The sequence below is a fragment of the Nomascus leucogenys genome, chromosome 11 (genome assembly GCF_006542625.1).
Source record: "Nomascus leucogenys isolate Asia chromosome 11, Asia_NLE_v1, whole genome shotgun sequence".
Classification (NCBI taxonomy): Eukaryota; Metazoa; Chordata; class Mammalia; order Primates; family Hylobatidae; genus Nomascus; species Nomascus leucogenys.
The window spans coordinates 114,544,193-114,688,371 of record NC_044391.1 but is presented as its reverse complement, the minus strand read 5'-3'; the positions used below and the strand labels follow the sequence as shown (position 1 = coordinate 114,688,371).

Sequence of the window (144,179 nt, the reverse complement as noted above, 5' to 3'; positions counted from 1 at the left end):
ATTCCTCTGAAAGTGCCTATTTTAGGCCCTGGTGCCAGATTCTACCTGTTTTCCAGATTGCAGCAGCTGAGGGATGTCTTTTAAAGAGGTATTCAAAAACTTTTTAAAATACCTGAGACGAGGCAATGTGAGCAGGTGCACACACCCATACGCACTTGTTCAGCAAGCTGGGCTTGTGCACCCTGTGCTGGGTACCAGGGGAACAGTCTCGTGGGGGTGCAGACAAGACAAGCAAACAGAAGTGACATCAGGGACTGGTAACGTGGGCATGCCCCGTGCCTGGATCGTTTGGGCATTTGGCATCACATTTGATCACAGGAGATACGGGCTGAAGACAGAAAACTCACATCCCTCATTCTCAGAGCTGGGGGAGGTCACAGAGACCCGGCTGCTGACCCAATGGTCCCTCACTCACTGGTCTGATCACGTGCGGCTCCCTGGGGACCCCATTGTCTGCACGGATGAGCTGGGGTTCATTTGGGAAACCCGTCCTTGGGAATGGAAAAGGAGATTTCAACCGTGGAGTTGGACTTTTGTGTTAATACAACTGTGTTTTGTTTGGAGGTTTTGTCTTTTTTCAAATAACACCACACAGAGAACCCTAAGAAAGTCCCCAGGCTGCAGCAGACAGACGCATCGTTTCTTTTTATTCCATCAGTCAGGGGGAGAAAAGAAAAAAAGAGAAAAGAAAGAGAAGAAAGGAAAAGAAGCCCCCTAAAGCCCCTCCCGTGTCCTTCCCATCAGCCACGTGGGTTTGCACAATTAAATCTCAATAGCTCCTTCCAGGGCTTTGTGGGGGCTGTGGGCCCCGTGAGGACGGTCACTCTGGCACTCAGAGTGGCTTTCCTCTCCACACGCTGCTGGGCAACTCTCTCCCCAGGCAGCTCCTTCCAGTCTGCACCTAGCCACGCTGACTCCTCTCAAGGGGTGGGTTGTGTCCCCAGGGCCAGGGAGCCCCATGCCAGGCAGCAAGCAGCCCAGGCTCCAGGGGTAAACAACTACCCACCCAAAATGTGTGCAGAAGCAGCTGGCTGCTGGCTTCACCTGCCTTTCCAGTGGCAGAGAGAGCTCATCGCAGTGTTAGGTTGGTTTATAGCAGTAGCAAGGGAATTTTGTTTTTTAAATGAAAGATCTATCATAGATCAGGTATATTTGGCATAATCTAGTATTTTCTGTTTTAAAAAATTATAAATTTTCAATTTATCTAATAACCAAATTAAGAGCATGGAACTTAATAAAAGATGCATCTCTTAAATCTGAAGCTATAGTATCAAATAAATACGCCACAGCCCCAGTTGGTAAAGAAAGAGAGGAATTCAGATAAGCAGAAGAAGAGCAAGGGAATTCTCTGGAATGAGAAGCCCTTCCTATTTCTCCCTCCACTTCCATCTATCCTCTTCCCAGAGCAGCGTGTTCTTTCCTTTGCTCATTCTGTTCCCTTTCCATGAATCCATGGCCCCCTCTCTCAGGATCTCTCAAATCCCAGTGCCTCCACAGAGCACCTTTTGATTCTGTCCCCAGTGACTCTGACGGTAACCCCCACATCCCCATAGCCCTTGTGAATATCTGTCTGTATCATCTTTTGTACCTTAGCTTTTAGCATAAGTGTTTTGCAAATCTGGCAAATACACTAAATTGCTCCTTGAGGCCAGGGATGGTCTGGGGTTCCCCTGCCTCCCCCTACAATCACTGGCCTGACAGTACAATTCCCTGAGTTGAACTGCAGGGCATAGCATGTGAGGCTGAGTCTCTGGGCAGGTGAAGGCAGGCTGAGTCCCTGGCTAGCTGCCACCCCTGCATCCACCAGGACATTGGCCATGCTGACTGGAAGTTTCCTCTACCACTTTGTTCAACAAATATGTATTTGTCACATGAATCTCCTCAATAAAAAATAACTCATTGGATCTTAAAGTTGCGTATGTGTTGGTGGGGAGGGGAGAGACATGGGATGTGAACATGCAGGTCTTAAATCTGCATTTCACCTGGGTCATTTATTCATTTGGATTTGTCACTTTACTCCTTTAATACTATTTCCTCATCTGTAAAATGGGCATGATAATAATGACACCACCCTGCCCTCCGTCCTGAGTGAGTTGAGGTCTGAATGACTGTGAAGAGCACTTTGTAAATGCATGGGAATCAACAATTGCTAAGCAAGTACCCCTGGGCTGGGAAGTGCCATTCCTTAAGTCATTACCGTCAATAGTTAGAAACTGAGTTGACGATTCACAGAGTAAGACTGATTTTTTAAAGTATATATAATTATGGTCTTCCTCGTGCAAGAAGCGGGGCTGGGGCTCCATGGGGTAGGTGGGAAGGACATGCGGAAGGTGAGCAGTGCAAGTCTGCATATGAAGTGGCAACTGGTTTTCCTGAAGTCAAGGGGATACGGTGCAGGGGATGAGTGCAGGCCACAAGTGGGAGGTCGGTTTGGAAACTGGAAGACTGGGCTGTACTGCAGAGGCCTCCCACATATAAGTGGAGCTTTTGAAGATTTTGAGCAAAGAAGTGAGGTGTTGAGATCTTTGAGTTCAGGAAGCATGGCCAGATGCACTCAGTGAGGAAGGGAGACGCTGGGGACAGAGCAGCCCATGGGCAGGTGACTGTATCACTCAGTGGGGCTGTGGAATGGGCTATGGCAACAGTGAACAGAGGGCAGGCTCACACCCATGCTGCAGGAAGGAGCCTTTACAGGTGACTGACTGCCTGGGATGAGGGTGCGGGATGGAGAGGGAGCAGCACCCACCACACAAAAGCTGGACCAGATGCCTCCTCTGTTATCATCCCAGGGCACCCTTGTCAGTGCACGTATCATAGCAGCTTGAAGCTTGTCTCCCATCCTGGACTGTACATAAAATAGCAACATTATACCCCATGGCAGGTGCTAAGAAATATGTGTTGAATGAATGAGAGTGACTCAAATTTACACTCCGCCTTCAAAATAAAAGCCCTTAGCCAAAGCTACTCCTTGTTTGGGTGGGAACTCAATTTTGGATAATGAGACCCCTGGATTTTCCCTGCTTTCAGGATGGATGGAGCTCCAGGAGATTCCCTGGCTCCGCCGTGGCACTTCCCACATAATGCAGGCCCAAATGGGAACACTGGGTTACCTGGACCCCCATCCTCCTCATCACCGATAGTCATCAAGGTCAAATTTGTGGAGTGTCTACTCTGTGCTAGATTCTAGAAATGTGACAGATATTATCTCATTTAATTCAACTTCTCTTTATGGCAATCTTTTGAGTAAAGGTTTATAAACCCATTTTTTTTTAGAGGTCTTAAAACTGAAGCTTAAAAAAAGGTTTGTAACTTTCCCAAGGCCACACAACAGGGCATGATGGTGCAGTCACAGCACTGTGAGGCCCTCAAGGATGGGCCTGGGTGTTTTTTTCTCTACTTTACCCCCATACCTTTGCCCACACTGTGCAATTTTCAGTTTTGTTGAATGCATGAATGAAACAACATTTTTCTGATTCCAAGCTCAAATACATTTTGCGCCTTCGTTCCCTTCTCTGAAAAATGGAAATAACATGTAACTCACACACAGGCTTGGTGTGAGGTTAAAATGGGTCCTGGCAATATGTTTGGGAAATGTAGGGGTATGTAAGCCACCTTCCTTCCAAAAGTCCCCAAATCCCCCACTGCCGAGAATGCCTGCAGACACCCTTTAGAAGAGGTGTGGCTTTCAGAGCTCAGCTCTCCTCCCACCAGGGCTTGTTTGTAAAGCCAGATCCGATACTTAACACCAGCATCATCGCCGGCCACCAGGCAAATGAGGAAACCTTCCATAAAAAGCGGAACAAACTCCCTTTATTTCTAACGCACGTGAAACCTGCTCATGACTCCCGGCCACCACCCCCAACCCAACCACACCTTTCAGCTCTACCTGCTTCCAAACTCTAACCCTTTGTCAAGGAAGTCAGAGGAAGCGAAAGGTTAACTGAAAGGGGGGCGTCTTTGTTGCCAGAATAAGTTAGCGGTGGGGTTGCTGTCTCAGCCGCTGCTGCTGAAGTTTCAGCTGCTGCGGCCACACAGAGCAGGCCTTGTTCTTTCATGAAAGTTCTAGTCTTAGTTTTGTTTCAGGGATGTGGAGCCTTCAGCAGGGCTTTTGTGGCCAAAGAAACCTCCTGGACAATAGGGCCACCCTCCTCCAAAGTGTTTGCTCCACCCTGGAGGGAGAGCTGGGGCTTACAGACTGCACGGCTGCACCTGTGGACGTGGAAAGTTCCATTAGGGCCCAGGAGAAAGGGAGGGGTCTAGCCTCCACCGTGCCAGCCACTTCTTAGGCCGAGTCACCATGCTCAAAGAGCACTGCCTCCAGCCCTCACCTTGTGGCACCAACATCAGCCACACCCACCCGGGGAAAAGATGGGAGACCTAGACCCAGCCGAACTGCTTCACTCAGAAGCTGGCTTCTGCCTGATGCGGCTAATGACCCCTCTTTGTCTAGAGTGCCAGACTGTCTTGTGACCACACACAGCAAGTGTAGTAGGGAAAGTAAGGGTGAAGATGAGGTAAAACGTTACTGACCATTAAGCTAATATCAGGTGCAGTGGGAAGCACTTTAATAATAATTTTTGTTAAGCACATACTATGTCCCAAGGATGCTATTAAGCATTATATACATGTTATTTTGTTCTGTGTTCATAATAATCTTACAAAGAAGATAGGAATATTATCATCCTCATTTTACAGACGAGACTGCTGAGATTCAGAGGGATTAAGTGACTTGTCTAAGCTTATATAGAATATAAGTGGTGAAGCTGGGACTTAAATATGGGATTTGAATCTATATCTGTACAACATAGATGCCCAAATTTTCATATGTTTTTCTTTACTGAAGTATAACTGATGTACAATATACTATACATATTTAAAGTATACAATTAATAAGTTTCCACATCTGTGAAACTATCATCACAAACAAGATAATGAACATATCTATTGCCCCCAAAGTTTTCTTGTGTCCCTGTAATACCTTCATCCTGTATTCAGGCAACCATGGATCTGCTATCACCATATCACCATTTATCAGCTTGCACTTGCGAGAATGTATGGTTCCTAGAACCGTATAGTATGTACTCTTTTAAACAAAATGTGGCTTCTTTTACTTAGCATAATCATTTTGAGATTCACCCATGTTGTTGCATGTATCAGTGGTCCATTTTCTTTTCTCTTTTTCTTCTTTTTTAAGACACATTGTCACTTTGTCACCCAGGCTGAAGTGCAGTGGTGTCATCTTGGTTCACCGCAGCCTCAGCCTCCCAGGTTCAAGTGAGCATCCCACCTCAGTCTCCCCAGTAGCTGAGACTACAGGCCTGCACCACCACGCCTGGCTAGTTTTTTTTTTTGTATTTTTTGTAGAGATGGTGTTTTGCCATGTTGCCCAGGCTGGTCTCGAACTCCTGAGCTCAAGCCATCTGCCCGCCTCTGCCTCCCAAAGTGCTAGGATTATAGGCGTGAGCCACCACACCTGGCTGGTCCATTTCTTTTGATAGCCAAGTAGTGTTCCATTGTATGAAGAGACCAGTTTATCCCTTTCTCTCTTGCTAGACATTTGGGATATGTCTAGTTTTTAGCTGTTACAAACAAAGCTGCTGCGAACATTTGTGTACACATCTTTGTATAAAACACATGCGTTCATTTCGCTTGGGTAGCCAGGAATGAAATGGCTAGATCATTTGATAGTTTTGTATTCAATGTTTTAGGAAACTTCCAGTTGTGTTCCAAAGTGGTTACACCATTTCACATTTCCACCAAGAGTGTGTGAAGATTCCTGTTGCTCCATATCTTTGTCAACATTTGGTATGGTCGGTCTTTTATTCTTAATAGGTGTGTAGTGGCATGTCATCTTTTCAGGTGCTTACTTGCTATTGTAGATCTCCTTTAGCAAAACATCTATTCAAATCTATCGCCTACATTTTTTGTTTTGTTTTGTTTTTGTACTTGTAAGTTGTGCTTTAGTTTCTGCAGTCAGATAGAATGCAGTGAGATACAAGTATAAAGCTTCACTGTGCATCCAGAAAATAAAAAGCACATATATGCAGATTTAGCTGAATGGCTTATTCCCTTAATAAGAAAATAAAAAGCTTTGAATTTAATAAAAGCTAGTTAATCTTCAGTGTAAAAACTTGGAGGTATAAACCATTTCAGTTCATTATACACAGTAAATTAATGTACAGTTCTCAAGTTGTACAGCATAGCATTTTAAACAAAGTAAATCATCTCATTCCAGTTTTTACTCTTAAGCATAATCCACACCTCAATCTTAGATAAAAATTTCACTATATATAAGCCCACTGAGAATTCTATACACAAATGCAGGTTATAGAAATCTGATTTCAAATACAACACAAAAATTGTCATGACCTTACATGTTACAACAGCTTACTTATTTTTCAATTATGATTTTTAAAAATTATAGAAAAGTATTTCACTGTAATCCCAGCACTTTAGGACACCAAGGCAGAAGGACTGGTTGAGCCGAGGAGTTTGAGACCAGCCTGGGCAACATAGTGAGACCCTGTCTATACAAAACAGTTACAACAACAATAAAAAAATTAGCCAGGCATGGTGGCAAGCACCTATGGTCCCAGATACTCAGGAGGCTGAGGAGGGAGGATCACTTGAGTCCAGGAGTTTGAGGCTGCAGTGAGCTATGATGGCATCACTGCACACCATCCTGGATGACGGAGTAAGACCTTGTCTAAGAAAGAACAAAAACCATCCCAATGCACATTCAACGGCTGTGACAAGAGCCATGATCTTGTGCCTTTAAATCATACTTTCTGGAGTATAAAGCATCACCCATGTGTTTTAAATTGGTTGTTTGATTTCTTATTATTGAGTTTTGAGAGTTCTTTATATATTCTGAATACAAGTTCTTTATCAGACATATGATTTGCATATATTTCCTCCCATTCTGTTGTTGCCTATTAATTCTCTTAGAAGCATCCTTTGAAAGACAGAAGTTTGATTTTGATGATATCCATTTTACCAATTTGTGCTATTATGGATGGTGCTTTAGTTGTTGCATCTAAGAAATGTTTGTTTAACCCAAGGATGCAAAGTTTTCTCCTGTTTCTTTTTTTTTTAAGTTTTATCATTATAGTTTTAACATTTAGCTCTATACTTCATTTCACATTAATTTATAATATATGTATGTAACTATATATGTATACGTATGTGAACTGATGTATATGGTGTGATAGTGAATCAAAGTTCATTGGGCATCTAGATGTCCAATTGCTTCAGCACCATTTGTTGAAAAACTACCCTTTCTCCACTAAATTGCCCCTGAACTTTTGTGAAAAATCTGGTGTCCATGTATGTGTGGATCTAATTCTGTACTCTCTTCTGTTCCATTGATCAATTTGTCTGTCATTATACCAAATTATACTTTCCTGATTACTCTATATTATATAACTTCATATAATAAGTTATATATAATAACTTATTATGTAAGTTTATCAGGTTGTGTTAATCTCATTCTAGTTTGTTCTTCTTTTGCAAAGTTTTATTTTGTTTTGTTTACTTTCTAGGTCCTTTGTACTGCTGTATGAGTTTTAGAATCAGTTTGTCAATTTCTACTTTAAAAAAACATGCTGGATATTAATGACATTCATAGTCTATTACATGCTATCATATTTAATCCCTACTACAAAGTTATGATTTGGGTATTATTCTTACCATTTTTTAAAACAAAGAAACCAAGACTCACAGTTTACAGAATATCATTTGAAATCTCATTAGTAAAAACTTGAACCAAGTTGGCTGTAATTCTTGGACCACTACATCTAAAGGAATTAGCTGGATCATAAATCGTGTCCCAGCCTCCAGCTGGGATTTCCCACTGCACAGTTCTGGGTTGTATTCAACACTTGAAGCTATCACTTTTTCCTCATTTGATGTTTACTTGATTGAATCTTCAAAATATATCCTCCATGCTATCTCTCTCTGGTCCTCTTTCATCTTCATTTTTTTTTTTTTTTGAGACAGAGTCTTGCTCTGTCGCCCAGGCTGGAGTGCAGTGGCACAATCTCGGCTCACTGCAAGCTCCGCCTCCCGGGTTCACGCCATTCTCCTGCCTCAGCCTCTCCGAGTAGCTAGGACTACAGGCGCCCGCCACCACGCCCGGCTAATTTTTTGTATTTTTAGTAGAGACGGGGTTTCACCGTGGTCTCAATCTCCTGACCTCGTGATCCGCCCGCCTCGGCCTCCCAAAGTGCTGGGATTACAAGCGTGAGCCACCGAGCCCGGCCTCATCTTCATTTTTTAATGAATCGGAAAAACACAAACATCTAAGCATGCAGTCCCTCCTCTGCAAGACCCACTAACTGCTGTCTCCATGAGCACTTACCCACCAGACTTCTTCATGAATGCTCAAATATTCATCTCCTTAAAAAGCATGGCACTCTCCTGCTCTAAAGCAATGACTCTCCAGTGCTTTCAAAATTAAGTTGACTCAGAGTCATGCCCATTTAGAGCAGAAGGGGGCCTTGGAGACTGTGTATACCAAATAGTAGAGAAGCAATATTCCATCCTCTTGTTTCAGATGGGAGAGTTAATTACCAAGGAGAAGAAGTGACTTTAATGCAAGGAATCTGTGATCCCATGTGTGTTAGGAATTCTGGTCTTGACTTTGTGTGGTTTTGGGCTTTGGATTCCAATCCTGGCCTAATGCTTTTTCCTCTAAAAATGTTGAAGGCTCACCGGGACATTCAAGGCTTTTCCCAATTGCTTTGCAGCCCATTCTCTGTCCTTTCAACATTCTACAGTCAATCAGTGTCCACATCAGCAGGATAATTCCTGGCTTCTGTGCCTTGCCTTCCACTGGTCCCTCCACCAGTGATGCCCCCACCCTTTTTAAACTGCATCTATTTCTTCCTGAAATAGCTCCACTCCCCACATTTGAGGCTGGTCTCAAATGCAACCATTCTAGGAAATTTCTAATTCCCGCAGCTGCAAGTGTAGGTTCTCCACCCACCACCCTGAGTTCTCATCATTCTGGATCTGAGATTAAAAATACACTGAACAAGATTAACAGCAGATTGGTGATCACAGAGAGCTTAGTGAATTTGATGCTATCACAAGCGAAATACAAAATGCAAGCCAAAATAAAACCCAAGGAGAAGAAAGCCTGGGAGAAAATGAGTAAATCATCAGTGAGCTCTGGGATAACTTCAAGTGGCCTCATATGTGTATACAATTGGGGTCACACAATTGGAGAGAGTACAGAGAAAAGTATTGAAGAAATAATGGCTGAAGTTTTTCTAGGTTTGATAAAAACTATACACCCCCAGATCCAAGAAGGTCAATGAACCCCCAAGCATAAGAAACCTGAAGAAAAGTACAAGGCATATCTTAACCAAATTTCTTAAAGCCAGTAGCAAAAAGAAAAAAAGAAATTTCAGCAGCTAGAGAAAAAAGACACATCATGTACAATGGAACAAAGCACAGAATTATAGCAGGCTCAACATTAAAAACAGGCCAGGCGTGGCGGCTCATGCCTGTAATCCCAGCACTTTGGGAGGCCAAGGTGGGCAGATCACCTGAGGTCAGAAGTTTGAGACCAGCCTGGCCAACATGGTGAAGCCCTGTCTTTACTAAAAATACAAAAAAAAAAAAAAAAAAAAATAGCCTGGTATGGTGGTGGACACCTTTAATCCCAGCTTCTCAGGAGGCTGAGGCAGGAGAATTGCTTGAATCCGGGAGGTGGAGGTTGCAGTGAGCCCAGATTGCGCCATTGCGCTCCAGCCTAGGCGACAAGAGGGAAACTCCGTCTCAGAAAAAAAAAAAAAAATCAGAAAACAACAAAAAAACAAACATTAAAAACAATGCCTAACACGGTAAAACCCTGTTTCTACTAAAAATACAAAAAATTAGCCAGGCGTGGTGGCAGGTGTCAGTAGTCCCAGTTACTTGGGAAGCTGAGGCAGGAGAATCACTTGAACTCGGGAGGCAGAGGTTGCAGTGAGCTGAGATCACGCCACTGCACTCCAGCCTGGGCGACAGAGCAAGACTCCATCTCAAAAACAAAACAAAACAAAAAACAACACAAGTTGAAAGATAGTGGGGCAACAGTTTTCAAGTTCTGAGAAGTAAAACCAACTTAGAATTCTATATCTAGAGAAAATATCTTTTAGAAATAAAGGCAAAATAGATTCCTCAGACACAGAAGAGCTGAAAGAGCTCATCATCATCAGTTGACCTACACTATAAGAAAGATTAAAGGAAATCCATTAGGCAGAAGGAAGTGATATCAGATGGAAATCGAGATCCACAGAAAGGAATGGAGAACACCAGGAATGGTAACTACATGGTTACATGTAGGAGCTTTTTTCTTATTATTTAACTTTAAAAAAAGATAATTTTCTATTTAAAGGAAAAATAATAACAACGTATTGGACAATTTATAACACATGTAGAAGTAAAATGTGTGGCAACAGTAGCACAAAGATTGGGAGGGTGAAATGGAAACATACTCCTGTAAGTTTCTATATGAGAAATATAATATTACTTGAGTTAAAGATATGTGCCATAGGCTGGGCACAGTGGCTCACATCTGTAATCCCAGCACTTTTGGAGGCCAAGGTCAGAGGACTGCTTGAGCCCAGGAGTTCAAGACCAGCCTGGGCAACATAATGAGACCCTGTCTGTACAAAAAATGAAACAAAATTTGGCTGAGTGTTGTGGTATGCACCTGTGGTCCTAGCTACTCAGGAGGCTGAGGCAGGAGGATTGCTTGAGCCTTGGAGGTTGAGGCTGCAGTGAGCTGCAATTGAGCCACTGTACTCCAGCCAGGGTGACAGAATGAGACCCTCTATCTCAAAAAAAAGAAAAAAAAAAAAAAGTCCAGGCGCGGTGGCTCACACAAGTAATCCCAGCACTTTGGGAGGCTGAGGTGGGTGGATCACCTGAGGTCAGGAGTTCGAGACCAGCCTGATCAACATGGAGAAACCCCAACTCTACTAAAAATACAAAAAATTTAGCCAGGCTTGGTGGCGCATGCCTGTAATCCCAGCTACTCGGGAGGCTGAGGCAGGAGAATCGCTTGAATCCAGGAGGCAGAGGTTGCAGTGAGCTGAGATCACACCATTGCACTCTAGCCTGGGCAACAACAGGGAAACTCCATCCAAAAAAAAAGGAAAAAGAAAAAAAAGTACCACAAGCCGAAAGCTAACATTCAAAACAAAACAGAGAGGTACAGTTAATGTGTCTTGTTGAACCCCAGCAGGGTTGTGGCACTGGGCAGGGAGTCAAGAGACTGAACTCCAGTTCCATTTCCACCATGTGCAGTATTTGCTTGACTTCTTGGAGCCTCGGTTTTTTTCATCTGAAAATGGGGTCACATTAAAACCTGCCTTGCAGGGTGGTGGTGAGGAGTATTCAAGGGTGCGCAATGCTGGCAGGTCATGAGTGCTCAGTGAAAGGCACGCTAGTCAGCAAGATCATAACGTAAGCAGCCTGACCCTGAGTCCATCTCTCAATGCCGCAAGCTGCAGTTGAGAAAGACGAGTCCAGGAACCAAGGCCAAGGCAAGCCAGGATAATGCCAAGGGTAGCCTTTGCTTAGCCACCTGCTGCCCCGCCCACTTCCAGGGCATCCTTCCTGGCGGCTTTCTCTGTGAACTGTTCAAGGACAGGACACACCATTGTGCCCCCACCCCAGCCACTCTGTGCCCCTTTTCAGAGGGTGAGTATGCCAAGCCACAGGCAAATAGTGAGCCCCTGTGTTGGTTCCATCAGTTTCATTTTACTACCATAGTTGGGCTGGGACCCTCGTCCTTTCACGCCTGGATGCTGGTGATACACTCATAAATGGTCTCTTAGACTCCAGCCCTATTCTGCCTTCTACTTCCTTATCTCCAAATTCAATCCTCTTCCCACACTATGGCCAAATGATTTTTTAAAATAATTTTAATAGCCTTTAGTTTTTAGAGCAGTTTTCGTTTCACAGCATAATTGAGAAGGAGGTACAGAGATTTCCTGTATATCTCCTGCCCCCACACATGCACAGCTCCCCATTATCAACATCCCCCACCAGAGCGGTACATGTGTTACAATCAACGAATCCACACTGGCACACATTATCACCCCAAATCACAGTTTACACTAGAATTCACTCTCGGTGTTGAACGTTCTATGGGTTTGGATAAATGCATCCCCCTCTATACTATCATACAGGATAGTGTCATTGCCTGGAGAATCTTCCGTGCTGTGCCTAGACAACCCTCCCTCCCTCCAACCCCTGGTGACCACCGATCTTTTAATTGTGTCCATGGTTTTGCCTTTCACAGAATGCTGTATAGTTAGAATTGTACAGTATGGAACCTTTCCAGATTGGCTTCTGTCACTTAGCAATACGAAGTTAAATTTATTTCTTGGCTTGATAGCTCATTTCTTTTTGGCACTGAAGAATATTTCATTGTCTGGATGTACCACAGTTTATTTATCCATTCACCTATTGAAAGATCTCTTGATTGTTTCTAAATGTTGACAATTACTAATGAAGCTGCTACAGGTTGAATATTCCTTATCTGAAATGCTTGGGACCAGAAGTGTTTTGAGTTTTGGATTGTTTCAGATTTTGAAATGTTTGCAGATACTTTCCTTTGAGCATCATGTCTGTGCTCAAAAGGTTTCAGGTTTTCGAGCATTTTGGCTTTTTGGATTAGGGGCTTAACCTGTATAAACATCTATGTGCAGATTTGTATGTGGACATAGTTTTTCAACTCTTTTGGGAAAATACCAAGGAGTGTGTAGCTAAATTGTATAATAACTGTATGGCAAATTAGGTGGCAAATAAGCATATTAAAAGGTGCTCAACATCATATGCCATTAGGGAATTGCAAATTAAAACAACAGTGAGGTACCACTACACACCTATTAGACTGGCCAAAATCCAGAACCTGACAACACCACATTCTGACAAGGATGTGGAGCAACAGGAACTCTCATTCATTGCTGGGCAAAATGGTACACTTTCTTCAGCAAAACCCTTGCTCCCCATCATCTTCAGGATAAAAATCTAAACTCCTTAACTTGTCACAATTTAAAACCCAACTCTTCAATTTCTTCCCTTAGCCTTCCTCCCTTTCCTTGACAAAGACACGCTCTTGGCTCTAGTCCCACTAGGCCAGCTTCGATTACCTAACTCCCTGCGTGACATTCATTGAACACCTATTATGTGGCAGACACTGTGCTAGGTGCATTTTTACTATTCACTTTCTTGACTGCTACCACGGTTAAGTAAGGGCTTATTATGTCACAGATGACAGTTCACTTTTGCCTGTTCTTCAGCTCAGTTCAAGTGCCTCCTCCTCCACTTGGATCTGCTCTTTCTGTCTTCCCATGACACTCTATGCCTTTCAGAGCACTAGTTCTCCAGAGTTAATTCTTGCCTATGATCCTGGATTACTATCTTCGTTAGGTACAGTTCCTATCAATCTGCGTGGGCCTCTTGAACTGAGGACAACATTCTAACAGGGCTCGGCCTAGGGTGAGGCCAGGAGCCAGACTGAATGCAATGGAACCTCGTGCTCCCACAGCCAGATCTTGCCAGCCCTGTCCATCCCAATAGCACCTTGCAGGATTCATCCAAGCGTGCGCAGACACCCAGCCTGCCTCAGCCCTTCGCTGCTGGCCTTCAGAGCGTCTAGTGCCTGGGGTGTTGCTGGCACTGTGTCTTGGAGGGAAGTGAAGCGGAAGTGTCGGGAAAAGGGGAATTATAATGTTCTCAAGAGTGTGGGGCTATAGGGCATCTGGGTCCTCCTGCGGAGGCCTCCAGGCTGGGGGCGAGCTGAGAGTCCCTGCCAAGCCTCTCTTCCTCTAGTCGGTGGAGTCTCTTTGTGTTCTGACAATTGTGACCCAGCCTGCGTGCTCAGGTTACAGGGTGGGGCTTGCCAGAATCCCCACCCTGGGTCTTGTGGGCAGGAATTCCAGAGGTGCTGCCACTGGTGGGACTGGGAAACAGGCAGTAGATGGAGCCTCCCCAGAAACTTGGCATCGCCAAGCCAGCTCCTTGGCCAGGGACACAGTATTGGGCAACACACTTCCAGGTGCAAACCTCAGGTACTCGTTTGTAAAATGGAGATCATGCTAATAGAGCATGGGGTTGCCCTGACTGCGGAGTGAGGCAGATTCAGCTAGCAGCAGCCTCCTGGGGTGTTGCAGGGGTTGATGTGAATGCAGGAGAGAAGTAAATGAAATGGACAATTCTATGGATGGAAGCAAGTGTTTTTGCTGTTTATGTGCGTGTGTTTCCTTGGTAGGAAGTGGCGGTGGTGATTTATTTTTTTTTTCCCTGCTTGACATGAGCCATAAAGTCCTTAGAAAGCCTCATAGAGCTGGGTTTGGCAAACTGGAGGGAGCCGGGCCCCAGACACTTTAAACACAGCCTCAAGAAACTCCCTTCCCCTTTTGAGGATGCAGTTTCCCCACCTGTGAGTGAGGAAGTTGAACCACTTCCTGCTCTGGCCTGCTCTCTGACAGCTGTTTAACTTTCCTTCCCTCTATGCCATACATATATGCAGAGTGGCTTCGGGAATGCTGAAAGATGTGGGATATCACGCAGCAGAGTGTATTTAAATCTGCCTGACATGGTTTTATGAAAGAATGGGCCAGATTCAGGACCAGAACAGATCAGATGCCTTGGAGGGAATCCCGAACTCATCAGTTATGTTAGGCCATCCTTTCACTGCTATAAAGAAATACCGGAGAATGGGTAATTTATAAAGAAAAGAGGTTTAATTGGCTCATGGTTCTGTAGGCTGTATAAGCACGGAGCCAGCATCTGCTTAGCTTTTGGGGAGGCCTCAGGGAGTTTTTACTCATGGTACAAGTCAAAGTGGGAGCAGGAGCATCACATGGCAAACGCGGGAGCAAGAGAGAGTGGGAGTGGGGAGGGAGGTGCCACACACTTTTAGATGACCAGATCTCATGACAACTCACTCATTGTCTCAAAGACAACACCAAGCCATGAGGGATCTGCCCCTATGACCTAACTATCTCCCACCAGGCCCCACCTTCAGTGTTGGGGATTACAATTCAACATGAGATTCGGGTGGGGACAAATATTCAAACTCTAACATTCCACCCCTGGCCTCTCCCAAATCTCATGTCCTTCTCACATTACAAAATACAATTATGCCTTCCCAATAATTCCCCAAAGTCTTCACTCATTCCAGCATTAACTCAAAAGTTCAAAGTCCAAAGTCTCATCTAAGATAAGGCAAGTCACTTCTACTTATGAGCCTGTACAATAAAAAAACAAGTTATTTACTTCCAAGATACAATGAGGACATAGGCATTGGGTAAACATTCCCATTCCAAAAGGAAACAATTGACAAAAAAAAAAAAGGGTGGTGGGGACTGCAGGCCCCACACAAGCTTAAACCCAGCAGAGGAGTCACTAAAGCTTAAAGCTCCGAAAAAATCTCCTTTGACTCCATGTCCCACATCCAGGGCACACTGGTGCAAAGGATGGGCTCCCAAGGCCTTGGGCAGCTCTGCCCCTGTAGCTTCACAGGGTGCAGCCCCAAAGGCTGCTCTCAAAGGCTGGAGTTGAGTTTCTGAAGCTTTTCCAGGCACAGGATGCAAGCTGCTGGTGGATCTATCATTCTCAGATCTGAAGGACAGTGTCCCTCTTCCCTCAGCTCCACTAGGCAGTGCCCCAGTGGCAACTCTGTGTAGGGCCTCCAACCCCACATTTTCCCTCTGCACTGCCTTAGTAGAGGTTCTCTGTGAGGGATCTGCCCCTGCAGCAGGTTTCTACCTGGATACCTAGGCTTTTTCATACATCCCCTGAAACTAGGCGGAAGCTGCCCAGAATCCACCACTCTTGCATTCTGTGCACCTGCAGGCTTAACACCACGTGGAAGCCACCAAGGTTTAAGGCTTGCATTCTCCAAAGAGGCAGACTGAGCTGTACCTGGGCGTGTTTGAGCCACAGCTGAAGCTGGAGTGGCCAGGATGTGGGAGTAGTGTCCCAAGGCTGTGCAAGGCAGCAGGTCCCTGTGCCTGGCCCAGGAAACCATTCTTTCCTCCTAAGCCTCTAGTCCTGTGATGGGAGGGGCTGCCATGAAGTTTCCTGAAATGCTTTCAAGGCCTTTTCCTCATTGCCTTGGATATTAGTACTTGGCTCCCTTTTAGTTATGCAAATATCTTTAGCAAGTGGTTGTTCCACGGCCTGCTTGAATTCCTCTCCTAATAAGCTTTTTCTTTCTTTGTCACATAGACAGGCTGCAAATTTTCCACTTTACACTCTACATTCTTTTTAAATATAAATTCAAACTTTAAGCCATTTCTTTGCTCCCACATGTGACTGGTTGTTAGAAGCAGCCATGTCACTTCTGAAACACTTTGCTGCTTAGAAATTTCTTCTGCCAAACACCCTAAATCATCACTGTGAAGTTCATTCAAACATCCATAGATCCCTAGGGCATGAACACAAGCAGCCAAGTTCTTTGTTAATGCATCATAAGGATGACCTTAGCTCCAGTTCTCATTTCCATCTGAGACCTCTTCAGCCTGGCCTTCACTGTCCATGTCACTATCAACATTTTGGTCACAACCATTAACCAGTCTCTAAAAAGTTCCAAACTTTCCATCTTCCTGTCTTTTTCTGAGCCCTCCAAACTCTTCCAGCCTCTACCTGTTACCAAGTCCCAAAGTTGCTTCCACATTTTCAGGTATCTTTTAGCAATGCCCTACTCTCAGTACCACTTTTCTATGTTAGGCCATTCTTTCATTGCTATGAAGAAATACCTGCGTCTGGATAATTTATAAAGAAAAAAGGTTTAATTGGCTTAGGGTTCCACAGGCTGTACAAGCATGACAACAGCATCTGTTTAGCTTCTGGGGAGGCCTCATGGAGCGTTTACTTATGGTGGGAAATGAAGTGGGAGCAGGCACATCACATGGCCACAGCAGGATCAAGAGAGAGAAAATGTTGGGAGGAGGTGCCACACACTTTTAAATGATCAGATCTTGCAAGAACTCACTATGTCAAAGACAGCACCAAACCACGAGGGATATGCCCCCAAGACAAAAACACCTCCCATCAGGCCCCACCTCCAGCACTGAGTATTACAATAATTCAAGATGAGACTTGGGTGGGGACAAATAACCAAACCATATCTCCTGTCATGGGATATTTCTGGATGGTGGCATGGAGGGAAGAGGCAGGTGAGGCCTGGTGGCAAGACAGTAGTCACCTTCTGAGAACTGGCCTGAGCCAGTGGATTGAGATGGGCCAATAGACATGATCCTCCGTGGTCAGACCCATCACCCCTCCCACACTCAGGACTGGATAATGGAGCCAGGGACCGTACGCTGGCCCTGGAAGGACCCCAAGAGACACAAAGACCAATTCCGTCCTGTAACAGAGTCAGCCTTTGATGCCAGAGCTTGGAAGAGAACTGATCAAGTTAGAGGCAGAACCAAGAGGCTGTGCCCGGTGGGCTCATAATCATGGTCTGCTGGACAAACAGGTCACATTGGCTTCAAATGCCAAGGTAAAGTTTCAAGATTCTGGGGCTTAAAACAGGCAAGACATGCCAAGCACAGGGTCTCATGTCTGTATTCTCAGCACTTTGGGAGGCTGGGGCAAGAAGATCCCTTGAGCCCAGGAGTTTAAGACAGCCTGGGCAACATAGTGAGGTCCTTGTCTCTACAAGAAAAAAAATTAAAAAATTAGCCAGTTGTGGTGGTATGCACCTGTAGTCCCAGCTACTTGGGAGGCTGAGGCTGGAGGATAGCTTGAGCCTTGGAGTTCAAGTTTGCAGTGAGCTATGATCATGCTACTGCGCTCTAGTCTGGGTGACAGAGTGAGTCCCTGAAAAAAAAAAAAGAAGAAAGAAGAAGAAAGAAAGAAAGAAAGAAAGAAAGAAAGAAAGAAAGAAAGAAAGAAAGAAAGAAAGAAAGGAAGGGAGAGAAAGAAAGAGAAGAAAGAAAAAAAAAAAAAAAAAAAAAAAAAAAAAAAAAAAAAAAAAGAAAGAAAGAAAGGAGGGAGAGAGAGAGAAAGGAAGGAAGGAAGGAAGGAAGGAAGGAAGGAAGGAAGGAAGGAAGGAAAGAAAAGAAAGAAAGCCTAGTCTATATTAGAAGTCTGTATCGTGGGCACTTTGCTGGAGTGATTGCCTGGGAGGGAGCACAGGTGAGCTTGGAGCGTGTTGGAAATACTCAATTTCTTGCCCTGGGTGCTCAATACAAGGCTGTGGCAGTTTGTGAAAATTCATCAAGCTATACGGATGATATGTGTACACTGTACTTCAAAAAAAATATTTTTAAAAAAGAACTAAAATAAGAAAAGCATTGGCTTAGACACTGTTCGGCAGCCCCCTGGGGCGTAGAGCAGAGGGCGGTGTGTTTCAAACACCCCCAGCTGTAACCATGGGATGGGGGAGTGTTTGAGGGCTGGCCACTGGCGCATATTGGCAGAGCAAACACACGGGCCTCCGAGCACACTGTCCCCTCTGTGTACACAGGGTGTTAGGCCAGGCTCCACCGAGCTGCACTTCATGGTAACAAAGACAACAATGCTACCATCTCGTAATCGTCAATAGCATCGCCGCACTCAAGTCTTTGGTCCAATATTTGCAGAGCCAGAGGAGCCACGTCTACTTCGCAGTATTGACTTAGATTCATCACTTACCAGAAAAAGCTGAGTGCCCAGGCCCGCCTGCTCATCCACAGTGGCCTTTGGGAGGTGCGTGGCCTTAGGCAGAATGTGTGGGGTCATGGAAAACCAGCCCCCTTCGTTTCATGGCGGTTGTCACTATTATCTTACCCGTGTACCCTGGAGTCAGGCCGTGGAGAGGGGTCATGAATCTCCAGACTGCTGATTAAGATTGCCCGACGTCCTCTGTAATCCAGTCTACAAGATTTGGAGAGAAGTGAGTTGGCAAAAATGAAGCATGGAATTTACCTTTTTGAATGGAAGCTTTCAGGAAATGGCGATTATAAAGCATTTCTTCATGAAGAAAAGCTTTCTTTTTCATAAGGAAAGGACATTTCTTCTTCATAAATGGGTTAAACCTTTTAAATGCCTAAGACGTTGGCTTCCAGTTCAGGGTTTCACTTTTCCCAGTAATTTCTGAGTGAGACACTGTACCATTGACAAATACAAGAGACTGCTTTCCAGAAACTCATGTTGCCCAGGGAAGCGGCTCCCGCCTTGTGAGCTCCAGGGCCCCAGTGCCCGGCCATGACCTGTGACCTCCTCGCTCCTGGCCTCGCTGTCAGCTGGAGAATGCAAGGGGCCAGCCTGCATCAGCTGGACAGGGAGGGCCTGGACACACTGCCCGGAGGCTCTGCTATCCACAAGGGGCTGACCCCTCACCGCAGGGGCTGTGTCCCGAGGGCAGCCTGGATGCCCAGTCAGGGGGCAAGAGCTTAGACACCCCTGCCCGGAGAGCATTCCTCTTTCTCCAATTTTATCAGAAAGGCTCTGATGAGACTCCCTGCCCTGACCTCTCTCTGCCTCCAGGGCTCACACATTCAGGGAGGCCTCCCATAACCATTAATTTAGCCAATTTCCTGGGCCACACCGTCCCCCGGGGACCCCACTTTGGTGGGCAGCAGCGGAACAAGACCCCCTGCTGTTTCCCTTCCCTTTTAATTACACGGGGACAAGCTTCCTTGGGCTGACTTTGGGAGGCAAGCCCCAGGCCAGCCTGGCTGCCCTCCACGAAACAATGCACACGTGTTCCGGAGAATTCCCTCCTCGCCTAATCCGGGCTGGGAAGAAAAGGGCTTTTCTTCTTCTTGTCAAAGGGAGTCTTCGATGCTAAGATACCATTTTGTGTCTCAAGTCATGTCACGGGACTTCTGCCTCAGCCTCGCTGCCTGCTCTTTGGAAATGAAAGACACAGTCCTTGATTCACCTCAGGACAAGTGCCCCCACCCTGCCCTCCTCTGAAAATGAAAGGGGGTTGGGGGCCAAGGGAAGCGGGAAAAGCTCCCAACTCCCACTGTTTCTTTCTCATCCTGGCAACCTCGGCTTTCTGAACTATTTGCGCAAAGGATGAGTAGGGAGGGCTGAGCCTCACCTGCTGATCTCGAGGGTCATGAATATTCTTATAATCCCCTGGAAAGAAGGGCCCTTTCATTAGAGAAGCGGATTCAGTCCTGGCGGCCTTCGGTGTTCCCACCTCCTCCTGCCCACCAGCCTGGCCTCCGCCCTGCGGTCCGGCTCCGCAGCCTCTGGGTCCCTGCTGGCTTTTCGGCTATTCGCATAGATTGGAAGAAGAACTGGATTTTCATAAGGCACTGCTATGCTGCTTTCCCTCACTAATCCGTGTCCCTATGTCATAGAAGAGTTAAAAGAAATAACAAGACAAAAGTTACAGACATGCAACCTGCCGCTTAGAAAGGAGTTGGCTTCAGGACACGCGAGGGAACTCGCTTACCGACTCACTGGTAGCTGCGTGTTCAAGTTCACACTTTACCTCATTGGACAAAAGGATCTGAGGTCACTTTTGGAAATTCCGACAATAATGCAGATGAAGAAATCAAAGTTACATGAGGAAAAACAGGGAGCAAGATGAAATCAAGTCAAGGAAAAATTCAATACCATGAAATTAAGGACTGAATCTGTTTTTCTAACGAAAGGGTCCATCTTTCTAGGGGGTTATAAGACATATAATGCAAGACTCCATATGAGAGCAAAGATAGGCTGATAATTTAGTTTTGGGCTTCCTAGCCGCCAAAGTAAAGAGAGAAAAATGGTCAATTAGAAGGTAAGAACAAAGCATTTGCTCAGGGGTGGCGCAGTTCTTCCTGATCCTGGGTTCTCTATCAACTGTGGGTCCTCAAACAAAAACACTGGTGTGCTGCATTAAAAATGTCATCATTAATATCCCTGCGCTAAAGGTAGGAGTTTCATGAAGCAATGCTAAATGAGTTGGAACTGGATTCTCTGTATCTTCTTAAGAAAAATACAGACCCGTATGACAGCGCACGTTTTCTTCAGAATCCGTAAGTGCAGCTTATTGAGTTGGTGCCACACAGGCAACACCCTTAGGGGCCTCTCCTGAACAGACATGAATGCACAGGACTTGGGCTGTGAACTGGACTGTTCACTCTTCCAGGCCCAAGCCCGCAGCACCAGCACCGGCACCAGCAGAGCAGTTGGAGCAGCGGTGGCTCCACAGAGCAGAGCTGGGCCCTGACTGGAAGCAGAGGCCACTGAAATGTCTGCTAACTCTTTGCTTAGCAGAAAGAGTGGAGCAAACACCTCTGGAGAATAAATGGTGCGATCTCAGCTCACTGCAACCTCCGTCTCCCTGGTTCAAGCGATTCTCCTGCCTCAGCCTCCTGAGTAGGTGGGACTACAGGCGCCCACCATCACGCCTGGCTAATTTTTGTATTTTTAGTAGAAATGGGGTTTCACCATGTTGGACCTTGGCCTCCCAAAGTGCTGGGATTACAGGCATAAGCCACCGCGTCCGGCCAATTCCATCAATATTTCTGATGCCATTCTTGTTTTTGGTTTGGAAACAATTATTGATGGATCTTAATTTAAACCAACATAGTGTCATAATAATAGCTAATAGTTTTGGACACTCACCATGTGCTAGACACTTTGAAAGTGTTTTAAATATATTATCTAATTTTAACCCCAAAGCCCCTGAGGTAGAAAACCACACACACACACACTTTTGTGTGTACAAGTACTAACACACAAAACTTGTGTGTGTGTGAGAAATGAAGAAATGAAGGCTTAGAGAAGAATTTGACACCGCACAGCTAGAAAACAGCAGTGCCAGGATTTTAACCCAGTACTGCGACCTGCAGGGCCCAGGGTCTTCACGAGCATACCATCTCGAGAAGAAAATCCTACTAGAAATCAGGAGGCCTGGAAATGTTTGGTTCAGAGATCCAAACAAACTAGCTTTGTAAACTGTAACAAACTAGCTTTGCTATGTTCCCCTTCAGGGATTCATTTATGCCATGTTTTTGAACAGAGATTGGGTCTTCAAAATCCTTCATAGCCCCAACATTCAAATGAGCTTATTTATTCATTAGATCACAATGTATTGTGCCAGGACTGTGTTATGGGGAAATCAGGTGCAGTCAGTCTCTGATGTCTTAGAATGTACAATCTAAATGGGAAGATGGACACTGTGTAAGGAACTGGGAATGTCACATGCACGAAGAGGGCCAAGTTCAGGGTACCACAGGAGAATATCAAAAATTTAAATTAGTCTGAGTTGGGAGCTAGGTCAGGGAAGGGCTCCCAGAGGAGGTGATATTTCAGCAGGGCCCTAAGGATAAGTAGCAGTTGGCCAGGCAAATGGGAGTTCGGGGTTGAGAAGAGGATGTACAAAAGCCCAAGGTAGCATAGAGTGTATTTATAGACCCGAAAGCTCACATGCCTGAAGCATAGGGAAAATGGAGGCTGGAGAAGGCAGGGGCAGATCTCACTGGGCCCTGAAAACGCTCGATGACTCTGAACATTATCAGACAGTGCCAATCCATACCATGGCTTTAAGCAGAAGAGTAACAATCATCTAGGATCTGGCTATAGTACACAGGCTAGGCCAGAGGGAAGCAAGAGAGCAAATGAGTCAGGAGGCCCTGCAGATCATGACTAGGGCCAAGATGGTGACAGTGTGGATGGAAAGGCATGGATTTGAGATGCCTGGGTGTCTAATTAATAGGCCATGGTGGAGATTTGATGTGGACATGGGGTTGGGGGAAGAGCCAAGGATGACCCCTAGTTTTTGGTTTGAGCAAAAAGGTAAATGATGTAAATGATATTCCCATTTAGTGAAACAGAGCAGAGTGAAGTGAGTACAGGTGGGCAAGAATTATAATGACTTTAGCTATGAGGTATCTTTGAAAAGTGCAAGTGATAATGTTGAATAGGCATCAGGAAGCACTGGCAATTAAATGACAGTTGAGACTATGAGAGTGGATAAAATCTAGGAAGAGAATATCGGTTGGGAGAGCGCCGGAACAGAGCCCTGAGGAGGAAGAACGGCCAGGAAGGTAGGAGGAAGCTCAGAAGTGTGTGCTGTAATGGACGCCAAGAGAAGCAAGTACTTCAAAGATGAAGTGATCAACGCTACAGAATACAGTAATGGGTGAAGTGAGATATGGCCTGAAAACCATCTGATGAATGTAATGACATGGACACCACCATGTCCTTAGGGAGAACAGGTCTGGTGGAGTTCGTACAGCTGATTTGGACATGCAACCAATACACCAGGGATCACTGCCATTTGCTGGCCTGGCTTCTGGCACTTGCCATTGATATAAAATATGCCCCGATTTCAGGCAAAGAAGCCAACAGGTAATTTTCACGGACGGTGCAGAGCTTCAGATATTTTAAACAAAGGGTCTGATCCTATAGCTAAGCCTCGTAGTACAAAGCAGTGATTGTCAAATGTTTAATCTCTTGAGAATTATTGAGTACCCCAAGAGTTTTTGTTTGTGTAGGTTATATCTGTTGATATTTATTATATTAGAAATTAGAACTGGCTGGGTGCAGTGGTTCACGCCTGTAACCCCAGCACTTTGGGAGGCAGGGGCGGGTGGATCACTTGAGGTCAGGAGTTCGGGAACAGCCTGGCCAACATGATGAAAACCCATCTCCACTAAAAATACAAAAGTTAGCCGGGTGTGGTGGCACGTACCTGTAGTCCCAGCTACTGGGGAGGCTGAGGCAGGAGAATCACTTGAACCTGGGAGGTAGAGATTGCAGTGAGCCAAGATCACGCCACTGCACTCCAGCCTGGGTGACAAGAGTGAAACTCTGTCTCAAAAAAAAAAAAAAGAAAGAAAGAAAAAGAAAAAAGAAATTAAAACTGAGAAATATTACTCAATTTATTAAAAACAATTACATGTTAACATAAATAACATTTCTGATGAAAAACAAATATAGCAACAAGAGTAGTATCACCTTTCATTTTTGCAATTCTTTTTAATGTCTGGCTTGATAGCAGATAACCAGATTATCTTATCTGCTTCTGCATTCAATCTATTGTGATATGCCGTTTTGGCTGACATAGATGTAGAAAACCTGGCCTCACGCAGTTATGGAATTGAAAAAGAGAAGAACATAAGAGCCATTTCAGGTAATTGTGAGTCTTCTCTGATACTGCACCAACACTTAAAAAAGGTTAGTTGTAATATGGCATCTGAAACCATATCAATGAACTTCTCATATTCTGTGACCTAAACTCCTTTGGTCCAACTCTCATTTTGTAGGCATCTTTACCCATGCCTGATTTGTTACCACAACGAATTAACCATTCGAGAAATACTAGTTCCCATGGTTATACAGATCCTCCAACTGTTGACACTTTGCACTTTACAATATCCAAAAATCACATCCATTAATATCATTATCTTATCAGAAATACATATACTGAAAAGCTGTCAAGCTCAATGACAAGCTCAACACAAGTTTTTCAAAATGTTCATTTTTGCTTACATGTGTAATTTGTATCATTGGCAATAAATACACAAAAGTGGTTTTCCTTGAAGTGGCTGGCTCACTCTGCTTAGTTTGAGAAAATGGCTGCCAGATGACCAAGTCTGACTTACGTAGTTTGTCAGTCATTCTTTTAAGCAAAACGGTGTTCCTTGAAAAAAAAGTGGTAATTTATGTCACAAATTAAACAATTATACAAGTACCTTTTCTCAAGATCACCATTATCCTTTATATGCACATGTTTTCTGTGTACCAGACTTTTGTGTTTTTTTTTTTGAAAAAGTGGAGTGCATGGCAGTGAAGATGACACAGTGCCTGTTAGGACCGGTGGTGCCATTGCCTTGATTCATGCCGAGGCTCCAGTGTGGTGTGCTGTGGTTTTTCTACAACCAGTGAATGTCGACACAGTGAAAAGGGCAAATATTAGTATTATTATCAAAATCATGGTGACCTTGTGGACCACGGAAATGATCTTGAGGACCCCCCGGGACCCAAAGACCACCCCCTACCAACTGCTGGCATAGAGTAAGCACTGGCATCTAAGAAGGCAATTTACTCATGGAGAAGCTCTCCAGATGCCAAAAAAGGCAAAGATTTTCCCCTGAAAGTGTTTTGTATCTTTAGTAAAGCTCTGTAATAAATACTTCAGAAGTTTAGTGCCAGAATCAAACTATTTAAGTAAATGTTTAAAATAATACGATAATCAGTTCGATTTATTCCATCACAATGAGTATCTTATTTACCTTGAGGACATATTTTAAAGATTAAATGAGATAAAAAAGCTCTATGCCAATTAAGGGCAGTTTTATTTACATAAGGCAGTTTTATATAAAACAGAATTAAAGTTTTCACAAATGTCAGCATTAGAAGAACGTTGAATGAACATCCAACCAAACCCTCTTATTTTATCAATGGAGAAATAAAGCTACCTGGAGACAGATTTTAATCAAATGATCATATTCCTATTTTAGACATTTCATTCTGGCAGGAGTGTGGGGGATGAACAGGAGATGAAAATGAAGGCCCATGGCAACAACAAAGGTGAGACATGGGGGCCACCTGATCTGTGCAGACAGGATGGGAAAGAGTGGAGGGGTACAAATATATTAAACTGGTGGGTCGGGCACGGTGGCTTACGCTTGTAATCCCAGCGCTTTGGGAGGCTGAGGTGGGTGTATTGCCTGAGATCAGGAGTTCGAGACCAGCCTGGCCAACATGGTGAAACCCTGTCTCTACTAAAAAAAAAAAAAAAAAAAAAATTAGCTGGGCGTGGTGGTGGTGCACACCTGTAGTCCCAGCTACTCTGGAGACTAAGGCAGGAGAATCACTTGAACCTGGGAAGTGGAGGTTTGCAGTGAGCTGAGATCATGCCACTGCACTCCAGCCTGGGCAACCGAGTGAGACTCTGTCTCAAAAAAAAAAAAAAAAAAAAAAAGTGGTGATTGGATTTGTTGGTTGCACTGGGGAGAGGGTCCCAGGTTTTTGTCTTGTGCAACTAGGTATATCACAGTGTCTGTCACAAAAATAGTGGAATCTGGAGATGAGACAGGTTTACTGGAGAAAGAATTGGTTGCATTTTGGATAGGTTAAGTGTGACGTGCCTGTGGGACGTGCAGGTATAGTTGGAGATATGGGTTTGTGATGCATGGAGAGAGGAACAGGATGGAGCTCAAGTTGAGAGCCAGGAGCAGATACAGCAGGGAGATGTAGGTCGAGAAATGCAGAGTGTGCAGGGAACGACAACACTCAGGCAGGCCTGTGAGCAGCGCTGAAAATCAACAGGCATTTTGTTATTAGAAGGGAAACCAGGAGAAACTAGTGGCACAGAAGCCAAAGAAATAAGAGGTTGGGGGGGGGGGGCGGTGAGTGAATGTATGTCACAAAGTTCTAAATGTCCCAGAGGGAGGAGAGGGAGAATGAAAGGTTATCACAAAATATTATTAAATAATCTTAAGGGACCAAGCCAAATAATAAATGTATTGAGGGCAATTAGCCAAATGGAGGTCACTGGTGGCCTTGGTGAGGGGCAGATGGCAAAGTGGCAGTGGCGGTGGTGAGGATATGGTGCAAGGGCCCAGATGGTAAAAGAACACACTGGCTTTGAGGGGGCTGAAGAAGAAATGGGGAGGACTTCTCTATCAAGGAGGATGGCTGTGAATGAAAGATAGTGCAGTTTACAGATATACAGAAGTCCTCAACTTACAATGGTTTGATTGATAACTTTTCAATTTTATGGTGGCATGAAAGCTATATGCATTCAGTAGAAACTGTACTTCAAGTACCCAGAAAACTGTTCTGTTTTCCACTTTCAGGCCGGTATTCAGCACATTACAAGACATTCAACACTTTATTATAAAATAGGCCCTGTGTTAGATGACTTTGCCCAACTGCAGGCTAATGTAAGTGTTCTGAGCATGTTTAAGGTAGGCCAGGCTAAGATGTGATGTTCAGTAGGTGAGGTGTCTTAAAATGCATTTTAGACTTTGAATATTTTCAAATTATGATGAGTTTATTGGGATGTAACTCCATCCTAAGTCAAGGAGCATCTGTATAGGGTTCACAGAAGAGGCCAACTTATTTCTAGATGCTGGGATTCCTGGACATTTTAAACCTTCACTTGCCTTATTTCTAGGTAACTATATCCAGAGTACCCAGAATACAGTAACACCTTTTTGCCAACCAGCTCATGACATAAAAAGGAACTGCCTCCTTAGGATGGTTGAACGGGTAAGGGAAGAAAGCTATTAGTACTCTTCCAGCCCATTCTGTACCTGCTCTTTTTCTAAGCTCTGCAGTCAAACCTACATGGGATCCCATGAAGACTTTGTCAACTAGCCAGCGGTGGAACTTCAGGCAACCTCTCTGAGCCAGAGTTAGCCTGTTGATAAATGACAATGCCTACCTTAGGAAGTTGTAAGAATAAGCAAGATAATGTGTTTAAAGTACCTGGGATACAGCAGGCATTTAATAAATGAGAATTTCCCTCCAGTCCAGCCTCATAATAAAGCAGAAACAACAAAAAAACTCTGCATCTCTAAAAATGACCAGAAATCATGTTATTTTCGGAAGGCCTTGATAACATTATCACCCAAACGCACCGAGGCCAGAAATGAGCAGAAAGCTACGGTTGAAATCAGAGGTTTCAAATAGTGACTCATGGGTGGGAAGCATGCTATTTGCAGATGTTTCTCTTGGACTCACACAAGTATTTAAGATTTTCAAAATTAGCTGCTAACATTTAAAAATAGGGAGGTTTCACATAAATATTTAGATCCCCAACTTCTTTCACAAAATGACTGGCTTTGGAAGTATTGAACCTGTGGCCCTGGATCTAAATCTTCATGAAACACATAGTACTTGCCTAGGAATCAGGAAATAGTTTCTAGCTGTAACATTAATTGAGCAAATTGCTTTTCTCTGGGTCTCTTTTTTTTTTTTTTTTTCAAAGTAAGAGTTATCACTGTTCTAAAACAATAGTTCATTTTTTAGGTAAACAAAGTAAATCTGAGGATAAAAACATGATAAAACTTCTTGAAATCACATGATACATACAGGTAGCCAGGTAGTAGAAGGTTTTCAAAATGGTGCAGAATATATAAGTATTGGCTGCACAAAAGATTATCCAAACTACAGGCATCAATAAAAACACCATGATGATTCAGAAAGAGGAAAACACTCTTAAAATGAACTACTGTATGCCTAAATACACAGGAAGGTTTAAGCTTCCCATTAGATGTGGCACATGCAGACTTGCTGCATACTCATCTGCTCTAGAAAGTTCCCCATTTCCACATTTTCATCTTGTGGTTTTGAGGAGGTTGAGCATACCACGCCTCATCCGTGGAGGCTTTCTGCTTGGCTGGCTTCAGACAAAGTTACCATTAACTCCCCAACCTGCAAGAAAATGATTTGACACAAAGGATTCCAAAATGTCCTCCTCTCCCCCTACAAGCCTGCAAACAAATGGTACAGGAATGAGGTCAGAAAGGAATCCCCCGCCTACCAGGCCCCTGAATTCATTTACCTACCTCAGAGCCCATTCAGAGAAAGGGGTGGGACAGGGAACAAGAGATGCTTGGAGGCCAAGTGGAGTTTGGGGGTCGAGCGCTACATTACAAGATTTGACAGGCCTTTGCCAGCCTTCAGCTTCTTTGTGTCTCTCACATAATAGAGAAACACAAACTGAGCAGCACACGATCTGTGGTTACACCCTTGGACAGAGCACACTCTTTGCAAATGCTAATAGTATTGTAGCATCCTGTCACCCGGTAACACAAAAAAGGATGTTGATTTTCACATGAACCAGAACAGGCCCATTGTACACAAGTTTGTGACCAACTTGTAGTATCTGCACATCAAAAGGCCAGCCAATCATAGAGTACACAGCTGGCGAAACATACCAACGGGGGGCGCCCAATGGGGAGAGCATCCAGGTCCAAATGCTTCACTCCACCAACAGGATAAGAAAACAATGCTTTTGACATGAACAAAATTACACTCTCAGAATCTTGATTCAGCCATGACCAGAGCAATGAGTATAATTAGCAAGAATGTGAATGTCTCAGATGTTTAGAGAAATCTGAATGTATGAAAGTGGGAGTGGCTTTGTGATGAGCCTATGAAATGGCAGAGGCAGCAAATGGCAGGCATGTTCAATTAAGCATTCATATTAGAGATGTTCTGATACGTGTAAAGATAACTCATACAGATTTTGGCATGAAAATCTCTCTTTCGGTCCTAACAGTCTTGGGAAACCAGACATATCTCAAGGCAAGAAAATTAAAGAATGTACATGAGACACCTGGAATATAAATTTAATAGAAATTTTAAAGGCTTCTGCTAATAGCTTTTTCTTCAAAATAATTTTATTGGGAGGGGGGCAGAAAGACACTCAAAAGTAGTAACACGCTTGTAATCCCAGCACTCCGGAAGGCTGTGGTAGGAGGCTTGCCTGAACTCAGAATTTCAAGATCAGTTTGGCAACATATTGAGATCTCATCTCTACTAAAAATTAAAAAAAAGATTAGCTAGGCATGGTGGTGGGTGCCTGTGCTCCCACCCACTCGAGAGGCTGAGGTGGGAGGATCACTTGAGCCCAGGAGGTCGAGGTTGCAGTGAGCTGTGACTGTGTCACGGCACTCCAGCAAGGAGGACAGTGAGAAACCCTGTCTCAAAAGAAAAAAAAATAGTAATTTGGAAAAATAAAATATTCAATCAAGTTTTTAAAAACTGAGGAAAGAGCAATTCCATATTTTAATACTTTGACTAACTAAAAAAGATTGAGAGAATCTGCACAGGATAAAATGAGAGAATTAACTTTATTAACATGTTGAAAATTGGAAAACACTTGTTTTTTACACCTACAACTCAAGGCCTGGCGTTAACATGAAATTAGAACCTACTGAATCTCATCTTCTTGTCCACTAAGGTCTCACAGGCAGCCACACATCTCTGCTGATAGTTCCATTCTTGCAATGCAACCATAGCCTCATGTAATTAGGAAAGACTATCATAGGCCATTTTTGTTATGAGTTAGGTCATTTTGCACTTTCTAGGTATATCATGTGCCCTAATGTGCTCCTAATATCCTAAGTGTTTACTTTTCTAAAAGTATTTCTGAAAGGGAGCATATTTTGGAAAGTGCATAGGCTTCTAACCATACTTGTTTTCAAGTTTCAACTTTGCTATTCAACTAGCATAACCTTGTGCAAAACCTGAGCTGATTTTCTCATCTATAAAATAGAAATAATACTGTCTGTGATAAAGGGTGCAAAACACAAGGTATACTGGTTTCTTTGCTCTGGATTCAAGTTTTCTTCTTAGTTTCAAAATTTTAAAGGAAAACCAAAAATGTTTCATGGGACCAATCCTCGGCAAGAATTCAAAAAGAATTCAGTGGAGTTTCTCCATGGACCCCAAAATGCTGCTGGCCAGTTTTAGTCCACTTTGTAATGTTCTGAGTCCTGCTCAGACCTTTATAATAGGCCCTTAGTTAGGATGTGTTAATATTTCTGGAATGGCCAGGCGCGGTGGCTCACGCTTGTAATCCCAGCACTTTGGGAGGCCGAGGGGGGCGGATCATGAGGTCAGGAGATCGAGACCACGGTGAAACCCCGTCTCTACTAAAAATACAAAAAATTAGCCGGGCGTGGTGGCGGGCGCCTGTAGTCCCAGCTACTCGGAGAGGCTGAGGCAGGAGAAGGGCGTGAACCCGGGAGGCGGAGCTTGCAGTGAGCCGAGATTGCACCACTGCACTCCAGCCTGGGCAACAGAGCAAGACTCCGTCTCAAAAAAAAAAAAAATATATATATATATATATATATTTATTTCTGGAATGGCTGCAAACTTACACATCTCTCTGCATCCTTCCTCTCAACACACAGGCACCTCCTGCTACTGTGAAGTGTTGCTCATGGCAGCGGGGAAGCAGGCACGTTATTGTCACTGGGTGTGTACTGTGTCCTTGAGGTGATTTCTGATTTTTTACTATATATATATTAGGTGATTGTAGAAAAAAATTATATATATTAGGTATGCAAGGGGAGTGGCTGTGTACCACCTGGAGCATTATGGCACATGTGGGAATTCTTAAACCCTCTAGACAAATATATTCCTTAAAGGAGAAATAAGTAAGCATTGTATTTTGTTAGTGACACAGGGCTGTTTCTGTGTTAAGATGTATGGAAAGAGAGATTAATAACAAAAATAGAACACAAACTAAAGGAGCAGAAAAATGGTTAGGTTCATTCCTTCAGTTGAGAGGGAAATTAATTTCAGCATTTCCTGGCAGCTGAAGCAAAGAAAATGGTAAAGTCTTGAGTTCTCATTGCCACAAGGAGAGCAGTACATACATGTGTCTGGAGGGGAAACCACTGGTACTATCCAGTAATCCTTAATGAATTTCAGCGATAATCAAGACATGTCATTAGGTTAGACTTCTGCAAAACAGACTGTGTATTTTCTGCAAATAGATGTGTCATAGGGTCTTGCCTGTGGAGCCAAGGACGTAATATCAAAGAGGCAGATAAGTAGCAGCCCAGGCAGTATTGCTTTCTGATAATTTGGCCTAATCTCAGATGAAGTTTACCAAAGCAAAAAAAGGGGGTCAACCTATTCCCTACATATTCTCTCACAAACATTAGAGGTCTCAAGAGCTTTATGGAAAGTATTAGGTCACATAAACCATGAGCATATTTTCTGACAAATGGATAAAATTCTAACTTCCGTATTGTTGCTCTGTGATTTAATAACTACAAGAGTAAGCAGCAGAATGAGTATTCTGTCCTGAACATTAAAGAGTGTAACAGTGTAACATATTCTTAATACAGCCACAAGACATATCTCTGTTGGGGGGCTGCTGGCAGTATCACTGCACTGTGACTAGAACTTCAGGGGTGCCTCTGGCCTAGTTTTTTCAAAAACAGATTTTGAATTTCCCAAATACTTGGAAAAGAACAGTTTACACCTGGGTTAATGAATTAAAAGTACTAACAGCAGGAACAAGAATTTTTTATCACAAAGAGTAACAATCACGCCTGTAATCCTAGCACTATGGGAGGCCGAGGCAGGTGGATCACAAGGTCAAGAGATTGAGACCATCCTGGCTAACACGGGGAAAGCCCATCTCCACTAAAAATACAAAAAATTAGCCAGGCATGGTGGCATGTGCCTGTAGTCCCAGCTACTCAGGTGGCTGAGGCAGGAGAATGGCCTGAACCCGGGGGGTAGAGCTGGCAGTGAGCCGAGATCATGCCACTGCACTCCAGCCTGGGCGACAGAGCAAGACTCCATCCCCCCAAAAAAAAAAAAAAAAAAAAAAAATTCATTAAAAGCATTTAAAAGTAGTATTTACTTCGTCAGTGACTTGACCACAAATATACCTTAACACTGGTTCTGTAGAATATGTACGTAACTCACAAGAAGTCTTGGAGAGGAATCACATACATACTCTCGATTTTCAAGCTCAATTCTGTCATTTTAGGATATAAATTTAAACAAATGCCTTACGATATAGGTTTTTCCTACCCTTAGTTTTAGAAGCTGTCTTCTTCCAGCTAGAGATCACCCACATTTAAGCCTTACTGATACTGTCTCCTGGTTTTGAACCTTTAACAATTTTTGTAGTACTTGTTTGAATGCTTAAGTTTTCTACACTTATTAACTGGGTCTAATATGCGCAGGACATGATTGTTTTAGTTATCACAAATCAGATATGTGGTTATTTTAAGACGTACTTTATAATTAAATACATCTGTTTTATCTATAGGCACATGGTAGCTATTTCAATTTGATAAATATATTAATTCTTTAATCAGACATGCTAAAAAAATAAATTGCTCTATTAAATCTTTAGTAACTAAATTTTTCAAACTTTTTGATACATGAAGATTCTGAACTTGAATTACACAAGGATGAAAACCTAGTTTAAAATAAAGTATGGGGCCTCACACTGAGTCTGTTAGCACTGATAAAGAAAACCAATGCTAACACAATTGAAACATGTTCTTGCCTCTGCATCTTCTGAAGGAATTAAGAAGGCACACCTATACTCTACCTAACTTGACATATCCAATGATCAACAAATAGTTAGTAGGTATCATTTATGAGCAAAGTTCTGGAGGAATAACAAAGTGAGTAACAGGAGTTTATAATCAGATGGTAGATGAAATTAAAGTCTCTTCCAGTTCTAAGGCTTAGTAATAACTTTTTAGTAAGCCTCATATGAACATGTTAGCAGCATTAATGAAAATGACAGCCTTGGCAGCAAAGTGAAATTAGAAAACCTTTTTTATATATTTTACCAAGGAAAATAACAAAATGTTTTGACGAGTACCACGATGTGAAAAAAAGCACCGGTTGACCACGGAGTACAACTGTGAAATGCAAGGCGTGTGAAATTCAAGCATCCAGAGAAAAGCCACATTAAGAGCTTCTTAGACCATGAATCTGGTTATACTGTGGGGTCAAATAATGACCCTAGGTACACAGGTTTCTCTTTCCCTCATTAAAACAGAAAAAAAATTAAAAGATGCTCTCCAATAATAGAATTATAATGTGATTTAAATATTTTTTAATTACTCATCTACACAAATGACCTTTGATCAAGCACAGGCAAAATATAAGTTGCAATAATATCTACACGTAATGTGAAGGTTTTAAAAAAATAGTACAAAGTTCATTCACAGTGCACAAGTGAAAACAAGGTAAGTTTTAAATATTTAAACAACATATAGCCATGATCATTCAAAAGGTAAGCGTATTTTAAAGCACATTTCCATACTGCTTGAGCTATAACATATGCCAGCTTAGAGAACTGAGATAACAACCATTACTTTGATCCCCTTTACTGGAAAGCAAAAATACCATATTTCTTTCCTCAGATACATACATCTAGAATAAATACAAAATTATTAACTAAAGATTTTATCTTTTAAACCTATACTCTGACTCTCATCCTATGTCAAATTCCCACACTGTGAAGCTGGGAAGCACCACTCTCTGCCATGTTCCCTACTTATTTTTATACTATTCATTTGCATTTGGAGGCTGAATAATTTGCAGAAAGAAGTCTGCTGGAAAAAACTGTGGAAAATGGGAATACAAAGAGGGGGCAATATCATAAACTACTAGAAAGGTTGATTGTTCCACCCGCAACTACAGCACGGTGGGTTAAACAGGGAAGCTGCAAGGGCCACTTATTTCATACTGTGCACTGCCTAGGTACACTGATTTTTAAAACTGAAGTCCTAGCCAAATTAAGTTCGGATATCATCCATTCACAGTTGTTCAGTCTTCATACAGCTTTGTCCACTCCACTCTTTGCAAATTCTGACACAAAAACAAATGATTCTGTGGCTAGTTCGAATTTAACTTCTGTATATTTAATATCTTTTTGTTTAAATTTGAATCATTTCTGACTTTTGAACTACAGACACAAGACACAGGGTTTACTCTTGAGACTGAATTTTATTTTCTTCCAGTAACATCTGCACTTGATAAATACCTAGCTTTCAAGGAAAAATAAAGCATGCTTAGGATGAGATCAGCTAAAAAGAAGAAAAAAAACCCATGAGAGAAGCCACATTACTGTGGGGCATGGAGGGCGTCAGGACTCTCACGTGGGACTTTTAGTAATATTAACTGTTATCATCTACTCACATACGTTACAATACTGATCTCCTCAAAGAAATGAAGATCTCCCTCCACCTCTTTTTAAAACTTATACAAAGGGATATGATAACAGTAGTAACTAATATTAGCCTTTTCCTTGGGAGAAATCTGTGCAAATACAGCTGAAGGTATTTCTTTCTCTCTATAGTTGACAGAAGTAAATAATCTATGGTCCTGTTTTACTCTGTAGAAACAGATGTGTAGTTGTAATTGTTATGCTTTACAACTGCGAAAATATTCATTAACATGCATTAACCTGTAAGCACTGGTTAGAGGGGTGTACCCAGTAAGGTCATCTCCTAATCTGTGTATAGAACATAATAGAGCTCTCCTCCCTTTCTATTCACTCCTGTCCCTAGACCTAAAAGAAATAAAAAAAGTCCCTGACTATGCATCTACCAGCGCATCTGTGCTGCTTAAAGCTGGACCTAGTTTTCTTATCGAACAGTATAAAACAAACATACACTGAATTCCTGATTTCGGAAGTATTTTTTCATGTCCTCGACTGTGCATACCAAGTGTTACATCCTGAGGGATCGCAACGAAGCATGCATTGATGTAAAACAATAAAATGAGAAGTAGCAACGGCGCTGTCACCAAAAAGCAATTCCAAGAAAATAAGATATAGCAAACTGTAAAATAAAAAACATCACACAATGGACATTTTTATTAACAAAGTAAAGGCTTAGTGAAAAGGCAGCAAATGAGATAGACATTTTAAGTAAAGAAAGCATTTCTTTGCTTGAATGTCCTTTAGCCAATTAAAAAACATTTATTTAAAACACATGAAAATGTTGTGAAGGTAGTATTGTAATTAAATTGCAATAAACTAAACAAAATTTTTCTTTATTCAGCTAAGAGGGGGATGGTCAACATTATTTTAATTGTCTTATGAAAGAAAGCCTTTTTCTGATGCCTAGTTGAAATGTTTGATAATATTCTAAATGAAATTAGTCAATTGATTATCCTTAATCTTCCTCATCCTGTGTCATAATCCAGTGGCTCTGTCAACAGGAAAAAAACCACTATTAACAGAAAGCCTAACGTAAGTATACAACATCTAAAATAAATCAATTTCAAATGGATATAGAGAGTGAGAAAACAGCAACTGAATCAAATAGGTAAGCTGGTACTGACTTAGCTTCCGAGGCAAATTTCTTCGCTGGCTATGAAGGGTTGAAATTTCTTTCACTGGATGTACACTGAATTGTTACAATCCAAATTAACCTGTTTTAGGGGTTCTTCTGTTACCCACTTTTCTTTCATGTGGTGAATATAAACTGAATTATCATGGTCAAATAGTTTCTGGGAATAGAATACTACAGACACACACAATGATTTAGCAGGCTACTGTGATTTTATATACAATTGATAACTTTAAAAAATTGCTATGTAAGTTTTATTTCAAAACACCTAGCATCGTATTTCAGGAAAAGAAACCGACATTGAGCAACCTCAGTTAATCCATTAAACTAGTGCCACCACAAATAAGACAACAAACAGAGAACAAGTTTCTTATCTTTGAGGACTGAACCTAATGACCATACCAATTATAGTATTCCGATTTGTCACTTTAGTACAAAATAGGATGTTAATCCATTACCACTGTTCTTCCATTCGAAAGGCAGCTGATGGTCAAAGCGCCCGTAACACACATCAATTATTTTTATCCCATGACTTTATTGTATGTTTAGAAAGGTGAAACAGCAGAAGAAAAAGAGGCTGGACAAAAGACGTTGATGTTTTTGTTCTTCAGATGTATGCAGAGCTGATTATGAGTACGATTCTGTAAAAATAAACCCATTTAACAAACTGAGGCCAGGGGAGATAAATGCAAAATTTCTAAACAAAGTTTATTACTGCATGATCGTAACAGTGTTGAAGCCTAACCGTTTACTTTTGCTAGTTTTACTAAACTTACATTGTCTATCACCTACCTAACAATATTGGCATAACTTTTTTATCAAACATAAGTTAAAAGCATATACTGAAATTAATTGAAGAAGAATCTGTGTATGACTGTATAGCATATAAACATCTTTAGCAAATATTAGAATAACAATTAATTAGGAATCCTAAGTGTTAAAACTATACTTGAGAAAGTATTCCTTAGGGTCCTTGGTAACTTTTATAAAATGGTCACAATGAAGCAAGGTTACCATGCTGCCAGATTTATTCTTTTAACTGCATCTGCAGGGTACAAAACAGATCATCTGTCCAGATCACAAGATACTTTGTAAAAGTTCACAGAGTCTTAAGTCACAAGGGTTGAAAAGGGTCTTAGAGACTAGACAGGTAGCAGCAACAGCAACTCTGGATGTCACACTGATCAGCTGAGGGGAGAGACACCATTATGTAAAACACTGGCTGGCTTTCAGCTTCCTCATTTTGTTAAAAAACAGAAATACAGCTTATATTTTTAATGGGGCTTCCGAGGCTTTCATCAATTTTTCCCCGCAAAGCACATACAGATCGGTAAACAAAACTATCATGTAAGCTCTGATGCTAAAGGGGAGATCAAGAAGGTACTAAAGATGTTTATTTCTAATAGTAAGTATTCATGGTAACTATCACGATTAGGGTGATACTGTAACACTTAATGGTTTTAAAATAAAATATTCATACACAAAAGATGTAGAAAACATTTATGAACATGGACACTTATAAAACACAGAAATTATGTTTAGCTTGTGTTAAAGATGATTATGTATTTTTGTATATTTCCATATATCTGTCTTAACTTTTTTTTTGGAGACAAGAGTCTCACTCTGTCGTCCAGGCTGGAGTGCAGTGGCACAATTTCTGCTTACTGCAACCACTGCCTTCCAGGTTCAAGTGATTCTCCTGACTCAGGCTCCCGAGTAGCTGGGATTACAGGCATGTGCCAGCACGCCTGGGCAATTTTTGTATTTTTATTAGAGACGGGGTTTCACCATGTCGGTCAGGCTGGTCTCTAACTCCTGACCTCAAGTGATCCACCCGCCTTGGTCTCCCTAAGTGCTGGGATTACAGGAGTGAGCCACCGCACTGGCCTGTCTTAACTTACTAGAGAAACAAATGAAATAAAGTTACAAAGCTTTATTTTCAAGTTTCCTAGGTCTTGTTTCTCTCTTCCATTGCTGGCATATTGTTCTGAATGATGTACCATGGAAGTTGTACTTCCCTTTCCACCCTGATAGACTGTAGGCAAGAGGAATAAAGTAATGTCAACTACAGCTCAATTCTTTACACCTAGAAAATGAGTCACCTGCATATTATACAGTATCTTAGCTCTGTGTTCACCTTTGTTCTATTCAAAATGAGTTCTAGAGGATATTTTTAGTTCAGCCAGAAGGCAATCAAGTTATTCAAAGCAACACTATACAAATGAAATTCGGAAACTAGTTTCAGAGATTCATGCCATTGAAATTACCGCATAAGTGACAAGCAGGATGTAAGTGAAGCAGAATGATAAACTATTAAGAAAAGTGTAATTTTGTATTTAGTCAGCACCAATACAGTTATAGAATTTTTACTCACTTAATATAATTTATTTCTCCTGATGAAGAGCTTCAATGAAAGCATCAAGTTTTTCTTGAATTTCTCTAACTTTCTCTGTGGAGATAAAAATAAATTAAAGAAAAACATTTATTTTTCAAAGGTATCACAAATCAGGAGATAATTATTTACTAAATGGTTGGTGTACTTAACTATTTGTGGGAAAAAGAAAAATATGAGTCTCACCATACCACCTTTTACCCAAATAAGTCCAGATGGATTATAGTAGTAGGTCTCAGACATTTTTTGGAAGTGGGAGGAGAAACTGACTGACCCCTTTGAGGATCTAATAAAAACTCTGGCCTCTTAACATGGAAAAAAGCATATGTATTAAGTACATGTACAATTATGTAGAGAATTTTAAGGAATTCTCAGATTCTCTGAAGCCCAATTAAGAACACACAGTTAGTAATGTCTGGATCATAGGAAAATATAAAACAATGAAACCATTTTAAAAAACTAAAAGAAAATAGAGGTGGCCTTAGACTGGGAAATGACTTTAAATATAAAGTAGTAAGAGTTACAAAGGAAAAGAATCAATCAATATGGCCATATTGAAATGTATACTTTTATTTATATGTGATAAAATTAAAAGACAAAGGAAGCTGTGGGAGATGCTTGCAACAAACATGAGAAGCGCAATGACGCTGTAAAAACACATACAAAAAAGTACTTTGCCAGCTATAAATACGAAAAGTTTAAAAATACGAGAGCCACTAGAGGTAGATTTACATTATTTATTTTAGGTTTTCATGTTTATACACTTCCAAATGAAATACATACTCTCTGAAATGTAGATTTCTTCCACAAATGTGAACGGCTCACAGTACATGCCAATCCCCTATTAAAAGTGGAAAAGTCATGATCTATACTACTTCACATGCACCTCCTATTTTATTCTATATTCTGAGATGGCGGTCCTACTCTGTCGCCCAGGTTGGAGTGCAGTGGCGTTAACAGGGCTTACTGCAACCTCAACCTCCTGGGCTCAAGTGATCCTCCCACCTTGGCCTCCCACGTAGCTAACACCACAGGCACGTGCCACCACGCCTGGCTAAGTTTTTATTTTTAATTTTTTTGTGGAGACAGGATCTCACTTTGTTGCCCAGACTGGTCCTAACACCTGGGCTCAAGTGATCCTCCTGCCTTGGCCTCCCAAAGTCCTGGGATTACAGGTGTGAGCCACTGTGCCTGGACTCCTATTTTAAAACATAGGTTATAGTAAGCATGATAAATATTTTTGTCCTTTTAATGTAATTTAACATATTAGTGGAAATGATCAATTAAGGTGGGTTGGCTGGTTCAAAGCGAGTGACCTAGAGGCAAAACTGGCAAGCATTCTACTTTCTCTATGTAGGAAAACCATGTAAGATGCATTTAATATTTGACATTTATATCTTTTATATTTAAAAGTAAATAATCTGCAGTTGAAGATATAAGTATTCCTTTTTACCAGCAAGGCAGCATTAGTGATGAGTACCCAAGAAAATGAAGAATTGTCCTTTTTATGAATTCTTATTAGCATTGCAGGAACTCAAAAAAGCCTACCATGGTTGGATATAAAGAACATAACATTTTCATATTCTTTTTCCAGTAATTTATTCTTTTCATATTATTTCTCCAGTAATGTAAAACTTCTAGGTCTCGCTATGTTGCCCAGGCTAGACTCAGACTCCTGGGCTCAATTGATCCTGCTGCCTCAGCCTTCTGAGTAGCTGAGACTACAGGTGAGCGCCACTATGCCTGGCTGAAGCACTTCTTATTCTAGGTATTAGATACAGACTGATATAAAATCTGTGTGTGTGCCTGTGTGGGGGGAGTGGGGGGAGTCCAATTTTTTTTTTTTTTTTTTTTTTTTTTTCAAGACGGAGTCTCTCTCTGTCGCCCAGGCTGGAGTGCAGTGGCGCAATCTCAGCTCACTGCAAGCTCTGCCTCCCAGGTTCACGCCATTCTCCTGCCTCAGCCTCTCTGAGTAGCTGGGACTACAGGCGCCCGCCACCACGCCCAGCTAATTTTTTTGTATTTTTTAGTAGAGATGGGGTTTCACTGTGGTCTCAATCTCCTGACCTCGCGATCCACCCACCTCGGCCTCCCAAAGTGCTGGGATTACAAGCGTGAGCCACCGTGCCCGGCCCAATTGTTTTAATCAAGCTATGTATTGAGAAAATATGATAATAGTTATTATGAAGGCAGCATTAACCCCTTATATATAAAATTAAACTAGAGAAACTTAAAAAAAAAAATCCTAACCCATCTCTTAGAAGTTGAGTCTCAATATTTTGGTAGGCTGACTTCCATTTTTTAAACAGCAGACAAACCAGTAAATTTTCTTGCTTTCCCAAAATAAGGCCACATTCTTAGTTTTAAAATTAATTCATCTAGTTGCTTAGAAACAGCTTAACCTATTTTTTTTCATTGAATGTAAGAAAGTTTCACATCAGTTCATCAGTTGAAGGATTTTCAAAAAGTGGGGAGGTTAGTAGAAAGACATTTTCTAAATTGTTACCTAGAATCCCGGAAATGAATGTGGTCTTAAAAAAAAAATCATCTAACTTAAATCACGCAACACATGGGAATCTCAAACAGGTGCTTCTCTCCACATTTCATTGAGAAATATTTCTACTTGGAAATGCTGTACTGTATGAAGAGAAGAAAACCAACTCCATTTGATAACACGACTTGAGTGCAACAGGGCAGCGCATGGCCAGGTCTACCCATCCTTTTGCCCTACCGGTGACGCCCATCCTAAGCTGGATGGACTACTGCAAGGGGGTGGTACAGTAGCCTCACTCCCTACAAGAGACTATTCAGAGCAAGATCCAATTGGATTGAAGGATACCAAGAGCCACTCTGATGCAGGTGTCTCACTCTGTAAGGTCTAAATGAAAATCAGATTTTTCTAAAATTAACAGGTAAGCAGTTTTTTTCCTAAATAAAAGCAAAAAGACTATTTAATGTACTTTAATACGAAAACCACAAAATGAAAAAATGCCAAATTTCCCTTAGATATTTACGATTAGAATATCAGGACACAGTATTACCATGCCTTGAAACCTCAGGAATAACAAAGGACACTTAACTAAGCTACCAGGAAGCAACGGGGGCAGGAGGTGTGAACGGAAGGGACACTGGAGGTGAGTGTTAAAAGAGCAATTATGATAAATGTATCCTTTAAACATTAACTACAGAACATTTATTTCTTTGTTCTTTCACTTTCACAATGCACTGGATACAGTGATATTAGGACACAGAAGACAGCCTCCCTTTGAGAAGCATTCCTGGCTTACTCTGCTGTGATGTATCTACTATGTATTTCCAAATTTGGCGTTTCATTTGGTTCTCATACAACCTTGCAGGTATCATTGCTAAATATGAGGACGTTAAAGCCTGGAGAGTTAGCCTTGTCTACACTTCTCTGATTAAGAAACACACACTACATCTGCTACCACGTTTGTTTGACGCAGAGTCTTGCACTGTCACCCAGGAGTGCAGTGATGCAAACACGGCTCACTACAGCCTCGACCTCCAGGCTCACGCGATTCTCCCACCTCAGCCTCCCAAGTAGCTGGGACCACAGGCATGCAGCACCACACCTGGCTAATTTTTAAAATTTTTTTTTTGTCAAGATGCTGGTCTTTTGCCCAGGCTGGTCCCGAAGTCTTGGCCTCAAGCAATCCTCCCCACTCAGCTTCACAAACTGCTGGAATTACAGGGCGTGAGCTACTACACCCAGTCTGCTACCATACGTTAACTCATAATAACAAAGTAAAGCTCACAGTGACAAAGCAAATGCTGTTATTTTAAGTCTCTTTGGTCTTTTTTAAGTATTACCTTTGACTTAAAATAAGATGCATTTCAGGGAGAATCGCTTGAACCCGGGAGGCGGGGGTTGCAGTGAGCTGAGATCGTGCCACTGCATTCCAGCTGGCAACATAGCGAGACTCCGTCTCAAAAAAAAAAAAAGACGCATTTCAGTAAAAATCAGGGAACAAAATAGTTACTGACACCTCCTAAGTAGTCTATGACTAAGGATGACCAAACAGTACATAATATGCTATCATATGCTGATGAAAATTATGCCCTCTTGAGGAGACTAAATCGACACACACTTGGAGAAGCCCTTGGAGAACAATACAGGAGTACAAAATGGGCCCAAAAATGCTCAGCGTCTTCAGTGACTGGAACAAGGCCTGATCACTGCGTACGGTCAATCAATGATAAACGAAGTTGCCCAAAATATGGCACAGAAAATAAAGGCTGTGGTTTTCAAAGGGAAAAACTAACTTAGCTGGCTTCATGAATACTACACTAGTGATCAAGAGGGAGGAAGACAGGAAGAGCGAGAGCAAGCCTGGGAACAGGAGGCAAGATACACATAGATAATGAAAGTCAAGGAAAGCTGGTGGCTCACACCTGAACCAGACAAGCAACACAGAGCAGGATACTCGGGTCCAACAACACAAGTGGGAAAAGAAATCCCTTCACCTTAATGGTTGCATCTTATTATCAAGGCTGAAAGATGCTGGCTATGTATACATATTCACCTGCAGCTTTAGAAACTACATTCTGATTTCTTGCTTTTCAAGAAAGCTACATCACAAATAATAAGCAGAATTATTTCTCATAAATTCATTTATTTTAAATTTTGATACAAGTTTCCAAGAATGTCTGTATACTAACTGTGCCATCTGGCTGCCCAGAAAACCAAGTTATCCATAAACAATGAAGTTGAATGTTGGCAACAAAAACTTTCTACTTTCCGATCCTTCAAATTAATGCTTCAGTATCACAGTGCTTTCAAATTTCAAAAATATTATTGTAACTATTTCACCATTAGAAATTGCTTTGTCTCAGAAATATGTGTATGGATCAGCATGACTAATTATAAAGTAAACTCATATTTCCATTAAATATTTGAATTAAGTATTCACAAATAAAGAATAAAATTTGTGATTTACTTGGTAAATTAAACCAACTCAGGAAGGGATTAACAAACTGCTATTTCTGTTATACAGAAATAGCTACTTCTACGTGTAGTGAATACTGAGTCTACTTTCCATTTATCCAATGTTTACTTAAAAGATGAGCTATTTCAAACATCAATTCACTGTGCTTCTTGATTGAGTCATGAATATTCCCATAATCCCCAACTCATAAACCATCTCAGTGAATGAAGTTCCTTCTCTTTTTTCTTTTCTTCAGCTGACTTGACACCCATTCATGTTTTGGGTCTCTTTATCTCTACATGAAATGATACTCCTACTCTCATTTTCTTTTTGGGTCTTCTGATACTTGCTCTAAAAGTCTCAAATATAGACTAATCTGTAATTAGGTTTTGAATACACTGTGAATACCAAAAGGCCAAACCCGGGAGAAGGTTCACTTCAGTGGTTAATAACAGTTTAGAACAGGAACAAAGAACCACACACAAAACACTAACACATGCCCTGAAATAAACCTTTTAAAACTTTTGATGTTTTTAAAGAAAGCAAGCTGCCAACTTACTAATGCAGTGTACTTTAAGCAAACCACACATCCAAAGATCCAAATGTACCTTAATAGAACTGTTTTATAACATGCTGCATAAGCACTTTGTGTTAAGCTTTAAGACACCCTCTAAGTGAGATTCTACTGTAAAAAAGCTATTCACTACAGTACTGAAAAGTAAAGGAACGCTTCTTATTATGTAATATATATTGTTCATGAAAAGGTTTGCTTTTTATTAAACAATTACACTACATACTTGCCCTTTAGAAGTTCAGTATTTTAATGAATCTAGGGTGTGGGGGAAACAAAAAAAGGAAGAAAAGGTCAACAAGAAACTACACTCAAGATTCTCAAAACTGTAGTTAAAATCTTAGAGTTAGCCCAAGAAAAAAGGTGCATCTTTTACAGCTGATGAAAGTTGAACCAAAGAGATAGACAAAGGAATATGATTAAATCTAGCACTTGGATCTTCTGAATCTCAGTTCTGTAGATTTTTTTCCTTGAAATAGGCATGATTATTTTTTAACACTCAATGAAGACAAACAGAATACTCCTGCATGTTACAGAAGAAGGAGGCATCAATTCACATGTCCAGGAAAACTGTTAAAAAGACTGGTATAGTACTTTGAAAGCTGAGATTCCCAGATTTCTGGGGCCTGTAAAGGCTGGGTTAGCTCCACTGCTTCAAAAACTCAAATGGAAATCTTCATTTGGACTAGACACACATCCCCTCTCCTACTGATTGGGAACTCTAACTGGTGGTTGTATTTCTAAAGAGAAGAATGTAACTGCACTGTTGCAGACAAAATCTTCTGTAACATGGACTTCACAGGATTAATAATGAAAGAAACATTTGATGAAAATTTTTTTTAAGAATCCCTAGTCTAACACCTTTAATAATCTATGGGGCAGTTATTTTATATGATTTTTATAAAGCAGAGAACATTTTGTAATGTGTATCATTTAAAATATATGACAATGTGGTATTTGCCATTAACCTCATAACTGGATAAGTCACAGTCCTAGCTTTATCTATAAAATGAAGGAATTTGTCCAGGAGAATTCAAAGTCCACACTAATTTAAACTTATGATTAAAATGTATTGTTCTAATTCATTATATAACTTCATCTTGAAAAATTTTTGTTTATTCCTTAGTATCATTTATTGGATATTAATCCTCTAGTAAAATATATAACCACAAATTGCCACATCATTCTCATGGGGCTTCATAATTCATTTCGGAAAGATCATTTTTATTACGTATTTTTTCTGAGCATTAATGTGGAGAACAGCAAGGACTGCTTGTATAAATGCTCTACTTACCAAAAAGTCTGTCATTTAAAATCACTCAGCCCAGCATAGCACTGCTTGCTATGTAATAGATGTCCATGAATATTCATGCATTCATAGTTGAGTGATCTGACTTAAACAATACTTAATCATTAAAGGAGATTATTTAAAAATTGCTATTTTGTGACCCCCATAAAGTATAATTTAGAAAGAAAGTAACCTTAAGAAAGTCTGTGAGGTAAATTACAACTTATGCCTGCTGAATATATAAAAAGCTCCATAGCAATTTGTTGATAAATTCAGCTTTTTTTTTTTTTTTTTTTTTTTGTAACAGAGTCTCACGCCGTCGCCCAGGCCTGGAGTGCAGTGGCACGATCTCGGCTCACTGCAACCTCCACCTCCCGGTTTCAAACGATTCTTCTGCCTCAGCCTCCAGAGTAGCTGGGACTACAGGCACGCATCACCATGCCTGGCCAATCTTTTTGTATTTTTATTAGTGATGGGGTTTCATCATATTGGCCAGGCTGGTCTCGAACTCCTGACCTCGTGATCCACCCACCCACCGTGCCCGGTCAGATAAATTCAGCTTTAAAAAAAATAAACTCTTATAACACAAGCATTTCTACCAGGCTCCTTTTGGCTAGTACAATTAAAACCTCTTCAAATACTTTCTATATATTTTAAGGCCTACTCCCCAAAAGGCTTCGGTGTGAACATGAATTAGCCTTATACTTAGGCTTTTATACTTGTTAGACCACTCGACTTTCTTAAGTGGATGGCAATCCTAATTTTGGCTCAGTTATAATGATTATGGCTCTGACTTAACTAATAAAAAAAGTAGTACTTGGCTAGGCGCAGTGGCTCACACCTGTAATCCCAGCACTTTGGGAGGCTGAGGCAGGCGGATCACATGAGGTCAGGAGTTCAAGATCACCCTGGCCAACATGGTAAAACCCCATCTCTACTAAATATACAAAAATTAGCCAGGAGTGGTGGCGGGTGCCTGTAATCCCAGCTACTTGGGAGGCTGAGGCAGGAGAATCACTTGAATCCAGGAGGCGGAGGTTGCAGTGAGCCAAGATCATGCCACTGCACTTCAGCCTGGGTGACAGAGTGAGACTGTCTCAAAAAAAAAAAAAGAAAAAGAAAAAAAAAGGTAGTACCATTCCAGGTGCTTGTCAATGTCAACGAGTGTAAAATCTTGAACTTCTGGCTACCTGATATTTACTAAAAGGATCAGCTGCAAAAAGAAATAATATTTATGGGAGACCATATGGAGGACATACAGTTCCTCTATTTCTCTGGATACTATGTATTTTATCTTTAGATAAGCCAAACCAAAAAGCTACATGTTTGGATAGCATCATATTTTCCCTAGAACTGCACGTTAGCCTACACTAGAAACATTACAACAAAGGGCCCCGTGATAGTCATGATTATATGTAGCCATTAGATTCACTGTATCATCTAACTCAATGTCCATTTTAAGGGAAACTTCTCTCAGTTGTGCATACCAAGGAGACCCATGCTTCTCCTAAGCAACTGCTGTGTTGTTGTCTGATGGCCACCATGAATGATGGAATGACCTCTACTTTCCATTTTGTATCTACCAGCCACCCGGAAACTGAGGGCTAAATTTGCAGCTTACCTCTAGCAAAGTCCCAGCATACTTTGGAGATAGGCAAGTTTGGTTCTAGACTGCCACAATAAAGCGTATATCACAATAAAGTGAGTCACATAAGGTTTTTTGGTTTTCCAGTGCATTTAAGTTACATTTACAGTACACTGTAATATATTAAGTGTGTAATAGCATTATGTCTAAAAAGACAATGTATATACCTTACTTAAAAATACTTTATTGCTAACAAATGCTAAGGATCATCTGAGCCTTCAGCAAGTCATAATCTTTTTGCTGGTGGAGGGTCTGGCCCTGACGTTGATGGCTACTGACTGATCAGGGTGGTGGTTGTTGCAGGTTAGGGTGGCTATGGCAATTTCTTAAAATAAGACAACAATTGTAGTTTGCTGCACTGATTGTTTCTTCCTTTCATGAAATATTTCACAGTAGGATGTGATGCTGTCTGATAGCATTTTACCCACAATGGGTAATTTTGGGTAAATTTTACCCAAATTTACTCAAATTTTTCTTCTTTAAAAATTGGGAGACTATCTTCTCAAACCCTGCAGCTGCTTTATCTACTAAGTTTATGTAATATTCTAAATCCTTTACTGCCATTTCAACAATGTTCACAGCATCTTCACTAGGAACAGATTCTATCTCAAACCACTTTCTTCAAACTGAGACTGCCAAAAAAAAAAAAAAAGAAAGAAAAAAGAAACCACTTTCTTTGCTCGTCCATAAAAAGCAACTTTTCATCTGTTCAAGTTTTATCATATTACAAGAGAACTAATTCTAGTTCTATTGCTGTCTCTACCATATCTGCAGTTACTTCCTCCTCTTAAGTCCCAAACTCTTCAAAGTCATCCATGAGGGTTGCAATCAACTTCTTCCAAACTGTTAATGGTGACATTTTGACCTCCTCCCATGAATCCTGAATGGTCTTAACAGCATCTAAAATGGTGAGTCCTTTCCAGAAGCTTTTCCTTTTTTTTTTTTTTTTCCTAAATCCATCAGAGGAATCACTATCTATGGCAGCTAGGGCCTTAAGACACATATTTTTAAAATAATAAGACTTCAAGGTTGAAAGTGTTCCTTGATCCATGGACTGCAGAATGGATGTTGTGCTAGCAGGCACAAAAACAACATTAATCTCCTTGTACATCTCCCTCAGAACACTTGCTTGACCAGATGCATTGTCAATGAGCAGTAATATTTTGAAAGAAAACTTTTCTGAGCAGGTCTCAAGAGTTATAATATTCAGTAAACCATGCCGTAAACAGATGTGCTGTCATCCAGGCTTTTTGTTCCACTTTTAGAAAACAAGCAGGGTAGATTTCGCATAATCCTTAAGGGCCCTATGATTTTCAGAATGGTAAATTCTTTAGGTTGGCATCAACTTAGAGGTACCTGCTGCATTAGCACCCAAAAGGAGGGATAGCCTCTCCTTTGTAGCCCCGAAGCCTGGCATTGACTTCTCTCCAGCTATTAAACTACTAGATGGCATTGTCTTCCAATAGACGGCTATTTCATCTGCATCAAGAATCTGTTGTTTAGCATAACCACCTTCATCAATTATGTTAGTTAGATCTTCTTGATAACTTGCTGCAGCTGCTACATCAGCACCTTGCACTTTTATGTTGCAGAAATGGCTTTTTTCCTCTTAAACCTTATGAACCAACCCTTGCTAGCTTCAAATTTTATTCTTCAGCTTCCTCACCTCTCTCAGCTTTCGGAGAATTGAATAGAGTTAGGGACTTGCTCTGGATTAGGTTTTAGCTTAAGGGAATGTTATGGCTGGTTTGATCTTCTATCCAGACCAGTAAAACTTTCTGTGTCTCAGGCAATAAGGCTGTTCTGCTTTATCATTCGTGTGTTCACTGAAATAACACTTTTAATTTCCTTCAAGAACTTTTCTTTTGCATTCACAATTTGGCTAATGGCCCATTTTGGCTTTCAACGAACCTCCTTTACTAAGTTTAATCATTTCTAATTATTGATTTAAAGTGAGATATGGCACTCTTTCTTTCACTTGAACATGTAGAGGCCATTGCAGGGTTATTAGCTGGCCAAATTTCAATATTGTTTTGTCCTAGGGAACAGGGAGGCCCTGAGGAGGAGAAGAGAGACAGGGAATGTCTAGTTGGTGGAACAGCCAGAATACACACGTTTACTAAGTTCACTGACTAATATGGGCACAGTTAGTGGTACCCAAAACAGCTACAATACAAACATCAAAGATCACTGATGATAGATCACCACGACAGACAGAATAATAATGGAAAAATTTGAAATATTGCAAGAATTATCAAAATGTGACAGTGACATGAAGTGAGCACATGCTGTTGGGAAAATAGTGCCAACAGGCTTGTTCCATGCAGGGTTGCCACAAAACTTCTACTGTTAAAAATGCAATAACTGTGAAGTGCAATAAAGTGACATGCAATAAAATGAGGTCTGCCTGTCTGTAGAACCCTTGAGCATGCATTTTGAGGGGCACCAATTCTATCTTAAAGTTTACTTTATTTCACTTGCCTGGATTTTCCTTTTCTTTCAACCCAAATTTTTCACTTAGCTTTATCTTTTACGTACGATATATGTAAGCTGCCTCAAATTCCTTTGGAATATGCCAGGGAATTAATAAACAAACTAACAAGCTAGTCCATAGGAGATATATTATTAGCCAGCTGATTCACATAACACACCACAATATTCTAAAAGTGGTCATTTTACACTGGTAATAGTTTTTAAATCAGTAATTTAAGAACATTCTGCAGGGCCATAGAGGGACAATATTTGTTACATAAAACCTTGCATAAATAATTTCTGCATGGGAGAAAAAGTAAATTACTTTTATTTCTGCTGAATTCTTAGAAAACCCAATGATATCAGTATCTATTCCTATAATACTTATTTTCAGCAACAGAAGTAAAAGCATAAATGTTTATGGGATTTATGATCATCTTTTTAAATGTAAAAAATGAATAGATTTTACCATAAGATTACAATGATTTACTCTGAAATATTTTACTTTTGTATCCAATACATAAGATGCTCCACACTTAAATTACGACAAAAAACTTAAAAAGTTATTTTATATGTTAACTCATTAATGATACATTGTTTTCTCAAAGAAGAGTTACATTACATTATTTCAAAATGAATACATTCATTTTGCTCCCTGACAAAAATCGAAATATCGATAATACATTTTAAAAAATATGATTTAGGCAATTAATTGGGAAGACTAAAAAAGATCAGTAAAATATTCTTAGTCAATTAAATGCTTTAAAAATTCATCTTTTTTTCTTTTTCTCTTATTCCTAAAATTGTACTTTTCCCTGATTTAGTTAGGAGGAAAGCAGAAACGTTCTAAGAAAAGGAAAACCACCCAGGCAGCCCTTAAAGAGATAGGCATCATTTATCACCTGCAAAGACAGATTTATAAGAGGGCCCCTTCTGTTCCTTTAAGACTGCAAAACAGATGGGAAGTGAATGGACAGTCAATGGGACAAGAAAACACACGGGAGGTGCTGCTGTATGCATGTTCCCAGCATAAGAAGGAGGTCAAGATTGTAACTGCATGACTGGGTCCTGGAAAGGGTCTTTCTTCAAGCTGTTACAAAGACAAACACTGTTTCTCATCCTGCTGTCAAACTGTTATAAATATTGGTTTGTCAAAAGACCTTCAGTGCTGAAGCTTTAAAAAGGAGGCATAACAGACGAATGAATCATGAGAATGATTCTTAAACAGTCAGTTCATCACTGTAATTTTAAAAGTAAAAGAAAGTATAAGATCAGAGAATGTAATTCCGATTTATAAACCAAACTAAAAATTTATAAAAAAAGAAATTAAAAATTGTAGGTTTTAATAAAATTATGAATTAGGTGAGATGAAAGCAAAAATGAAATACAAGTTCCAACTCTTAAAAAAATGGTGTATTAGGATAAAGTATGAAACTTAGCACAAGAAGAACAGGTATTCACGTTAGGCTGATTTCAGAAGTTCTTGGTTTATCACTGAGTTTATCTTACAGAGGTGCTGTTTATCACAACTGAGTGAGAATCAGGCTCAGAAAAATAAAAATAACTTCTAAACTAATTTCATTTATTCCATTAAACTGGAAAATCACCTTTAAGTCACAATTTCTTTTCTATTGAAAAGAACAATCACAAAATTCAACTGGCACTGAGTATACACAGATTTATAAACCTAGAATTATCTTTTTTGAGGAATGAAAACATTATGTACCTCTTTAGGAGGCAAATTCATTGTTATAGATCCTTAACACATATTAAAAATCACACAAAAAAGAAGCCAAATTATATGAACTTGGTTGCCTATGGTTACCACAAACACAACCCCAGAGACTAATGATGAACAGAATACCTAAACAATTCTAAAAAAGTCCTATCTGTAACACATATGATTAGCCCCAGCTTTGCCATAAATATTTATGTAATTGGCTTAACCACTTACGTCAATGAACGTTAATTTCTCTATCTGAACAATGGGCATAATGCCTCATATGACTTTACAAGACACACATGGACAAGCAGAAGTTTTGTAAACTGTAAAGCACTACATAAATGTGAGGGCCAGATCCTAGAGTTTCAAGTAGGATATGGACTCCAAATTACCAAATGATGCAGTTACATGGAAGCATTTCCTTCCTTCCTTTCCTTCCCTCCCTCCCTCCCTCCCTTCTTTCCTTCCTTCCTCCTTCCCTCCCTCCCTCCCTTTCCTTCTTTCTAAGTTTTGAAATTTTTTTTCCCTTTATTTCTTCTTAAAAACAAAAACGAAAGTGGGATCTATGTGCAGAATGTGCAGGTTTGTTACACAGGTATATGTGTGCCATGGTGGTCTGCTGCTCCTAAGTCCTCTAAGTTCCCTCCCCTCACCCCCCACGCCCCAACAGGCCCTGGTGTATATTGTTCCCCTCTCTGTGTCCATGTATTCTCAATGTTCAATTCCCACTTATGAGTGAGAACATGCGGTGTTTGATTTTCTGTACATGGAAGTATTTTCTAGTCCTGAATGCATGCCTGGGTCATTATTTTCTCTTAAATTTTCAGTAATCTTGGGAAAAAATAATGTCAGTAGAAGTGAGACTCAAAGAGCTAACCTTTGTAATAGAGATTAGAGTTCACAGTAACTACTAGACTGCATGGAACGTTCAACCCATTAGTTTTAAGATGAAAATGACTTGAGCATCTTTGAAGAGAGAAAGGAGATATAATGAATACACAAGCACACAAAGGAAGGCCAGGTCCCAAATATAGGTATGGGATTACTGTTCAAAGGAGAGTGATTTTCAGTACATGCTATGCTACAATATGGCTTCCAGAATACTTGAACTATATAAAGTAATGGGTACTATAGGTTTCATTTTTAATAATGCTGCTTATTCCTCTTAATGAACATTTCTGAAATAAGTTTATATGAAGAAAATGAAAAAAATTTAGCCCACTGAGCGATGGGAAATTAAAACTAGGGGCGATGACAATGAGCTGAAGATGTGTGGGTATAAGAAGCCAACCTGAGACCTCTTCGTGAAAAATGTGTTCCAGAAATTATGTCCCTAGGACCACATTCAAAATTGTCTTAAACTACAGTGCTAATCTCTGGGTGGTGGCAATTATTTTTTAAAATTTTGCCATCTATAGTTTCTAATTTCCCACAATGCATATACACTAGCTCTGTCATAATAAAAAGGATGTTAAAAAAAAAACCCCTCAAATTCCAGTAGTGTACTTTGGTAAAGATCAGTCTAAAGACAGATCTGTACCTATGACACAGTCTATGAAGCAGTGCCAACAAAAGGAGAGACTAAAGATAAAAAGGCTTTAATTCTTGGCCCAGAAAAGAGATCTAACTGAAGTTAATACAAAACAGCAAACTTCTACTGCTCGGAATATTGAAACTAGAGAATAGATGAATGAGCTGTTCTAAGAGAAATTAAAATGAAATACTCTGTACACAGGAGGTAATAATGAAAGAATCTTAAATGGGTGATACAAGTGTGAAAACTGTGAGTTCAATAAAGATTTTGATTTATTTTCAGATGATAGATCTATGATGCATAGTTACAGGATATGAGAATTCACTGTGAATCCCCCAACCACTGAGGATGGTATCATGATTAGCAACGACCCTGTGGTCCCATGAAATGTCCCTCAGCATCACAACCAACAATAGGTTACTTGGAAAAATATCTGTTACGTTTAAGATAGAACACATCGTGTATTAGCTTCATCATTTCCATGAATAGGATAATTAAGACTATAACATTTCAAAGTAATTCTGAATCGTGCTCACTGGGGGAGAAGGGTTGTGGGAGACACAGTTTAGAAATGTACAAAATAGTGCAAAATTAAAATTCTCTTCACATCTAACTAATTTCTCCAACTACCTGGAGAACTGTACTTAACAGAGGTTACCAGTTTCATGTGCATCAATTCACCAATCCCTTAAGATTTCATATCTCGTTTAATTTTATTTTTTATATACTGTTGCGTAGTCCAACGAATTATTTTGTGATTAGGTTTTCAATTACTACATTCTACTTTTTCTATCAAATGTGCAAAAACATAATTTAAAAATAAAAACGCATAAGATAAAGTTTATTCCTAACTTTAAAGGTATTAGATCATTTGAGCCCAGGAGTTCAAGGCTGCAGTGAGCCATGATCATACCACTGCACTCTAGCCTGGGCAGCAAGTGACACTCTTCTAAAAAAAAAGAAGAAGAAGAAAAAAAAATTGTGCACTGGCCTTTTGAATACATTAAGAGTATTTTCACAATAGTATGTAAGTAAAACCTACTTTAAAATGATAAATGGCAAATTCAATCCATACATTATTGTAGAGAACATTCTTGTCTTTATTCTTAATCAGTTAAAACCTGAGTTTAAAGCAAAAGAATATACTTGCTAGTAAAGTGTTGATTACCAGCAGCACGTATAACATTATAGAAAAGAAAATGTTCTTTTACTCTTGTACTAATTTATTGATATTCTTCAACGGTGACTTTTTTTTTTTTTTTTTGAGATGAGTCTTGCTCTGTCACCCAGGCTGGAGTGCAGTGGCGCGATCTCGGCTCACTGCAAACTCCGCCTCCCAGGTTCACGCCATTCTCCTGCCTCAGCCTCCCCAGCACCTGGGACTACAGGCGCCCGCCACCATGCCCGGCTAATTTTTTTTGTATTTTTAGTAGAGATGGGGTTTCACCGTGTTAGCCAGGATGGTCTGGATCTCCTGACCTTGTGATCCGCCCGCCTCGGCCTCCCAAAGTGCTGGAATTACAGGTGTGCGCCACCACGCCCGGCCATAACGGTGACTTTTAAAGACAGACTTAGGCCATGAAAAATGTACTTCATTCTAAAAGACCCATTTTGAGTCTCGATTTTCTCATCAATAACCTGGAAACCACACTACTCAGGTGCTGTCATGTGGAATTCTGTGTGTAAATAACTACTTCTCAAACACAGAGGACTTTCCTTGAGGATTACTATATCTTTGTATAAACTCAGGTTTTTTTGTTTATTTGTTCTCTTCCAACACAAAGCAGAGCCTACTTCATCTATACAGACTCAAGGTAAAAATAATTCTTCACTATCTTCCCTAGTTGCTTTAATGTGTTAACCACCTTACTATAAAAAAAAAAGTATTTTACAAAGCCCAGATTTCTAAAATTGCCACATTTACCATGAAAAGGTACCTTAAAGAGTTCAAGTATTGCTACCATAAAACAAATGTTACTTATTCTGCAGTGAAGAGGAAAAAAAAATCAATGTTTCTGTCTCTCAAACATACACATTTCTACATCATATAATCATTCCAAAAAGTACTTGACTGTATTCCAATAAACTTAAAAATTCCTAATAAACAAAAAAAGTTATTAAAGTTTCCTGGTGAACTGGGTAGACTGGCATTAGGAAACCATTGGTGATCTATCAATAAATGGTTTTGATATAGATGAAAGCCAGACTGCAAGATATTAGAAAGGGAGTGGGCAGAACAGGAGTGAATGCCACAAATGCAAGCTGCTCTGTAAGAGAAATGAGCAGTAACTTTCTGGCAAGACAGAGTAGAAGAAAGTTTCCTTGGGATGAAAAGTTAGTTCCCCCCAACTTTGTAAGTCAACAGAAGGGGGCTAATGAGCAGTCTGTATTACAAGATCACAATCGAACATTCAGTAAACGTGTACAGTACAATATGTAACACACAAGGTATGGGGAATTTATGAATGAACCAAATCACTTTGGCAGAAGGGATCGACCATGATAGACATGAAAATGTTTTTCTTCTTTAAATGGTTATTTTCGTTGATTTACAGTTGCCTATAGTGAGAAGCCTCTATTCTCCTCAATTAAACAACACTGGCAGTATCTGAGTAAGGTTTTTAGTCACTGAAGGAAGGTAAATAAGCAGGTGGGATAAAAATACTGGGTTAGGTTGAAGTGATGATGATATAGAAGAGGTGCAGTGACAGAAGTGCATAAAAAGAAAGGGAAAAGGTTGCCTCGAGATGAGTTAAAAGCCAGGAGAGATGAAATGGTGTTGTGAGCGCAAGAAACAGAGCAACAGTACTGAGATATGAATGATGCTGCCGGGATGCTTCGAGTTCATGTGTTCTCTCCGGGACACCCTGCTCTATTCTTGATTGGGTGTTTTTTTGTTTTTTTTTTTTTTTTTTCTTAAAAAAAAAAATCTCCTCTGAACCTACATACCTAGAATTCTATAACTTGGTATCACCCTCTCTTCCTTTAAAATTCATTTTCTTTGGTTAAGTCTACAGAAACAAAAAGAACAACTAGTGCAGATGCAGTTCAGACTGCTCACCAAATTTTCCAAAGTGACGTTGTGTCTCAGACTCTACAAATGAATGTATGTTAATTGTATCCCAATTAATAGCATGAGAAATTGTCTTGCTATGCACTGAAAGAATTCTCTGGAGTGCCAGCTCAGGGGCAGATGGGTACATGGTGATGGGGAATGGCAAGAATCACCTGTGCAGCTTTGTCAAAATACACATGGCAAAGCCCCACCTCCGCAAACAGTTTTAAACACATCACTTCCCCTTTCTACAATTTTCAGTTCCAAATTCCGAGTACAATAATCTTTCTAGGAAAATTTCCATCTCATACTACTTCACAGACAATATTCTCATCCGTAACAACACTCAAGGGTATGGCAAGTATGGGAGAAGTGTCAGAATGTGAAGTCACTGTAGAAATTAAGTTCCAGGGTACCTTGATGTTTTCTTTTCTAAATGTGAAGAATAAAATCATTCTGCCTACCTCAGGGTTCTATTTAGCTATGTTCTGACTACTTTTTGTTTAAGTTTCCACATGGCATAGAGATTTCTTATAACTATCCTATAAATTAGAATTATATTTTGGAGTCAGTGAAAGGATCTTTTTAGATTTAAGCAGTTGTGATACATTTCTAATCCTAGCTTTTAAAATGGCAGTATTAGGTCACCTTGCTGCTGCTCCCTTTTAGTACTGTAATTTCAAAAATGCACTAATGCATTTGTTTTCTCTCACTAAATGATATTATGAAGAACAAAGTTTTCATTTAAAACATGATTTGTTGCTGAGGTGGCTTCCTGAAAAAAGAAACTTCCATCTATAGCCTAGATTTCTAAGTTTTAGAATCTCATGCAGACCTAAATAAAAAGGTGGTCTTTGCTCCTTTCTAATTATCAAGAGAAAGCGTAGGATGAAGGATAAGAGGAGACTGGGAAAGCGAAGAAACACAAAGACAAGCCCCAACAGCATTGTCTACTCCCAAGAGAAACAAACTTTAAGTTTCAAGAAACAATTGCTCGCTGTCTGGGAGATGCTCAGGCATCAAACAATAAAGAACAGTCAACAGAGGCAAGAGGCCGAGCACGCTGCTGCGAGCCCGACTCTCTAATCCCCACAAGCTCCAGTAAAAGGGCCAGCTGTTGCCACCTCGCGTAGGGAGTCAGCAGAGCAAATTAACTGTGGGAGGAAAAAAAGCTGAGGATATTGGAAAATTCTAATTTACCAGCCTCTTTAAGCTATACTGCTTTTAACATTAAGGATATCAAACTATACCATTAAAATAGGCCTGTACAATGGTAGCCCAAGTGAAGGAATTTACCACTGTTTTCACATTTTATTGGGAAATGAGATACAGCTCTGAAGTATTCAGTCTACTAAAGTGTATCTTCTCTCACATAAAGAACAAGAAATAGGAAGAAATACACTGCAACTTCTAATAAGTTGCATTTTCAATCCAGCTCAACAAAAAGCCTCAACTTAAAATAACAGCCACCATTATGCTCAATTAAAGATTCTATAGATTTTATTAATATACGTTATAGCTGAACTTTAGGATTCTAAGTAGGAACACAACCTCACTGAAAAACTCTAAATATGGGGCAATTTAGACACTTACCCATGGTGGAATCTGATAAAGTATATCTAGAGACATGTTTACAAGTCATATAAAGAAAATTAACTTCCCTTGGTTTGCTTAGTGGTTTCATGCACACTGTACTCTTCATTTACTCAGATGTTCTATCAAAGTTTTCATACAATTTGAAAGATGCTTTTATTATAGGAAGTACCTGTGGTAATAATGATTATCTTCATCATTATCATCATCACTAACACGTACATCTCTCCGATCAACTCTGTGAAGGACACTGGTAACTATAGAAGCTTCTCAATATAAAGGAGAATTTTATGTAATCATATTTTCCAAAGGCTTGAGTTTTTTCCTCCCTCCCAAATTATTTTGGCACAGTAGTTAAAAGACCCAGGCCCAAATCTCAGCTTTAGCATCTACTACCTATGGGTTTCTAACCCTCCATTTCATCTGTAAAATGAGAAAAATAAGTACGTAACTCAAAAGTTGTGAGAATCAAATGAAAATTCACATAAAGCATTTAACCTAATATCTGGCACAAGAAAAGTATTCAAATGTTATTTTACATTCATAAACAGTTTCAAGTTTTTACACAAAATTAAAAGGAATTTATTGTAAAATAAGGAGAAAAGACTCCTTAGGTTTTTTTTTTTTTTTTTTGAGATGGAGCCTCGCTCTGTTACCCAGGCTGGAGTGCAATGGCAGTCTCGGCTCACTGCAACTCTGCAACTTCCGCCTCCCGGGTTCAGGCGATTCTCCTGTCTCAGCCTCCTGAGTAGCTGGAATTACAGGCACCCGCCACCATGCCCAGCTATTTTTTTCTATTTTTAGTAGAGATGGGGTTTCACCATGTTGGCCAGGCTGGTCTCGAACTTCTGACCTGAGGTGATCCACCCGCCTCGGCCTCCCACAGTGCTGGGATTACAAGCGTGAGCCACGGTGTCTGGCCAAGACTCCTTAGGTCTTAGAGCAATCTAAATGATCAGTAATGCCCCTTGAATGTGTCAGTATCATTGAGTCTCTGATTTCATGCACAGAGAATAAAAAGTGTAACAGGCTTTAGCGAACAAGAGTTCCAAGCAATTTCCATGAAGGTCCAAAACCTCACGATAACCTAGTAAACGGTGGATACAATGTTCATAGAACAAACGACAAATTCCACACTGTACTGGTGAAACTTGGCTTAGCAGCAAACACTACTGCCAATTGTTATTGGTGCCCAGATACTTAGTTTCTGAGGTAGAATGGGGCGAAAAACAAATTCCACTTATGATGGCAATTATAAGATAGATTTTATGAATCATAAAATAGATCATAATAGAACAACTTTGAATTGAGCCATAGCATACCAATCTTCATCTCTCTAAAGAAAGTATTCTAAAGTTGTAGTCTATTTCAATAAACAGATCGGACACATTATTAAAACTTAACACTGGGACTCCAAATAGATTTTATCTAAGTTGACACCAAACTTAAAATATCTATTTAAAAAATCCTTTGAAATTGAATTTTCTACAAAATCAAAAGAATTTCATGAAGTCCTAATGGGCATATTTTAACACCGGACAATTCTAAGTATGGGTACATACTGCAAACAAGAAATTAAGGTAGAAAAATCAGCTGCATATCCTATTAGATTATCCATGAGGTAACTCAGTCTTTCAGTGTCTTCAGGGATGATGTTTTCAAAAATCTCGTTTTCTCTAAAGTACTTTCACATGACCCTAATCCATTATTAGTTATCAAAACAAAATTAAACCTTTTTTTAACCTTTTATGCGAAAACAATTTCAGACTTACAGAAAAGTTGCAAGACCACTACAACAATCATATTTTTCCTGAAACATTTGTTGTAATCATGCGTTATCATCCCCAAATATTCTACTGTGTATTAGCTATGAATAAGGGTATTTTCCAAAATAATGCCAGCTTAATCAAAATTTAAAAATTAACACTGATTTATTACTACAATGGAACCCTCAGATCCCCTTCAAATTTCACTAACTGGCCCATTAATGTCCATAGAGCAAAACGATCCAATCTAGGATCACACATTGCATTTAGTTTTAAGTCTCTTCCAACTGGAGCAGCTCTTCACTCTTGCCTTGTCTCTCATGATCTTGATGCATTTGAAGATTACAGGCCGGTTACTCTGCAGACTGTGCTCTAACTTGGGTTTGTCTCATGTATTGTTATGACTGAATTTAAGTTCTGCATCTTTGGTAAGAAGATACTAGAAGTACTTCAGGAGTCTTCTTGCATTTTAGAGGATGGCATATGGTTTTGATCTGACCATTACTGATAATATTAACTCTGACCACCTGCCAGCCTTCATCCACTGTAAAGTTCCTCTTTTCCCTCTTGTAATTAGTACATATTTTCTGAGAACATATTTTGTGTGATGACATAAACATCCCTTTTTGCATCACTGGTTTTATTCCCTTATTTATATAATTACCAATGTATGGATTCCTATTTCATTCAATGAGTTACAATTTGTTACTGTCATTATTTTGGGGCCCAAATTGTCCCCAGCCTGGCCAGTTGGAGCCTCCTTCAGAGGGTTTGTGTGACCTGCTGACATCTCATCATCTTTCAAGCACTCCCTTCCTTTCTACACCCACAGGCTCATCCTGTCCCTTCCCTCCTCCAGCTATGGAATCCACCGTATCTCCAAAGAATCCTGGAAGAGCCTCTCCTGAGACAAAATCATATGAGCTCCTTTTTCATTTCTTCAATTTTCTTAACTAGCTTTATGGTTTCATTTCAATAGCGAACATAGTATATCTTCTCCAGGATGTGAAAGAAAAATGTATTACTACTACTTATGTACTCATCTTAAACGGCAGTCAGGGCTGGGCATGGTGGCTCACGCCTGTAATCCCAGCACTTTGGGAGGCCGAGGCGGGCAGATCACGAGGTGAGGAGATCGAGACCATCCTGGCTAACACGGGGAAATCCCATCTCTACTAAAAATACAAAAAATAAGCCAGGCGTGGTGGCGGGTGCCTGTAGTACCAGCAACTCGGGAGGCTGAGGCGGGAGAACCGCCTTGCAGTGAGCCGAGATCGCGCCACTGCACTCCAGCCTGGGCGACAGTGGGAGACTCCATCTCAAAAAAAAAAAAGGGGGGGGGGACGGGGATTCTCCAAAGTAATGAAATGATTTAAAATCGTACAAGCTTAAAACTGGCAAAAAATATGAGTGCATCAACATTTTAACAATCTATACAATATTCTGTAACATGTTGAAACTGTAGTAAAAACTTGATTGCCTCCCTTTCTCCAAATCCAATCAATCAGCCAACACACTATGTTCTAATTGAACGGGCTATACTAGAAACTTTGATCCTTATAATACATTAATAAGTTAAATTTTGAAAGTTTTCTGGCTGAAGTATCCATGACCCTATTCCGAAGTGTCAGACCAAAGATAAACAGTAAGGAAAAGGCACTCTCCAGAGTCTTTTCCAGCTAATGGAAAAGTCATGGCTCATCTCCTTAAGGGTGACTGATGCAGCTGAGTCACTGGCAAAACCCTTGCTTCCAAGGACATATTTGGTACATTAACACCATCATAATTTTATATGTACAAAAGTAGTAAATCATTTCAAGGGAGTTATATGACTGCTTTCTCAGGAAAACCAGCAGTAGAACATAAAACTTGGCTTGACAGTGTACATATCTGAGTTAGTAATCCACTTTCTTTAAATAATCAAATTGGGAGTGGAGAGTAATGGGGTTGCAAAGCCTCTATTAAAAACATAAGAAAAGATACTTATGATTTTCCAATCACTTAAAAATGTGTTATGCTGGTAAAATTCATTGAATTGTTTCACTGTCTTGATAATTATATCACGAGGGATATAAAAGAAATATATTTGTATACACTGTGACAATGATATACCTCTTCCTGTGACGGTACTAATTTAGCATGAATTATGAACCGGGGACTTGCAAATGTTTGCGGAAGTAATTCTAACAATCCTGAGAAATGACCACTCTAATAGTCATTTTACAAATAAAGAAGCTAAGGCTCTGGGAGATCCCCTGCCGAAGAGGACACAGCTAGTGGGAAAGAGCAGTTCAGATTTGAGCACTCATCTTCTACGTTAGCACAGACTCAACTATATTGCCAAGGTGGCGTGAAAAAACCAACAGTGTCAGAAAATGAAAATAAAAGTTAAAATGAGATATGTTGCAAAAGAAGAATATTTAAAGGAAGAAAGAAAAGGAAAGGAGAAAGCAATGCGGAGCTTAGATTATTACTAGAGGGAGAGAATGAGACTACAAGGGCTGATGACAAGGGGAGAGCACGCTGCGCAAGCACAGGGTATAACGTAGACGAGCCCTGCCTGGTTTCTTCAGGATATTCCTACTGATGGTATTGCAATCATACAATTCAGCTTAGAAACTGCTTTTAAATTTGCAGAACTTCTTCCTAATTTATTAATAGTATATGCTTTTTTTTCTTTTAGATATCAGAGAACTAGTAAGACAGCAAATTTAAGTACACATTGAAAAGAAAAAACACTTTGTTACACGAAGCTGAAGTAAGGGAAACTTGTAACAAGACAGGCTCAAACAGAGGTACCAACTACAGGTATTTTATTTTTATTTAATAACAATAATGTTTCATTGATTTCCTTGAGTTCTCAAAGATCTAAGTAAATTTTAGTATGCAATCCTATCTTAAAGCTAGGAACCTACAAGAAAGAACCAAATATCCCCCCCAACAGTGACAAAGTGATTATTAGTAGGGCCAAGCTAGGAGGGTGGGAAGGGGAAGCCATGGTAGCCTACTGTAGGTGTTAATGCCTGACCTGGGTTTCAGTGGGTTCACATGGGGCTGTTGGTAGCCCGGTCCAGTAAGGAGAGTGTCTCTGCAGGAGGGCGGCCTGGTACAGGCTGGTGAAGCACAGGCAGGATAAAGAGGGTATCTCCACAAAGGCATGGTCTGGCTTCAGGTGAGGAGGGAATCTGTGTGGGGTCGGGCAGGGGCTAGCAGGTGGGAAGGAGGAGATGGGGAGGCATCTGGCACAAAGCGTCAGAGCAGAGCTCAGTAAAAAGGACTCCATGAAGAAGAGCAACCTGGCATGGATGTCAGAGCCCAGACAAGGTAAAAGAAGAAGTGTCAGTGCTGGGTGCGGCGCCATGTGGTGGCCTGGTATGTAGCGTCGAGTCCAAGCTGGGGAAAAAGAACATTTCTGCAATGGAAAAGGACACGTCCTCATTCAAGTTTGGTTATGTATAGGAGGACTGACCAAAATACGAAAATATATTAAGGATACTAGAAGCCTCTTTTCTATCAGGAAAGGGAGTGACAAATATCGAACGGGAGAATACTAGAACAAACCCTGTAATGCTGGATTAAAATGGGAAGTATCAGCATCAACTCGCAGTTTTTAATATATAAATATACACATGACTTAGGAATACAGATGTCAGTGTGTGCATATTCACCTGCACATATACAAACACACACAACACTTACTTCCTAGCTCTTTCCACTGAGAAACCAGGGAACAGTGATATTCCAATAACAGTGAGCATATATAATTTCTAGGTCTCCATTTCTAAACACTGTTCTTCAAAAAAAGGACGCTGGGTCAGGTATTGATCCTGGGACATCTTGTTACATGGAGGGATAATACTGGGACAACGGGTGAAACTTGAAAGGGGTCTGAGAATTAGATATTGTAATTTATCAGCGTTTGTATGAGAAAATCTGTTTCTAAGAACTATACCTGAACCTACTTGGAAGTGACAGGACTTAAGGTCAACAACTTACTCTCAAATAGTTCAGAGAAGAAAAAAATTCCTTGTAACTTTTTTTTTTTTTTTTTTTTTTGAGACAGAGTCTCGCTCTGTCACCCAGGCTGGAGTGCAGTGGCAGGATCTCAGCTCACCACAAGCTCTGCCTCCCGGGTTCAAGCCATTCTCCTGCCTCAGCCTCCCGAGTAGCTGGGACTACAGGTGCCCGCCACCACACCCGGCTAATTTTTTTGTATTTTCAGTAGAGATGGGGTTTCACCGTGTTAGCCAGGATGGTCTCGATTTCCTGACCTTGTTTTCCGCCCGTCTTGGCCTCCCAAAGTGCTGGGATTACAGGCGTGAGCCACCGTGCTCAGCCCCTTGTAACTTTTCTGTAAGTTTGAGATTAAATGGATCAACAAACAAATGGAAATGAGAAAGGTGGAAAGGTAGTAAGGTAGACGGCAGGAAGAACTACTTACTGAGGTCTTCTGCCAGTTGAACGCGTTTACCAGTAAGCAATTTAATCTTCTTCTCACTGTCTTCAGCAAAATCTTCCAATACCTCTTTAACATTTTTCTCTAATCGCCTAACTGTTTAAAGAAAGTTAAAAAACCTGAGGGGCATCGTTTTTATAAATGAATAAAGATGATAAAATTAACCTATATATATATGGAGAGTAAATTTTTTACCATGTTAGAACTATTGCTAAGTTAATACTTTTCATAGTCATAGAAAATCTCTGTTATACAGTAGTTTTACCAGCGTGAAACCTATATAGTCTCAGAGAATGTCATATTCTTAAGCTATAGACTTTAATGGATGCGCAGATTTCCCAAAAATCTAAGTGATACCTAGGAGTCCATTCCCAACAGTTTCATGCAATGAAAATAAACTCCTGGTATATTTTATCACCCATCTTTTCCAATTATGATTTATTTTAAAAGCAAATAATAATTTCTTTTTCTTTTTTTTTAAAGAGACAAGGTCTTACTCTGTCACCTAGGCTAGAGTGCAGTAGTATGATCATAGCTCATTGTAGCCTCAAAATCCTAGGGCTCAAGTGATCCTCCCACCTCAGCCTCCCAAGTAGCTAGAACTACAGATGTGTGCCACCATGACAGGCTAATTTATTTTATTGTTTGGTAGAGTTAGAGTCTTGTAATGTTGCACGGGCTGGTCTCAAACTGCAGCCCTCAAACGGTTCTCCTGCCTCGGCCTCTCAACATGCTGGGATTACAGGCATGAGCTACCACACCTGGCCAGTTTTTCTAATAAATCTATTTTAGGGAAGTATTTTGGCATCCTTCTATGAAATATGGATATTACCACTATTATTTTTTAATGTCAAAATAAGACTGCAGTCCCTACGTGGCTTACCTTCAGTATTTGTAAGTTGTTGCCTTAAAGTATTTGCGGTGATAGCAAGCATGCGCTGTATACGCCAAAACAAGACCACATCATTGCATTCCAACTGAAATATTAAGTAACTAAGATTACCAGATGCAAAGTTAAAATGAAAACTGTAATCGTAAACACATACAACTACTAGAACCAGTACATATGTCCTAAGCTTAAAGAGTACCCAGATTTACCTAATTCATATACTGTAGATGTAAGCCATGGAATCCTTTCTGTATGGAGCCATGAAATTCTGCATAATTCGGCTTATATACCTAGATAGCTTTGTTTCAATTCTAATGACAAAGCAATAAGCAAAGCAAATAAGCTTAAGTAGTAGAAAATTCCATTACATTGTATGTAAGTTGAAATTCATAGCATATACCCTCCATTTATATTTAGTTTCAGCTAACCATGTTTATCTTAAATACGTCCTTAGGTTAACCTCTTTTCTTTGAGTCTGTACTCAAGCCATTTTTAAAATTCAGCTGTGTGAAAATAAATTGATGTATTTAAAAAGAAGCTTATTCTATAGAAGGCAGTTTCTACAGAAGTTTCTTCTTTCTACAGAAGTTTCTATAGAAAGAAGTTCCCTCCACAATTAAAATTATGCAAAAAAACTTGCCACTTTTAATTAGGTGTATTTAAATACAAACTTATTTTCATCTACTGAAAACAAAAGAACAGCATGTTAGAAGTCTCAATTAAATGAGATTGTTGATTAACTGAGCTTTTTCAAAAGGATATTTAAAAGCATTTTTGCTTTTAAGAAAATGCTCAAAATATATCAGCCTGCTGCCACCTAGGGGTTACTTTAAATTATGAGTCATTTTAATACAAGAACTTCATGATTATTTAAAACAAGATTTAGTGATATGAAGAAATAATTATGACACCTGAAAAAGGCATGATAAAAATTGTTTTGCAGTACGATTTCCATTATGCAAATGGATGGTTATGTTACATACACACAGATACACACACACTTTCTCTTTCCCTCTCTGTCTCTCTCCCTGTGTACAGAAAAAGTTGAACAGAAATACATAAAAATGTTAACTAAAATTCTTATAGGTCAGGGAATAAGGGACTATTTCCTGTTACTTTATTTTTTTTTTACTATTTATATTCACACTTTTTTTACTATTTATATTCACATATTCTTATAAGCATTGGGGATAATATGCACGTAAGATGTAGTTACGAACAAAGTGGCAAATATCTTTGAAAAGATAAGAGTTAGATTATTCTTTATAAATTACACACACTTTTTTCCCCAGATGATCAAAGGATTTAAAATTAATGCTTAAGCTAAAGTTTATTTTTAAGCATATTTTAACAACTGTTGCTTAAAAATATTTCTCTTTGTTTTTGGAAACCTTACCTCAGAATCTACGAAATGCCTTTGGTAGTAATAAAAACCTCTTCGACAAAGGTTACAATGGTTTAGAGCTGTTTTTAAAAAATGTCTTCTATAAACTTGATGCCAAGTATCCTTGATCTAAAATGAGAAAAGAAAACAAAGCCCAGAGTTACTGTATATCCTTCATGTTGATGAACCACACTCTGAGAAGTTGTACAAAAAATTTATTTACCAAAAAAGTTAATTAAAAGCAAAAGCAAGGTTATTCTTTACATAGTTATTCAAATTTTTTTATTCACTTACTTTTTTAAAGACAAAGATTAGATTTACTACTACTCTGACCCATTACCAGTTTATGTACTTAAAAATTAGCAATGACTTAAACAAATGCTGTTATTATAATCAAATAATCATCTTGTGGAGTAGACAGGGTAGGTATTATCTTCCCCTAGTTAGGGGTGAGGAAACCAACGCAGAAAGAGGTTGAAAGCCTTATCTAAAAACAGAGTTAGAACTTAAGAAGATGGTCTCAGATCATGTCTATCAACTCAACATTTCCTTTCTGTTTATAAAATTTTATTGCTACCATACCAATATGATCCCTATCACTTTATTACTAGATAGTCTGAGTGTCCAATATTCTTTAATACCCTCTGTCCTTTTCTGAGCAAAACAACAATAATGTTAACTAGAACAAACATCAACCCCTTTTGACAGATGAGGAAAGTGAGGTCAGAAAAGTGGTATCAATTATTAAAGGACATATTATTAGCTAATATAATGGAAATACACTAGAATTTGCATGTCCTGACATCTAGTCCATGCAATATTCTTCTCGCGGTACTTTGCTACTTATTTTATAGCTTTGCAAAGTGCACTGAACAAACTGTCACTTAAAAAATCTGAGGTTTTCTTGGTCTTAGAAACTAATTAAGACACACAGTCAATCCACTGCCTAAGACACGAGCAAAAACTTAAAAAAAAATCACGTAACATCTCTTCTCTCCCACTCTGAAGAGAAAATCCCTACTGTACTCACCAACGTGCCACATAACGTTGAAAAGTGTCAAACTGAATATAGCTTACTGTTAATGAGAGCTGGGACCAACAAGAATAAAACCTAAATCCACATTCAACTCAAACAGCTCAGGTAATCATTAGCTTTTATTTTTTTACTTGTTCTGACCTCTGGTGGAATTTAAAATAAGTATACTCATCCCTCAAGTACAGAAACATAAATAGCACATAATCTTTAAAAGAGTTTGTGTGGCTTTGAAATTTGTTAATGATTGCTTTCCCCACTAGACTTATTTTTCTAATTGTGTTCACTTAAGCTAATATTATAAGGAGCTTTTGAATTCCTTACATCTTAACTAAGCAGTAGAGAATGTATTTTTTAAAAAACGTAGGCCCAAAGTATTTTTTAAAATTCATCCTCAAAAAAGCATCATGAAGGTAAGCAAAAAGTAGCCTCAAGTGTAGACTATTTTTATTCTCACACTAACAAAAGAGGAAAATGGAGAAAGAACTCAATGGTCGTATCCAATTTAATAAAAACAACATTTTTATTTTTTCTGAATCCACTCACATCTAACTGAGTTACATTTGACTGTAAACCACACACAAAAACACACATATATGCCATTTTTAAACAGAAATTCTATTTTGCAATCTGAAACAGTGTGACGTGGGGCAAAGGTCTAGGTTGGTTTCATCCCATTTTGCATGAACTGACTGTTGACCATTGAACTTGCCAAAGTAAATTTCTCCATTTACAAATTAAAGCATTACCCTTAAAAAAGCAATACTGAGAATAAAATTCCTTCTCTTCACGCAATCAAAATGACTAAGCTTTTACTGTCAGCAAATGTACACATGACAGAAGTCAAACTAAGCACTTAAACATCTAACTAACACATGTAGTCACATTTACTGCAAGAAACAAATATTAAGGAAGCAGATTCCTGCTTCTCAGCAGTATTTATTACCAAGCTTGGATCTACTTCTACTCCTCGGGATTCAAGGTTCTTCCGAACTGTGGTTATTTCATCACTTGCAAGGTAAGCTGGGTGCTCCTCATTACATTTCAACATCTTCTCCAATTCATTCTTGGTTTCATTGTGAACACACTTTAAAATGTTTAAAAAAGGACTGTGTTTAGATGGTTCATAATTTGGCACTTGAAAAACAGTCTCAATTTTAATAAATATATTACTATTGCATAAAAGATAACACAAGCTTAATTGCAACAAACAAGAAAGAAACACAAGAAAGAACACAGCACCCTGGCTTATGAATATGGTAAATGGCCTATGAACACAGAAGAATTTGCCTTATGAGAGGGGAGAAAACCCAGGGATTAGCTCTTCTTGTTATGTATTTACTTTTGCTGAAATGTTTTCCTGTGGAAGTTACAGCACCAGGAATCTTACCATGTATTTTCTTTCTTTCTTGACCGTAGGGTATAATTTGAATCTAGGAAAAAGCACCCTGAATGCATGGGAAGAACTGATGTTCTAAAATGCTTCATATCTAAGAACTATACTTAAGAACGAGATTACTGTAAGAACTTAAACCTGTTGACATGTTTCTTTTCCAATAAATATAAAATGCATAGTTTGAGTTTTAAAAAGCTTTTTCATAAAAAATGGTACTTCAGACTGCTCCTGTGAGGTATCTATCCTTCTTAAATTCACTTCCAGTCTCTTCTCTGTAATTATTCATAATCTCTTTACCAAAGGAAGAAAACGTACATACACTAGTTATGTTTGATAACAAGATTCTTATACTGTGTTAATCTTGTCATTTTTCAAACCTCCACTCAAAATTGTACGATAGAAGAAACTAGCTTTAAATTCAATCATTACCCTAAATAAATTACTAGAATAGAAAATCTACCACAGCTATGAAATCTGGGTAGACAAGATTAACACATAAATGCAATTAACTTGTAAATGGAACTACTAATTAATACTCTCTGAAAACTAACACTTTAGAAAAAAGAGCATTTGATAAAGAGGAAGTTCACTGTTTGCTTAAGCATGTACTATCCAGTCTGAGATGGAAAGGAAATCGCTGGTGATGGTGTTCCCAAGCTCATCCTGCCTCGTGTTTTACTTCCCCGTTTCTACCCGTCATTTGACTGTCACCACACTTGGCCATTAGAAGAGAAAACTGCTCTTGGATCTATCCTGACCAAAATTTCCATTAGTTTGGCTTAAACAAGGTGAGAATGTTTCAAAGAGATGAATTTTCCTAGAAAATAACAAAAGAAACACAAAAGCACAAAATACTTTTCAGAGAATGGATTTCTCATCTTTAAGTTTCTTTTCCTGCCAAATCCTGTCATTCAGCTAAGTAAACTTACAATGTGAGACCTAGGGATATTCTCCAGCTCTTCTAGAATCTATGTCTCACTGTAACCTCCAGGTATGAGGTTGAAAACACTTGTTTTCAACTGGGAGTGGGAGGGATAGAAAGGACAGAGAAGGAGAGCTTGACTCAGTAGTCTGACATGAGGCTAGCTTTTGAAGGAAAAAACAAAACAATATACATAAACACCTCCCCGGGTGATTCACACGCCCCTCCCTTCTATATTCCAAATTATGGCCTCTGTTCTACAGTCAGCCTGGGTCTCACACATGCTGCCCTGAAATCCTGCGGGGAGAAGGCTCTTCTCTAAAGGGTTTCCAGATTCCTCTTCTAGGCTTACAGACCCTTTGCACTGACTTTAAAGCGAATTCCTTTACTTCTCTTGAAGGGATTCCCCTATGGGTTTAAGTTCCTGACAAAAATAACTTACGAGCAGGAATCATTTCTTTCAGTGTTTGGCCAAAGCACATTTACCACCAGTCAGTTGCTGAGGCAAGTTCTGCCACCGATTGTTCTAGAGATTTTAGGCCTAATATCACTAAGTCTTGAAGGCCAGATACCATTTTTCTTTTGCAGTTTATCTCCCTTACAGCAGCTCTTTCTAATCAATGCATCTTCCTCTATCAAAGTCAGAAACCTTGGATGGATCTCTAGAAATTCTCTTCTGACAGACCTCCTTCTCTCAGCCCATCTGTAGAGCAGAGATAACCAATGCACCCTGAACACACACACGACCCAGTCACTAACTGCTTCCTCAGCTTCTCTTCAGTCTCTTCATGGCTCATTTTTCACAAAAGTCATTACCAAAAAAATAATAGCAAAAAAACACAGAGAAAAAGAAGACTGTCTCTTCATTATTTCGAGGAAAGTTGAGACTCACATCTGATAGAGAACTTATGAAACAAGAAATGTTGGAAACTAGGAAAAAAATAGGATATAGATTATACAATTAACTGTATTTAAAATGAAAATGAAAATATAAAATAAATAGGGACCTCTCATTTCGTCAATTTTTATTCTCTTTGTCTCCTCTATTTTTCCATTACTTGATCTCCTTTCTCTAAATGAATTCAAGGAACAAAGCAAACAAGAAAAGAAAATGGATTGGATGCTAAATCTTTTTCATCTTCATTATTTCATTAATTTATGTAGTTAGATTCTATATTCTATTTAGATTCTTTCATTTAAGGAATGAACAAGGAACGAGACAGTGGTATAAGACTGAATGCTAGATAGGAAAAGAAGCTATAAAAATCAGAAAGGAACAGGGGTGGAGGTGAGGGGTAGGGACTTTAATAGTAGATATAGATAAGATAATAAAATAAGGCAAAAAAAATTGTTATCTTTTCCTGCCAATCATATTCATTGTACATCCTCTGAAAACCTTACCATTTTTTTCTATTCACAAGTTTTTTTCCCTGCAGCTTCAATCTCCCAGGCTCAAGCAATCCTTCCCACGTCAGCCTCACTAGTAGCTGGGATAACAGGTATGTGCCACCACACCTGGCTAATTTTTTTTGACTTTTAGTAAACAGGAGGTCTTGCTATGCTGCCAGGCTGGTCTCGAACTCCTGAACTCAAGCGATTCCTCTGACTTGGCCTCCCAAACGGTGGTGATTACAGGAATGAGCCACCGTGCCTGGCCTGTTCGTAACTTTAATCTTCCTTTTTACTTCAAACAGGGAATTGAACAAAGTAATCAACCACAAAAGGGGCATGTTTCATCTCTTGTCTTTTAACAACATGGCTACTTCACTTAAAAAAAACTTTCTTATGTAGTTTATTCTTTATTCTAAAGACTCATTATATTTTAGAAAGTATGATATAAAACATTTAAAATTCCTGAGACTGGTCTAGAGCCACAAAAAGGTTATATTTTAATGCCTGAATTAAAATGAACAAAATTATATCATCATAAGACTAGAGACTTGTTTATTTTTACCTGTTCTTGGGTCCGATTCTTCCAGTATAACCACCTCTTTTTCCAGTCTGGACCCACCATGTTTTCAATTGCATTTTCAGCTAGAAAAAAAAAATTAATTTATCAAGAATTTTATCACTTACACATACACAAATTGTAACTGATAATGGTCTTGCTTTCTTAACTATTTCAAAGTGCTATATCAATATGAAGGCAGTTGAAATACAGGAAAAAACCCACATGACTGATATGGCACATGTGTAAGAGTTTAATTATATATGTGTTTATGATACCTAAAAGTGTAATTGCTTATAAAGTTCCTATAAGTACAGTAGCAAACACACTAAAATATTCTGCATTATAGCTTTATAGAATATAAGTGCACATAAGCATCATGTGTCTATTTTATTCATTGGTTTTAGTAGCCACAAAGCAGTTGACTAAAAAAATTCCACAAATAATATTCGACTATAGTATTAATGACAAAGACTTTGAAATGTTCAATATATTTCTACAAATGTTCACTAAGGTTGGATGACTCCTTCACCACTGTGAACGCAGAACTCAATAAGCCGTGTCTCTACTTACTATCCTTGAGACGAGCCTGCAGAGCCTCTTCCATAAAATAAATAGCTGCATCCCACTGCTGTTTATCAGATATGGATCGGTCTTCCAAAGCATTGTGTTGAATAACCCTCTAAAAATAACAAGAAGAGAAAAAGCCAACTTGTTTTACATCTCATCATTTTAGTAGTTTTATTCAAATTGACAGCTTAGTAAATATGGAAAAATAACCATGTATATAAACCAGCATAAAAATATATCCTTCCCATAAAAATGCATAAGCTCCTTTTACTTGCCTGCTTATTTGTTAGCTTGCTATCTAAAAAATAAAGAGTGGAGATTCTCTCCTGGCCCAAGTTAAACAAGCTAACCATATGGGGTGAGTGGGTAATATTACACATTTACATTATACAAAATATTACAAATTTAACTACATGAAATGCAACATCTAGAAACCTAAAATTCAGGGCTTAATAATTCAGATCATGTTCATCGCTCCTTTTTGCCATATGACCTATATGTTAGCCTTTTCAAAAATGAGGAGAAAAAAATTAATAACCATTATTCCCAGTGTTAACAGCAATGAAAAAAGTAATAAGGTAGACATTTAAAAGGTCTATACAATCATAAAAGTTATTTATTACAGTTGAAAATTGGCTTCCAAATTTTATAATTTTTGAATGAATAAAAATGAAGCTATTTTCTCAGTAAGCCAGTCTTAATACGGCATTTGACAAGAATAAATACGGTTTTCTTTTTTTTTTTTTGAAACGGAGTTTTGCTCTTGTTGCCTAGGCTGGAGTGCAATGGCATGATCTCGGCTCACCGCAACCTCCCCTTCCCGGGTTCAAGCAATTCTCCTGCCTCAGTCTCCCGAGTAGCTGGGATTACAGGCATGCACCACTATGCCCGGTTAATTTTGTATTTTTAGTAGAGACGGGGTTTCTCCATGTTGGTCAGGCTGGTCTCGAACTCCCGACCTCAGGTGATCCACCCACCTCAGCCTCCCAAAGTGCTGGGATTCCAGGTGTGAGCCACCATGCCCGGCCATAAAGACAAACACTTCTTTAAAATAAAATTATAATTACAACCAGCTCTGCATTTTCCCAGAAAATCGCTCAATCCTGTAATTCAACAACACCTCTAGTAACTCTCTGAGCACAGCAGGCACTTAACAGATTTGATTTTGGTAGTGAGAGCATTCTACATAACAAAAGATTTATCAGGTGGTGTCAGGAACCAGGCTTTGCCATTAAAGAGGGGCTTGAATCCCAGCTCTGTCAATGACAATAATAGGAGTGGTTAAGAATTAAATCAAATAATGCTTGCAAAATACCTAGCAGAGTTCCTGGCACATAGTAAGCATTCAATACATGGTAGCTGGTGTTACGATTTTAGGAGTCTAACATTTTATAATCCACTGAAAACCAACGCATTTAGTTCCTTTTATTATCACAGAGGGTAAAATTAGAAGCACCTATCTACAGATAGGCCCATAAAATGGCTAATAGATGACAATCTGTAGAAGTTTATCGGAGTCTGTTTACTCCAAAGTTTTACTTTTTTCTGAAATGATAGCCATGAAAGAAACAGCAACAGGTGATTTTAGAAGGGCAGGGAAATATTAAAGGGCAGATTACAGATCATAAATCTGTTTCTTTACTTCATTATTTTTAATTCAGAATGTAATTTAGTCATATAAAAAGTCTCCTATGAAAAAGTATCAATTTGAGAAGTTATATAAAAATATGAGGCTGATACCCCAGTATACAAACAACATACCAAGCTGTCCTCCGCAAAGTCATTCCACTTGTGTCGTTTAATACTTTCTTCCTTAACAGCCTCTTTAAGTTTATCAAATATGTCATCATGCTCTTTCCCTTTGGGTTCTGTCATGAAGCGGGAAAATTCTTCTTGTAGGGTCTCCCAAGCAACCTAGAATTATTTGAAAGAAAAAAAGCTGTATTATTACTACATACTTTAATGGTTAACATGAAAAATAACACATGAGCTCAAGCCAAACAGATGTGAGCAGCTTTTCAGAAAATATACATGAAAACTACATTAACAAAAAGGCAAATATAAACTATGATGTAGAGGTCTCACACGGGTTGCTGGGGACAGATATGGCTTCCTGATATGTTTTCCTAGACATGTATAGTGGTTCTCATTTTTAAAATTGCTTGCCAATATTTAAAAATTGAGAGATTTCATATAAAAGTCTGCATTTACAGCTTCTCTCGAACTAACTGAGAAGGGTATACCCATATTCCTACATGACACCACCTACTGTAGCTGAACAGGGCTGTCTCTTCAAGATAAGGTATGTATTCTAAGCCTGCCAGCCAGGTTAGTGCATTTATTTATTTCAACCTCTAAGACATGAGTTTGCCTGCTTCTTTCACACTGCAAAAAGTTTTAAATGTCTTAATGATTCAGTCATCTTCATAGCTTTGTCTTTAAGCAAAGATATGAAGCAATGCACCAACACTTTCAAACACAGCTGAAGAGTATTCAGCTTTGTATTATAGCTAACTCCTAATGATCTGAACGGCGAAAGGAAGAGCACAGTGTCAAAAATAATGAAGAACAAAATCTGCTTATAACTAAGTGGGCTTTTTCATGCTGGATTTTAGCTCTCTCTCATTTTAAAAAAGAAAGTGACTGTCCAAAAATATGGAGTGAGTGGTGGGGCGAGTATTAAGATCCATGTTTCCTGACCTTCTCACCAGATCTACATTCTTTCCATGACACCTAGTGCTGAGGGACAGAAAGCAGCAGTGGAAAGAAAAATTGATGCTTTCATAACCACTTCCACTGCTTGAACCTTAGGATGTGAAAATATCCTATCATGGGACAGGGTGCAGAAAAAATGTTAGTGCCAGCAATGAGAGCTACTGAAGGGGTAGCAGCAGCTCTCTAATTTCTTCAGGGTAAATGTGTCAAGAACTGCCAGGGTCAGCAATGTGCAACTTAGGCAGGGAGGCTGCTTGAGTTCTTAGAAGGGGCTTGAAGAAATTGAGAACAGAGGTAAGGAAGTCAAGACTGGAGCAAGATAGGAAAGGGGTGAAATCACATCTGAATAATTAGAAACTGACACTGCCTTTAAGATAGGTGTGAAACACGAAATTACTGTTAACATTGACTTCAATTTTGTGAGCAACCTCACACAGAAGCACAGGACACACTGACTCTTAGCTTGGACAATCACTGTTTACCGGGTGATGTACATGACGGATCAATTCAGATGATGATGACCATGGTAACAGCAGGTCCATTTCCTGAGCAGTTACCATGGGCTGGGCATTGTCTAAGTATTTTACATATAATTACTTATTTAATCCTTACAACAACCCTGTGAGGTAAGCAACATTATTGTCACCATTTTATAGATGAAAAAACACAAAGGGAAGTTAAGCAACTAGGTAAAGGATCATACAGCTATTAAGTGATAAAGCCAAGATACATGGCAGCAGAAATAGATTCTTTAAGGTAGTTGTTTTTTTTTTAAAATAATTCCTAGTTTAATCTTCGGTCAGGATCCTAACTAAGAAAATGATAATTTAAGTATAACTGAGCTCAGATGAAATGCTTGATCTATTAAGTATTTTCTTTACAGAATCTCTATAATCCACAGAATCCACAGAAAATGTTCAAAATATTTCACATTCAAGCAAATATTCAAGCAAATATTTCACATTCAAGCAAAATTTGCTTGTTAAATATTGTCTTTGGAAGAAGTACGAATACCCTCAGGCCAACACCATACCAATTAATTAGTAAATTTTTATAACTTTAGTAACTGGTAGCAACATTAAGGTTAGTTCCAAAACAGAGATGAGGAATAAAGAATAAATGAGATATAAAGACCCAAAAGAAAGATAGAGGCTGTGATGGGAATAAAATCTAAAATTCACAGCTCCTACTCCCTTCAGATAATGCTTCTTACCCATTTAATTAAATTATATCCTAACCTCTACTGCTTTATTAGGAAGCTGTTTATCAGTCCACTGTTTAAGCTTGATATCCACTGTGGTATTAAAAGTTCCTGAATTCATGGTCTGTGCAGCTGGAAGGTAGATGTTTTCAATCACATGAGTTGATACTCTTTCCCACAAAGATTGTTGAAGGATTTCCTCCCTGAAATAAAAAAGTATCAAAAGCACCAAATCTAAATATAGTTTTTAAAAACAGCTTGACTGAAGTATCATTAACTTATAATAAACTGTACATATTTAAAGTTTTGATAAGTTTTCACATGTGTATATACCCGTAAATCGCAGCAGTCAAGATAATGAACGCATCCATCATCCTCAAAAGTTGTAACCACTGGAACTGCTTTCTGTCACTGTGATTAGTTTGTATTTTCTAGAAATTTATATAAATGCAATCATGTGGCATATACTCTTTTTCTTTCTTCTTCCACTCAGCATAATTGTTTTGAGGTTCATCATGCTGTTGTATGTATTAATATTTCACTTTCTTTTTTTTTGAGACAGGGTCTTGCTTAGTTGCCCAGACTGGATGGAGTACAATGGCACATTCATGGCTCACTGCAGCCTCAACCTCCTGGGCTCAAGCCATCCTCCCATCTTATCCTCCTGAGTTGCTGGGACTACAGGTGGACACCATTATGCCTGGCTAACTTTTTAAAATTTTGTAGAGATGGGGGTCTCACCATGTTGCTGAGGCTGGTCTTGAACTCCTGGACTCAAGCAATCCTCTTGCCTTGGCCTCCCAAAGTGTTGGGATTACAAGTGTGAGCCACCGCATCTAGCAATATTTCACTTCGTTTTATTTCTGTGTAGTATTCTGTTGCATGAATGTGTTTATCCATTCATGTGTTGATAGACACTTAGGCTGTTTCCAGCTTTTGGCTATTACAAATAAAGCTGCTATGAGAATTCACGTATAAGTCTTTCTTATGGACACACGCTTTCATTCCTCTTAGGTAATACCTAAGAATGGAATGTTTGGATCATATGGTAATTACATGTTTAATGTTTTTTTTTCCCCAAAATATTTGCCTCATTTTACATTTCCACTAGCAGAGAATGAGAGTTCTAGATCCTCTACATCCTTGTCAACACTTGGTATAGTCTGTCATTTAAAATTTTAGCCATTTTAGTAAGTTTGTAGTGGTCACTGTGGTTTTACATTGTATTTCTCTAATGACTAATAATTTCGAGCATCTTTTCATGCACACTTATCTGCCTAGTATTAACACATACTTCATGTGTTTATGGGAAAGTCCGAGACTGAAAACTTCTTGGTATAAATATGACAACTTATCAGATCACAGCATAGAGATGTTATAGAATGCTGTTAGATAAAATTTTTCAGTAATTCATGATTAAGGTAACAATGTAAAAGATGCATAACCATGCTGAAAATTCTGCCTTGAAAGACATCTTAAAAGAACATGGGTCACTAATAAAAAAATATAACTATTTTAATTTGAAATCTCAAGAAAATATTTCTTTGGGTAATAAACTTATATCATAATGGAATACAATACAAAAAAAAACTCTGCTTATCAGGGGATCCTTCCTAAGAGTAACCTCAACCCTTTAGGATATAATCACAAATCTCAGGGTAGCAGAAACATCCTGCTGTCCAACAGCCCAGCTGAACTTCTCTGGTGAGGAGAGTCAACATCTCCTACCCTCCAAGACTATTGACCAAACATTTGGTGTAAAATGAAGTCTACTGAATCCATCAACACAGATCCTGGTTTCCCACTGCTAACTTTCAGGTCACTTTCCAGTACAACCAGTAAAGAAAACAGAGTCTGAGGAGGATATACGACTGGGGCCCAAAAGGACAAAGACAATTTAGTCACTGAGTGAATGACAGAGAGTGGGAGAATTTAAGGAGCGAGATGAAGAAAAGCAGCCTGTCAGGGCCTCCTCTTCAGATACCACTTTAAACACAATCTCGAGACTACTGAAAGTTGAACTGAAGACCAGGATCCAGCCTCTGACCTCCAGGGCTTTTTTCTCGTCCTGCTTCAGAAGACACATAGTCTGTTATTTTTCCCTGGAGTCTGTGGGCCAGGAACCCATATCCCTGACACCCTTTTTAAACTCCTGATTACCAAATCCCGAGAAGCTAAAGGCAACTTTCTCAACGGAGGTTGCTGCTTTGACATCCACGGAGGCAGCTGTTACCACTTCTCCTTGCCCAGCCTCTCCTGCCTTTCATCGTCAAGCTGCTGTCCTCCGTCCCAGACTCCCACTGCTCCCCTCCATCGCAACAATTTCTGTTGTGCTCCTATGATAACCTATAATGACAAATCATTTTACACTCTCATTCTCTTTTCCTATTCTTTTTATCTCCAAACCTTTCCTTAAGGAAAGTGATTGTCCTCTGTTCTCAAATTCTGCTGAGAGGAAGCTATTCAGTAGTTGAATGGCCTTCAGAGTTAGAAAGTAGAAGCCAAGTCCTCCTCACCCCAGTCTGTCTTCTGAACCATCAGTTCTCAATGTTCATATAAAAACCCTTATACTGTGAAGCCACTCCATCCACTTATGCTTGCTGCTATCATCTAACAATTTTCCCAGCCTACATTCTATGTTTTCGTTTGTTTGTTTTCAGACAGGATCTTACTCTGTCACCCAGGCTGCCGTGCAGTGGCGCAATCTCGGCTCACTGCAACCTCCACTTACTGGGTTCAAGCCATTCTCCTGCTTCAGCCACCCAAGTGGATAGGATTACAAGTGTGCACCACCATGCCTGGCTAATTTTTGTATTTTTATTAGAGACAGGGTTTTCAGCATGTTGCCCAGGTTGGTCTTGAACTCCTCAGCTCAAGTGATCCGCCCATGGGGGCCTCCCAAAGTGCTGGGATTACAGGCATGAGCCACCGTGGCTGGACTATATTCTGTGTTATTATAGGTGACTTCTCTATTCCAGATTTTGCCATCAACCAGGGATAACTTCTACTAATACACAAAATATAATTTAAAAAATATAACAAAGGTAATAGTTTTATTGCCTTCTTTACAGAAACTTTACCTACATTCCATTTTAATTAATGAAATACTTTTTAAAATGGATCTTTTTTTTATTTTAAAGTAGAGGACTATTATACTCCATATAATAATTTCAACCAACACAGAAAATGTAAGAAGTACCCCATAGTTCCTCTTTTATGAGATAACCACTATTTATGGCTTTATTATTTAAAAAATTACATCTGCGTTAACTATTTGTGTGGGTGCATTTACACAAGTGGTTCATAATTATACATACTGTTTTATAAATCCTTTTTTTAAATCTAAAAGTATATTGTAGTTTTCCATGTCAACATCCTATACTTTTCAAAGGCCACTCCTATCCATAGAGCAGTAATCTGCTCTATATAAACCAAATACTACATAATCCCAAATGGGAAACATAAATTGCTTTCCATTTCTTCACATTTATTTTTAAAACCAAGGTGAAAGGTCTTATGTGTTCATCTTTGTCAAATATATCATTATTTGCATATATTCCTAGCAATGTAATTACTGAATATAAACATACTCATTATTTAATAGACTCTTCATTATCTACACAAATCATCACTAAATACTGTCAATTCTATCTTTTAGGTAACCTCTCAAGTATCTCACAAGTGTCTCTTCTCTACCTGTATTACCACTCACTACCCAAGTTTAAGCCACAATCACATCTTGCCTAAATTATTGCAACAGCCAACTGCCTCCTTGCTTACAGTTTTCTCTGCCCGTATTCCATTTTGCCTACTACAAAGACCTTTCTAAAATGCAAACCCGACCTAATCCTCTTCAGTGACCACCCTCCCCCCACTGCTTACGGAATACATACTAGGCTTCTGAATATGGCTAATAAACCCAATATTTTGCTTACATCTACTGTTTTACCTCCTGCCTCTTACCCCCATTTATGTTAAAGCCACAGGACACAGCTACCTGTGTCGCCTTTCTTGTTCTCATCTCCTGGCTCTTACCATATTCCTGCCTCTGCCTTAACACTTATTCATGTTTTAAATTTCAAATTATGATATTGCAAATCTTTGATTTCTGAAGTCCAAGAATTTCTAAAAATGTACCATAGTAGCATTTTCAGAAAAAATGTATTTCTGTGAAGCTAGCCAGCTATCCTTCAAGAAAAGATATGTCTACATTGATGGTCACATGATGTTAATGATATCTAGATATCTCCTTCTGAATGGCAGTGATTCCTTCTTGAAAACCAGGCACAGCGTAAAAATGCTGAGAGCCTATTTCCTACTATAATGTATTATATGTCAAATCTATACTCCTAATAACCTTCCTAAAACTTAACTGAAGGACAGTGGAATGTCTACAAGTAAATAACAAACTGTCATGTTATGACATAAAATGCTTTTAACACTTTCCAGATAACAAAATATAGATCAGTCTTATGACTTAAATAAATGTAAACATTTTAGGCACTGTCCTAAAATATCACATAGGATTATTCAGCAAAAAGATACCAATAAAAACTTCAAGAGAACATCAACCATGTCACAATAATAAAATATTTGGAAAATATTTGGGGTGTAACGCACTTGAATCCAACGTGGTATGAACAGCTAAGGCTTGGACCTGCTATTCTGATTTATATTTGTGTTAACATAACATTTTTTCAGCCTCTACAGTCTGAAAAAAACAGAGAATCATATATGATCCGGCAGTTTACACAAATCAATCTCTAGCAGCCAGATGTCCTAGTTCTGACCCTTGCCTTTTCAATGGGCAATCTGGTGGTATGCGTTCACTGTCCCTTCACAATTCTCTTCAGTTACCTTTGTATTAAATAAATTACATTTATCTTCAAGGCTCACTTTAGTGAAGAAATACTTTGATTTCAGGGTTGCTCTGTCCAAACAAAACCTTTCCATTTGATGATACCAAAAATTAATTTATAGAAGGACCACATTTTCTCCCCATAAACAGCATTATTAGTTGTTACAGTTTACATATCACTTTTATATACATTAAATACCCTCATACAACCTAGCAAGGCAACTAGTATTATATTCAATCTGTAAACCTATATATCTCTTTGTAACTTCAAAGCTGACTGACACAAAGCCATGGAACTGGGCTAAGATAAAAATAAACATAAGTTGTGTCATAACAATGTTTGATTAATCAACAAGAATAGATAAAATTAGATCTCTTTTTTTGGATAAGGAATGGAGATTAAAAACAGGCAAATGTGGACTACTTGAAGACAGAAGAGGTTTCACCACTGAGGAAGAAACGACAGAAATGAGGAAACTAGTGATGTTGAATTCAAATGTACAGACCAGATACTACTATCTATGCTCACTTTTGATAACCTTTAACTGAGTGAATAGACTAGGTACAGAAAATATTTACAATGAAAGGCAGTGAGGATAGTTCTGCTCCAAAAATAAATTCTTAAAAATACCACAGTCTTCATTAGAAAGATAATTTCTGCATGAGGAATTTTTTAATTAACACGTAACTACAAAAATGTCAAGGCTATTTATACATAGCTTGTTTTACCGTGTCTCATTCCACTGAATTTAGGAATGGCCAAACTTACATAAAATATAAACTGAAGGTAATAGTTTGCCTTAGAAAAGATTAACATAAAAATTTTTCAAAAAGGTGCATTTACTTGCTATTTTTAAAAATTTCAAGTATTAATAGCATTAAGTTCAAAATGTGATTTGGATACAACATATCAACCACATGTTACAGAAAGCACTAACTGTTCTTACTGAGAATGGAGAACCTGAACATATATACTAACCTCCCTTTACAAACCAATTTTGACAGGTTGATATTTACCTAAAGTACAGTTTGACGAAACTTTTGCCCAAATGATTTTACAGAAATCATGATTATGTATTTATTAAGTATAGATAAAGAAAAGGCAAAGAAAATCAAGATTTAAAAAGAATATGAAGAAAGTCATCTTCCAGAAATTCAACTGGTTAGACTACAAAAGTAGTTAGATATTGCCAAAAAAATACACTATTACGTTTTTGCCTATGAGCCAAGGCCACAATAAATCACTGCTTTATCAATCTAAGTTTTAGCATTTCATTATAACCTGTATAGTAAAGTCTTTCAGAAAAGAGACTAACATCAAATACTTACCAGTGTTTTGGTGTAACCTGGCTCAGACTGATAACTTCATCAAGGATTTCATTTTTAGCTTTTTCAAATAGTTCATTCTAGGCAATATAAATACAAGTAAGTAAGATTTCCGTAAGACAGTAAATTTACCCCATCATGATTTTCAGAGATAACCAAAGGGAGGTTTTTGACAGGCTACTAGGCTGAATTTGGGTTTAAATATACATGACTAGCAAAAGTGCACTTCCAGTGTTTTTTTTTTTTTAGGAATGCCATTATCCAGATAAGGACAAAGAAACCGACATTAATATCTACCTTCTCAATTTTGAATGCAGTTTTTCACATAACACTTGTTCACGTTACGTGAAAGCATCAACACGTATTAATTTAGTACATCAGTAACTATATATTAATGCTGTGTTTTATTAACTAATGGGGGATTTTAAAATCAAGGAAAAACAATGTTTAATTCCCACTAAATTACATGAATACACGAATTCTACAAAACCTTTAAAGCATATTCATTACCTTCTCAGAAAACACTTTCAACACTTGTTTTGACATCTTATAATCCATTTTTAATCCTATATAATAAATAATTTAAATTATTGTAAGAGATAACTGCTCCTAGAGATGTATTCTTACAAATTACTACAGTCAAAACCAAAGTAATTTAGCTTATCAGATGTTTCTCTCAACATAAATTTAGTTAGCACACAACATTAAATTAAGATATATACAAAATACATGAGTATCCAAATATTACCCGGTCAAGTTCCCGCAGGCGAGGATAGTTATTCTTCCATTCAGTTTCAAGGTTAAAACGTGTTGCTGAGGAAGAAGGAAGAGTTCAAGTTTGATGACTCTCCTTTCCAGATGTAGTGGTTAAAGTGGTTAAAATACATATCCTTTGTATTAACTGAATTTCTGAGAGTGTGCCTATGACCCCTTAATACTCTGGGATCTCAACATGTCAGAATTTCATTTTTGCAATAGCTTTCAAAACTATTCTCCCTGATTCTAGTTTCTCCATGTTAAATCCATTAGCACACAGCTGAAGTAGTTTAGTACCATAGAGCTGCTGAGAGAATGGACTCTGCAGTTGTACCACCAACAGCCAAATCCCGGGCCTATTACCCATGCTGTGTGACACTGGATAAGTTATTTGGGTAAGTTATTGTCTTCTGTTCTCTCTTATGTAAAATGGAAATAAAAGTTATACAAGGTTGCAGAGGGACTAACTGGGATAAATAGGTAGGATCAGGTAGGATTTACATATGGGAAAAGAGAAAGCAAATATATTCTCTTCAGATAAAAGACACTGAGCAGGAAAGTGTGGGATTCAGGAAAGGGTACCACGTAAATAAAGTCCAGAGGGCTCTGCTTCCCAACACATCTGCTCTCTTCGCCCTCAACAGGGTGAATCTGAATTCTCTATAGTTTATTGTGTACTTCCAAGCACTAGCAAACGTTCTCATCTGTTTGAACTCTGCAAATGTGTTCCTAGAGATGTTTCCTCTGAAAGGAAAAATCTTGTTCTTGTATAACAACTGAAGGTTTGTATTCTTCTATTTTCCAGATATTGTCTAATTGTAAATGAACTACTAAGCAACTGTTAAAGGATATTGTCTAATTGTAAATGAACTACCAAGCAACTATTAAAGGAAAGTAGTATAGAATCATATGGATGCTAAAGGTTGCCAGCTAATAAAATGTCTTAATTTGCTTGCTTCTTTAAAAACTCCAACTTACCTTTGAAACTATCAGCCTGTTGTTCAACGGACTCTCGTACCATTTTCCAAAAGCAGTCTGATACTGCAAGGCTTAAATTTCTTGTAGTCACTTGGTGTGCCTTTAGCATGCTTGTCCTATTAAAAAAAATAACAAGAGCTAAACTATATTAAAATGACAAAAAGGACAACAACACTACCACCAAGTCTGTGAATGTGCTTGCTAACAGCCACTCTTACCTTTTATACCAGTGCTGTTTAATCAAAATTTATGTGACGAGGGAAAACATTCCAATATGGTAGCTACTGGCACACTGGATTACTGAGCCCTTGAAATGTGTGGCTAGTTTAACTGAGGAACTGTATTTTTAATTTTATTGAATTTTAACTAATTTAAATTTAACGTTATATTTTATTATTATTATTTTTTTGAGCTGGAATCTCGCACTGTCGTCCAGGCTGGAGTGCAGTGGCGTGATCTTGGGTCACTACAACCTCTGCCCCCGACCCCCTCAGGGTTCAAGCGATTCTCCCTCCTGAGTAGCTGGGGTTACAGGTGCCCACTGCCATGCCCAGCTAATTTTTTTTTTATTTTTAGTAGAGCTGGGGTTTCACCATGTTGGACAGACTGGTCTCAAACTCCTGACCTCAAGTGATCTGCCTGCCTTGGCCTCTGAAAGTACTGGGATTACAGGCATGAGCCACCATGCCTTTAAAAAGAACATGAAGAAAGCCATCTTCCAAAAATTAATTTAATTCCAACTAATTTAAATTTTAATAACTACACAAAACTAGTGATACCATATTAGACAACACAGTTCTATGTGTTGTCAGTGCACTCCCAAAGCATGTAAGATTATGGTTTGCAAGAACTATCTTGACTTACCATACTAACCTAGGAACAAACACACTTTTCTATTTCCAGAAACTCAACATATAAAGTTTTAGTATACAGTAATACAACTGGCCTTTAGCTCTTTTTGCTTATCTTATCTCCTGTCAATATCTATCCAGGGATACCTCTTTGACAACCCCACTCCAACCTTCCCTAATACTGTAAGAGAAATATGTACACATATTTAAAAGTGAAAGTGTCAATTTTCTAAAACCACTTTATAAGTAAAATAAAGAGGCAGATATCTATGTTGTCTTTTGGTGCCCACATCCAAGGAAGCATGCCAGTATGTATTGTACCATGTGATAAACTGCTCTCAATTCTGTCAAAAAGTAGCTAAGGACTTGTTTATTAGATACAGTTCACTATTTGGGAAAAATCCTAGAAATCCGATGTTAAACTAATGGTTATAAAACCTGATCTTTTAAGTGAAAACAGTTCGATTTAAGCTACTCTCCTACTGTAAAATGTTTAAACGTTTTAACAAGATACCTACTTTAGGAGCTTTGAATTCTGAAAAAACTCTTCTTCATATTCTCTTATAGCTTCAATGCTTTCAGAGCTGTTCCCTGGGGAAGAATGATGGTCAAATTTTCACCAACAAAATTACTCTTTATTATTTGAAAACAACATAAACTAAAAATAAGTTATTATAATCCATCTTTGCATACCTTTTCCTGTTACAACAGCAAAATAACCTAAAGCTTTCATTGGGAAGAGCTTTCCTTCAATTATCTGCTGAATCTATTTTTAAAAGTGGGAAAAATTAATGTGAGATATAGTTTACATAAGTTTTAAAAGCATAATATACAATTTAGAAAGTAAAATAATGCTATACATGTATATAGTTAAATAAATCTGCACAAAAGCATTTAAAATGTTTTTCCATTGCTATTTGAAAAAAATACACTTAATTTTACTATATTGAAAATGTATTATTAAAACACACGTATCGAAAACCTGGAATGATGTGTAGTTCTTTAAAGTCAGACAGACCTTAGTTTGAATTCCTGCTCTGCTGCCTAGCAGTTATGCGACCTTAAGTAAACAACTTAATTTTTTCAAAAAGGTTGGTGAGATTATGGGACAATATGATACAGTGCCAGGCATGAAGCACTCAATAAATGGTAGCTATTATTATTTTTCCATACTCTCTTCAAATATCTAAATTCTAGCCAAGCTGGATTGTCTTCTTTTACTCCTTCCTCCCCTGCCACCTTCTTCCTTAATATTTGGATCCACTGATTCTCAACCCTTTTAGAATCAAAAATCCATTTCTAAATGTGATTTAAAAAAAAAAACATAGACTATGTACCCAGAAAAATGCATATTTGCACAGAGACCTTTCACATATGTTAGAGTTTCTACCCCCTGAAGCCCATTCAGATTAATAATGGGATGAGAATCCCTCCTTTAAGACAAGTTACACCTAAGCTAATGCTGAATCTTTTATACAAAAAGGACTGAAATAAGCTTCAGTTGCATCTCAGAAGAAATATAAACTCACTATCCTAGAGGTGAAAGAAATGAAAGGAATGAAGAAAGATGGGGAGGAGGCCACAGAAATTTGTTTCTACCTCACTTCTCCCCTTCCCCATGTCAGAACCATCAATACCATGGCAGGCCTTACCCTTAAAAAGAAGGCAGAGCAGAGGTTATGGTGGCTACCTAGAAAAGGGTTAACACAGCAGGCCTGAGACTACTATCCTTAAAAAGGCCTGCCTGCCTTTGGCTGGTATCTGAAAACTTAACTGGTAAACAGTTCCCTACACTGATATAAACCTCTCCCTATATAACAGTGGCTCACTACTCAAGTAATGTGGTTTAATTGTAACATATGCTTTCCTTTTGGGAGTATGAAATAATTTTGGTCCATGAGGATGCCGAAACGACTAACCTCCAATGAAAACCTTAGGAGCTGAGTCTCTAACAAGCAGCTTGTTGCTGGAGGAATTAAATGTGCCCTGTGTGAGTCTACCGGGAGTGAACTAGTGGAAACGTGAGCCTGGTTTCCTTCAGACTTTCATATCATGTAGCATTTCCTTTTGTGATTTGCTTTATCCTTTCATTGTAATAAATCTTAGTTGTAAGGTGTTCTTTTTTTTTTTTTTTTTTTAAATAACAAATCCCTATCACAGCTGGAGCTTTTACAAAGAATCTATTCTCTCAACAAAGAATTTGACCTCACCCTGCTTGGACTGGCTACATTTTTCTCTGCCAGGTCTACTTTGGTCAAAACGAATATGGTTCTCCTTCCATGAGGGTCCATTTGACTGACCAAGTCTGTAACAATACTGCGTTCAGCATCCACAGATCCATCTGAAGAAAATAAAAAAATGACACTGTGGAATTTTAAGCTGTAAAGTAGACTTTTAAAACTTAGCACAAAGTATACCCGTGTCTACATTATAGCAAGAAAGATTTTAATACATTTACGTTATTTACTAAAAAGAAATCCTAGCCAATAAAAATTTCAATGATGCTTATGTAAAATTTATCAAAAAAATTTCAACTTTAATTTACTAATAAAATGAATACGAAGAGAAGGCAAAAGTGCATTTATCTTGTATGTTTACATAACACGAACTATTTAATGCAAAGCTTGGATTGCTAAAGAAGAAAACATATCAGTACATTAAAATCTTTTGATATGATTTACCTTGAATACATAGTATGATGGCATTAGGATTCTGCATGTAAGCTTTGCTGATACTGAAAATAGTTTCCTTTGTGTCAGGAGCCATGCCTGATGTCACAGTCTTAAAGAAAAAGGTTTTAAATGTCATTATAAATGCTTCACACAATAGAAATAAAATAAAATACATGTTTTGTATATACTTACATTAATCACACCTGGTAAGTCAACAAGCACCATCCTCTGTAGTCCAGGGCCTTTTACATTTAAGGATATGGTCTAGTCAGGAAAAATAAAAATAAAATAATGCTAAATTTTGGGGGGAATTTGTTAAGAATTTTTTTTGGTGAAATACATTCTGAAAATTCTATATCTCATCCATTCAGATAAGATGTTCACAAAAATGGTATTCTTTCTCTGATCCTAAAAGTAATTATTCTGGAAAATTACCCACAAAATGATACATTATTTGGAATTTTTTTTAAAAAAGCTCTACATATCTTGGAACAGCAGCAATCTAAACATCAATACCAAGATTATGATTTATTTGAAATCATAAACATTTAATTTCCATAAAATGTGACTGAAATGAATTGCAGCCCTTACCTCAGGGCTAACGGTACAGCCTTCTTTCACATTTTTCCTCATTCGAAGTTCTATTTCATGTCTTAATGCTGCAAGCTAATAGAAAACACAAAATCCAAAGAAAATCTTAATTCACAAATATTCTTTAACTGTCTTTTATAAGCTCATCCGGGTTATAAAATTACACATAGCAACCTTAGATGAACTTTACTTACATCTTCTTCTTTGGTAAGATCAAACTCCCGAGAACTATCTTTAAATAGGGCCACATGGTGAGGACCTTCACTGAGAGTCACCTGATAGTAATAGAAAACTGAGATGTAATGATGTATTTATAAGTAATATTAATTCCCACAGCCCTTATGTGGTCTAGACAGGGCGACTGCATTGCACAAATCCAAGAGTCCCTTCACACTACTGCTGGTGCACCCCCTGAAGCTGTCAACATGGTAGTTCTGAGACGACAATAATTTTGTATTTGTATTGTTTGTATATATGTCATACATGTTGTGATTTCCCAACAAGAATGCTGGTTCCTTTATATCGCTTATGACCTAAAATGCTGCTGCCTCTTTCTTTCCCCAGTCAATGCTATACACAGCACTAAGCCCAAAATCATCTCTCTAAAACTTGAAACACTAAAAAAAACCTTGCATTTAACCTCAAAGATGGTTAGGTAAAGGCATCATTCATTCAACCTCTATAGAGAGTGAACTATGTGTCAGGTGTTGTAGGTGGGGAAACACAGAGCTGACTGTCCCGGTTTTAGACCTCATTACATGCTGGGAGAAATATACACAGACATAATAGAAGAGAGTGACAAAACCTAGGGTGCCACAGAAGAGAATGGAACTGATGATAAGGGAGCTATGACAGGCTTCACTCAAGGAGTGATATTTGGGTAAGAAATTTTGTTTTGTTTGTTTTTTTGTTTGTTTTGAGACGGAGTCTCATTCTGTCGCCCAGGCTGGAGTGCTGTGGCGTGATCTCGGCTCACTGCAACCTCCACTTCCCGGTTTCAAGTGATTCTCCTGCCTCAGCCTCCCGAGTAGCTGGGATTACAGATGCCCGCCATCACGCCTGGCTAGTTTTTTGTATTTTTAGTAGAGACAGGGTTTCGCCATGTTGGCCAGGCTGGTCTTGAACTCTTGACCTCAGGTGATGCACCCTCCTCAGCCTCCCAAAGTGCTGGGATTACAGGCATGAGCCACCGCGCCCAGCCAAGAAATGTTATAGCAATGTATATTAACAGTCAGTGGTTTCACAAGAACTTCTAAACGCCTAATTGACACTTTTCTAGCTTCTCTCTAGTCATTTTACTTTAAAAATACAATTCCTTCTACTGAGATTAGCTAAACAGGCTAAATTAAAAAACAATAAACAGCTCTTTGAAAGCTGTTCAGCTATTTCCATCAGAGGATTTGCTGATTTGTAGCACATGGCAAAGGCCCAAGAGAGAAACTTAAAATGTATAGCAGTTTCACTGGGTTGAGTAGACAAGATTGGAATTCCGAGTTATCAAGCAGTCACGTCGTAGGGTGCCACAATCCCAAAGAAAAATGAACTGCAGAAATAAACCTCCAAAACAAAACCCAACATCCCGTGCAGTTTCCTTTCACAGCTTTCACATATTAAGAAACCAAGCAGAAAGAAGCTGCTAAGGAGGTTAAAATGCTAAGCTGGGATGTTGGCACTTTCACTGCTCTGGGGAAACAAAAAACTGGAATTCAGGGTTGGTCAAGGAGAAGCTCTAGTAAACAGTAAGGGACTAATGACAAACCGGAACGAGACCAGCCTCATCTGTTTCAAGGAAACCTGTTCACACCCTGCCTGCCAAAACAACATTAATTCCTTCTTGAAGTATCATCCACAGCTTCTACAATTAGGGTGCTAGTAACAATGTAAAAGGTAGGTTTCTTTCCCATGTTTTTACAACTGATTATTGAACAGGATATGAGGTGTAGTCTGAGGTTCATTTTGTTTTTATCTCTAGGTTAGATGTACCCCAAATTCCCATCGATAGTAAAATGGATATGTAAAGTCTGGTACATTCACACAGTACCACACACAGAACTAGTAACCCATAACACGATTCAATCCATAGCTAGACCCACAAAAGTGCAATCTGGATGAATCACACTAGGCTGCCCATATCCTGTTGCACTTGTAAACAGATTTCATTTCTTGAAGATTTCAGCATCAGCCTCACTGTCTTTCTCCCACTATTCTTGCCATAATTCTTGGTAATTTCAATCTTCCCATTATTCTACACCTACCCCCACCAGCTGAACATGAAAAAAACAAAACACAATCATAATGATTCATTTAAAATTTATGTCGACAGAACTTAAAGGGACTTCAGTCCAACTCAGTAATCCTAATATCACTTGACTTTCACCACTGATTCACTCCTAGAGTCACCACAATCTGTTAAAAGACTTCACTTGTTCTTCCTGCCTCAGTCTTTAATCTCTTCTCCTTTCTAATTAACAGCTGATCATCTGGCTTAGTATTTCACTGAGTAAGCAGAAGCAATCAGAAGGAAACTTCCACACGTTCCCCTTTCTTGCCTCCACTGGTGAACTCAATGACTGGTTTCTATGTTCACCTTCCTTGATGGATCAGCAGCATGTGACCTCACTGAGCACTCCCTCCTCCTCCATATTTTCTTTTTGTTTACCTGACTTTGAGCGCACTGCCCTGCTCTGCTTTGCCTCTTACTATACTGGTTGGGCCTTCACACATTCCTTTGTTATTTTCTCTTCCCTCAACATCTTAATGTTCAGAGTGCCCAGAATATACTGCTTGCTTCTGTGTCTTATCTCTACTCACTCTCTTGAAGATCTTCTCCAGTAAGATCATGACTTTAAATACTACTTTTAGATAGTTGATCATGACTCCTAAATATATGTCTCTGGCCCAGACGTCTGTCTAAACTTGCATACCCAACTGCTTGTTATCACCACTCAGCAAGTCCAAAATGGAACTCCTGATCTTCTTCCCCCAAACCTGATCCACTGACAGACTTCCATGCAAACTACATCCTTTAATTTGTTCAGGCTAACGACCCTGGAGCCATCATTGATGATTGACACTCTCTCTCTTTCTCCCCATTGCTTTTCTTCTCTCCCCTCTCCATATCAAACCTGTCAAGAAATCCTGTTAATTCTACCTTTAAAATACATTGATAATCTATCCATTTCTTACCACTTTCACTGCTACTTCCCTAGCCCAAGTATCACCTGGATACTCCAGTAGCCTGGACTCCCTGGTTCTACATCTTGGCTACAACTATTTTCAAAAGAGCAGCCTTTTAAAAGGCACTGTTGTTACTTTGCTCGAAATCCTGCACTGGCTCTCCATTTTACTTAAAATAAAACGGAAGTCTGTACAATGGCCTATAAGGCCTTATTGATCTGTTCCTCCCTGCTCTTCATTATTCCTCTAACGTCATCATTTGCCCCGACCATGGCTAGCTCTTCACCCCGACCTGACCACACAGGCCTCTGTGTTGTTCCTTGAACACGACAGCCGCACAACCACCTCAGAGGCTTTGCATCAGCTATTCTCCTTGCTGAACACAGGATATCCTCAGGACTACTCCCTCACTTTCTGCAAATCTTGGTTCAAATGCCACCTTATCAATGCAATCTATGAATACTCTGGGGCACCCCCATTCTCCTTGCCTGGTTCTGCTTTTTCTTTTTGTACAACACTATTGCCTTCTAACATACTATACAGTTATGTATTATATTTATTATCTATTGTCTGTCTCCCTCTACTAGAACATACTGTCCATTATGGCAAGGATCTTCTTTGTTGTTGCTGTTTACCAACATATTGCCTAGAATGCTGCTAGTACATATTAAGCATTCTGTCAGTATCTGTTCAATGAAAGACTCTGCAGCCCCATACCTTCTTCCTGTGACCATGGAGAAATTGTCAGTGCTCCTAGATATGGACTAGTACACCAAGTCACAAGCTCCTTCACCTCAGTAACTTTGCTCTTGTAATTTTCCCTCTCCCTTGCATCATTTCCCTCCCTTTCTTAGATCATTATAATCAGCATATAAACATCTTTAACCCTTTTCCCACTTGCTCTGACAATATCTGCCAGCAGTGCTTGCAGCTGCAGCATTTGCCCCAACATAACTCTGCCGTAAAATATCTCGCTTTTATGATTATTTTCACATAGCTCTAGTATACTGACTTTGGAAACAAAAGACATCATTCTATTTCAAGCATTCTGTTTTTAGTAACGGTATGACCATTTACAAAATATAGTAATTTTCAATAGTTGAAAATGTCAAATCCTAGAAAATGCAGAATTCCTATGTATGATGTTTACATCATTCTCAAAAAGTTGTTGGCCGAAGATTAATTTGATAAATCTGACTTTTAAAAAACAGACATTCTGATGATTGAGACGATTCTGATGTTAGTACTGTTTAGAAATAACTCTAAGAACAGTTTTTATATTTTATTTTCACATTGAAAATTAGTCAGATTTGCTTCAGCTTCAGAGAGTGTGTTTACGTAAAATTAAATGAGCACTGGTGTTGAGCTGCACTTTTTTTTCTAAACAGGAAAAGGGTTAAAAACCTTCCCTTAATCCAACAATATTCAATTGCTACTGCCTCATTTCTCTGCTCTTTTGTCACAATAAAACTAGAAAATTAACTATATTCATTGACTCCACTCCCAATATTCTCATTCTCTTAACTTCTCTCTTATCTTATTCAGAACAAAATCCGAAGGCCTCCCAAGTGGGTCTCTGTCATCCTCTGCTACCACTCTCCCCTCACTCAGCTCCTGCCACACTGGCCTCCTGGCTGTGCCTCCTACTGATTTCCACATTAGGGATTATTCCAAACACTATGTATCAATTCTTTCTTTGGTTAAAAGTCTTCATTTCAACACAATAAACAGGTCTCACTGAAGCAGTTACTCTCCTAGGGAACCTCACTGAGATGGCCTGTTTTCTTACCTTAACTGGCGAACGTGTCATCATCTCCCCAGATCCTCTCGGGAATATTCGAGCTTGGGCAATCATTTCCAACACACTAGTCTTTCCAGCACTCTGATCTCCAACCACAACAACCTTCCCACAAAACAAAGAACACTTATTCATATTTTTCTGATACCAAATTAAAATTAAATCCTATTTGTAATGCTGCTCTGAGTGTTTTAGTCTTTTAAAATTTCTACAGGTGAAAAAATATTTTAAAATCTGTAAAAAAAAATGCTGATTGATACATGTGTGCACACTGAAAATAGGAACAGCAAAACTATAACTGGATAAACTGTTTATAGCCTAATTTTTATTTTAAAAACTTGTGCTAATTTAAACCAGTATTTCTAAAACCAGGTTATCAACTTTCCATAAATCTTTTCCATAGCTAGTTTACTGTTTAAAAACACATTTTCAATTCTATTAAATTTCACACATATGGCTAATTTAATCCACTGTTCAGTATTTAAATATTACTAATATTATGACTATATAAAGCCAAATATCTTCCTTCATAACACATATAGTAACTCACAAATATAATGTACTTATATTTATTAATATTTATAATGAACTAAAATAGTCAAATAATATTGCTTAAGACATTACTTGGAATATACAAGATTATATTAAAAAAAAAAGCCTACATCTAGTATGTATATATATGTGTACATATATACACATAATTTTTAAGAAGCTAAGCTGCTTCTTTTTTTGCTAATTGGCAAGTTCACTATCAATTTTTCACATACCCGTGGCAGATGATCTTGTGTATTATAACTGGCATCATAATCAGAGAGAACATCAAGAACTTCAGAATACATGTCAATCAAAGATTTCTGTAAAAATTTTAAAAAGTTATAAAACAGTGAAAGTAAAGAAAAAAATATAACAGATGTGTCAAGAGAAAAAAGTGATAAATTCAAATTGTTTTTCCATAATCATTGTATCGTTTTCTCAAATTACATAAATACATCTTCATAGTAAAAACTAAAATAGTACAGATTAAAAGTCCATTTCTCATTCAGTTTATTTAGATACAATGATTTAATAAAGTTAATTAATTCAGGATTTCCTAACATTCTAATTAAGTAAGATGGAAATTATTACTTAATACTGATGAGCTAATACTGAATGCAAGAAAAGACCATTAACACCAAAAAGGCAAAATAAGGTGGTCAGGTAACCAACTGACAATGAAATTATTCTTTGCCAAGTTTGAGGCATGCATGAGAGAGAAACAGGAGAGAGGACAGAGAGCACGTGCAAGCAAGCATCTGAATGAAGGATAAACAGGAAGACTGTTAAACCGGTAAGGGTGGTTAAGTATCCGCTGACAAGTGGGCAGGCTGAAATATGAGTGTAGCAAAAGGGCAAATATCCTGTATCGTTTCTTGCTGTAGAATCAGAGTTGAACGTGGTGCTTTGCATTGCGTGTAACAAGCTTCATGTAATTATTTGAAATTATTACAAATAAATTACAAATTAAAATAATAAAATTATAAGTAAATAAATTATATAAATTATATATTATAATAAATTATAAATTATAAATTATATAAATTATATATTATAATAAATTATAAATTATAAATAAATTATAAATAAATTACAAAATAAAATAAATTACTGAAATAAATTACAAAATAAGTAAACTACAAATAAAATAAATTATAAGTAAACTACAAATAAAATAAATTATAAGTAAAATAAATAGGCCTGAAAAAAAGGGGTATCATCAAGCATTTAATAATTATGGATAAGTTTTAATGCTAAGGCAGGAGCAAAATGATGCCTTAAGGTTCCTTTCATTTCTTAATCCCTAGAAAAAATTAAATGGCAAGCAACTGCCAATCCACCCACCTAAAAATAAACAAAAAATGTTAATTGCCACTGCATTTTATGAGAGAAAATACTGTTTCTGAGGTAAACTCTACACATGTTAGCACTTAGAAATGACTTTTCTCAGTTCTAAGTGCCACTTGTAAATAGTCATGTTATCTGTTTTGTGCAGTCATGATTTACAGTCAAAGCTACTAATGCATGTTTGTTAAGCTAGAACTGTATTATGTTTGGACCTTGACTACAGAATGTATACACCATGACTTACTGCAGTTTTGCTACATATAAACTCTGCTTACTTATATGAGATTTAAGTTAAATAATTGTTTCAATTCAATTTAGCACATGTGGTTAGTTTGGTGGGAATAGTAAGACTCGATTCATTGATAAATAAGCTTACCAATGTGCTCATGATAATAATACCAGCATGTACTTTTTCAAAAATTCTTTAAAATGCCTAAGAAAGCTCTCCTTAGAAGAAAAGTGTTAATTTTTTTAAAAACTGAAGAAAATGGTCTAATCATTCACTGGCATACAAGTAAAGCAATGATGATAAGTCACTTACATGTCCATCAATTAACAATTCTGATTTTATATAAAATTTTATGTAAAAGTTAAGCCTAGAAATAAACTAGATATTTCAGAAAAATAAACTGATTCACGTGAAATAGCTCTTAAAAGTGTAAAGATTTTATGGGCATAGTATAAAACAAGTATTTGGAGACTACAACTTTTAAAATGTCTTAATACAGGAAGAGACCCTCCATCCTCCAAGGACATTAGATTAGAAAGAAAAGGATGACAGCACACTTTACAGCTCCTTAAAAACTGGTACTGATGAACACACAATGTTAAGCGGTAAAATTTTGAGATTAAACAAGATAAACTTAGAATACCTTAAGCTTTCTATGATGAATGCCTTTGTCATCTTTCTGCAATACTAATTTTCTCAATTCTTTGTTCTCCTTTTCTAATCGTTCCAAAATTCTCTGATACTTTAACTGCAACAAAATAATAAGTGTAACTATATAAGAAAAAGATGGGTTATCAAATAGTATTAAGTCTAAATTAAAATCTTCCAAAATCTTGAAGTCATATCTCCTATTTAAAATGTATTACATTTTAAAAGCATCTAGAAAACATCGGGAATAAAATAAACAATGACTATTATCTCTTACAAACAGTGGAAATCATTGTAATTTTCTATCATAATTAAGAATTTCATTTGGAAAATTCCTTGCTACTCACATTGAAAAAATTATTTTGAAATAGTAAAAACGTAAGAATTTAAAGAAGCAGTTCTTAAGTACATTCTAAAAGGGAATATTTCCTATTATATCAAAATTTTAAGTCTTCACATTACAGGGCCATTTAACACAAATTCAAATTCTTCCCTTTCTTGACATTATTTTAGGTTTTAATTAAGATGCTATAAAATAATAATAGCTAGCAGTACCCAAGCATGCATTATGTGACAGACTCATTAGTAAGTGTTGCAAATGCATTAACTCCCTTAGCCTTCACAAAAGCCCCATAAAGCAGGAATTACACAGACTAGGAATAAAGAGCGAGGAATATCTGAGAGCCTGACCAAGGTTGCCTGGTAGAGGAGTAGGGTTTTGAATAGAGGTCTGTCAGAGGCTCAAACTCTTCTATGTTTTGTTATGTTTCCATGTCCAGAGATAATATATTAATATTTAAAAGAATGATATAGGCTGGGCGTGGAGGCTCACGCCTGTAATCCCAGCACTTTGAGAGGCCGAGGCAGACGGATCACGATGCCAAGAGATCGAGACCATCCTGGCCAACATGGTGAAACCTTGTCTCTACTAAAAATTAGCCAGGCGTCGTGGCGGGCGCCTGTAGTCCCAGCTACTAGGGAGGCTGAGGCAGGAGAATCGCTTGAACCCGGGAGGCGGAGGTTGCAGTCAGCCAAGATTGCACCACTGCACTCCAGACTGGCGAAGACAAAAAAAGCTGGGAAGACAAATTAGAAAGGATCAAATTTATTTGAGAAGGAAATGTGTAGCCAAGCAACTACTTACAAAAAAAAAAAAGAAACCAAAAAGAATGATATAAAAACAGATTTTTAAAGAAGACTAATATGTCTAAACAGGTTTTTTTTTTGTAAGTAGTTGCTTATCTACACATTTTCCTTCTCAAATAAATTTGATCCTTTCTAGTTTGTCTTCCCAGCTTTTATTTCTTCTCTAAACATTAACAATATAGAGAAAACTATTAAAATAACTCCTTCCTACAACCAGCAGAATGTTTATGTCCAACTTATAATATGCCTTTTATAATAGAAAATATTCCTTGTAATTCTTTTAGCTTATTGGAATCTTTCAAGAACAAAGTAATTCACAGGAAATCATGGTTCTATCCTTACAGCAAGTCCAACTCAAGCCAAATTAAAAGACTGCATACATAATTGAACACATACATAGTATGAGACAGGTAGAACTACTGGCTAGACTCTACTATAAACATATTTTTACATAAACTTATTCATTTATATCTAGGAATAGTATATATAACAAAATTCTGGTAGCATCTAAGGATTAAGATCTGTGTTGTTTAATATGGCAGCTACTAGCCACATGTAGTTATCCAGTACCTGAAATGTGGCTGGTCTGAAATGAGATTGTGCTGTATGTGTAAAATACCTCATTAATATTTTTTATACTGATCACATGTTGAAATGATACTATCTGGGATAGACTGGGTTAAATATATTATTAAAACTAATTCCACATTTCTTTTAACCCTTTTTTAATGTAAAAATTAAAAATTACACAAGTGGCTTGGATATTTCTATTGGACATCATTGATACAGATAACCCAGTGAATTCTCCATAAGACAGTCTATCAGTGCCTCATGGCTGACAATTACAATTGCATAAATTGAAGGGTTTATATCAAGGGATATATAAGAGGGTAGAATTTCCAGTGGCTCATTTCTTTGTAAACACAAAATCAATTTTGGGGTCTACATTTTCTGGGGATGGAAACATTTTGGTACAGATGTCTACATTTTCTGGGGATGGAAACATTTTGGTACAGATGCCAATTTGCAGCCATCCTGAAGAGATGTGCTATTGGGCTGTCTCTCAAAGCTCTAGAACAATAATTCTCAAACTTTAGAATGCAGCAGAATTACCTTGAGGGCGTTTAAAAACAGATTGCCGAATTTCATCCCAGAGTTTCTGATTCTTCAGTAGGTATGGGATGGGGTCAAGAATGTGCATTTCTAATGTGCTCCAGAGGCTATGCTTTGTGACCAATGATTCTTACCCCTGGTTGCAGATTGGAATCACCTGGCTAGGAAGCCTTAAAAACATAGATATAGTGCTCTTTCTAGAGCACAGTTGAGTCTAGCATATAGTGAGGTTTGAGACTCAATAAATAGATACTAAAGAAACCTGGGACTCAAAACATAATACTGACTGATTATCCCTAATTCAAAAATCTGAAATCCAAAACACGCTGGCCCCAAGCATCTCAGATAAGAGATACTCAACTTGTAGCTGTTTCACTTTTTCACAAAAAAGAGATCCAAGATTAACTTTTTCTTTTTCTTTTTCTTTTTTTCTTCCAGACAGGGTCTTGCTCTATTGGCCAGGGAGCAATCATGGCTCACAGTAGCCTTGACCTCCTGGGACTCAAGTGATCCTCCTGCCTTAGCCTCTCAGCTGCTGGGACTACAGGCACAAACCACCACACATGGCTAATTTTTTAAAAATTTTTTGTAGATACGGGGTTTCTCCGGGTTGCCCAAGCTGGTCTCAAACTCCTGGGCTCAAGCGATCCTCCTGCCTCAGCCTCCCAAAGTGCTGGGATTACAGGCATGACCCACCATGCCCAGCTGATAGTAACTCTTTGAACTTTAAAAAATAAGTTAATTAATGCATGTCAGTGTCACCTACATAGAAAAACTGATGATTGAGTGATAGGGTAATTTTTTTTTTTTTTTTTTTTTTGAGATGGAGTCTCACTTTGTTGCCCAGGCTGGAGTGCAGTGGCGCCATCTGGGCTCACTGCAAGCTCCGCCTCCTGGGTTCACGCCATTCTCCTGCCTCAGCCTCCCGAGTAGCTGGGACTACAGGCGCCCGACACCACGCCCGGCTAATTTTTTGTATTTTTAGTAGAGAAGGGTGGTTTCACTGTGTTAGCCAGGATGGTCTCGATCTCCTGACCTCGTGATCCACCCGCTTCGGCCTCCCAAAGTGCTGGGATTACAGGCATGAGCCACCGCGCCCGGCTGTGATAGGGTAATTTTGTACTAGAATGTTACCCACTAATTACATTGCAGAAAATAGGTCCTTAAAGTAATAATTTTATCACCAACTATAAGAAAATAGCTTTTCTAAGCAGTGCCAGAAAGAGCTTTAGATAAGCATTGTGTGACTGCTTTCAGACTTGCAAAGCAAAGTAAAAGTTTCCCGAGAGTCCACTAGAACGATGTGGTAGACTCAACTCAAATTTCTTTAACTGTATTAGCTGATCAATGTAAAAATAAAAGCATAAGTTTATATAAGGACAAGCCACTTTCTCCCTTTTGGGCATAAGATTCACTCAAAATAGGTTTTTACATATAAATGAGTTAACTCCATACTTATCTAGTTCTGTCTTTATTCCTTATTTCTCAATTAGCTTTTGCATCTATCGATAATAAGGTTCTATCATTAAACATTCCAAATTTTGCTCTGTTGAAAAAATAAATGTCCATATCACCAAAGTTATATTCGATATTATAATTTTTAAAAGTCCCTAGTTTTTCTTAGTCATCGCGATTACCTGAGTGTGCAGAAGTTCTTCCTGAAGTTGGTCAATTTTCTCTTTGTCTGACACCTAAATGTTTAAAATAATTTTAGTTGAATAGAATTAGGTTTATTCAGAATGTACAGCAAGTTAAATTTTTTTGATAAGTATTGAGAGTTAAAAACAACTGACTTTATATGCATATTTAATCAAAGTAATTTTAAATCAAGTGATTTAAGAAAGTAAAAATACCTGTATTTATCAATAAAAATGGTTCACCAAAATTTTACATTGAGAAACAAAAACCTTAAAAGGCAATCATTTTCCTGTTGCTATTCTAGTCATTTCTTATGAAAGCCTAGTTAGAAAAACAAGAGATCAACACATATGGTTACTAAATTCCTCAGAAGTTGTTTTGTACTAAAGCATAGGGACTCATGTTTGGGGAAATAAACCACTGATATCCCTCCAGAAATGTGTTTTGAAAAGGCAAATACATGTTACTATTTACAGCTATTTAAAAAGCTCATTGGTCACAGTGTATCTTATAAGGAAATATTTTTGTATTGTATCCATTTCTGTACCATAAGTAGCGAATTATGTAATAAATGCAAAGAACAAGTTGCATTTTCAGAGATTTAAGTGGAGCCAAATGCTTGCTTTTAAATTCAATTCCAAGGAAAGATCTGCTAACTCGTAATACAGAGAGTGCATCCATAGCAATGAAGCCAAGTACAGCAACTAAAATTAATTTCAATATAAAACAAAAATAAAATTCACAGGTATTGTGTAAACTACTTCAAATTGTTATTAATGCTAATAATTCTAAAATAAAATATTAAAAAACAATTATATAACAGGTTTTAAAGTAGTCACAATACAATTATAAATACAAAATATAATAATCAAATATAATAAAAATGATGTGATTTATGACAAATTCACCTAACTGTGCTTTGACTTCTTGGTAACAGGCAGAAGTTGTCATCCCAGCCTTTAAAAATAATTGTCTAATTTCTGAAAATCAAAACTTGTAAATATGAACTTATTTCACAGGAGAAAATAGTTAAATCCATATTTCTCTTCATTTAAATCCTTGTTGTTCTTCATTCATTGGTTATTTAAGCAATCACAACACATCATGGCAGCAAATATACATGAAAAAATTTTAAATGATTTGCTTATTGAGGTAGACATTAATAAGTCTTATCCATGCTATGAAGTTATTTTAAGATTTTAATTCCTATTTCTAAATACTTTATCATAATTTTCCCAATTTTTCATTTCAATAATATAGATAACAACCCTTGCTAGAAACAAAAGGTACACTCTTTTTTTCTTTTTTCCTTAAAAGCCTATGCCTAAATAGCTCCAAAAATGATCTGGTAATTAGAAAAAAGATAATGCAAACTTCAATTGTTTTCCCATTTCTGTACAGCAAGCACAGATCTGCTGATAGAAGCTTTTTTTCATTTTGACTGTGTGTGTTTATGTAGGATGGACAAGAATTATAAACAGTCGCCGAAACCGTGAGGAGACAAGCAAGTTGGAGAGGAGCCCACAAACTAAAGAACAGAATCTTGAAAGCCAGTGAAGAAAGAGAGAATTCCACATTATGATCATGTGGCCATCACACCGTAACAGTGTGGTCACAAAAAATTGTTATGTGGATTTAATTTCCAATTCATTTTAAAAGGTACTTTGATTTACTTTGTTCCATTAAATATTTATCCAACTGTAGCTAAATTAGTGTGAAATGTATAAACTGTATTAGTATAAATTGTTTTAGTTTTAAATGTAAATACTGACTTCATGCAATATATCCTAAATTATTATAGAAAATCCAGCATTACTTGACATCTGGGGCAATAACTTAAAAACTAATACAATTAAACAAAAAAGTTAGGATGTTTAGTATAAGCCGAGGGCTATAAAAGGTTAACTTAATTTGGTGAAATAAAAAAGTTATATAAAAAGTTAAAATGATATAAGGTTAGTAGAATATTACAAATATAATTTCTATGCTAGATTAGTAGTATTTAATGATCACAACTGTGAAGATGTTTATACATTTGAATTTTAGGATAAAATGTGTCATTTGCCTTTCCGGTACAAGGAATAACTCACGCATGGTTTACCAGCATGTTTCCTCTCCGCTTAGTTTAATGGAACATCACAATTAATCATAATGTTATACTAAAAGACAGCTGGCCAGGCGCGGTGGCTCATGCCTGTAATCCTAGCACTTTGGGAAGCTGAGGCAGGCAGATCACCTGAGGTTGGGAGTTCGAGACCAGCCTGACCAACATGAAGAAACCCCGTCTCTACTAAAAATACAAAATTAGCCCGGTGTGGTGGCATCTGCCTGTAATCCCAGCTACTCGGGAAGCTGAGGCAGGAGAATCGCTTGAACCCGGCAGGCAGAGGTTGCACTGAGCTGAGATAGTGCCACTGCACTCCAGCCTGAACAACAAGAGCGAAACTCCGTCTCAAAAAAAGAGTAAAATAAAAGACAGCTGGTGGTAAAGTAAAAAATTAGACCTAATATTTCCTAGGAAACAAGATAAAAACATTTAGATTTATAAAACAAACATTAAAGATTGATGAGATGATAATCTTTACATATTTTCTTAAGAGAATAACACAAGCTATTTTCAATCTGTCACTCTAGGTCTTAACTAGCAATTGGGGTAATTTTGATGTGCTTTACTGATAAAATTCAGCCACTTACAACGAGAACAAGTTCATGCCCTGTTGTTCAATACATTGTTCGCATCATGAAATAAATTTAAAACTCACCCTGACAGAAATGGATATCAATGGTCTTGAAACCAGAGCTTTTCTACAATTCCAGGGCTATGAAACTGATGGAGAAAGAGCGGAATCCTCCGCAGAAATAAGCTAAAGCTGAAAGAGAAAAACCTTTACTAGCTCCTCACAAAACCAAGCCCTAATTTACAAATTTCAAGTATTTCTTCCTATTAAGCCATTGAGGCCATTCTGAAATTCTGAAATACATATATAAAAAGGTCCTATGTATGTGAACATATCCATAGGAGGCAAAACTACCAATGGTAGTTCTAATCTTCTGTCTCTGCTTGAGTTCTTTTGCTGAGAAGATACAGGGAAAATTTATTAGTTGCTACTAATAAGACATCAAAAATGATGATCTACTTAGACTTTCAAGAAGATAAGAGAGAAAAAACAATTAAAAAACAACAAAAAGTACTTGTGGTTTTATGCATCAAGTAAACCTCACATGCCTGGAATGATAAAAATCTCGTGAATTAGGATTTTGATCATGATGGCAGTGAAGAACCGAAAAGTCATCTCTGTAGTAACCACAGGGGGAAAGGAGAGGAGGATATTGTAAGGTACAGTCTTTCGGGATAGTAAGAGGGATAATTACACTATAAAAGAGCATAAATTGCTTTTAAAGTCCCATTCACTCCCCCTGAAGGTAACTACGGTGTGGGCAGGAACAAGCCGTGTTTGGTGCTCTACTCAGGGTAAAAAGTCTGGCCAGTCTCTAATTTACACATCGGGAAAGGGAGATATAAAAGGGTTAAACAGATAACCCAATAAATATCAGAAAGGGGAATAACATCTCTAAGCCCAAATAAAGCCTACTAAAGTAGGCTTAAAATGAACATTAGCTTTCAGCAACGTAGAAAATGAATCAGTATTCATTATGGATATCTCTTGAATTGTCAGATTCAAAAGCTCATCATTAATCTTAAGTCATATCTTAGAATGTTAAATAGCAGGCCTATGGGACTCATTTCAAGTTGTCTTACAAAAAAACCTTAAAAACAACGTGTAACTACAGCTACATTCTTATTTCTAAGTAACATACATGAACATACTTGCTCCTCTCCCTTCTTTCTGTAACAAAACTAAAGTATGGGTGGCTCAGCCTAAGCATCCAATTTATTAGGCTATTTAAATGATATATTCACAGTATACAGAACAGGGATTGTTAAAGTACCGTTCAAAATAAGTCCTCCTTGGCTTAACACATCGACTTTAATTTAACCAGGTAGGAAACTCACTTCTTTTCTTTTTCTAGCTATGTTTTTGCTCACCGAAGCTAAATATACATAGGAATTGATTCCACAGCCATGGAATTGAGAAAAACCAGGAAGTGATGCTGAAAAAATAAATGAAACTATGGTGAGTACTCTGAAGTATTAACCACCACCAAATGAGATAAGGTTAGCCAGCAGAATTACTGCACTAAATCATAATCTATAATATTGGTTGATTTAAATAGTAGAATGTATAAGAATTACATGACTGAATCTTTTTTCCTGACTAGGGTTTGTATATAACTTCAAAACTTTTCTGATCTAATAAGATGTAACATAATTAGCTGATTTCAAGATCTCAGAGTATAAAGTTCATTACACTTATTTCACTTTGACCTAAAAGTCTCTTCCAAACATGAACTTTGGGATCTACGTTGTAGGATTACCTAACCATCAAAATCGTATTTTTACGGACCTGCTGATTGCACCAACAGCCACATATTGGTATAGACTTACGCTTTTATTGGAATTTGTTCTTTAGCAACCAGAATTACATCAAATTTCCAGTGTTCAAACCCTCAGTGGTCCAAGGTGAAAATTTATTTGTGCTGACTTTGATTAATGTGAAAAATGTACACAATGGTTTGTCAAAGTGTATAAGAACTACATCCTTTTGCCCAAAAGCCAAAATAATTTTCTTCTATAAGAATATGAATGTTCCCTGCCCATATACTTTAGCTAAAACAAATAAATAAATGTTATTCTTTAGTGTGAACTGGTCATCTACAGCAATGCTTTTCATTTTAGAAATAAAAACTTGGGGAGCAAGTAGGTAGGTAAGATGCCTACAAACCTAGGGTGACTCAATAACTGGACCATATAAACAGCAATTCCTAATTTTGTTCTAAATATAAATACAGGGACCCTACAGACAACCTAATTTTCAGAAACCAAAATTCCTCTGCTTGAATTTGTTACTTTTGGCTTTTCCTATACTACCCACTCCAGAAAGTTACATATTTATATGATGCATCTTTTATATTTTTACTTTGTCAGATTAATTTCTTATATTTGGAGTCCATGAACGGATTATGGCGACATGATCTTGGCAGAAATGGCTGATTAGTGTGAAGGTATCGGCAGCCCCCTTAAACCATCCATCACCTTGCGCTTCTGTTGGGCATAGCTCGTGCTATATTGGCCAGCAGCTCTGCGCGCTTCCTCTTCATGCTCTTGAATTTGTTGTTGTAAGAGAATGAGCTCACCAAGCAGACCCTGCCATGAGTTCACAATGAGGAGAAGAGGAAATTGGGGAGGAAAACAATGTTAAACCAAAGGGCGCAACAAAGGAACAGATGTAAGATAGGGAGGGATGGTTAACTTAAAACAGAAATGGAAACTCATTTAAAGCCGTCATACCCTTGGGCTCTGTACTGCATTTCCATTTTCCTCCTCAGTAAATCAGATGTCTCAGAAAAATAAAACAGCATAGTTTAAAAAGTGAAAAGGAAAGTGCAATAATAAATGCTAAATAAAATGAGCCAGATTTATAAAAAATATGCAGAAAAAATAATGACTTTTTTTTTTAACAGTGTTGATCTTACTGGTCTAAATTTTCTAATCCTCAACCATGATTCTCTCAGGACTGATTGAAGATCATAATAGCTTACTTACTTATTATTATTAAGTATTTTTTCTTGATATTTCATTTATTCAAGTAAAGGTCCCTAGGAACAGGTTTCCAGCATCAATTTAATCAAGGTTTTACATTAAGTCATATATTCTATGTGCCTTTGCATACATTTGATTAAAATTTAGGGTTCTTTATTTAAATTAAAAGATAATGTTTCAGGTTGTTTTGATTTCATATATAATATCAAATAACTAGTCTGACCGAATTTTCACTTTTTATGAGCTGTTTTGACAACATTAAATAGAAACAGCCTCTGAGAATACAGCCAAGCATATACAAATTACTAAACAAGTGCTATAAAAAAACACAATTAAGATATGGAGACAATATAGTTATTATGAAATTTTGAAATGAAAACAAAACACAGTTTGGACCTATGCACAAAAAATCACCTTTTCTATTTCTAAAATTCATTCCATTTCATAATTATACTATATTGATACAATTTTTAATACAGGATATTCACATGTGGCATGATACTAAAATACATGTCATTTTCTGCATAGCTTTATTAATTGATGGCCTATTAGATAATCGACCTCAAAAAATGTGGAGGAAAGACAACCAAGATTTGACAATGTTACAGGCCTAATGTTTTCTTAATTAGAAATCCTAAGAAAAGTAAAGTTCTAGTGAATGAGGTAACCATTTGTTTAAGAACAGCGTTCTGGGAAAACGATGGACTCAATTTTTACCAAGTTATAAAAATAAAAAGAGGAAAATGGGTATTTATTAAGATATTCTAAATTAGGAGTTTTAAATAGTTTCAGAGTTAAAAAAAATGACTGCCCAAAATATTTTATTTTATATAATTAGAAAGTGTCTTAAAATCTGGATATAATTTGGAGAATTTTTATTCTGTTAGTTTTGATACATTAGGCTGTGATCATTGCCAATATTAGACAATAAATGAAACTTGTTGATTTACTGTAAATCAAAGGTTATAACTAGTTGATTTCTTCCACATGACAAATGAAATTCAATATTTGTTTCCAGATACAATAGTATAAAATATAGTTATAAAAAGACATGTCTTTAAATAAATCAGTTTTATGATCATTAACAAACCTATCAAAGAAAGACAATGCTAACTACTATCCTCATCATTCTCATAATTTTTACCTTTAAAAAAACTCATTGCTTTATCAAGCAGAAAGAAGAGTAACCTGATTTTCTTTCATTTGATCATTTATCACAATCCTTTATTCAAATCATTCAAGTGTTCAAATTTCTCAAACAATTCCCTTTAAAGAAGGCTTCCTATGTTGGTTTATATAGTAGTGTACCTGCTGTATTTACATACCACTAGTATTCTAATTTATAAAACCCCAAAGTAGTGAGAAAATATTCCACATTTCTTTCTTTTTTAAGACTAGTCAAGTGCAATAGTGAGAAGGGGGCAAAGAGTAGAACAAAGAGTTCAATCTGTAACTGACTGTGATTAATCAATTGAGATAACTCATTCCCTTTGGATCAGCCATATTCCACATTTCTTACTTGCGTCCATGAGGCACACAATGCTTTTTTATTTATAGCTTAAAAATTCCTCTCAAATTCACTGCTTATGTATATACACAACCGCATGGTAAATACTCCGATCATCTATTATTAGATTTCAAGAAAACACTCTAGAGACATGTCTCTTTCCTTCCACGCCTGTTACTGAAGCACTATTACGTAAAGATACTTGAAATGAACTGAAATTGACCTCCTGAAAAAGTAGGAAGAAAACAAGAATTAGACATAGAAAAGCTATTTACATGATACTACACTTATACCAAGGTTACCTGTCTTTGCTTTTGTGCACCAGTCTTACCCTAAATACCAAGTGATGGCCACACAGCCTCTAAGCTAAGGCCACGTGGAACAGGAAGAGGAAGAAATCTACACACCTACTGTGCAAGATACACTCCTCAGATGTACAAACCACATTTTTCAATAAATATTTTCCCAAGCTTAGACATTTTTTCTTTGAAGAAATGGCACAAAAATAATTTTTAAAACAATATATATATATAATACAGTAGTATTTATAAATAACAATAAATAATCATTAACAATCACAGATGATATAGTCTCTTAATGTCTCCTGACTCCTGGCTATTGTCAATTTGACACTGCAGATCTCAATCTCTCATCTCTCTTTTTTTAAATCTCCATCTCTGAATCAGCTTCCTTATCTCAGTCTCATTTCACGTACAACGTTCTGGTTTTTTTTAATTATAACATCAGATCAAGAAAATTAATAATAACTCCAGAAACCAAAATATCAAATGAAAATACTGTGCTAACCTAAAAGTTAATGAGTTTGGTAGAGAAGATTTTAAGTAATCTTGAAATATTATACTATGGTCTGAATTTTTGTCCCCCACAATTCATATGTTGAAACCTAGCCTCACAATGTGATAGTATTGAGAGGTGGGGCCTTTGGGAGGTGATGAGGTCATGAGGTTTCTGGAGTTACTGGTCTTACAAAAAAAGGCCAGAGCTGCCTGGCCCCTTTTGCTATGTGAGGATATAGGGAGAAGACATCATCTATGAAGCCAAGGGTCCTCAGAAGACATCGAATCTGTCAGTGCCTTGAACTTGGGTTTCCAGTTACTACATTATTTGTTGCATAAGAAATCCCAGAAAAGCAAATCCTACTTAAGCAACATTGCTTAATTCCAATTCAGAATATCAAGTACATGAACTACTTTTACAGCCTTGTTCTCCTCAATGGTTGCCAAATATGAAGGCCAGGGAGAATTTGCAGGTAATGAGAGCAAAAAATTGAGGGGACCAAAATTTTGTTGGCATCAACCAGATTTATTTACTTTAATCAGCCTCTACTCTGCCGAGTTGAATCAATCAACTGATTTTACTAAGATACAAGACTATCCCAGGTGCTCTGAGAAAAAGATTTAGTAACAGAAATGGCCGATTAGATAGTAAGAATGTAAGCCAAAGTAATAGTGTTTCATATGGCAAGTGTTTTAAACACTCAGAAGAATATAATTAATGGAGCTACAAAGGTTATGGAAGGCTTCATGAAGTGACAATTGAGCTGTGCTATAAAGATGAGTGAACACTAAACATGCAGAAAAAAGAAAAGAGATACTTCAGCTGGAGAGGTACAACATAAACCATAAAATTAAGAATCAGAGGGCTGGGTGGCTCACACCTGTAATCCCAACACTTTGGGAGGCCGAGGTGGGCGGACCATGAGGTCAAGAGATTGAGACCATCCTGACCAACCTGGTGAAACCCTGTCTCTACTAAAAGTACAAAAATTAGCCAGGCGTGGTGGCGGGAGCCTGTAATCCCAGCTACTTGGGAGGCTGAGGCAGGAGAATTGCTTGAACCCGGGAGGGAGAGGTTGCAGTGAGCCAAAATCAGACCACTGTACTCCAGCCAGGCAACTGGGCGAGACTCTGTCTCAAAAAAAAAAAAAAAAAAAAAAAAAGAATGAGAGTAATACGTTGCAAGAAAGAACATTAATGTATTATAATTTAATAATTACACTTAAAACAATACTACTACTTTTCATGATTCAGGCCATGAAAAAGTCCTTCAAAAATTTTCTATAAATTATAAATGTGCTTGTTGCCTTCTGAATGGCCATATTTCTTACTTCTGTGAGATGCTTATGACCAATCAGAAACATGATAGAACAAAAGCACAGAAAATAAAATGTCTCATTTTGCAAATCAATCTCACTGGAACACAATAATCTTACAGAATCTAAAAAAGGGAATGAACTAAGTGGTCTTGTCACCGGTATATATGATGACTGATACACAGCAATCGGCTGACTCCCAAATTAAATTAGCCCAATTCTCTAAAGCAGGCAGCACTTCAATTCGTCTTCAGGTAGTTCTGAAGGTCTCCAAGTCTCAGTAATATTCAATTCACATCAAGGGCTATGTCTCTTTTCCTCCAGTGGACATACGTCTTCAAATTTTTGATTAACAAGAAGCATTTATTAAGAGGTGGTTTTAATGTGTGTCAATCATACCTCAAGATAGTAGTGTAAGGTTAAAACTGGTTGGTTTTACTATTCTTTTCAATGTTTCGTTAATCAAATCATATCAGAACTTTTGATCAACATGACATAAATAATTCATTAGTGTCCACAAACTGAATGGATATAAATCCAGGCCAAACCAAAGAAACTTGATTAATTCATTAGCCTGTGCAGCATTATGTGGAAATCTATGCTTTCTGTAGACTTTTTGAAGACCAGTATTATAACTTTCCAGGACACCTAAAACTCCAGTAGGAACCCCAGGCTGGGAATCACAGGTTATCGGTTCATCATGTTTATTCTGTCTGACTGAAGTCAAACTATCTGTGTTCCCCTCAGCTCCCCGTCACTCTCACTTCAGTTGACTTTGAATGGTCCTAACTGTTCTGCTATTTGCCAGCACTTCCCCAGACGTGTTTTCCTATTAGAAAGGACAAATCTTTTCTTTAGTTCTAGTTGTAAATGTTTTCCAATTATTATTACTTTTTTCAAAAGCTGATTCACACACACTTTTACATTTCTAGTAGAAGTCTAGCCAGAAACTTTGTTACAAACCTGACAACCATTAAACTAATACTTGACTGCTTCAAACTCTAAATACTGTTTAAATCTGGGGCTTTTAGCCCTCAGACTGAACCAGTTAAAAAAGTATTCAGCTAAAGCCTGGCCACCCTACCACCTCTGATTCTTGCCCACATTTTCAAACGTGACATCAGAGTGATGTCAAAAAGGTACTGCTAAGCTAAGGCCTCTCTTTGCATGCTAACCTTCAACCATCAATTTGTACACAAGTCTCAAAATCAGTCAGTTTAGCTGAGTGACTCATCATTCTCAAGCATCACAAGAAACAGCCAAGCTTTGCAAACACAATGCTGCATATTATTAATAATAGAATTTGAAACCATCAGTTGGGGCTGGAGATACATTTTTGGATAGTAAATTTTTATAGTAGCATTTGCTACAATTGGACTTAACCAGTAATGAAAGTAGCTTAATTACAACTCTAGATTCAGTATGTATAACAAACAGTTGAAAAAAATAATTGGTAAGTCTTCAATGGGGAAAATACGCACCAAAACTTGAGAAAAAGTTAAAGGGAAATAGTTTACAAGGACATATATTGTCAAACAAGCAAATTAAAACAAGCAAAGAGTAAATTAGAACATAATGTAATAAATTTAATTCCATGTCTATTGTATAAAATAAAATCTGTAAATAAAATTAAATTTCCAAAAATAATTATCTGGCTTCTTTTCTATTATTGCAGAGCTTCTGTTCAATTACTGATTATTCATTTATGACCTTAGCAGGGTTTTAAGGGAATTATCTGAGTCAGGCCCTGAAACAGGTTTTTCATTCACCAAAGTGATCCTAGGCCATAAGAGAGAAAGCAGACATACAGACCTCTCCTAACCAGTTTGGCAAACAGAAATCTTGTCACTCAAAGAACCACACTACCACCCCTGTAACAAAGGCTCCTTCTCCCCAGTAGATTAGCTCTTCTCTCCACAGTAAATTTAATTGCCTTAAGGGCTAAGGCCTTCACTCAAAATAAGCCACAAATATTAGGCTAATTTCTACTTATTTTTTTTTCCCACAGTAGCATGAACAATCAAGAGTGTCCTTTGGTTAAAATAATGTCAATGCAAAAGAGTGTCAAAAAAGATCAAATCAAAAGGCAAATACACGTACATACATTTTGACGTACATTTTTCTCCAAAAGATAAAATTAAAAGGCAAAAGAAAAAAATCTTTTGAAATATAATTAAAATTTGGAATATAAAAAGTTCAAGGTTGAAGAACAAGGAAAGAGATGAAAACCTATTCATAGAAATTATTTCTTCTTCCTGCTTCCAAAATAAACATAAAATTATTTCCTTGATGTAATAAAACTATAATAACCTCCAGTATAAAAATTACATGTTCCATATTACATGAATGTTAAAACATCATACAATATTTTTTCTATAAATCTATTTATCTAGGTGTTATTTAGAAAAAAACTTTCAAGGAATCAGTTATTTTACCAATTCCAAAAGAATGAAAAAAGTGAAGACTCAGAAAACGTCAGGTAAATACATGAGTATTATAAATACAGAGCAAAGTATGTTATTCTACCTCAGCAATTCTCCTATAACTTTCATATGGATTTTGTTAATGAATATGTATTGAAAATCACATACCATAAATAACCCCATACATAACTTTGTTAACTATCAATATCAGGGAATTGATTTATTTCCTAATAACCCAATTCCTATTCCCTTTCTAGTTTCCCCAGAGTGAAATCTAGTCCCTATACGATGTTCCATGAGCAAAAGGGTTCTGTTGATAAATAATTTGGGAAACCACTGTATGCTTTGACTCCTTGGAAATTCACAATGTGCATGAGTATATTACAGTATGAGAAGTCCTAGGGAAAGAAAAGAAGTCCGCTTGCTTTGTCTAAACGAGCCTTTCTCCCCCCACACTTTAACAACACAACTCTTTCTTGGGGACAACCCTCGAAACTAATGTTTCACAGAACATATGTGAAAGAAATGGGCTTCTCAATTATGTTTCCAGAACTGCCAAGTAAAACCTTGTACTTTGCACTAAGATTAGTAACAATATCTCTACTTGGATGTTTTTGTATTTGCTTCTGAGATGTTATCATTTAAAAATCTTCCAAAGAAGTAAAAACTTTAAAAAATCTTTCAAAACTACCTACATGAACAATTCTCTTTTAAACTTACCTTTCTAAAATGCTTGTCACTTTCAGATCCATGATCTGTTGCTCTAAACGCCGTTTCTCCCGGAGAACCTTAAAGATAAATATGCAACCCTTCACATTCTCCAGTGACGTCAAGAGTCTAAGCTGAATTTCAAATTACATCGAGTCAATGAAAAGGTGAATGGATTTTTAGAGCAACTCAGATTCAAAGAATCAAATCGCCTTTATTCTTAAGGAACACGACTGATAACCTATGCAGAAAATTAAAAAATACTAACTATAGCAATCACAGCATATGTCTAACCTAACAATTAAAAACATATAACTGAAAATTACAAAAAAAAATAAGACAATCTTTGGTAAGGATTATTTTACATGAGAGTACTTACAGTTCAGCCACATACCACTGGCATTACAGACCACGTATAGTAGGAAAACAATTTTTTTTTTTTTTTTTTTTTTGAGGCAGAGTCTCCCTCTGTCACCCAGGCTGGAGTGCAGTGGCACAATCTTGGCTCACTGCAACCTCCGCCTCCTGGGTTCAAGCGATTCTCCTGCCTCAGCCTCCCGAGTAGCTAGGACTACAGGCACGTGCCACCACGCCCGGCTAATTTTTTGTATTTTTAGTAGAGATGGGGTTTCACCATGTTAGCCAGGATGGTCTCAATCTCCTGACCTCATGATCCGCCTGCCTTGGCCTCCCAAAATGCTGGGATTACAGGCGTGAGCCACCGCACCCGGCCGGAAAACAAATTTAAATGTCAACCATGACAGGGCAGATGAGACAAACTAAAATTACTTTTCATTTCAATTATCAAAAACAATTAGATCTATTTCAAGAAAATATTTTTGCTAAGTAAATTTTCTTGTAATAGCTTTAATCTTATAATACACATACATATTTAAGAATTTTAGTTTTATCACAAATAATTATTATTTCCACCTAAAGGATAATGAGTTTGCCTAATGTAGTTCTGGGGTTTTAAAATTCAGCATAAGCAGCATTCCCCCCCCCCCCCCCCCCCCCCCCCCCCCCCCCCCCCCCCCCCCCCCCCCCCCCCCCCCCCCCCCCCCCCCCCCCCCCCCCAATCATGCAACATTTGGTTTTTTTTTTTTTTTTTTTTTTTTTTTTTTTTTTTTTTTTTTTTTTTTTTTTTTTTTTTTTTTTTTTTTTTTTTTTTTTTTTTTTTTTTTTTTTTTTTTTTTTTTTTTTTTTTTTTTTTTTAATTATAAATTTGGTCTGCAATTTTATTTGCAACTAGTTTATTAGAAGCATTTAAAAGGCATGTTAAGGTCAGCAAAAATGTCTGTTTACACACCTAACAAGAGAAGTAGGTCAGAAGCTCCTATGACTTCACTAACCAATTTGTGACCTGTGAAAAATCAGCAAAAGGGGAAACAGAAATGTAAAATTTAACAGAAATGAGCAAACAAAGATGTCTGAGATCTCAGATTTCATATTACAATAGGGCAATAATTGGGCAAATACGCCAGGATTAAACTTAATAAATGCTACTCATTATGGTCTATCATACTTAAATCTGTTTTAAAACCATCGAATTGGTCCAACCACTTATGAAAAGCAAATACATAGGAAGTCTCATCTACTTGTCAAGAACAAATGATATTTTTTCCCCTCACTAAAAGCCAAGTATGTTTAAGTGCTTATGAATTGCCATTTCACTGGGCTAAACAAAGATTAAAACCATTGTGTAACAAAATGTTGTGTTTATCTTTTTAAAAAATGTCCTGTTTTTCATTGGTACTAAATATGTTAATTTAAAAAAAATGGGAATAAACAAATAATCCATGTATTTTTCCTCCATGGTTCTTAAATTTTTTAATTAGATCAAACAGCTTCTTCCTTACCTGAGGTAAAAAAGTCCTTCAATAAGCTGAGGCTTTCAACAATCTTGTCAAAGTCTGGTGCTAACTTTACAAGGTCTTCTGAATTAGGAAGGGCTTTTCTAATTTTCTCTGGAAAAGATCAAAACATATAGAGTATGAAACTAAGAAAATATGTCAGATACTATTCTTATAAAGGGCTAAAGTATTAACTTGTTTAATCCTCATGACAACCCTACAAGACAGCTACTATTATCAACCCCATTTACAGATGAGAGACTAAGGTACACAGCAAGGAAGTGGAGGAGCCCGGGTTCCAGCCCAGGCAGTCTAGCTCCAGAATACAGGCTCTCAGCCACTATGCTGCGGTACTGGCAAATACATCAAGTTGAAAGCTCTCCTCATTAATATCAGAAGAACAATTTGAAAGTGTGCTTTTTTTGCAAATACATTCATCAACATGGAACAGTTTTATCTTTATAAATTCTAGCACTTGGGAGGCCAGGCGGGCGGATCACGAGGTCAGGAATCGAGACCACCGTGAAACCCCGTCTCTACTAAAAATACAAAAAATTAGCTGGGGGTGGTGGCGGGCGCCTGTAGTCCCAGCTACTCGGGAGGCTGAGGCAGGAGAATGGCGTGAACCCGGGAGGTGGAGCTTGCAGTGAGCAGAGATCGCGCCACTGCACTCCAGCCTGCGTGACAGAGCGAGACTCCGTCTCAAAAAAAAAAAAAAAAAAAAATTCTGTGAATAAGTGCAAGTAACGATTAATTCCACCTCCACATACACCTAAACTAAGAAACCTGACAAAGTTTTTTTAAAAATTTGAGGAGAATATATTTCTTAAAGATCACCATGAAGTACTGGCAATCATAGCTATCCAATATACTTTTTTCTCATCCACCTATTGAAAAAGGGAGGGCAGTGGCCAACTAAGAGAAGAAATTACTGTGGGTACTAACGGACTTTTAAGAACTTGGCTACAAAAAGTAGAGATAACCAAGGTATCCAATCAAAAGGAGCTAGTTAGGTGGGTCACAATAAATATGCTCTGGGCAACATTACATAATGCAGAAAATGATATTATTAATAGAAAGGCTACTTGGCAGCATGGAAATGCTGATAAAATATGTTAGGTAGCAAAAGACAAAATTCAAAGTGTATATCCACCATGATTACATAATTTTTAAAAAGGGAACTAAAATATTATTCTGTGGTAGTATTCATGAAAAGAAAAAAATTAAAAGAAAAAAACTCAAGCCAGGCATAGTGGCTCACACTTGTAATCTCAGCGCTTTGAGAGGCTGAGGTGAGAGGTTTGAGCTAAGGAATTTGAGACTAGCATGGGCAACACAGTGAGACCCCATCTCTACAAGAAATTAAAAAATCAGTCGGGCATGGCGGCACACACATGTAGTCCCGGCTACTTGGGAGGCTGAGTCGGAAGTACGGCTTAAGCCCAGTTCAGGGCTGCAGTGAGTTATGATTCCAAGACTGCACTTCAGCCTGAGTGACAGAGCAAAATCCTGTCTCAATCAACCGATAAGTTAAAAAGATACTAACCACATATAGTAAGTATAATTAAAAGAAAATGCTCCAAACGGTTAGTGGCAGCTGTGGTAAAATGATGGGCTACTGGGTATTTCTTCTGTACAGATTTTTTCATTGATATTCTATTACTTATATCATTAAAATGAAATTATGATATATTAGGTTCATAAGTTAAGAAACTATCTCAATAAACTATTTCTCTTTCCTCGAGATGACCAAAAAAAGTATTTTAATGTTCATGATACAAACCAAAATCGATATACTCATCAATTTCCCACACAATGTCAGGCACAATCCATTTATATTCACTAAGGTCCGGTATCATATCTTTCCACTGATCAAAAGTCTAAAAGGTAAGAAAGTGTGTCAATCAGATGGTCCGTATGCCAAATAAACATGTAAAGAAAAATTACTTAATTAAAACACATTTATCTACTAAGAATAATGTATTATGTTCAAAACTTTTAAGAAACAAATGTAAGTGGCCTCAGCAAACGAGCATATAAAACACGTTAACACTCCTCTGTTAAACATGGAAAATGTAAAAATTCAGAATATACTCCTATTTCAAACAGGCTTCATAATTTTGCTCTAAATAGTACTGTGGGGTAGAAGGAAGACAGACTGGGAGACAGGAAGCCTTGCCTCTGGTCCCAGACCTGCCAAGAAGTGCTTGTGTGAGAATGCCACCTGACTTTCACATCTGTGCTACTAAATGTCAAAGCTCAAAATCAAACCTAGGTGTTCCTATTCCCAGCCCTGTGCTCCTTCCAGTAGGCCATTTTAATTTCCTGTAATTATAACTAAGATTCTAAAGGCATCTTCCTATTAGCATCATTAAAACAATCTAGTCCATGGCAGAGACACAAAATAAATGTTTAAACATCCAATTGTATTCCACTACACAAAAGAAAAATGATTTATGCTATAGAAACTTAATCATGACATAATAATTGGAAAACCAGTAGGAATGCTAAGTTCACCTTTTTGGCTGTGTAGCCACCCCCAACAGCCGATCCTAGTATGAGATAGCGAAGTTTTAAGAGTCTCGTAGCTAATCTTGCTGGCCAAAAATTCCTGCGAGGCTGGTAGCCATATTTAATTGGAGAGAATTTCAGTTTACGTAAAGGAAGGTTTGTCAGAGAAGAGAACTGCTGAAAGGATGTCCTTAATTGGGGTCGTTGAAGCTTTAAGGTAGGATGATGTGAATGATAAATGCTTCGTGAAACCAGATGTAGTTTTTGTAGTGGTAAACTTCCTTTTATTCCAGAGCTGTGTTTCACTAAAGACTGGCAGACCTCACTGAAAGAAAAATCAATATGGAAGAAAGATCAGATAGGGTAACAGTACAAAGGAAATGCCATAAAAAGAGCGATACACTAAAGGAAACACACACACCCCCGTACGTGACTAACCACAATGTCACACAAGAGTTCACATTTACTAACCACTGACCATGTGCCAGACACGGTTACAGTATGTGCTATCTCATTTAATCCTGCTAAGAATCCCATGGAGAAAGTACTAGTATTATCCCCATTTCACAGATGAGGAAAATGTGGTGCAAAGACTTAAATAACTTGCCCAAAGTCACACTGATGTAAGAAATAAAGGCAGGATTCAAACGAAAGCAGTGGGACTCCACTCTAATACGTGGGCTGTGATCCTGGTCTCAGGAATTGAAACCAAGAGACAAAAGGCAGGGACTTATTTTATTAACTACTATTCACTGTAAGTAAAAGTTGAAAACAAAAATGCATGCAAACTTCTGCTTTCAAAAACAAAAATTTCTAGCAGTTTAGAACACCTTCATCTATGTCTCCCGATCCTGACAGCACAGGGGTGGGAATTAAGGAAGTTAATCAATCCCAACTCAAGCACCTGGATCCCCAGAAAAATGAAAGTAGCAAAAAAACTCAAAAGAGAACAGAATTTAAATGTACACATTGACTGTAGAGCTCCACCCACTTCTTCCTGAAGAGAATGAAAGGTTACCAACAACCATATCTTAACATACACTCATAGTTGCATACATAGTTGCTTGCTTACTATTAGCTGCTTACTAATAATCAGGGCCGGTCTTGATTCTAAGTAGTTAATAAATATTAATTCCTTTAATTACATGGGACTGGAAACTTCTTAAGGAGGAGGAGGCTGGGAATGGTGGCTCACACCTGTAATCCCAGCACTTTGGGAGCCTGAGGCGGGCAGATCACCTGAGGTCAGGAGTTCAAGACCAGCCTGGCCAACATGGTGAAACCCCATCCCTACTAAAAATACAAAAATTAGCTGAGTGTGGGGGTGTGTGCCTGTAATCCCAGCTATTCAGGAGGCTGAGGCAGGAGAATCGCTTGAACCCAGGAGGCAGAGGTTGCAGTGAGCTGAGATCGCACCACTGCACTCCAGCCTGGGCAACAGAGTGAGACTCCATCTCCAAAAAACAAAAACAAAAACAAAAACACAGAAGAAGGAGGAGGAATCAAGGAAGACAGGAGCAATGCTGTGAAGAATGGTATGGGGATATGGGGAAAGCGGTATCTCTTGTGTTCCTATACATACCAGACATTACACTAGCTGTTTTCACTATAGTGTAACTATATAAATGTTAACTCTCAGAAACACCCAGTAAGGTTAAGTATCCTTATTTTACAAATTTGTTTTTTTTTTTTTAAGTATTGTTAAAGCGAACTAAATATGGCATGAGAAGGACTCCATAGTTCTATATTTGCATTCTTGTGGACGAACCATAACCTAGCATAATAGGCAGACAAAATCGAAAACCTGAGTAGTAGGCATCTGTAATAACAGCTGAGTGTTGGCCAATCCCAGTGGCCATACTTCAAGCACTAATAGACTGCTAAGTGTTCAAACTGCATTCAATTCTGGAGGCTGCCTGATTTGCAAAGTGTTTATTTTCTTTGCTCAATTAAACTCCATCAAATTTAACTTGTCTGAAGTTTTCTTTAACAGATCTGGTGTCAGAAGTGGGATTTGAAGAAAAACTCCGGCAACCCCCAGGAACACCAGGTGACCTGGCGAGGTACCCGCTGAACCCGTTGCACTCACTGGTCTCTTGATTGTAACTGGAGGTCGTGGGTGAGTTTTCTCTCGGATTCCGAGCTCCACTAACTTGTGTTTTGAGCTCTCCGAGTTTACTCGAGCAATACTTAGCCTGGACTGGATCCAAGATCAAATTGGATTCGATAATTAACTGGATTGGATTCAGTTAGAGGCCTCAGACCTCTGATAGGTACCTTATTTAATAATGGGATCATCTCAATCCAAGGATTCTAGGACTCTATCTTCAGGGACTCCAGCTAACTTTATGTATAAAAATTATGGGCCCAGAATGTGTGCATTTTTAGAAAAATGGGTTAACGTCACTAAAGAAAACTTAGAATTAAGATGGCCACAATGGAGAAGTTTTAATTTGGATAAAATAGTTTGTTTGCAAGGCATATTAGAAAAAGGGGATCAAAGCCCCCACAAATACAGTGGGATGTATTCTCTCATGGATACGCAAAAGCCTCCAAAAGACTAAGTGAATTAAAAAGTGCCTCCTTAAAAGATTATTTGCAAAAACCAAATGAAAAGCTTAAGCAACAGACCAAGGACATGAAGAAAGAGGACTGTACTTTGATCTAACTTGGACTGTTCCTTCTTTGTCCGTCTCTACCTACATACTGAGTCCGCTAACCTTTTTGTTAAATTACACTTTCGCCCTGGAGACGATTAAAAAAAAAAAAAAAAAGGAAGTTAGACAGATGTCTTACAAAGTGAGACCTGATCAGCCAGGCCTGCCTGCGGTAACTACTTTCACTCCATGGTCCAAAACTGAGCTTAGCCCTATGGTGAAGTACTTCCCTGGTCCAAGGGAAAAGTCTCAAAAATTTACTGAGGAATTTAGAATCCTAATAGGAGCTTACGATCCAGGACTTCATGAATTTACCAATTTATTCATATGATACTGGGGGCTGGTGAAGCTTGGAAATGGATGGCAGCAGCAGAATGGGACAAACCTGAGGAGGATATTTTAAAGGCCCCTCCAAGAGCTCCTCATGAGAAGGACCAAAAATAGCTAGAAAAATCGCTGAAAACCTTTTACATTCAGTTCCTAAAATTTTTCCACAAAAAATGGGGCCATCGTACAATCTTGTAAGCAAAAAAAAAAAAAAAAAAAAAAAAAACCAGTTTCAGATTACAGAAGTCGCTTAGAAATATTTGTGAAACATTCCGGGCTCAAAGTACAGCAAGGAGCATTCCCTGCAGGGGCTGAACAGCATTAACTGCTTTACTTATAAATGGACTCCATCCTGAACTTAGCAGTTTAACTAAAAAACATAAGTTGCAATGGGAAGTTAGAGATGTGACTGAATTGGTGGCCTTAGCCAAACTTTTTTTTTTTTTTTTTTTTTGAGGTGGAGTCCTGCTCTGTCACCCAGCCTAGAGTGTAGTGGCGCAATCTCGGCTCACTGCAACCTCCGCCTCCCAGGTTCAGGCGATTCTCTTGCCTCAGCCTCCCGAGTAGCTGGGACTACAGGCGTGTGCCACCATGCCTGGCTAATTTTTGTATTTTTAGTAGACATGGGATTTCACCATCTTAGCCAGGATGGTCTCCATCTCCTGACCTCGTCATCCTCCCACCTTGGCCTCCCAAAGTGCTGGGATTACAGGCGTGAGCCATCGTGCCCAACCTAGCTGAGCATTTTGAGAGGACTCTAGAGCAAGAAAAAACTCAAAAGACTAACAAGCTTATGCCCCTTCAATTGCAACAGTTACAGGGACGAGGAACCAAAGGGACCATCTTGTTCTCATTTTAAATCACAATCGGGCGGTTCCAAGATGGCCAAATAGGAACAGCTCCAGTCTACAGCTCCCAGCTTGAGCAACGCAGAAGACGGGTGATTTCTGCATTTCCAACTGAGGTACTGGGTTCATCTCACCGGGGACTGTCGGACAGTGGGTGCAGGACACCGGGTGCAGTGCACTGAGCATGAGCCAAAGCAGGGCGAGGCATCGCCTCACCCGGGAAGCACAAGGGGTCAGGGAATTCCCTTTCCTAGCCAAGGAAAGGGGTGACTAGGAAAGGGGTGACAGATGGCACCTGGAAAATCCGGTCACTCCTACCCTAATACTGCGCTTTTCCGATGGTCTTAGCAAATGGCACATCAGGAGACTATATCCCGTGCCTGGCTCAGTGGGTCCTATGCCCGCAGAGCCTCGCTCATTGCTAGCACAGCAGTCTGAGATCAAACTGCAAGGTGGCAGCAAGGCTGGGGGAGGGGTGCCCGCCATTGCTGAGGCTTGAGCAGGTAAACAAAGCGGCTGAGAAGCTTGAACTGGGTGGAGCCCACCACAGCTCAAGGAGGCCTGCCTGCCTCTGTAGACTCCACCTCTAGGGGCAGGGCATAGCCGAACAAAAGGCAGCAGAAACCTCTGCAGACTTAAATGTCCCTGTCTGACAGCTTGGAAGAGAGTAGTGGTTCTCCCAGCACACAGCTTGAGCTCTGAGAACGGACAGACTGCCTCCTCAAGTGGGTCCCTGACCCCCAAGTAGCCTAACTGGGAGGTACCCCCCAGTAGGGGCAGACTGACACCTCACATGGCCGGGTACCCCTCTGAGACAAAATTTCCAGAGGAAAGATCAGGCAGCAACATTTGCTGTTCACCAATATTCACTGTTCTGCTGCTGATACCCAGGCAAACATGGTCTGGAGTGGACCTCCAGCAAACTCCAACAGACCTGCAGCTGAGGGTCCTGACTGTTAGAAGGAAAACTAACAAACAGAAAGGACATCCACAAGAAAACCCATCTGTACATCACCATCATCAAAGACCAAAGGTAGATAAAACCACAAAGATGGGGAAAAAACAGAGCAGAAAAACTGAAAATTCTATAAATCAGAGCACCTCTCCTCCTCCAAAGGAACGTAGCTCCTCACCAGCAACAGAACAAAGCTGGACAGAGAATGACTTTGACGAGTTGAGAGAAGAAGGCTTCAGACGATCAAACTTCTCTGAGCTAAAGGAGGAAGTTCGAACCCATGGCAAAGAAGTTAAAAACCTTGAAAAAAATTTCGATGAATGGCTAACTAGAATAACCAATGCACAGAAGTCCTTAAAGGACCTGATGGAGCTGAAAACCAAGGCACGAGAACTATGTGACGGATGCACAAGCTTCAGTAGCTGATTCGATCAACTGGAAGAAAGGGTATCAGTGATGGAAGATCAAATGAATGAAATGAAGCGAGAAGAGAAGTTTAGAGAAAAAAGAATAAAAAGAAATGAACAAAGCCTCCAAGAAATATGGGACTATGTGAAAAGACCAAATCTACGTCTGATTGGTGTACCTGAAAGTGACAGGGAGAATGGAACCAAGTTGGAAAACACTCTGCAGGATATTATCCAGGAGAACTTCCCCAATCTAGCAAGGCAGGCCAACATTCAAATTCAGGAAATACAGAGAACGCCACAAAGATACTCCTCAAGAAGAGCAACTCCAAGACACATAATTGTCAGATTCACCAAAGCTGAAATGAAGGAAAAATGTTAAGGGCAGCCAGAGAGAAAGGTCGGGTTACCCACAAAGGGAAGCCCATCAGACTAACAGCTGATCTCTTGGCAGAAACTCTATAAGCCAGGAGAGAGTGGGGGCCAATATTCAACATTCTTAAAGAAAAGAATTTTCAACCCAGAATTTCATATCCAGCCAAACTAAGCTTCATAAGTGAAGGAGAAATAAAATACTTTACACACAAGCAAATGCTGAGAGATTTTGTCACCACCAGGCCTGCCCTAAAAGAGCTCCTGAAGGAAGCACTAAACATGGAAAGGAACAACCGGTACCAGCCACTGCAAAAACATGCCAAATTGTAAAGACCATCGAGGCTAGGAAGAAACTGCATCAACTAATGAACAAAATAACCACCTAACATCATAATGACAGGATCAAATTCACACATAACAATATTAACCTTAAATGTAAATGGGCTAAATGCTCCAATTAAAAGACACAGACTGGCAAATTGGATAAAGAGTCAAGACCCATCAGTGTGCTGTATTCAGGAAACCCATCTCACGTGCAGAGACACACATAGGCTCAAAATAAAGGGATGGAGGAAGATCTACCAAGAAAATGGAAAACAAAAAAAGGCAGGGGTTGCAATCCTAGTCTCTGATAAAACAGACTTTAAACCAACAAAGATCAAAAGAGACAAAGAAGGCCATTACATAATGGTAAAGGGATCAATTCAACAAGAAGAGCTAACTATCCTAAATATATATGCACCCAATACAGGAGTACCCAGATTCATAAAGCAAGGCCTTAGAGAGCCACAAAGAGACTTAGACTCCCACACAATTATAATGGGAGACTTTAACACCCCACTGTCAACATTAGACAGATCAACGAGACAGAAAGTTAACAAAGATATCCAGGAATTGAACTCAGCTCTGCACCAAGCGGACCTAATAGACATCTACAGAACTCTCCACCCCAAACCAACAGAATATACATTCTTCTTAGCACCACACTACACTTATTCCAAAATTGACCACATAGTTGGAAATAAAGCACTCCTCAGCAAATGTAAAAGAATAGAAATTATAACAAACTGTCTCTCAGACCACAGTGCAATCAAACTAGAACTCAGGATTAAGAAACGCACTCAAAACCGCTCAACTACATGCAAACTGAACAACCTGCTCCTGAATGACTACTGGGTACATAACGAAATGAAGGCAGAAGTAAAGATGTTCTTTGAACCAACGAGAACAAAGACACAACATACCAGAATCTCTGGGACACATTCAAAGCAGTGTGTAGAAGGAAATTTATAGCACTAAATGCCCACAAGAGAAAGCAGGAAAGATCTAAAATTGACACCCTAATGTCACAATTAAAAGAACCAAAGAAGCAAAAGCAAACACATTCAAAAGCCAGCAGAAGGCAAGAAATAACTAAGATTAGAGCAGAACTGAAGGAGATAGAGACACAAAAAACCCTTCAAAAAATCAATGAATCCAGGAGCTGGTTTTTTGAAGAGATCAACAAAATTGATAGACCACTAGCAAGACTAACAAAGAAGAAAAGAGAGCATTCTTATACACCAATAACAGACAAACAGAGAGCCAAATCATCAGTGAACTCCCATTCACAATTGCTTCAAAGAGAATAAAATACTTAGGAATCCAACGTACAAGGGATGTGAAGGACCTCTTCAAGGAGAACTACAAACCACTGCTCAACAAAATAAAAGAGGATACAAACAAATGGAAGAACATTCCATGCTCATGGGTCAGAAGAATCAATATCGTGAAAATGGCCAAACTGCCCAGGGTAATTTATAGATTCAATGCCATCCCCATCAAGCTACCAATGACTTTCTTCACAGAATTGGAAAAAACTACTTTAAAGTTCATATGGAACCAAAAAAGAGCCCGCATTGCCAAGTCAATCCTAAGCCAAAAGAACAAAGCTGGAGGCATCATGCTACCTGACTTCAAACTATACTACAAGGCTACAGTAGCCAAAACAGCATGGTAGTGGTACCAAAACAGAGACATAGACCAATAGAACAGAACAGAGCCCTCAGAAATAATGCCGTGTATCTACAACCATCTGATCGTTGACAAACCTGACAAAAACAAGAAATGGGGAAACGATTCCCTATTTAATAAATGGTGCTGGGAAAACTGGCTAGCCATATGTAGAAAGCTGAAACTAGATCCCTTCCTTACACCTTATACAAAAATTAATTCAAGATAGATTAAAGACTTACATGTTAGACCCAAAACCATAAAAACCCTAGAAGAAGACCTAGGCAATACCATTCAGGACATAGGCATGGACAAGGACTTCATGTCTAAAACACCAAAAGCAATGGCAACAAAAGCCGAAATTGACAAATGGGATCTAATTAAACTAAAGAGCTTCTGAACAGCAAAAGAAAATACCATCAGAGTGAACAGGCAACCTACAGAACAGGAGAAAATTTTTGCAAACTTCTCATCTGACAAAGGGCTAATATCCAGAATCTACAATGAACTCAAACAAATTTACAAGAGAAAAACAAACAACCCCATCAACAAGTGAGCAAAGGATATGAACAGACACTTCTCAAAAGAAGACATTTATGCAGCCAAAAGACATGAAAAAATGCTCATCACTGGCCATCAGAGAAATGCAAATCAAAACCACAATGAGATACCATCTCACATCACTTAGAATGGCCATGATTAAAAAGTCAGGAAACAACAGGTGCTGGAGAGGATGTGGAGAAATAGGAACACTTTTACACTGTTGGTGGGACTGTAAACTAGTTCAACCATTGTGGAAGTCAGTGTGGTGATCCTTCAGGGATCTAGAACTAGAAATACCATTTGACCCAGCCATCCCATTACTGGGTATATACCCAGAGGATTATAAATCATGCTGCTATAAAGACACGTGCACACGTATGTTTCTTGCGGCACTATTCACAATAGCAAAGACTTGGAACCAACCCAAATTCCATCAATGATAGACTGGATTAAGAAAATGTGGCACATATACACCATGGAATACTATGCAGCCATAAAAAATGATGAGTTCATATCCTTTGTAGAGACATGGATGAAGCTGGAAACCATCATTCTCAGTAAACTATTGCAAGGACAAAAAACCAAACACCGCATGTTCTCACTCATAGGTGGGAAGTGAACAATGAGAACACTTGGACACAGGAAGGGGAACATCACACACTGGGGCCTGTTGTGGGGTGGGGGGAGGGGGGAGGGATAGCATTAGGAGATATACCTGATGTAAATAACGAGTTAATGGGTGCAGCACACCAACATGGCACATGTATACATATGTAACAAACCTGCACGTTGTGCACATGTACCCTAAAACTTAAAGTATCATAAAAAAAAATTTTTTAAAGTCACACTTTGGAAGATATTTTTAAAATTATATTTAAAAAAAATCAAATCAACAGGTCCTAGAACAAGAAGTTCTTTACCCCAAGATGTCTGACTGTATTGCAAACAACTGGGGCACTGGAAAAGGGATTGTCCGCTGATAAACCTCCCTCTAGGCCAAACTGTTTCACCACTAGAGGGAGCCCAGGAGACCTTAGTCCTCCTGACAATAATCAACTTTAAGGAGGCTCCAAGGGATTCTCCAGTGGATTGCTCCCCGTAATACCGTTAAAGAAACATGGGAAAACAGAGGTTAAAATAAACAGGGAGTTGTGTATAGTACTTATGGATACCAAGGCTACTCAATCTACCATAAACCCCACTTTAATAAGCCAACAAATACCTCGGAGTAAAAAGGTCATTTCTGTGACAGGGGTTTCAAATCAAGTTCAAGAGGTTCCCATATCTGAACCCATCCAATTAACTCTGAGCCCCCTTTCAGAAAAACACAGTTTTTTTACTATGTGATACTGCTCCAGTAAACTTGGTAGGGCAAGATTTACTTTCAAAGCTAAAAGGGCACCTAAAATTTTCCTCAGAAACAGAAATAATCTTAAGAGTTTTCCTGATTCTCCTGAACCAGAATTGTTATGCTGTCTACAGGCAGAAATTGATAAGATCGAAACTCAAGGGGTATTTTGTAATACCCCTGATCTTTCGAAAACACCTAAATGTTTATGGGCCTCTTCCCCAACTGATATAGGAAGAATTAAAAGTGTAGAACCTATAAAAGTACAAACAGATCATTCTAAACCTTTGCCTAATTACCACAATATCCACTAAAACCTGAAGCAATTCAAGGGCTCTCACCAACGGTAGAAGATTTAATTAAACAAGGACTCATAATTCCATGCACCAGCCCCTGTAACACTCCAATCCTACCAGTTAAAAAACAAAAGGGATGAGGCTGGAGATTTGTTCCAGATTTACAGGCAATTAATAAAATTGTAATACCAAGATTTCCTGTAGTCCCAAATCCTAATACTTTATAACCTAATGTACCCACTGATTCCAAGTTGTCCACAGTAATAGATCTTGGCTCAGCCTTCTCTAGCATTCCATAAAGAAAGTCAATACTTGTTTGCCTTTACTTGGAAAAATCAGCAGTACACCTGGAGTGTAATGCCACAAGGGTTTACTGAAGCCCCTTCATATTTTCCCCAGGCACTGCATCAGGAGTTAATGACACTACAGTTTCCTCAAAGTTCTACTCTCATTCAGTATGTAGATAACTTATTGTTATGCTCTCCTATTAAAGAGTGCTCGGAAATTGACTCGGTTTACCTTTCACAGCAACTTGCATATAAAGGTCACAAGGCTTCAATGGAAAAACTTCAATTTTTTCTTTTTTTTTGAGATGGAGTTTCACTCTTGTTGCCCAGGCTGGAGTGCAATGGCACAATATTGACTCACCGCAACCTCTGCCTCCCGGGTTCAAGCGATTCTCCTGCCTCAGCCTCCCGAGTAGCTGGGATTACAGGCATGCGCCACCATGCCTGGCTAATTTTGTATTTTTAGTAGAGACAGGGTTTCTCCATGTTGGTCAGGCTGTCCTTGAACTCCCGACCTCAGGTGATCCGCCTGCCTCGGCCTCCCAAAGTGCTGGGATTACAGGCATTAGCCACCACGCCTGGCGAAAACTTCAATTTTCAAAAGAAAAAGTCCACTATTTGGGACATGACTTGGCTGCTGAAGGGATTTCCCTCTTACCTGAGAGGATAAAACCTATTTAAAGTTTTCCTCGACCTGCAACCAAAAGACAAAAGGCTTTCTTAGGCTTGCAGGATATTGCAGATCCTGAGTTCCAAGTTTTTCCTTAATAGCTTCACCACTGTATGAGCTCACTAAAAACGCTGTACCAGAGCCTTTACCTTGGGAAGACAGTCATGAGCAGGCTTTCAGCCAAATGAAGTTGGCCTTACAACAGCCCCCAGCTTTAGGACTTCCAAATTACACTAAACCTTTCACTTTGTTTGTTCATGAATGTAACAATCAGGAACACGGTGCTAAACATAGGACCACTGCATACTATAGCCTGCAATTAGGCCCAGCCTCTAAGGCATATCCTAGTTGTTTAAAAGCAGTAGCAGCAGCCGCCAAGCTGATAGAAGCTTCATCAGATCTGGTTTTAGGAAATGAACTTAATGTGCAAGTCCCACACGCTGTGGAAAGTCTATTAAATTCCAATCAAACCCAGCATTTTTCAGGGAGTAGACTAACATCTTATGAATTACTTCTCCTATCTCCTTCTTATCTTCATCTAAAAGGCTGTAATCTACTTAATCCTGCTACTCTGTTATCTCTGCCTGATGGTGAGGACCACAACCGTATAAGTGTAGTATCAGAAATAGTGGCCCCTCGTGTTGATATACAAGATACTCCACTGGATAATCCTGAATTAATACTTTTTGTTGATGGGTCCTATGCCAAAAACTGAGGAAAAAAAATATCAGGCAGGATATGCTGTTACCACCCAAAATGAGTTAATAGAGAAGGGAACTCTTCAAGTCAAGTCAGCCCAACCTGCAGAACTTTCTGCCCTTACCTGAACATGTCACATAGCTAAGGAAAAGTCAGTAAGTATTTATGGATAGTACATATGCTTTGGAGTAGTACGTGATCTTGGCATGATATGGAAACTACGAAGGTTTCTCACGTCTAGTGGGATCCCCATCAAAAATGGACTCCAAACAGATGAGCTCCTTTCTGCTATCCTGTTACAAATGCAGATTGCTGTTATTAAGACTGAAGCTCACACTTGTAGAAATGAACCCAAATATCAGGGAAATGCTTTAGCAGATTTTTATGCCAAATCAGCTAGTGCTGAAACCATCAAGATATGCAATCTGAATGAACTCCGTAAGATTAATCCAAGCGAATTTCCTTATGAAGACCTATTTAATAAACAGTGCAACGCATCTGATTTGGAAAAACAAAATTGGTATCTAAAAGGATGTAAATTTAATGTGAAGCAAAGACTCACAGAGGGCCCGGACGGCCGCCTGGTCCTTCCTGAATCTTTGAAGCTTCCATTATTGAAAGCTCTCCACAGCTCATCATGGAACAGACAAAGTGATCCAAATTATGAAAAAATACTGGTGGGGTGACTATTCTGAAATTGCTAAAATGGTTTATAATCAATGTTTGACTGGGCAAACTCATAATCCCAGAAAAACTTGAGGCAGTATATTTCCACCACCTGATGGACCATTTGAACATTTACAGATGGACTGCATTCAGTTACCCCCCTCAATGGGGTTTCAGTATGTTCTTGTAATAGTTTGCATGTTTCCTGGTTGGATAAAGGCCTTCCCATGTAGGAAAGCTGATGCTGTGACCATAGCTAAGAAATTATTAGAAAATGTTTTCCTTTGTGGGGGATCCCTCTAAAAATCTCCAGTGCTAGAGGAACTCATTTTACTGGGCAAGTTATAAAGCAGTTAAATAAGGTGTTACTGACACAGTGGCATTACCATTGTCCTTATTACCCTCAGTCTTCAGGAAAGCTTGAAAGAACAAATGGCATTTGAAAACTGAAACTGGCCAAGTTAACTGAATCAACTGAGTTGCCTTGGCCAAAGTACTACCTTTTGGCTTTAATGGCAATCAGATTCACTCCTGCTGGAAAACATAAATTGACCCCTTATGAAATAGTCACTGGGAGGCCCATGTCCCTAATAATAGCATCTCATGCTTCTCCTGCTCTGTTAAACTCTGATATGACTAAATAACTGCAAGGCTTTAATGTATTATGCCAAAGTATACTTCCACCAGGTAAAGGAAGCATTTTGAGATCCACCAACTGAGGACAATCAAACCCTCCATGGTCTGGAACCTGGAGACTGGGCCTTCTGGAAATGACATCAGAGGAAGATCACTCTTGAACCTCGTTGGATGGGACCATATCAAGTCCTTCTCACCACCCACAGTGCAGAGAAGCTTCAGGGCTTTGAACCGTGGGTCTACATCTCACAACTCAAAAGGGCCCCCTCAGAATCCTGGAACTATATACCCGTTGGAGACTTTAAGGTAAAGCTGACCAGGGAAATCTCTTCCCAGAAGCAGACAGCATCCTGGTTGCAGACAGCTTTCCCTAGATCACAGATCAAGACTTCTCTACCACCATGAAAGCCTTGTGTGTTCTTCTGTTTTCCTTATTTTTTGCCCTAATCCTTTCCTTTTCCTTACATGAAAATCCGTGGGACCATAATCAGTGGATGGCTTCAGCTCGAGCTTATGCTCTAGCACAAAACCAGGGTAACTGTTGGGTTTGTGGGCTAATGCCAAAAAATCAGGAAATGATTCCATGGGTGCCAGTGCCCCTCCACGTTTCCCAGTGAGTCACCCTGAAACCCCAAGGGAAGAATGGAAAGCTATTCTTGATACTCTAAACATCACTAGTACTTGCTTTCCTACACTCACTAAAAACAACACTTTTTCAACTGATAAATCGATCACACCAAATATAAAAAACCAATCCAAGTGATGCCTGCAAAACGTATATTGTGCTTGCAGGCATCACGTACTCAAGATCTGGGGATTACTTATGTTAGTACGAGTGATTGCCTGCATAATGTAACCGGATTATATCCAGTAGGGTCTCTTTTTACTAGATGTGGTTATACACCCTTACAACACACTATAAAGGGGCCACAGGAAAGTAAATTTCTCACTGGATGTTATTCAGGAGCTACACAGATTCATGGTCGAACAAACCTGAATGATCCCTGCTCAAATACAACTAGGTGGCCCCCTTTTCCAACCCCTGAGGGTCTCTATTGGGTCTGTGGAGAATCCGCATATTCTGTTCTGCCTCCTTGGTTGGTTCCGTTCTTGTTATCTGGCCTGGCCCACTCCTGCCTCTCAAATTGCTTCCCCTGAAAATTCTCATGATAGCCTTTATAATTGGAGGCCAAAATGATCAATAACTGAAATTAGCACTAGCCTCGAAATAGACGAGGATAAGCTAGTTTCTACCAGGGAAAGATTCCAGTGGAGTTCCTGGGGGCTCACTCTTGGTGGTAGTGAAGTACCATTTGTATGGAATTTAAAGCTAATTTGTATATTGGGAAAATTCTTGGATTTTGTAGCCAATCAGACCTCCCAGGGTTTCAGATGGGTAGAAGCTACTCTCAGAAAGGCACATGACAACATACATATTCAACAAAAACACTTAATGGAAGATCATGCAGTCTTAGATCTTCTTTTTGCTCAAGCTGGAGGCCTATGTTTGGTGTTAAACAAAACTGAATTTTGTACTTATCTCTCCCCTGATTCTGTTACTACAGAAAGCTTAATTTAAAAGGTAGCTGATACTGCTGTTTCCTTAGACACTGCCACCAAGTACAATAAAGAAATCTCTCAAGAGAAAGGAACCCATGATATGTTTATAGGAGCAACTACCAGTTGGTTTGCAGGCATCCTAAGTGGTGAATGGCAAGCTTGGGTTTTCCAAGGGTTTCTAATCTTTATATTTCTTCTAGCAGGTTTCCAAGTTATTATGACTTGTATTACTAAGGTAATAATGAAAATGAGTACCTCTTTAAGTCAAGCTACTTTACAGCGAACTATGATCCTTAATCACTATCATACTCCAAATGAAGACTCTGACCAATCAGAACCTAATACTGCTGAACTGCTTTTATTGTCTGAACCTTAACTTGGCTAATTTGGTTCAGTTCATTTCATAAGAACTTTTATTAAGGAGTACACCTTAGCATTTTGATGGTGTCCTCTTGACAGTCATAATAACAGTCCCCTTGGCGCGCTGTGTACTCTCAAGTCTTAAATGTTTTGTATGCAGCTATACATTGACAGTTGAATGGTCTCGCTCCAACTGGATCAGCAAGAACATAAAGAATCATTTAGCTGGTACAAAGCCGCGACTTGTGAATTCCCTATTAACACCAAAGAAGACGCGTGAGACTCCATACTGAAACTAAAGACGACTTGTGAGTTCCACACTGAGACCAAATAAGTCTTTATGATGGTGACAGAGAGTGGTGTCAATGCCTAAAGTTTTGGTCAATCTCTCAAATTGAGGGGCTGAACAAAAGGGGGGAATTGTTAAAGCGAACTAAATATGGCCTGAAAAGGACTCCGTACTTTTATATTTGAGTCCTTGTGGATGAACTGTAACCTAGCTTAATAGGCAGACAAAATCAAGAACCTAACTTAGTAGTATGCATCTGTAATAACAGCTGAGTGTTGGCCAATCCCAGCGGCCACACTTCAACCACTCATAGACTGCTGAGTGTTCAAACTGCATTCAAATAAGGCAAACGCCGAGCTGTAACCAATCTCACTGTTTCTATGTCTCAGTTCTGATTCCTGTAGGTCACTTTACCTTTTCTGTCTATAAATTTGTTCTGACCATGAGGCACCCCTGGAGTCTCTCTGAATCTGTGCTGATTCTGAAGACTGCCCAATTTGTGAATCATTTTTTTTCTTTGCTCAATTAAACTCCATCATATTTAACTTGTCTGAAGTTTTCTTTTAATACTATGTTTTGCCCGAGGTAGAATGATTAGCAAATGGTGGAAAAGAGATTGAAACTAGGCTCAGCCAGACAGTAAATCTCAAATTACTTCCACAAGCGACACTTGTGGGCAAGAGTGTGGGAAGCAGCAGATGCAGAAATACATGCGGCCCCAGATAAGAAGCTAAGGTGACATTTTGGACTCCCTGCCACTTCCTCCAGAGCCCCAGGATGATACTGCACCTTGCTGTGGTTCAAAACTCTATAGGATGAAGTGTGATGGAGGTTTAATAAATAAAACAAAAAAAGAAGCCAAAAAGAAAACCAAAAAAGTACAAAAAAAAAAAAGAATAAAAAAGAGAAAGAAGGGTGCAGAGATGAGACAATGAAAGGGCAAGAGACCCAAGGAGCTGGCATAGAAGGCTCACAGGAGGAGTAAAACTGGACTGAATATCCAATTGAAGAGTCACTGAATATAAGGCTGAGGCTCAACTTTTTTTCGTAGGCAATGGGGAACTACAGAGTTCCTGAGTAGAATAAGACTAATGAAACAGTAATTTAAAGAAAATAGTAAAGATAATGTTAGGTCAAAGTAAATCAGAAGGGGAACAAAAAGGTGATCTTATTTCAGTTACCTAGATGTAAGGGGAAGAGCCTAAAGTTAGGTGGCAGCAATGAGAAAGGAAAGGGAAAGGCAGATATTCGCCAGACTAGGCACAGGAGGAAGGACAAAGGAAAGTCACCAATCACCACAAGGTTTTATCCAGTGTGACCCATGTTATCACTTACAGAGAGGCATATCAACCAGAGAAAGAGCTCAAGGTTCCACAACATTTAGCTCACCCTTCTTTCAACTACATCCTTACATCCATTTAGTCTATTGAGTCAGAAGAACTCTGGTTCCAATCACATTTCCACTGCTTACTAGCTGCGCAGTTAGGGCAAATTATGAATTTCCTAAAGCCTTAGTTTCTTGATCGGTTAAAATGGCATAATAGCTGTATTAGAGAGTCACTGTCAATAATCAATAATCTGATATTTCTTTCTTCTCCTTACCTATTCACATCCTCCTTATCTATTCACCCACTTACCACCTTAGATTACGTGGTTCATCGTTTCAATAACTCTTTTGCAAATATTCTAAACTCTCTCGTCCTCTCACTTTTTTGTTTCACTTGTCCAACAAAATACAAACCTTACATGAGCCTTATTGTTTTTCTCTCCGCCTGTACCCAGGGAAATAAAGCACTACTGGAGAAAATCACACCCAACTGGAAGCACATCTCAACAGGGCGCTCAAAACTACTTAATCCTACTTCATCTCTCTTAGCAATTCATTCTTCCATTCTCTGCTAGGAGTATTTCTTGTTCTCCAAGCTCTTCTAATCTCCCCTTATCTCTGTTGACCTCCCCCAACTCTCAGAGTTGCCCTCTACTTCACAGAGAATGGAAGCTATTAGAATGATACATGTTCAACTTCCTCATATAAAAACTGTTCACCTACTGTATCTCCACCAATCCTCTTCTCCCTCACGTAAAATTAAGCGATCTTCCTCCCATTAAAGGTGAATCGCTGTTTGGAATTCTCTTTCCTCCTGCCCTTTGAGGAATCTAAAGTCAAAATCTCTCCTCCCATATTTATTATTTATTTTTGAGACGAAGTCTTGCTCTGTTGCCCAAGGTGGAGTGCAATGGCATTATCAGGGCTCACTGCAGCCCCGCCTATCTGGGCTCAAGTGTGATCCTCCTGCCTCAACTTCACAAATGGCTGGGACTAGAGGTGCGTGCCAGCATGCCCAGTTAATTTTTTTTTAATTTTACTAGACACAAGGTCTTGCTATGTTGCCCAGGCTGGTCTCAAACTCCTGAGCTCAAGCGACCCTCCCTTTCAAAGTGCTGGGATTACAGGTGTGAGCCACCACACCTGGCTATGTCTCATCTAAAAAGGGAAAAAAAAGTACCCCATTTCCCTGCTCTAGCTATTTTATTAAAATAAAAGCCAAACCATCCTGATTTCCATTTTTTTTTTTTTTTTTTTTTTTTGAAACGAAGTCTTGCTCTGTCGCCCAGGCTGTAGTGCAGTGGCTTGATCTCTGCTCACTGCAACCTCCGCCTCCGGGGCTCAAGCGATTCTCCTGCCTCAGCCTCCTGAGTAGCTGGGATTACAGGTGCCTGCCACCACACCCGGCTAATTTTTGTATTTTTAGTAGAGACAGGGTTTCACTATGTTGGCTAGGCCGGTCTCGAACTCCTAACCTCAGGTGATCTGCCCACCTCAGCATCCCAAAGTGCTGGTATTACAGGCATGAGCCACTGTGCCCAGCCTGATTTCCATTTCTATCACTTCAGTGAAACAGCTCTTACTGAGGGCACCATAGGCTTCCAATGGCCATTTTGCTCAATTCTGGTTTTATCTGACCTCTCAGCAATACGTGACAACGTTGACATCTCTTCATTGTTGAAACTTCCTCTTCCCTGGGCAGTCTCTAGTTTTACCTCTATCTCACTGGCCACTCATTTTCAGTATCCTCAACTACCTTGGAAATGTTGGGAACTCATCAAGGCTTAGACCTAACCTACTTCTCACTCTCCCTAGGCAATCTCATCTACACCCATTTCCTCCATTACCATCCACATACCCATGTTTCTCAAAATTATGTCTAATACAGTTAAGTTCCCCCTTTTGGTCAGCCCCTCAATTTAGAGAGATTGACCAAAACTTTAGGCATTGACACCTCTCTCTGTCACCATCATAAAGACTTATTTGGTCTCAGTGTGGAAATCACAAGTCATCTTTAGTTTCAGTATGGAGTCTCACACGTCTTCTTTGGTGTTAATAGGGAATTCACAAGCTGCAGCCTGTACCAGTTAAACGATTCTTTATGTTCTTGCTGATCCAGTTGGAGCGAGACCATTCAACTGTCAATGTACAGCTGCATACAAAACATTTAAGACTTGAGAGTATACAGAGCACCGAGGGGACTATTATTGCGACTATTAAGAGGATACCATCAAAATGCTAAGGCGTACTCCTTGTTGTTATTCAAAAACAGCAATCAAAGAACAATAGAAAGTGTACAGAATTAAACATGTCTTTAAGAGTTTAACAAATGTTCTTAAAAGTTCATGGGAATGAAAAGTTGCAATGCTCAGTGCTAGGTGTCCTCTAAAAGGAAAAATTAAAAAAAAAAATTAAGTTGCCGCCGAATGCAGTGGCGCACGCCTGTAATCCTGGCATTTTGGGAGGCCAAGGTGAGAGGATTACCTGACCCCAAGAGTTCAAGGCCAGCCTGGACAATATGCCAAGACCCTGTGTGAAAGAAAAGAAAAGAAAGAGAAGAGAAGAGGAAAAGAAAAGAAAAGGAAAGAAAAGTTGCAATGGCCAATATTTAAAAAAATCAACAGTAACACCATAAAATGAATTAAGGAAATTCCCCAGGACATAAAATGCAAAAAAAGAGGTGAAGAACATAAAAGGAAAGTTAAGTGATGCAGAGCTGTGGTAATGTGGTATCCAAAGGGAGTGGGAGGATGGGGGTGGAATGCATCCCGTGGGATGAACAAAAGATCTACTGGGATTCCGGAAGAAAGTACTGAAGCTTCTAAATGCAGTACGTTTTGTATTTTATCCTTTAAGATTATGTTAGGGTTGACTTACAATGTAAATAATTAGTACAGATACATATATAACTTAAAAATAAAAAAGTGTGCATATATACATAGGGTATATGTATGCTTTTCCTTTTAACAGACGACGAGTACAAATCTTACTGTGGAAATCACGGACATAACAGATCAATCTAAGAGACCACTATCCCCCTAAGAGATGTCTAGAAAGAAAAAGCACAGGAAAAATGAAAGGAAGATAATGAAAAATAAGAGAAAAAAACTTCTCAGAAATGAAGAAAGATAAAGGGAAAGGCCCACTGAGTGTGCCAAGTCAAACGAGTAGCAAAAGAAAACAAAACCAAACCCACACCTGATCCAAGCCTTGAGAAACGTAGGATAAAGGATAAAGTCAAGACCCCAACAGGTTCCGTGAAGGGAAAAACAAGATAATCACGAAGACGAAAAAATCAGATTGTCATAAGAATTCTCAGCAGCAACAATTACATTAGAAGAAAATGTAGCAATGCCTTTACAGTTCTAAAGGAAAAGAATTTTGAATATAGACTTCAATATTCAGTCAAAACTAAAAATCAAATATGATGCAAAATAGGTTTCCCCCAGAAATCATGTACTCTCTTGTTCATTGACCATCACTTTTAATCAATACATCATTTCCTAATACGTAATTCTTTAAAAAATAATTTTACACAATTATTTATTGCACCCAAATGTTAGTATTGATATTTTCACATGTCCGTGAGCATGTATTTATATATGTACGTCCAAAGAAATGCTTGTGCTCTCATCTGTTAGGGAGCAGGAATTTAACTGTATTCTTTCACAACATGCAAAGGAACTAGAGCAAAAGGAAAACTCCAGAGCATGGGGCTGCTGGCTTCCTACATCTCTACTTCTTTAGGTAGCTAAACTGTGCCATCACCAGGAGACATTTTTAAGCCATGACTCAATGGCATCCACGGTAACTTTAGAAATAATTTAGCCCAATGACAGCCAATTAAATAAATACCACTTATAAATCAGTTTGTTTTAAAACTCCATCTTTGTAGTTCTTCCTACACATCTTAATCGCTCCAACAGAGAATGCTATCTTCTGCAGTCTCTTCTCTTTTTATTTAAAGAAAATCAGATATGTTTCCTCACTAAATATTGAGAAGTAGAAATGCAAGGGTTGTAAATAACTTACTTTAATACCAAGGGCTGCGAACTTACTCCAAGACTAAAATTCCATGAGATTAAAAATACCTGTGCAATAATTCTAATTGACTAACAGCGTTAACTATTGTTATCTCATCTAGTTCTGCATTTTGGACTCCAGTTAACCTATAGAAAACAAATTGGGCCGGGCGCAGTGGCTCACGGCTGTAATCCCAACACTTTGGGAAGCTGAGGAGGGTGGATCACATGAGGTCAGGAGTTCGAGACCAGCCTGGCCAAAATGGTGAAACCCCCTCTCTACTAAAAATACAAAAAATTAGCGAGGCGTTCTGGCGCGTGCCTGTAATTCCAGCTACTCCGGAGGCGGAGACAGGAGAATTGCTTGAACCCGGGAGGCGGAGGTTGCAGTGAGCCGAGATCGCGCCACTGCACTCCAGCCTGGACGACAGAGCAAGACTCCGTCTCAAAACAAAACAAAAACAAACTAACAAATGCATTCCATTCCTTATAAACACGATAAATTATCTACACCACTTAAAAACGTCTGGAAAAAATTCAAAACAAGTGCTTAGAAGTTAATTCAGGAAAACCACGTTTTTCCAATTTTGCTTGATGCCTATTACTTCCTATCAAATGCCTGCAACAATGAGCTAAGCTTGAAGGTATCTAATGATACTAGAACAAAATGTCCTATAAAATCCAATTTAATCTCATTACAATGCATATAGTAACGCACAAAAATGAAAAGATTTCTATGATTTTGTATTTAGAATTAAACCACCCCAGGGCAACAATGATTGACATTAGAAAGGTGGTGCCACGTTCACGACCTTGCATCAAAAAGCTAGTCTCTCTCCCTAAACACAGAAAAAAGCTGCTATTGAAAGGGGCATCTCGAATCACCATCTCTGACACCGTGTGCTTCATTGCTCTAGTTCTGACTCCTATCAGCGGGCTAGGGAAAGAGACGGACGCCCCTTTACCCGAGAGAAGAGCCCAGGTACCTGAAGATGCAATGTACATATGGCGCGGAAATGGAAGAAAAAGAAGACAGCGAGAGTTAGGAGAAATGTGGAGAGAGGTGATTCATGGACAGAGCCAAACCTGGCAGGGAGAGGACAGGAAAAAAGGCAAAAAAGGCAACCAGAGACAGACAGAACACTGAAGACACAAGGGTGTAAAGGGCAGAGACAAAAGGACAATAGAGACGGGCCAAGATTGACAGGCGTCCAGAATTTTCGGGTTGGGTAGGGCCAGAGAAAAGGGCCAGTATTGAAGCCGGCTCCGGACGTAAGCCCAGCCAGGGCTCCTGTCATTCTGGGTCCTCAAGAACACGTGGGAATTCTCCAACTGCCCTCGGCCTGGCCTGAGAGTCATCTGCACATTTTGGAGACAGAGATAAGACAGCCCCACTCTCAAGAGGCCCCAGAATTAACGGGGCCAGATTAGAGCCTGCACTTACCAGGCCACAGCGGCCCGACGTAGTCGCCACATTCCGCCGGCGGGGAGGTCACGCAGGCGCCGAGTCGTCCACGCCGGAGCCCCCGTGTGAGCCCCAGCCCGGCTCCCGGTCCAGGAATGACCCAGGAAGAGGCCCTCAGCAGCAAGGGCACAGAGCCGCGGCCGAGGCCCTCCCAATGGCGCACGGACTTCCGCAAGAGCCTGACAGGCACCCGTACTCAGTCCGTCCAGGAAACAACCACTTCACGCTTTCTAGGAGGGCAGCACGAACGGTCCGCGGAGTACCAGCGCATGCGCACAGTGCAGCGGGAACGGCCTGGCGCAATCCCGCGCCTCTCACGGGGCCCCGCCCTCTTGCTTCTGGTTTGGAATTCAGAATTAGCCTTGCAGGTTAGAGATCTGGCCAGGAGCGAGAGTTGGGCGCGGACGGGAAGGGCTAAAGGCGTGGAATCAGAATTGATGAATGCTCACCGGGAGCCATGAATTTATTAAGAGTTGGATATTGAGGGAGCACGAAGGAAACTAGAGAGTGCAAGGTGAAATACAGTAATAGAGTCATACAAACTAATTCTTGCACATTTGCCTCCCTTCTTTCTTGGGCATCTTTGTTTGAAAGCACTTTCACATCCTTAGGGCAATCTTGGGAGGTGAGAAGCAGGAGGAAGAATCATGGATAGGCTGAGTCCCTTAGAATCTCTGAGGATCAGATGGGAAAGGGACTTAAATCAGGCCAGTAACGGGTTTGGAATAAGCTTGTGTGGTTTATAAAAGGCGTCAAAATGATTTGTTCATTAACTGTTTAAACAAACTTTCTTCTGGATTTTAAGCCCACCAGTTTTTTGAAATGGTCCTCGTCAAGGCTTCCACCAGCTCCCTATTGTTTGTGGCCAGTGGGCCTGCCGCAGCATTCAGCTCAGACGCCAAGTGCTGAGCACTCCTTCAACTACTTTTTCTCTTGGCTCTCTGGACGTCACATTCTCCTTTTTCTCCGGAACTGCTGCTCCCCAGGCTCCTTTGCTGGCTCCCCTCCCAAATTTCTCAATGTTGGACAGGCCCAGATCTCAGCCGTCTTGAGCTCCTCTCCTCCATCACTTTAAATACTCATTTCCCCTTCCAACACAAACCTTTTATGTTTTGTAAGGAAACTAGGGCCCATAAAAGGGATGTGGCCTGTGAACGGTTATGAAGCCAATTTTTAGGGACTAAAATAAAAGGGTCCTGTGCATCCTCTTTACTTCAGGGACCTTTCACCTCCTCCCCACTACCCACCCCCCACCCATGCCACACACATACACAAATACACAGAGCATAAAGACAATTCCTTTTCCCTTAATTGTCAGAATCATAAGTCTGGACCCATGCCCTCACAATACCACCAAGTGTAGACCTAGCCATTGATAGTAAACTTCCCAAATGCAGGACTCTTGGAATTTTCTTTATTTATTGTGGTGACTGTTTCAATGGCAGGTCCAGAGAGCAACTTGCTGTACCAACCTGTGCAAACTGTAGATCTTCCTGGGATTGTAGGGTTGTACAAAAAGTGTCTTTGTAATCATTACTTCCTTGTTATTTTAGAAAATAAAATAAGAGAAACCAAGAGACTTTAACAACAACAACAAAAAAGAAAATTTAGGGACAAAAGACTTTAACCATAAAAAAAGGAGAAACTAACCACCATCACCATTTATATGTGGTTATCATATGTTTTATGAAGCCCTTGTTTTGCAGTTCTACTTCTAGGCATTTATCCTGTGGAATCATTCCCACGTATGCAAAGATGTAGGCGTGATGATGTTTATTTCTGCGCTGTATGAAATGGGAAAAGATTGGAATCAGTATAAATGTCCATGTATAGGAACTAGACACATAAATTACATCCGTACTAGCCGTGAAAACCTACACTTTAGGTCTGTAAGTCCTGATAAGGAATGATCTCCCATAAATACATAGTATTGCCATGAAAAAAGGGCAAATTGTTGTATAATAAACTGCCACCATTGTCATCTTTTGCTTCTCTCTGCAAAGTGCCAAGTCTCTCTAGTTTTTTGTTTGTTTGTTTTGTTATTGAGACAGAGTCTCACTCTATTGCCCAGGCTGGAGTGCAGTGGTGCAATCTCAGCTCACTACAACCTCCGACTCCCTGGTTCAAGGAAATTCTCCTGCCTCAGCCTCTGGAGTAGCTGGGATTACAGGTGCCCGCCACCACGCCTGGCTATTTTTTTTTTTTTTTTTTTTTTTTGATTTTTAGTAGAGATAGGGTTTCACCATGTTGGCCAGGCTGGTCTTGATCTTCTGACTTCGTGATCCACCCGCCTTGGCCTCCCAAAGTGCTGGGATTACAAGAGTGAGCCACTGTGCCCGGCCATCTCTCTAGTTTTACTTTGCCATATCATTCATATCCATCCCCTTTCTAGTACCACTGCTGAAGTCCTAGGTCACGGCCTCCTAACTGGTCCCCCTGCCCTAACTCCTCCCTGACCGGTCCCCCTGCCCTGACTCCTTCCTGACCCGTCCTCCTGCCCTAACTCCTCCCTGACCGGTCCCCCTGCCCTAACTCCTCCCTGACCCGTCCCCCTGCCCTAACTCCTCGCTGACTGGCCTCCTGCCCTAACTCCTCCCTGACCCGTCCCCCTGCCCTAACTCCTCCCTGACCCGTCCCCCTGCCCTGACTCCTCCCTGACCCGGCCCCTTGCCCTAACTCCTCCCTGACCGGTCCCCCTGCCCTAACTCCTCCCTGACCCGTCCTCCTGCCCTAACTCCTCCCTGACTGGCCTCTGTCCAAGCAGAGCTTGAGGATTGCTGGTTCCCTGCTCACACCCACCACTGGCACTGGCTTCCCATCAGAAATAAAGGCTAAATGCCTATGCTTGGCACAGAAAGTCATCAACAGGCGTTTCTGGCGTTATCTTCTGCTAATGCCCTGCACCCACTCCTATGCTGCAGCCAAATGGAATGAGCCGTTATCCCCTCGGGAACACTGGCTTCTCAGTAAATGATTATAGCCCAGAAGCCCTGTCATCACAAAACCCAGCTATTGGCTAATGGGTCAGCTTTAGCTTCATTTCTCTGAATAAGTTATTTCAAAACATAATCCCAAGGAACAAGGTTAGGAAAAGGGGAGGGTGACAGGGACAGAGGGAGAGCCTGTGCAAAGATGTGTTATCCTGTCGGCCCCTGCTGTGGCTGGCTGGTTGCGCGATACTGTAAGATCTTCTAAGAAACTTTATGAGATATAGTGAGAACCATTTGTCCTGGGATGAATCTGTCTGTCGCCTCCCATTCCTCATGGGTTATGAGTTGCTCCACAGGATTCTGGATGTATACAGATGTTCCTCATCTTAGGAAGGGGTTACGTCCCAATAAACACGTGGTAAGTCAAAAATACTGTAAGTCAGAAACACATTTAATACCCTGATAAGCCCATCATAAAGTCCAAAAATTTTAAGTCAAATCATTGTAAGCCGGGACCATCTGTACACCCAGGACATATACAGGAATGTTCATAGCAGCTTTATTCAAAATAGTGAAAAACAAAACAATCCAAATGCCCAGCAATTGGAAAATGGACAAATAAATTGTGGTATATTTATACAATGGAATACTATGCAATAACAAAAAAGGATGAAGCATAATAGTACACACAGCATGAGTGAATCTCACAGACACAGTGTTAACAGAGAGAATCCAGACACAAAAGAGCCTATATATGCATGATTCCATTTATATGAAGTTCAAAGACATGCAGAGCTAATCTATGGTGATAGAGATAAGAATGGTGGTTACACTGAAATGGGAGGATCGCTCGAACCCAGGAGGCGGAGGCTACAGTGAACCATGATGGCACCGCTGCACTCCAGCTTTGGAGACAGAGCGAGACCCTGTCTCTAAAAAAAAAAAAATGTTCCATTCTGTGGCGGCAAGTGGGGGCTTGACTGGAAGGGAACACAAGGGCACCTGTTGAGGTGCTGAGCACGTTCTGTATCTTGACCTGAGTGTCGGATACATCCTGGGGATACATACGTATGTAAAAATTCATCAGGGTATACGCTACTTAAGCTGGGCATAGTTTACAGTGTGTAGGTTACAACATAAAAAAGAAGTGAATGAACCAAAGAATACTGGGCTCCCTGGCGTTTCCTCTTCTGCAACCCAAGGAAATAAGCCTCGGTGTGGAGAGGGCCTGTCCTCGGGGCCTGGCAAATGTAGGCGATTCTTACCACGTCTCCTTCAGTAAGCCCACCTGGTGAGTTCTCATCCACATAATCTGTGCACGCTCAACATTTGAAACCAGTGGGGACCCATTCAGACCCCAAGAGTTGGTATTAAAGATCATTTTAAAGTGAAAACTGGCCGGGCACGATGGCTTACACCTGTAATCCCAGCACTTTGGGAGGCTGAGGTGGGCGGATCGCATGAGGTCAGGAATTTGAGACCAATCTGGCCAACGTGGTGAAACCCTGTTGACTCAGGATGACTCAGGTCAGAGCAGGTGACCGGGAGTGACTCAGGATGGAGCAGGTGATGGAGGCTAGGATGGGGTTGTTTACTGAAACTAGGGGCAAAGAGATGAAGAAAACGAGGAAGTTAAACTTTAAAATGAAGAGCTGAACATACTGATACATTGATTCTTTGGAGAGGATCTCAGAACTCATTGTAGTTAACAATTTACAGGCTAAAACCTTTGAAGAGGAATTTATTATATCCTAGAAACCTGGGAGGCAGAGGTTGCAGTGAGCCAAGATTGGGCCATTGCACTCCAGCCTGCACAACAAGAATGAAACTCTGTCTCAAAAAAACAAAAGTTGGCAAGGGCCGGGCATGGTGGCTCACACCTGTAATCCCAGCACTTTGGGAGGCTAAAGCAGGCGGATCACCTGAGGTCAGAAGTACAGGACCATCCTGGCTAATATGGTGAAACTCCATCTCTAAAAAAAAAAAAAAAAAAATTAGCCAAGCACAGTGGTGCACGCCTGTTATCCCAGCTGCTCAGGAAGCTGAGGCAGGAGAATCGCTTGAATCCCAGAGGCAGAGGTTGCAGTGAACTGGGATTGCACCACTGCACTCCAGCCTAGGCGACAGAGCAAGACTCTGTCTCAAAAATAAATACATAAACAAAGTTTTAGAGCAGGAACGAAAGGAAGTAAAGTACACTTGGAAGAGCCGTGTTGGCAACTGGAGAGATCCAGGTGCCTCATCTGACCCTTGACTTGGGATTAATACATTGGCATGAGATGTGAGCAGTGACTCGAAGTTGCTCAGAGAAAAATCTCTCCCCGCTCTTTAGTATTGCAGCTGGCACCTGCCGTCCCCACGCACTGCAGCTGGCACCTGCCCTCCCCACGCCAGTATTTAGTACTGCAGCTGGCACCTTCCCTCCCCATACCAGTATTTAGTACTGCAGCTGGCACCTGCCTTCCCCACGCCAGTATTTAGTACTGCAGCTGGCACCTGCCCTCCCCACGTCAGTGCTCAGGATTCTTTCTCCCTGTTTTTCTTTTTTTTCCCCATAGTTTTCACCTTTCTATAATTCACTTATTTATTATGTTTATTGTTTTGTGAAAGGAAAATAAATCTTGGGCCCCCAAAATCACTAAGCTAAAGGGAAAGTCAAGCTGGGAATGGCTTAGAGCCAACCTGCCCCCATTCTATTCAAAATCACCCCCTGCTCACTGAGATAGATGCAGATCTGATTGCCTTCTTTGGAAAGGCCCATCAGAAACTCAAAAGAATGCTACCTTTGTCTCTCACCCACCTGTGACCTGGAAGCTTTCTCCTGGCTTCCAGTTGTCCCACCTTTGCTTGGCGTTGCCCTGCCTTTTTCAGACTGAACCAATGTTCATCTTACACATGTTGATTGATGTCTCATGTCTCTCTAAAACGTATGAAATCAAGCTGTGCTCTGACCACCTTGGCACATGTCGTCAGGAACTCCTGAGGCTGTGTCACAGGTGGGCATCCTCAACCTTGGCAAAATAAACTTTCTAAATTAACTGAGACCTGTCTCAGATTTGGGGGGTTCACATTTTGGTAACCATGGAGGGATTCTGAGTGGAGATGCCCCTGACCTTTGACAGATCTATTGGTGCTTGGTAGCAGCATGAGCTAACCTTACGGCTCTAACTAATAGGACAATTTGCTGAGGTCTGGGAGCACCCCCTCCAGAGAGTCCCTGGTCTCTCAAAACTTGGTCATGGTCTAAAGTTTATTTGATGTACAACTCCTTCTCCCCTTCTTTTGGAGTTTTATTTGCTTCCAAGAACGAAAGCAAGATTTCTTGGGTCCGTGATGATGGAAGGCTGACAACTCTTTCATGGAGTTTGAGCTTGCTCCCAGTAGGGAAGACAAGTTCGAGTTTTTTTCCTGCTTCAAGGATGGTAGAGAGCAGTCTTCAGCCTGAGACCCATCCCTAGGTAAGTAGCCAAATTGGGGTTTTGTCTTGGCTAAAGGTTAACAACCAGCTGGTCTGAATTTCTTCTTCCCATTAGAGCAGTCTGTGGTCACATCGTTTGGCTTTTTCTGTTGTTGTTTGTTCTGGTCTTTCTCTCATCAGATTTGACCAACTCTACCTGACTTGGTCAAATCCAAGTGAGAATTCCAAATTATGGGTAACAAAGCCTCTCTAATTTGGTTAAAATTCCTTGCAGCTGCAAAAGAAGAAAAAAACTAAACCAAAAAAACCAACAAATCATGTGCTTGGTTTCTGTGTTTGCTTTCTGTCTTTAAAAACAAACAAAAAAACAACAAATGCTCTTTCACTTACTTTTCTTCCTCCCTATACCTC

The 144,179-nt window shown here is 39.1% G+C and overlaps 1 protein-coding gene and 2 long non-coding RNA genes across 3 annotated transcripts; 1 reads left to right on the top strand and 2 right to left on the bottom strand.

Annotated features, from left to right (window-relative positions):
- Positions 1-33,207: 33,207 nt before the first annotated feature.
- On the bottom strand, positions 33,208-137,660 carry OPA1 (OPA1 mitochondrial dynamin like GTPase). Its single transcript, XM_030822996.1, has 31 exons — positions 137,400-137,660; positions 115,698-116,016; positions 114,964-115,060; positions 113,187-113,294; positions 112,637-112,690; positions 111,340-111,407; positions 104,070-104,180; positions 98,914-98,967; positions 95,013-95,117; positions 93,027-93,113; positions 92,251-92,364; positions 87,479-87,559; positions 87,285-87,359; positions 86,886-86,957; positions 86,703-86,802; positions 86,232-86,362; positions 84,715-84,787; positions 84,540-84,612; positions 83,171-83,286; positions 82,185-82,249; positions 81,440-81,516; positions 75,290-75,455; positions 73,098-73,250; positions 71,340-71,448; positions 70,773-70,852; positions 67,447-67,587; positions 65,480-65,596; positions 64,078-64,171; positions 63,180-63,290; positions 38,128-38,202; positions 33,208-36,394 (listed from the first exon to the last, which is right to left on the bottom strand). Exons 1-30 carry the CDS (start codon positions 137,429-137,431, stop codon positions 38,138-38,140), a joined length of 3,048 nt encoding a protein of 1,015 aa, XP_030678856.1. The 5' UTR covers positions 137,432-137,660; the 3' UTR covers positions 33,208-36,394; positions 38,128-38,137.
- Positions 48,158-59,653, bottom strand: LOC115837316. Its single transcript, XR_004032367.1, has 3 exons — positions 59,569-59,653; positions 58,379-58,383; positions 48,158-48,167 (listed from the first exon to the last, which is right to left on the bottom strand). It is a non-coding gene; the product is annotated as an uncharacterized LOC115837316 (long non-coding RNA).
- Positions 61,423-68,074, top strand: LOC115837315. Its single transcript, XR_004032366.1, has 2 exons — positions 61,423-61,546; positions 67,920-68,074. It is a non-coding gene; the product is annotated as an uncharacterized LOC115837315 (long non-coding RNA).
- Positions 137,661-144,179: the final 6,519 nt, after the last annotated feature.

Coding starts and splice junctions, on each gene's coding strand:
- OPA1 (XM_030822996.1), bottom strand. CDS start 137,431: ATGTGGCGACTACGTCGGGCCGCTGTGGCCTG. Junction 81,517..82,184: donor GCCTGCGGGAACTTGACCGG/GTAATATTTGGA, acceptor TATATTGCCTAG/AATGAACTATTTGAAAAAGC. Junction 38,203..63,179: donor TCAACTGGCAGAAGACCTCA/GTAAGTAGTTCT, acceptor TTATCTCCACAG/AGAAAGTTAGAGAAATTCAA.